Source organism: Hemiscyllium ocellatum, chromosome 31 (genome assembly GCF_020745735.1).
Source record: "Hemiscyllium ocellatum isolate sHemOce1 chromosome 31, sHemOce1.pat.X.cur, whole genome shotgun sequence".
Classification (NCBI taxonomy): Eukaryota; Metazoa; Chordata; class Chondrichthyes; order Orectolobiformes; family Hemiscylliidae; genus Hemiscyllium; species Hemiscyllium ocellatum.
This window is the reverse complement of record NC_083431.1, coordinates 45358363-45502541: the sequence shown is the minus strand read 5'-3', so window position 1 is coordinate 45502541 and position 144179 is coordinate 45358363. Positions and strand designations below refer to the sequence as shown.

At 43.3% G+C, this 144179-nt stretch overlaps 1 protein-coding gene across 1 annotated transcript; it reads right to left on the bottom strand.

Moving 5' to 3' along the window:
- Positions 1-29461: 29461 nt before the first annotated feature.
- On the bottom strand, positions 29462-84946 carry orai2 (ORAI calcium release-activated calcium modulator 2). Its single transcript, XM_060847887.1, has 2 exons — positions 84555-84946; positions 29462-32641 (listed from the first exon to the last, which is right to left on the bottom strand). The coding sequence occupies exons 1-2, from the start codon at positions 84777-84779 to the stop codon at positions 32090-32092; spliced, it is 777 nt and encodes a 258-aa protein (XP_060703870.1). The 5' UTR covers positions 84780-84946; the 3' UTR covers positions 29462-32089.
- Positions 84947-144179: the final 59233 nt, after the last annotated feature.

Here is a 144179-nt window from a genome sequence, read left to right as displayed (position 1 = left end):
ACCTGGCCCTGCTTTTAAAATATTTCAAGATTTTTCATCCTCTGTTTTTTGAAGAAGGGAATTCCAAAGGCACTCAACCCTCAGAAAAAAAAAGGTTCCACATCTCTGTTTTCAAATGGATGACCATTTTTAAACCAAGGCTTAGTTCTAGATTCTCTCAAGTTAGAAAACATTCATTCAGTATTTACCTGGTCAAGTCCTCAAGATCTGTAAACCCTGGAGTCTTGCCACATCCATTCATGAATGATATAATGTGTAAAATTAAAGTGTACGGGATTGGGGATAGTGAGTTGAGTTGGATAGAAATCTGGCTGGCAGACAGGAAGCAAAGTGTAGGAATAAACGAGCCATTTTCTGAGTGGCAGGCAGTTACCAGTGGGGTACTGTAGGGATCTGTACTTGGACAGTCAATTATCTGAACAAGTTGGGCAGGCAGTACTTCATTCAGATAATTGATTATTTGGATAATTGATTTGACCTTAAACAAGGGAAGCCATACTGATCTAACGCTGTGGTCTACTGGAGTGTTTGTTTAAATTTATAATTTTGATGAGTCTGCTATTTAAATAAACTAATCTTTGCATTCTGGAAATTGCAGGTTAAACCCTTACCATCACATGTGATGTTGTGATTAAGCAAGGTGCAGAACAGTTTCTACGATCACAAGAGCGTTTGTCAGTTTCTGCTGAACTCAGTGTCGCAATGGAAAGTCAGGAGCACCACCTTGTGCATGTGTTTACTTTGTCTGCCTCTGTTTTCATGAACGGCCCAGTAAAGTAATGGGAATAAATCACCTACTTTTGCAAAGGCCTGTGTAACTAACCCTTACGTAAAAACAAAAATCCAGTCGTTGTTGCTTGAGTTTCTTTGTTTTTGCCAGCATTTTCACATGTTTTTCAGTACAGGTAATCCGAATACACTTACTTCTTTGATATAACATTTTTATGGGACCTTGAGATCTTGTTCAGACAATCCGAAATTCAGATAATTCATATTTGGATTATCGAGTTTCCTCTGTATATATTAATGATTTACATGAGGGAACTAAATGGGATTTCTCCAATGACACAAAGCTGGGTGGGAGGATGAGCTGTCAGGAGGATGCAGAGATGCTACAGTATGATTTGAACAGGCTGGGTGAATGGGCAAATGCATGGCAGATGAAACATAACGTGGACAAATCTCGGGTTATGCACTTTGGGAACAAAAACAGGAAGGTGGATTGTTATCTGATGGCTATAATTTGAGAGGGGAAAAATGTGCAATGAGACCTGGGAGTCCTTGTGCACCAGTCACTGAAGATAAGGATGCTGAACCCAGCAGTAAAGAAGGCAGATTGTATGTTGGGTCTTCATAGTGAGAGGATTTGAATACAGGAACAGGGATGTGTCACTGCAGTTGTGGGAATGAGGGGGTATTCTCATAGGAATGTATAAAATCCTAACAGAGTAGGTGCAGGAAGTTGTTCCCAAGGGTGGGAAAAGTCTAGGACGAGGGGTCACAGTCTAAACACAAGGGGTAAACTATTTTGGAGTGAGATGAGGAGACATTTCTTCACCCAGAGAGTAGTGAGCCTGTAGAATTCTTTGCCACAGAAAGTGGTTGTATGATAACGAGGAGGAGTTGGGTACAGCACTTGGGGCTAAAGGGATCAGAGGATTGGGCCGGGGGGAGGTAGGGGAGAGAGGTGGGGGTTGTGAGAACAGTTGAATCTTCTGCCATTATCATATTGAACGGGAAAGCTGACTCAAAAGGCTTAATGGCCTATTGCTCAAATTTTCTGTTTCTAAGGTGGACAACTAAGCAGCTCATTGGAGGAGGCAGATTCACAAATAGCCTCATTCTCAATGATGGGGAAGCCCAGCACATCAATGCAAAAGATAATCCAGCTAGAAGTTTGAATGAATGATCTATCTTGGCCTCCGCCAATGGTTCCCAGCATTACAGATGCGTGATATCAAGCAACAGGTTGAGACACTGGATCCTGTAAAGGCTACAAGCCCTGACAATGTTCCAGCAATAAGACGGAAGACTTGTGCTCCAAGACTTGCCATTTCCCTGGCAAAACTGTACTAGCATAGTTACAACACTGGCATCTACCCGATGATGTAGAAAATTGCCCAGGTATGTCCTGTACACGAAAAGCAGGACAAATCCAACCCGGCCAATTACTCCATTGGTCTGCTCTCAATCATCAGTAAAGTGATGGAAGGTGCTACCAGCCTAGATCAGAGCCTAGGTGTCTGAGGGGAGCAGGGCAGCACTACAGTTTTTGCAGTTATTGAAGAGTTCACTTTGATTCCCATATTAATGTTATCCATGAACAATGTTGCAACTCGTATCTGCTCAGTTTTTAAAGAATAATTCTGAGGCTGCTTCATAATTATGCCATATTGAAAAAAACTCCAATTGTTTCTCAGGTCTCCTTTCATTTCTACAGCAACTAGAATTGGGAAACATATGAAATATTTTGATTCGCCTAGTAATTCAAAGTTGCAAAAATTTGTTGCTGTCTCTTCCAGTAGTTGGCTCTCTTACAGCACTAAAATTCCGATACTTTTCAGCTACACCACTCTCGCATTTTACAAGACGAGGTTTATTTAATGGCTGTCACAGACTACATACAAAGGCATTTACAATGGAGGTAGAGGTCACAGTGTGCCAAGTTCAATTGTATTTCTCCAAACCATTAATAATTTTAAAATTAGGGACGCGAGACCACGTATAGCATAAAACAACATCAAAAAGGCAGAAAAAAGTAAATGGAAAAAAATTTCAAAATGTTCCAGTCCAGAGTGATCTGGGTGTCCATGTGTATGAATTGCAGAAAGCCAGTCTGCAGGTACAGTCGGGCAAATGGAATGTCAGCATTTATTGCTAAAGGAATAGGGTATAAAAGTAGGGAGGTTTGTTGCAATTGTACAAGGACATTGATGAGACTGCACAGAACACAGAACAGAAGAGCTCAGTACAGGCCCTTCAGTCCACGATGTTGTGCCGATCCGTTATCCTAATCTTAGATCAACGTCACCTACACACCCCTCAATTTACTGCCATCCATGTGCTTGTCCAGCAGTTGCTTAAATGTCCCAAATGTGTCTGACTCTACCACCACTGCTGGCAGTGCATTCCATGCACCCACCACTCTCTGAGTAATGAACCTACCTCTCATCCCCCTATACCTTTCTCCAATCCCTCGTGATAGCCATTTCTGCTCCGGGGAATAGTCTCCAGCTATTTACTCTATGCCTCTCATTACCTTGTACCCCTCTATCGAGTCACCTCTCTTCCTTCTTCTCTCCAGTGTGAAAAGCCCTAGCTCACTCAACCTCTCTTCATAAGACGAGCCCTCCAATCCAGCAGCATCCTGGTAAATCTCCTCTGCACTCTCTCTAAAGCATCTACATCTTTCCTATAATGAGGTAACCAGAACTGGTCACAACATTCCAGGTGTGGTCTAACCAGGGTTTTATAGAGCTGCAGCAAAACCTCGCAGCTCTTAAACTCAATCCCCCTGTTAATGAAAGCCAAAACACCATACACCTTCTTAACAACCCTATCAACTTGGGTGGCAACTTTGAGGGATCTATGTTCGTGGACCCCAAGATCCTACTGTTTCTCCACATTACCAAGAATCCTGTCTATAACCCTGTATTCAGCATTCAAATTCGACCTTCCAAAATGAATCACTTCGCATTTATCCAGGTTGAACTCCACCTGCCACTTCTCAGCCCAGCTCTGCATCCTGTCAATGTCTTGTTGTAGCCTGCAACAGCCCTCGAGACTATCTACAACATCACCGACCTTTGTGTCATCGGCAAACTTACCAACCTATGTTTCCACTTCTTCATCCAAGTCATTTATAAAAACTGCAAAGAGCAGAGGCCCAAGAACAGATCCCTGTGGGACAACACTGGTCACCAGCCTCCAGGTGGAATGCTTTCTATCCACTAACACTCATTGTCTTTTATCAGCCAGCCAATTCTATATGTAGACAGCCAAATTTCCCTGTATCCCATACCTCCCAATTTTCTGAATAAGCCTACCGTGGGGAACCTTACTAAATGCCTTACTGAAATCCACATACACCACATCCACTGCTCGGCCTTCATCAACTTGTCTCATCACATCCTCAAATAACTCAATAAGGCTTGAGGCATGACCCGCCCCTCATACAGCCATGCTGACTATCTTTAATCAAACTATGTTTTACCAAATAGTCATAAACCCTATCTCTCAGAATCTTTTTCAGTACCTTGCTTACCACAGATGAAAGACTGACTGGTCTGTAATTCCCAGAGATTTCTCTATTCCTTATCTTGAACAGAGGAACAACATTCGTCTTCCTCCAATCATCTGGGACTAGTCCTGTGGAGAATGAGAGTGGAGAGTGCTTCACCGCCAAACCGTTACCACCTGACACCAGGAGGAGGAACACCTCATATTGCGCCTTGGGACCCTGCAACCACACGGGATAAATATGGATTTCAACAGCTTCCTCAGATCCCCTCCTCCCACATTATCCCAGTGCCAAGCCTCCAATTCAGCACTGCCCTCTAGACCCGTCTGTCACTCCGCCCTCTGACCTATCACCCTCTCCCTCAGCTAAATCCACCTATCACTTTCCCAGCTACCTTCCCCACCCTTTCCCGTTTATTTCTCAGCCCTGACCCTCAAGTCCCATTCCTGATGAAGGGCTTATGCCTGAAATGTCAATTCTCCTGCTCCTCGGATGCTGCCTGACCTGTTGTGCCTTTCCAGCACCACACTCTCGACTCTGATCTCCAGCATCTGCAGCCCTCACTTCCTCCTATATCTGATCTGCCCTGGGGATTTATCTATCTTGATGCTTCCCAGAATTTCCAGCACATCCACTTTCTTAATATCAATGTGTTCAAGCCAATTAACTTGGTCCATGGTGCTTTCTATATCAATAAGGCCCCTCTCTCTAGTGAATACTGAAACAAAAAACTCAAACAAAAACATTCAGACTCCAGGCACAAGCTCCCTTCACTATCCCTGATTGGCTCTACCCCCTCTCTGATCACTCTCTTATTCCTCACATAAGTGTCGAACACCTTTGGGTTTTCCCTAATCCTTCCCACCAAGGCATTTTCGTGCCCCCTCCTAGCTCTCCTCAGTCCATTTTTGAGTTCTTTCCTAGCTACCCTGTAATCCTCTAAAGTTGTGCCAGATCCTTGCTTCCTCGATGTTAGGTAAGCTTCCTTCTTCCTCTTGACAAGAAGCTCCTCTTCTCTTGTCATCCAAGGCTCCTTCACCTTACCATTCCTTGCCTGTCTCAGTGGGACAAAATTATTCAATACTCGTAACAAGTGCTCCTTAAACAGCCTCCACATTTCTGTTATGCATTTCCCATGAAACAATTGTTCCCAATTTATACTCCACAGCTCCTATCTAATAGCAGTATAATTTCCCTTCCCCTAGTTAAATACTTTCCCATACTGTCTGTTCCTATCCCTCTCCATGGCTGTGGTAAAGATGAGGCAGTTGTGGTCACTATCACCGAAATGCTGTCCCACCGAGAGATCTGACACCTGGCCTGGCCCGTTGCCTAGCACCAAACCCAATATGGCCTCTCCCCTCATCAGCCTAACTACATATTGACTCAGGAATCCTTCCTGGACACACCTGACAAAATCAGCTCCATCCAGACCATCTGCACTCAGGAGGTTCCAATCAATGTTGGGGAAGTTGAAGTCACCCATAATAACAACTCTGTTACATCTACACATTTCCAAGATGTGCTATCTAATCTGTTCTTCCATCTCTCTGCTGCTCTTGGATGGGGTCTATAGAAACCACCCATAAAGTGGTTGCTCGTTTCCTGCCACCACTTCTACCCATACTGACTCAGTCGACAAACTCTCCTCAACAATCTCCTTTTCTGCAGCTGTAATTTTCTAATTAACAATGCTAATTCCCCTCCCTATTCTTAAGTATATAGCTTTGGCTTCTTTACTTGAAGAAGGATGTAATTGTATTGGTGGCACTTCAAAGAAGGTTCATTAGCGTAATTCCAGAGATGGAAGACTTGTCATATGAGGAGAGATTGAGCTGTTTAGGGCTATACTCGCTAGAGTTTATAAGAATGATAGGAGGTCTAATTGAGGTACATAAGATGCTAAAGGGGATTGACATAGTAGACGTAGATTAGATTAGATTACTTACAGTGTGGAAACAGGCCCTTCGGCCCAACAAGTCCACACCGACCCGCCGAAGCGCAACCCACCCATACCCCTACATTTACCCCTTACCTAACATTACGGGCAATATAGCATGGTCAATTCACCTGACCCGCACATCTTTGGACTGTGGGAGGAAACCGGAGCACCCGGAGGAAACCTACGCAGACACGGGGAGAACATGCAAACTCCACACAGTCTGAGTCGGGAATTGAACCCGGGTCTCAGGCGCTGTGAGACAGCAGTGCTAACCACTGTGCCGCCCACAAGGATGTTTTGTCATTTAGGAAAATTACAACAGGTCATGGTTTGAGGATAAAAGGATAACAGATTTAAAACAGAGTTATGGAGAAATTGTTTCTCTCAGAGGGGGTTGTGAATCTGTGGGATTCATACCCTGGAGTATGATGGTCGTCAGGATGGAATACATTTCAGGATGAGATGGACATATTTCGAATAAGTAATGAGTTAAAGGCTCTGGGGAGTGGTCAAGAAAGTTAAGGACAAGATGAGATCATCCGTGGTCATCTTAAATGGCGGAGCGGTCTTTGAGAGGCTGGATTACCTCCTCCTGCTCCTAGTTCTTATGAAAGGATGAAGGAACTGCAGAACTTTGATGCTAGCACCACCTATGGCCACTAATGAGACTGCAGCTGTGGTTCCCTTCTATCCCACTAAGAGGCGCAAGGTGATCAAATTAAAAGCTGACAGGGCAGGTGAGTGGAACTGAGTTTAATTCTACATTTGCTTTGAAATGATTGATATTTTGAGTGTCTGAAACTTCCCTTGTCCATTCATAAGATCATTAGAGTTTAGAATAGATACAGACGAGTCAAACGTGATAATACTGTAACTGGTGGGGGGTAGATTGCAGAGCTGAAACTGGATCTGTTCGGTCCAGGTGAATTGGAATTGAAGTCTAGGTGAAAGTGAGGACTGCAGATGCTGGAGATTAGAGTCGAAAGGCATAGAGTCATAGAGATGTGCAGCACGGAGACAGACACTTCGGTCCAACTTGTCCATGTTGACCAGATATCCCAATCCAATCTAGTCCCATCTGCCAGCACCCGGCCCATATCCCTCCAAACTCTTCCTATTCATAAACTCATCCAGATGCCTTTTAAATGTTGCAATCGTACTAGCCTCTGCCACTTCCTCAGGCAGCTCATTCCATACACCTTCCACCCTCTGTGTGAAAAGGTTGCCCCTTAGGTCTCTTTATATCTTTCCCCTCTCACCCTAAACCTATGCCCTCTAGTTCTGGACTCCCCCACCCCAGGAAAGAGACTTTGTCTATTTATCTTATCCATGGCCCTCATGATTTTATAAACCTCTATAAGGTCACCCCTCAGCCTCCGACACTCCAGGAAAAACAGCCCCAGCCTATTCAACCTCTCCCGATAGCTCAGATCCTCCAACCCTGGCAGCATCCTTGTAAATCTTTTCTGAACCCTTTCATGTTTCACAGCATCCTTCCGATAGGAAGGAGACCAGAATTGCACGCAATATTCCAACAGTGGCCTAACCAATGTCCTGTACAGCTGCAACATGACCTCCCAACTCCTGTACTCAATACTCTGACCAATAAAGGAAAGCATACCAAACGCCTTCTTCACTATCCTATCTACCTGTGACTCCACTTTCAAGGAGCTATGAACCTGCACTTCAAGGTCTCTTTGTTCAGCAACACTCCCTAGGACCTTACCATTAAGTGTATATGTCCTGCTAAGATTTGCTTTCCCAAAATGTAGCACCTTGCATTTACCTAAATTAAACTCCATCTGCCACTTCTTAATCCATTGGCCCATCTGGTCCAGATCCTGTTGTAATCTGAGGTAACCCTCTTCGCTGTCCATGCCACTTTCAATTTTGGTGTCATCTGCAATCTTACTAACTATACCTCTTATGCTCACATCCAAATCATTTATATAAATGACAAAAAGTAGTGGACCCAGCACCGATTCTTGTGGCACTCCACTGGTCACAGGCCTTGGATGCTGCCTGAACTGCTGTGCTCTTCCAGCACCTCTAATCCAGACTCTGGTTTTCAGCATCTGCAGCCATTGTTTTTACCTGGTCACAGGCCTCCAGTCTGAAAACAACCCTCCACCACCACCCTCAGTCTTCTACCTTTGAGCCAGTTCTGTATCCAAATGGCTAGTTCTCCCTGTATTCCATGAGATCTAACCTTGGTAACCAGTCTCCCATGGGGAACCTTGTTGAATGCCTTACTGAAATCCATATAGATCACATCCACCGCTCTGCCTACATCAATCTTCTTTATTATTTCTTCAAAAAACTCAATCAAGTTTATGAGACATTTTTTCCCACGCACAAAGCCATGTTGACTATCCCTAATCAGTCCTTGCCTTTCCAAATACATGTACATCCTGTCCCTCAGGATTCCCTCCAACGACTTGCCCACCACTGAGGTCAGGCTCACTGGTCTATAGTTCCCTGACTTGTCCTTACCAACCTTCTTAAATAGTGGCACCACGTTAGCCAACCTCCAGTCCTTGGGCACGTCACCTGTGACTATCGGTGATACAAATATCTCAGCAAGGGCCCAGCAATCACTTCCCGAGCTTCTCACAGATCTCTTGGGTACACCTGATCAGGTCCTGGGGATTTATCCACTTTTATGCATTTCTAGACATCTAGGTCTTCCTCCTCTGTAATATGGACATTTTTCAAGATGTCAACCTTTATTTCCCTACATTCTATATTCCATGTCCATTTCCACAGTAAACACTGATGCAAAATACTCATTTAGTACCTCCACCCTCTCCTATGGCTCCACACAAAGGCGGCCTTGCTGATCTTTGTGGCGCCGTATTCTCTTCCTAGTTACCCTTTTGTCCTTAATGTGTTTGTAAAAACTTTTGGATTCTCCTTAACTCAATTTGCCAAAGCTATCTCATGTCCCCTTTTTGTCCCCATGATTTCCTTCTTAAGTATACCCCTACTGCTTTTATAATCTTCTAAGGATTCACTCGATCTATCCTGTCTATACCTGACATATGCTTCCTTCTTTTTTTTAACCAAACCCTCAATTCCCTACACCCACCAGCCTTTCCTTTCACCCTAACAGGAATATACTTTCTCTGAACTCTCGTCATCTCATTTCTGAAGGCTTCCCATTTTCCAGCTGTCCCTTTACCTGTAAATATCTGCCCTCAATCAGCTTTTGAAAGTTTTTGCCTAATACCATCAAAATTAGCCCCTTTCTCCAATTTAGAATTTCACCTTTTAGATCTGGTCTATTCTTTTCCATCACTATTTTGAAACTAATAGAATTATGGTCGCTGGCCCCAAAGTGCTCCCCCACTGACACCTCAGTCACAGAGTGTGGTGCTGGAAAGGCACAGCAGGTCAAGAAGCATCTGAGGAGCAGGAAAATCAATGTTTTGGGCAAAAGCCCTTCATCAGGAATGAGGCTGGGAGCCTCAGGGGTGGTGAGATAAATGGGAGGGGGGTGGGGCTGGGGAGAAGGTAGCTGAGTGTGGAATAGGTAGATGGAGGTGGGGATAAAGGTGGTAGGTCAGAGGGGAGGTTGGAGAGGATAGATGGGAAGGGAGATGGGCCGGTAAGACAGGTCATGAGGATGGTGCTGAGCTGGAAGGTTGGAACTGAGGTAAGGTGGGGGGAGGGGAAATGAGGAAACTGGTGAAATCCACATTGATGCCCAGGGGTTAGAGGGTCCTGGTACGGAAGATGAGGCATTCTTCCTCCAAGCATCGGGTGGTAAGGGAGTGGTGATGGAGGAGGCCCAGGACCTGCATGTCCATGGGGGAGTGGCGGGGCAATTGAAGTGTTCGGCCATGGGGTGGTGGGGTTGGTTGGTGTGGGTGTCCCAGAGATGTTCTCGAAAGCATTCTGCGAGTAAGTGTCCTGTCTCCCCAACGTAGAGGAGACCGCATTGGGAGCAACGGATACAATAAATGACAGTGGAAGTGCAGATGAAACTTTGATGGATGTGGAAATCTCCTTTGGGGCCTTGGATGATGGTGAGGGAGGAGGTGTGGGCACAGGTTTTGCAATTCCTGCGGTGGCAGGGGAAGGTGCCAGGAGGGAAGCCTGGGCTTTTGGGGTTTTGGACCTGACCAGGGAGTCATGGAGGAAACAGTCTTTACAGAAGCTGGATAGGGGTGAGGAGGGAAATATATCACTGGTGGTGGGGTCCATTTGTAGGTAGCAGAGACCACCAAATAGGAAAGGGTAAAGGCACAGATTAGATATTCCTATAAAAAGAACAGTTTCCAAAGCTAGAGCTCCCCAGATGACTCAATTGTGTAGAGATTGAAATACATCAGAAAAACATAGAACAGTACAGCACAATACAGGCCCTTCAGCCCTTGATGTTGTGCCAACCTTTTATCCTACTCTATGATACACAAATCTACATACATTAGACGATTTGCCATGTGCCTATCCAAGAGTCGCTTAAATGTCCCTAATCTATCTGACTTTACTATCACCACTGGCAGATATGACTTCTGCATAGCCATCAGAGATGCCAAGAGGCAGTACTGGACCAAGTTAGAGGCTCAAACCAACCGTACTGACACCTACCACCTGTGGCAAGGCCTACACAACATTACGGCATGAGGCAGTGGTTAGCACTGCTGCCTCACAGCACCAGAGACCCGGGTTCATTTCCCGCCTCAGTCGACTGACTGTGTGGAGTTTGCACATTCTCCCCGTGTCTGTGTGGGTTTCCTCCGGGTGCTCCGATTTCCTCCCACAGTCCAAAAATGGGCAGTTTAGGTGGAATTGCCCATGCTAAATTGCCCGTAGTGTTAGGTGAAGGGGTAAAGGTAGGGGTATGGGTGGGTTGCGCTTCGGTGGATCGGTGTGATCTTGTTGGGCCAAAGGGCCTGTTTCCACACGAAGTAACCTAATCTGTAAGTAATTTAATCTAATCTAAAATGAAGCAGAGCAAGATAGCGGACAAAGACACATTCCTCCTTGTTGCGATCAATGGTTTTTATGATCGGTTTGAGCAGAATGCCAGGGCAACAGTGTCACCTGCCCCGATAGCCCTGGACATACCTGTGCCCACTGTCACTGCTGTAGACTTCAGATCGGTCTTCCTGGGAGTCAATTCAAGGAAAGCGATGGGTCTGGATGGAGTCTCCAGCTGAGTACTGAGACCTTGTGCAGACCAGATGGCAGAGGCATTCACTGACATCTTCAACCTCTCCTTCCTACAAGCTGGGTCCCTACCTGCTTCAAGAAGACCACCGTCATCTCAGAACCAAAGAATGCACACGCAATGTGCCTTAATGACTACCGCCTAGTGGCTCTGACCTCCACAATCATGAAGTGCTTCAGGAAGCTGGTCATGACCCACACCAACTCGAGCCTCCCAGCCTGCCTCGATCCCCTGCAATCTGCCTCCCGACGTAACAGGTCCACAACAGATGCTTAGCATTGCACTTACCCCTGGAACATCTGGACAAGGATACCCACATCAAACTCCTACTCATTGACTACAGGTCCACCTTCAACACCATTATCCCCTCCAGATTGATCTCAAAACTCCAGGTGCAAATGTGTTGCTGGTCAAAGCACAGCAGGTCAGGCAGCATCTCAGGAATAGAGAATTCGACGTTTCGAGCATAAGCCCTTCATCAGGAATAAGAGAGAGAGAGCCAAGCCGGCTGAGATAAAAGGTAGGGAGGAGGGACTAGGGGGAGGGGCGATGGAGGTGGGATAGGTGGAAGGAGGTCAAGGTGAGGGTGATAGGCCGGAGTGGGGTGGGGGCGGAGAGGTCAGGAAGAGGATTGCAGGTTAGGAGGGCGGTGCTGAGTTGAGGGAACCGACTGAGACACGGTGGGGGGAGGGGAAATGAGGAAGCTGGAGAAATCTGAATTCATACCTTGTGGTTGGAGGGTTCCCAGGCGGAAGATGAGGCGCTCCTCCTCCAGCCGTCGTGTAGTTGTGTTCTGCCGGTGGAGGAGTCCAAGGACCTGCATGTCCTCGGTGGAGTGGGAGGGGGAGTTAAAGTGTTGAGCCACGGGGTGATTGGGTTGGTTGGTTCGGGCGGCCCAGAGGTGTTCTCTGAAGCGTTCCGCAAGTAAGCGGCCTGTCTCACCAATATAGAGGAGGCCACATCGGGTGCAGCGGATGCAATAGATGATGTGTGTGGAGGTACAGGTGAACTTGTGGCGGATATGGAAGGATCCCTTGGGGCCTTGGAGGGAAGTGAGTGTGGAGGTGTGGGCGCAAGTTTTACATTTCCTGCGGTTGCAGGGGAAGGTGCCGGGGGTGGAGGTTGGGTTGGTGGGGGGTGTGGATCTGACAAGGGAGTCACGAAGGGAGTGGTCCTTGCGGAACGCTGATAGGGGAGGGGAGGGAAATATATCCTTGGTGGTGGGGTCCGTTTGGAGGTGGCGGAAATGGCGGCGGATAATACGTTGTATGCGCAGGTTGGTGGGGTGGTAGGTGAGAACCAGTGGGGTTCTGTCTTGGTGGCGGTTGGAGGAGCGGGGCTCAAGGGCGGAGGAGCGGGAAGTGGAGGAGATGCGGTGGAGGGCATCGTCGATCACGTCTGGGGGGAATCTGCGGTCCTTGAAGAAGGAGGCCATCTGGGTTGTGCGGTGTTGGAATTGGTCCTCCTGGGAGCAGATGCGGCGGAGACGAAGGAATTGGGAATATGGGATGGCGTTTTTACAGGGGGCAGGGTGGGAGGAGGTGTAGTCCAGGTAGCTGTGGGAGTCAGTCGGTTTATAATAGATGTCTGTGTTGAGTCGGTCGCCCGAGATAGAAATGGAAAGGTCTAGGAAGGGGAGGGAGGAGTCTGAGACAGTCCAGGTGAATTTCAGGTCGGGATGGAAGGTGTTAGTAAAGTTGATGAACTGTTCAACCTCCTCGTGGGAGCACGAGGCAGCGCCGATACAGTCATCGATGTAGCGGAGGAAAAGGTGGGGGGTGGTGCCAGTGTAGTTGCGGAAGATGGACTGTTCCACATATCCTACGAAGAGGCAGGCATAGCTGGGGCCCATGCGGGTGCCCATGGCAACTCCTTTAGTTTGGAGGAAGTGGGAGGATTGAAAAGAGAAGTTATTCAGGGTGAGGACAACTCCCCACCTACGTTCGGGACACCACCCACGCCCTCCACCTCCTCCAGGATTTTCGCTTCCCCGGTCCCCAACGCCTTATTTTCACTATGGACATCCAGTCCCTGTACACCTCCATCCCCCATCACGAAGGACTCAAAGCCCTCCGCTTCTTCCTTTCCCGCCGCACTAACCAGTACCCTTCCACTGACACCCTCCTTCGACTGACTGAACTGGTCCTCACCCTGAATAACTTCTCTTTTCAATCCTCCCACTTCCTCCAAACTAAAGGAGTTGCCATGGGCACCCGCATGGGCCCCAGCTATGCCTGCCTCTTCGTAGGATATGTGGAACAGTCCATCTTCCGCAACTACACTGGCACCACCCCCCACCTTTTCCTCCGCTACATCGATGACTGTATCGGCGCTGCCTCGTGCTCCCACGAGGAGGTTGAACAGTTCATCAACTTTACTAACACCTTCCATCCCGACCTGAAATTCACCTGGACTGTCTCAGACTCCTCCCTCCCCTTCCTAGACCTTTCCATTTCTATCTCGGGCGACCGACTCAACACAGACATCTATTATAAACCGACTGACTCCCACAGCTACCTGGACTACACCTCCTCCCACCCTGCCCCCTGTAAAAACGCCATCCCATATTCCCAATTCCTTCGTCTCCGCCGCATCTGCTCCCAGGAGGACCAATTCCAACACCGCACAACCCAGATGGCCTCCTTCTTCAAGGACCGCAGATTCCCCCCAGACGTGATCGACGATGCCCTCCACCGCATCTCCTCCACTTCCCGCTCCTCCGCCCTTGAGCCCCGCTCCTCCAACCGCCACCAAGACAGAACCCCACTGGTTCTCACCTACCACCCCACCAACCTGCGCATACAACGTATTATCCGCCGCCATTTCCGCCACCTCCAAACGGACCCCACCACCAAGGATATATTTCCCTCCCCTCCCCTATCAGCGTTCCGCAAGGACCACTCCCTTCGTGACTCCCTTGTCAGATCCACACCCCCCACCAACCCAACCTCCACCCCCGGCACCTTCCCCTGCAACCGCAGGAAATGTAAAACTTGCGCCCACACCTCCACACTCACTTCCCTCCAAGGCCCCAAGGGATCCTTCCATATCCGCCACAAGTTCACCTGTACCTCCACACACATCATCTATTGCATCCGCTGCACCTGATGTGGCCTCCTCTATATTGGTGAGACAGGCCGCTTACTTGCGGAACGCTTCAGAGAACACCTCTGGGCCGCCCGAACCAACCAACCCAATCACCCCGTGGCTCAACACTTTAACTCCCCCTCCCACTCCACCGAGGACATGCAGGTCCTTGGACTCCTCCACCGGCAGAACACAACTACACGACGGCTGGAGGAGGAGCGCCTCATCTTCCGCCTGGGAACCCTCCAACCACAAGGTATGAATTCAGATTTCTCCAGCTTCCTCATTTCCCCTCCCCCCACCTTGTCTCAGTCGGTTCCCTCAACTCAGCACCGCCCTCCTAACCTGCAATCCTCTTCCTGACCTCTCCGCCCCCACCCCACTCCGGCCTATCACCCTCACCTTGACCTCCTTCCACCTATCCCACCTCCATCGCCCCTCCCCCTAGTCCCTCCTCCCTACCTTTTATCTCAGCCGGCTTGGCTCTCTCTCTCTTATTCCTGATGAAGGGCTTATGCTCGAAACGTTGAATTCTCTATTCCTGAGATGCTGCCTGACCTGCTGTGCTTTGACCAGCAACACATTTGCAGCTGTGATCTCCAGCATCTGCAGACCTCATTTTTTACTCAAAACTCCAGGACCTGGATCTCAGCTCCACCCTCTGCAACTGGATCCTCAGCTTCCTGACCCATAGACCGTAATCTGTGAAGATAGACAGCAGAATCTCTTCCACAATAAGCCTCAACACTGGAGCCACCCAACGATGTGTTCTCAGCCCTCTACTGTACTCACTGTAGAAACATAACTATATAGCCAAATTTCAAATGAATGCCATCTACAAGTTTGCTGATGACACCACTGTGATAGGATGGATATCAAACATCAATGAAGAGCCAGAGTACACAAAGGAAATAGAGGGCTTGGTGGCTTGGTGCAATGATGACAACCTCTCTCTCAATGTCAGCAAAGTTAAAGAACTGAGCATTGACTTCAGGAAGAAAGGAGAAGGACACATCAACATCAATGGGGCAGAGGTTGAGAGCATCAAGTTCCTAGGAATGACAATAACTGACCTGTCCTAACCTTCCCACGTAGATGTGATAGTCAAGAAGGTACAACAATGCCTCTCTTCCTCAGATGGCTCAGGAAATTCAGCATGTCCATAAGGACCCTCACCAACCTCTACAGATGCACCATTGAAAGTATTCTATCCAAGTGCATAACAGCTTGGTACGGCGACTGCTCTGCCTAGAACCATAAGAAACTACACAAGGTTGTGTGCACAGCCCAGACCATCAGGGACATCAACCTCCCATCCATGGACTCCATTTATACCGATCGTTGCCATGGAAAGGCTGCCAACATCATCAAAGACCCCTCCCACCCTGGTAATGCTTTCCTGCAGCCTCTATCATCAGGCAGAAGGTACACATGCACCAACAGGTTCAAGAATAGCTTCCTCCCTGCCATTATTAGACTGGTGAATGGACACTCTAACTTCAAATAATGTTGATCTTGCTTCCTACACCTCCTGTAACCTGTGTGCCTCACTGTCTAAACACCCTGTGATCCGTATGTCCTTGCTTACTATGATCTGTTAACACTGCTCGCAAAGATTTTCACTGTACTTAGGTAATGTGACTACAATAAATCAAACCAAACATAATAGGAGCCCAAACCCAAAATAGCAGCGGAGTAGGACTCCTCAGCTGAAGCATATTTGCTGTGTTTGTTTCTTTTTCCTCTTTTGCTTTTATTTTCCCTTCTTCCTTCTCTGCAATAACTGGAACGCTCAGCCTCAGCACGGACTCTGACTCTAGGCCTCTGCATGGACCCGGCCTGGCCTCAGCGTGGGCTTCTGTCCTAGAGAAGATTCCAGAGCGGACTCCCAGCCTCAAGGTGGAGACCAATGTAAGACTGTTGTTCTTAATTTTTTATTTTTTCATTTTTCTAATTTACTCCTATGATCTGCAATGTTGGACTTCTTATTTCTTTATTTTTTAAACTTTTTCCCCTAAGAATTTGGACTTATGATTCTGTACTGAGGAACCTTCCTACCTAAAATGGTGCCGTAAGTGGCGACATTTAAACTTTTCACTGTACTCATTTGATTGGATGTGACAAAAAAGGTAATTCTAATTTTATAAACAGATGAATAGTAAATGGGAAAACAAAGCCAGCATGGGACTGATTAGGAAGCTAAAAGGAAATATGTCAGGACATAGCTGTATAAAATATCTGTCTTCACTAATGCAACAGTAAAGGAAGGAGAAAGGGATTGGGTTGCAGTGATGTAATGGGGTATCATTACATAACTGAGCACTGTGGCAGGAAAATCCTCCAGTCCATCTCAGGTTATTCAGGGAAATAATTATGGAATTGAAGAGGCTCTGACCACAATCTACCAGCCGTCCTTAGAAACAGGGATGATGCCGGAGAACTAGAGAATTGCAAATATTACACCCTTGTTCATAGAAGGAGATAAGCCCAGAAACAATAGTCTATTCAGTGATACCGCCACTGCATGGGGAAACATTTTAAAAGATAATGATTGGAATCAAATATAACTGTCATTTGGAAAAATATAACATACTCAATAATACATCCATTTTGGCTGTGAAAGGCAATTTGGTGTTGATTTGATTAAGTACATTGATATCATAAAGCAGTTGACAGGATTAGTGCAGTCGATGTATATTAGAAAGGCACTTGGCTGAGAATCACAAAATAGACTTCAAGCAAAGTTGAAGCCCATGGGATTGAGGTGACGGCAGCAGTATGAAAACATAATCAGGGAGATGGAAAGCAGACATTAGGAAAGCCATTTTTTCAAACTGGAGGGAATAAGATAACAATATTTCCCAGGGATCAGTATTGGAACCACTGCTGCATTTGATATATCATGGATTTATTGAGTATTTAGGACAAAGTCTGTGGATGAGATAAAAAAAAATGTAGTAATGAGCAACGGGAATAATAATAGACTTCCAGGAGGACAGAGGGTGAAATGGCTATATGGGCTCAATTTAATGGTAAGAAATGTGAAATGATGTAATTTAGTGGAAAGAATGAGGAGAGGTAATGTAAACCAAATTATACATTTTTAAAGTGTATTTACATATAGCTTTGAAGATGGTAAGACGAGTTAAGAGGTCTGATTTACAAAACAAAAAGCAAGTGGAATCCTTGGTTTTATAAACGTAAGTACAGCATGGAAATTATACAAATCTTTTATGTATCATCAGTTTTGCCCCAGTTTGTGTATCCAGTTTTGGACACACATTCGTCTCTTGGAGCAACAGTAGTTAGAATTTCACAAACTGGTCCAACAGGGAGCTCAGCTATGTGACGAGGCTTGAAACGCTGGACTTGTTCTACGTAAAAGGAGAAGGTGAGACCTTTGGGAGGGGGTAAGGCTTTGAAAGGGTAAATAAACAAACAACCTTCTTCCAACAACAAAAGGAGACAAATTCAAGGTAACCGGCAAAAGAACTAGAGGAAAGATGAGAACTTTAAGCAAGACGTGATGACCTGGAAAGTACAGCCTGGAAGAGTGGTAGAAATAGATTCATTAACTCTCTGAAAAGGAACTGGGGATAAATCCTAAATTTCAGACCAGGTGCTCAAATGGCACACACCAATCCTCTGCCTAGCCTGTCCTCTGACCTAACCAGACTACCTCAACAAACAATTAACTCCATGCTAATCTGATAGCCCCATGAACCACCTCCCACTATAGCTGGAGTGTGTAGGAGGCAGTGTGTAATGATGTTGCTGCTGGACTAGTAAACCAGAGATCTAAACCCAGGTTTTAATCCCACCATGGCAGATTTTGAATCCATAAAATACAAGAGTAATAGTGACTATGAAATTGTTTTTGATTGTGGAAAATCCCATCTGGTTGATTTATGTCTTCTTGGGAAGGAACTCTGCCACCCTTAACTAGTCTGGCCTGTGTGTGACTCGAGACTCTCAATGACGTAGTTGACTCTTAACTGTCCTCTGAAATCGTCAAGAAGCACAAAGTTGTAACAAAACCACTGAAATGGCTCAAAAATGAATAAAACCGGATTTACCACCCTGGCATTGATCTAGGCACCGGAAACAATAACAACAGTCCTGGCAACCATACAGAATCCTTCTTACTAAGATCTGGTGGCTAGTGTCAAAAGCAGGAGAGCGGTCTCACAGACTAGATAAGCGGCAAACTCTTATAGCCATATTTACCTTACAATGTTCCAGGCACCATCTCACCATTCTTGGTTATTTCCTGTCCTATTGGTGGTGGCATAGTGGTATGTAATTAAGAGGGAGTTTCCTTAGGAGTCCTCATCATAAGGTCTCATTGCATCAGGGACAAGGAAGCCTCCTGCTGATTACCATGTACTGTTCCCCTCCCAACTGGTGGGTCAATGCAGCTCTATATTGCACACCACTTGGAAGGTGACAAGGTCACAGAATAGAATAGAATAAAATAGTACAAAATAGAATAGTACAGAATAGAACTGCCTTTATTGTACTTTGGGTGGAGAACTTCGATGACCATCTGCCGGTGAGGCTCAGCAACATGATTAAGCTAATCAAATCCTAAAGAACAGAACATCTAGGTTACGTTTGTAGCAGGTGGAGAAAGAAGCAACAAAAACATACTTTACCATGGAGGGGGTTTAAAGCAAAGGTGAGAATTTGTAAAAATCAAGGTGTTACTTGACTGGGAGCCAATGTAGGTTGAAAATGTGTTGCTGGAAAAGCACAGCAGGTCAGGCAACATCCAAGGAGCAGGAGAATCGACGTTTCGTGCATGAGCCCTTCTTCAGGCTCATTCCCGAAATGTTGATTCTCCTGCTCCTTGGATGCTGCCTGACCTGCTTCGCTTTTCCAGCAACACATTTTTCAGCTCTGATCTCCAGCATCTGCAGTCCTCACTTTCTCCTCGCCAATGTTAGTTGTTGACTTGGTACAAGTTAAGATACCGGCAGTGTTTTGGATGACTTCAAGAGTAAGGATGTTCAAAGGTGTGAGGCCAACTCAAGTGCATTGAAATAGTTAAGTTCAGAGGCATGACAGAGGGCTTCAGCAGCAGTCAAGAGGAAATAGGGATGAATTATGCTGCTGTTATGGGAGTGGGGCAGGGGAATAGGTGCATTTGTCAGTGGCACAAATGAGAGATGGGAAGTCGAAGTCGGGATCCAATGTGACACCAAGGTTGCACAGACTTGATTTGTCTCAGACCATCACCAGGGAGATACAGACAACATTGACAGTTCAGGAACAGAGCTTGGAGTGGGGATGACTCTGATTTTCTCAGTACTTACCTGGAAGAGATTCTTGCTGTCTTGTCGGATGAGCAGTATGATCACGGTGACAAGGTGAGAGGGCTGGTGGTGAGGCAGAGCTGGTGTTTGGCAGCATACACCTGAAAATTACACACCGATTTACAATGATGTAACTGAGGAGCAGCTAGGATGGATCACTGGGGGTACGAGAGCTAACTGTGCAGGAGCAGGACGAAAACTGCTGCAAATGATACTCTGGCTGCAAAGAAGAGAAGCAGGCGATTGCAGTTCCACCTCGTGGGACAACAATAGAGAGGCTTTGGAGGAGAATGGTGAAGTCAACCATGTCACAGGTGCAGACAGGTTGGTGAGCTAGTGAAGTGGTAGTTTGCTTTTGTTGTGATCACATAGGATGCTATCCGTAACCCTGCTACGAACCGTTTTATACCAGGACAGGGACAGAGAAACCTGATCAGAAAGAGTCAAGTATGACATTCGCTAAGCAGATGGCCTCCAGCTTCTACAATATTGGATTTATAACGAACACCAATCAAAATGAAAGTGTGAAGTTGAACAGGGGGTGGATTCAGCTGTGTTGGCCGAATTCTGCATTTCAGTACAAGGGCCAGGTTCAAACACAGGTCAGTGAAAGTCTTTGCTGCTTGAAGGTCCCAAGGGTAATTCATTAAAATTCAATTAACTTACATTATAATACTTCCTCTAATTTGGCACCGATGCACAGTCTTGTTCAGAGGAGCCACGGAATGGTGAATGGAGATATCAATTGCTGCAACACAAGTACCAATGAAGATGTGATAATGAATTAAACGATGCTTATAGAAGACTGACTGCCTGAGATAGAAGTTTTGAAGTTCCTCAGTAATAACATGCCTCAAACAAACATTAAAATGAAAGAAAGTAACTTACAGTCATACAGCATGGAAATAGATCCTCCGGTCCAACCAGTCCATGCTAACCATAATCCCAAACTAAACCAGTCCTACCTCCCTGCACTTGGCCCATATCCTTCCAAACATTTCTTATTCATGTACTTATCCAAATCAAAAAACAAATTGGATTTAAATCATTGGAATAACAAATAGGATGCTAATAGTATAGACAGGTTACAAATGGGACGAAATGGGAGAGACTATTTAAAATGTTTCACTCTATTAACATCTCTTCTACCCACACCAGGAATCAAGTAGATCAACCTTTTAACAAAGAAAGTAAGAAGGTCAGAAACATACATCAGCACTGGAATTACAAAAATATTGAAAAAGGAAAGATTTTGCAGTTGATCAGGCAGTTTCAAATAATTCCATCGATATGTGGCTACCTCAGAAATGTATGCAATCACACCTAATACCCCAGATATCTCTAATTCCCACAGGTGTTCATTCAATCTCTCCACCCACAAACACTTCCATCTTCTAGACATTTATTCAATCTCCTCCTCCCCACTCTCCCCAACCCATGCCCATCCAATACTGCCTGACCCCAGGTGTTCATCCAATCCCTAGAAAGATACCTCCAACACCCATTCAATCCTATCCTGGCATCCAATTCAAATGGCCCCACTTGCCCCTCATCAGAATCCATTCAATCTGGTTTACCCAATCCTCCATGGCATCACTTCAGTCTGCCCATTCTCCAACCCGGGCATCAACGCAAAGCTTCCTCCACATTGTTTCATACTGTCTGCTCTGCTACTTGGAGCAGGAAGTTCATCACATTCAGTATGACCACCTGAGTGATGTGATTAGTAACAGTCTGCGCATCTTGTCTATTTGAATAGAAGTCTATTTTGGCATGCAAATACTCTTCAGATCTGGCCTGAAACATTATCCATATTTGTCTAATTGCTGAATAGCTCACAGGTTATTTCCATTATTTTGTGCTTCCACATAAAATTTCCATCCAATATTCAGTCTATTCATATATTAGTTCTGGCTTGGTCCAACACACACATTTTTCTTATTCATTAAAATACCAGCAGACCAATTGCTACTACATTACCATACCACTGAGCAGTAACCCTCTGCTGCCAGACTTTAACTAGCTATTGGGAAGAGGATTAATAGAAGGCGAAAAGAATCCACTTGTAGCAAACTAGGCTGCTAGTGTTAATTTAAAGCCGTGACCTTTGCATAGCTTTGAGTTTATTAATAAAAAGAAAAAGCACAGTTTCATTCTTTGACCAAAAAAGGTATTGCTACAACTTACAGAACAAAGCGTTGCCAAAGCATTAAAAAGGACACCAGCAGCCAAAGACAGAGATGATCTCAAACACAGCAAACTTCGTCAAGAACTAGAGAATTAAAACATCAAGAGTAACAAAGCTACATATTAAAAATAGCTTTTAATATGTAGTGAAAACAAATACGATTTTGTTTTATTAAATTTGACCTTTGAGAGCTCAGGTTAGTCCCTGGTTTGGTCATTACTAGACCTAGACCCAAAACCTACACGAATCCTCAGCCGACAGAGGCCAAGGGCCAACCATGTATCATGCCTTTTATAAGTTTTGTTTGTGAATTTGGTGTACAACTCCCACTAATCACGTGAGGCACTACAATGCTGGGGACAGAGGCACTTATCGCTTCAAGTCATGCTATATCTTCTTCAAAAAGACCTGAGAAGATCAGAACACAGTAAGGAGCAAAGCAGAATCCTACAAATGCACCAGTCTGTCACTCCAGCTGACATTTGTAATGAGGGACGTGGGCAAACCCAAAGTCCAGGTAAAGGCTTTGGACCTTCAGAATTTTGATGCAACAAACTAACTTCACAAAGACACTTCAGCAAAAAGACAGCATTTATTCCAACATTCTAAGTCTTGGTTTTGAATGCATTACCATTCTTCAAATTATATTTCTCGCAGACAGGTCTTACTGCCTACCAGTATAAAGAGAGATTATGTTGAAGGTCTTTTCACTTTCTAAAAGCAAGCACTCCCCACATTGTTTATGTATTGTCAGTTTAACAGTTGCATCCTTTTGCTCAGGAAGTAGCTTTCTTTCACAGTGTAATGGAGATCTCTGCCAGGTTGAAAAAACCAAGATTTCACCATCAGGAAATGTTTGGCAAGGTCTCATCATTCTGCGGGAATGTAAACTCGAGCAGTGTCTGGCAAATTCACAACACTAATTCGAATCATCTGTAGAAAGGCAATTAAGGGGGATCCAAGATGGTGGCGACTCAGCAAGTCTAAGTCTATAGTGCTCCTCCCAAGACCTAGGCAAAGTGGGCCACCCTCCTCCACCATACTCACCAAATCAATTAAAAATAGTTTTTACTTAATGTAATTAGTGGTTTAGTACTAAATTTATACAGTTCAGTCTCCTGTAAAAATGACTAGGACGAAAGGAGCCCACAGCTCTCAGCAAGCAGGAGCCCCTCCCCCACCCTCCCCAGCTGCAGCAGAGGCGTCCGCAGCCACCCCGGGGGACTTACCTACGGTGGTGAGCCTCACGGAAATAATCTCCAAACTCAATACGAAGATCCACACTTTTATTGAAGAGTCCCGAAGTTGGTGGAATTCACTCTCGGCCGCACTACAAAAACACGGCTGAGACATCGAGGAAATTGAGCGCCGAGTCAGAGGGATGGAGCTAAAGGCCGCGACCTCCGAAGTGCAGAATTGGCCGTGGATCGGGTCCGGACTCTCGAGCAGCAAGTACAGACCTTCGAGAATCACATTGACGACCTTGAGAATCGAGGTCATTGAAAAAATATTCATTTGCTGGGCTTTCCTGAACAGGAAGAAAGGCCAGCTTACAAGGTTCCTTGAACAGTGACTTCCGCAGTTATTGAATCTGGAGGCTGGATCAGGCCAGGTAAGGGTGGAATGGGCCTACCGGGTCCCCATACGGGGCCCGGCTCAAACCAGCGCCCCGCCCTTTTAAGGATCCAAGATTATGTTATTTCAGGACTTTTCCCCAGCTTTGGTCCGAAAGAGGAAGGCGTTTGACGAAGCAAAGAAGTGTTTAAGGGATTTAAACATTCAATACTCCTTGCGCTACCCAGCTATACTACGCTTTAGCCATGAAGGATCCATGTATAACTTTGGATCACCGGAGAAGGTCAAGGAACTTTTGGACTCTCCTAGACAAATTGAGTTAATTGATATTGTCTTCCCCTACCCCCACCCTGGTTTAACCCCTTTCTTTTCCTTTCATTATCTTACTGGTTAATATTATTTCCAGGGGGTAGGAAGAAGGATTTATTTATTCATCCTTTACTTGGCGATTTCCTTTCTCCCCTTTTTTGCTAATACATATAGGCCGGGGGTCTAGTTAATGCAGATGGGGGGGACGGTGGCTACCTTATCTTATCTATGCCCTTGGGAGCAGGGTTGTTTTCCCCTGTTATTTTGTATTAATATATTTAATTATTATTTGCTGAGACTGTAATTTTATAGTCATATATGGTATTCACATTACCAAATATATCCAGGTGTTGGTGGGTGGGGGAATAGGATACTCACGGTTAGTTCTAGTTCAGTAGTATACTTGAATTTTCTTTGTCCTATCATGGGGTGCCTGGGTCAAGAGTGGGGCACTGGTTGGGACAGGTTAGGATGGGTTTTTTGGAAAGGAAGTGATGCCCCCTGGGAATAAGGGTTAAGATCTCCATTTAAATACGTTTTATATTTTTTTTACTATTTAGAAATAGTTTTTTTTACTATATTTATCTGAAATCAATATAAAGAGCTTTTATTTTTGTGAATTTTATATGCTCTATGCTCGGAATATTTTGGATAAATACGGATTTTGTTGTGATCTGACGTTAACACATTCCGAGCATATATATCACTGCTCAATTTGTATTATCCTTTGGGTTTTTTTTCTCTTGAATAATGTAAGAATTTTAATGATACACTCTGGTTAGTTGTATGTTAGATGAGTAGTTAGTTGAGTCTTGTCTTTTTTTTCTCTTGGTATTTCTGTTTTCTTGTTTGACAGATTTTGGTTATCATTTATTTAAGATTTAACTGTATACCGATGTTTATACTTGGGTCTTTTTTTTAGTTTTCTTTTGTAAACTTGTTAAAACATGTTAAAATTTTCAATAAAAAAGGCAATTAAATTTGGACAGTTGCAATTGGGGAAGAGAGTGGGATAGTGGCATTGTTGCTAGACTACTGATCCAGAGACCTAGGATTTCACTATACCAAATGATTGTATCCACAGCTCAGAAAAGGAATAAACTAGGCAGACCACCTGGCATCAAATGAGGCACTGGACACAATAATGGCAAATAAGCAAGGGGGACTTCAATGTCCATTACCAAACATGAATCGCAGCATCATTATTGATCGAGCTGGTAGAGTCCTGAATGACACAGCCTCAGGTGGTGAAGAAACAGAGGGGAAAAACATACTTGACCTCACCTTCAGCAATCTGCTTGCCACAGATGCTTATTACATTATCAATAGCAGCAATAACCACACACTCCTGACAGACACAAAATCCCACCTTCATACTTAGCACACCCACCATTGTGTAATATGGCACTACCATCAAGCCAACTGTGATAGATTTTAAACAAATCTAGCAATGCACGATTGAGCATTCATGAGGCCCTGTGGGCCATCAATGGATTTGTACTCAAACCATAATTTGAAATCTTATGGCCCAGCATATCCCCGACTGAAGCATTTCTATTAAGCCAGGGAAACTTCCCTTGTTCAATGAAGTGCGTAGTATAGCCTGCTGAGAACACTACAAGGCACATCTAAAAATGAAATGTCAACCTGGTGAAACTACATGGCTACTTACACACCAAACAGCACATAAGCAGTAAGAGAGACCGTTCAGTAATTCCATGATCAACAGCTCAGATCAAAGCTCTGCACCGCTGACGCATCTTACAGTGGAATGATGGACAATGTATTGGAAAAAGAGGCTCTACAAATATCACCACCTCAACAATGGGAGAACCCAGGACAACAGTGCAAAAGGTAAGGGAAAACATTTTGTAATAAGTTTCTGCTGGAAATGCCAAATGGATGATCCATCTCAGCCTCTGCCAGAAATTCCAAGTATCAAAAATTTAATTCACTCTATGTGGTGTAAGAAAAGGCAGAAGGCAATGGGAGTCAACAACATTCCAGCAGCAGTCCTGAAGACTTGTGCTCAGAACTTGCCATGTTCTTAAGTAAGCTGTTCCATTACAGCTACAACACTAGCATCTGCTCAGCAATGTAGGAAATGGCCCAGACATGTACTGAATACAAAAAGCAGGACAAACTGAGCCGCACTCTACTCTCGATCATCAGCAAAGTGATGGAAGATGTCAGCAACTGTGCAACTAAGCTGTCTTGGTGAGCAATGACCAGTTTATTGGCCCACAGCTTGTATTCTGCCAGGACCAATCAACTCCTGATCTCATTACAGTCTCAGTTTAAACATGGACAATAACTGACCTCCAGAGGGGAGGTAAGAATAACTGCCCTTGACATTTAGGCAGCATTGACGGAGTATGATATCAGGGTATGATTGCACTGGAGGGGATACAGAGGAGATTCATCAGGAGGTTGCTTGGATTGGAGCATTCTAGCTATGAAGATAAGCTGGATAGTTTGGGTTTTTTTTAAAAAGCAGAGAAGACTGAAAGGGGACTTGAGGAAGGTGCATATAGATCAAGAGAGTGGACTAGATGGATAGAAAGCAGCTGTTTCATTGAATCATAGCATCCCTACAGTGCCATTTGGCTCGTTGAGTCTCTATTGAATAAGAAACATCCCATCCAGACCCACGCCCCGAGCATAACTCCGTAACCACGCATTAACCATTGCTAATCCACCTAACCTGCACACCTTTGGACTGTGGGCAGAAACCAGAGAACCCAACAGAAACCCATGCAGACATGGGGAGAATGTGCAAACTTCACACAGATAGTTATCCAAGGCTGGAATCAAATCTGGGTCCCTGAAGCATGCCTATAGTTAAAGGGTCAATAATAAGAAGGAATTTGAGGAAAAATGCTTTATTGGAACATAGGAATAGGCCATTCATCCCCTCAAGTCTGCATCAGTGAGATCGTGGCTCATACGTGGCCTAAGTCCATGTTACCTGCCTTTGGACCATATCCCTTAAAGTCTTTGCTTAACAAAAGATTATTTATTTGATTTAAAATTAACAACTGAATTTGTTACTACTTGTGGAAACAGTTCCAAACATCTGCCATCCTTTTTGTGCGCAGAAGCGTTTCCTAGCATCTCTCCTGAACGGTCTGGCCCCCAATTTTTAAGACCATGCCCCCTAGTTCTATAATCCCCAACTAGCTGAAGTAGCTTATCTTTAGCTACACTATCTTTTCCTGTTGATACCTTGAGGATTTGATTCAGATCATCCCTTAACCTCCCAAATTCTAGAGAAGACGGGCCTAATTTTTATAATTCACCTCAGCCTAACCCCTGAAGTCCAGGTACCATTCTTGTAAAACAATGTTGTACTCCAAGACCAATAGAATCATTCCTATGGTGCGGTACCCAGATCTGTTCACAGCACTTCAAGGGAGGTCTAGCCAGGGCTTTGCATAACTGCAACATAACATCTGCATATAAAGTTATAAAGATATAAAGTCCAGCAATCCATTAGCTCTCTTGATTATTTTCTGCACCTGTTTGTGATATTTTAAATATCTATGCACTCCCAAATCTCTCTGAACATCCATTATTTAACTTCATTAAATCTAGATCTATCACTTTTTTGGTCCAAAATGGATAATTTCATACTTGCTTACGTTGAACTGTATCTGGCACAGTTTCACCCATTTACCTTGTCTAGCAGTATGCTATTGTCGACAACGATCTACATCTATCTAAAATGCTGTCTAATTTTCACACAGAGGGTGGTGGGAATCTGGAATGCACCGTCTGGGAGGGCGTTAGAAGCAGGAATCCTCACAACCTGAAACATGTATGTGGATGAGCACTTGAAATGTTATAATACTCAATGCTGTGGGACAAGTGCTGGAAAATGAGATTCAAGTAATTGATTAATACAGACTCAATGGGCCTCTTTTCTACTGTATGACGCTAAGAAATCGTAGCAAAATTGGGCTTAATGGGAAACAAGCAAAACTCCTGTTAACTGCAGTTATATATTGCACAAAGGTTGTGGCTTTTAGAAGATCAATCAGCTGAACTCCAGAACACCTTTGAAGGAGTTTGAGGATAGATACTTGCTATGTAACACCTCTGAAGCAGATAGAATTTGAACACAGGAGACCTAGCTCAGAGGTAGGGACACTACCAATGACCCAATATACTGGTAGAGTGGTACTGTCTTAAGCCCAACCATCTTCAACTGCTTCATCAATGATTTTCTCTCCATCATAAGGTTAGAGTGGAAGTGTTGACTGATGATTGCACAGTCTTCACAATGACTCAGATTCTGAAGCAGTCCACGTCCAAATGCAGCCAGACTGGGACAATATCTTGGCTTGGGCTGACAAGTGGTAAGTAATATTTGCGCTAGAGTTTAGATCAGAGTGGTGCTGGAAAAGCACAGCAGGTCAGGCAGCATGCAGGGAGCAGGAAAATCAATGTTTCAGGCAAAAGCCCTTCATTATGAACAGAAGATGGTGCTGAGCTGAAAGGTTGGAACTGAGGCAAGGTGGGGGGTGGGGGGGGAAGAGAGGAAATGAGGAAACTGGTGAAGTCCACTGTCCTCATGACCTGTCCTACCTGCCAATCTCCCTTCCCACCTACCTGCTCCACCCTCCCCTCTGAACTATCACCTCCATCCCCACCCCCATTCACCTATTGTACTCTTTGCTACCTTCTCCCCAGCCCCACCCACCCCCATTTATTTCTCCACCCTGGAGGCTTCCTGCCTCTATTCCTGATGAAGGGCTTTTGCCCGAAACGCCGATTTTCCTGCTCCTCGGATGCTGCCCGACCTGCTGGGCTTTCCCAGTACCATTCTGATCTAAACTCTGGTTTTCAGCATCTGCAGTCCTCACTTTTGCCTAATATTTGCACCATCCAAATGCTGATCTTTGACAATTTCTAACAAGACAGTATTAGACCCTTGACATTTAATGGCATTACCTATCAACATCCTGGGGGTTACCATTACCAAGGAACCAAACTGGAGTAATCATATAAATACTGCCCATAAAAGCAGTTCAGAAGCTAGGGGTCCTGCAGTGAGTACGCATCTCCAGCCTCCAAACGTCTGTGCACCATCTACATGGAATAAGGTGAAAACGTGATAGAATGCTCCACACCTCCGTGAGGAGGGCAAATGCAACAAAACTCAAACACAGCTTGACACCATCCAAAGCAAAGTCAATGCTGAGTTGTACTTTGTACCGTCTACAAAATGCACTACAGCAATTCACCGAGGCACTTTCTATAATTCCTTTCAAACACACAACCCACAACCATACAAGGATAAGGGCGCAGCAACAAGGGAATATCAGCACCTACAACCACTCCCCATCCTAACTTGGAAACATATCACCATTCCTTTGCTCCTGCTAGTCAAAATTCTGGAAAGCCCTGCCCAACAGCATTGTGAGTATACCTACATCAAATTGACTATGGCAGTTCAAGGAATTCTCAAGGGGTGAGAATGAGGGGTCAAAAAGAAATGCTCGCTCAGCCAGAAAATCCCATGAGCCTCTGAGTACTAAAGAAAAATGTGATGAGGAAAAACCATGGGCTAATTTATTCACAAAATGACGAGTCAGAAATTGAAGTTCTCATGTTTTTGACACTACATAATTTATTTTGCGATACTTTGTCTGAAATGTAACTTTAAATTCTCCAACAGCTACAGGACAAATTGCCAAGGTAGCAAAACAATAATGGTACCACATACAAAGTATGTACAAAGTTTGCTAGCAGAAAATAGTAAATAAAGTACTGTACAAGAGAAAATTTGTTTTAAAAAAGACAAAATCTTTGTTTGTCCAGAATTCAGACAGGATACCAACTGTACCTGTCTTACAAGTTACTGTAACTATAAGCTTTATAATAAAGTACAGGGCACACTTCAGTGCTCTCCAATCCAAGTAACAGAAGTTTTTGACCTCAAAGATTTAAGACAATTAGGTGTTCACATATGAAACATAAAGTTGGCAATACATTGTACACAGAAAGCTTAAGAAATGATTACATGCTGCCTGATCCAAGGAACAGAATACAATAATGCATTAAAAGAAACACAAATAGTTGCATATCAAAGCAGATGAAGTTAAAAGTTTCAGTAAAAAGGCCACAATTGTAGTTAAGCACATAAAAGCTGTACAAGTAAACATCAAAACAGCAAACGTGCAACAATTGGTCTCATTTGATGTGTGCAACAGGGCTGAATTCATAGCCCTCAAAATTTCTATTTTGCAATGTGTACAGTCCAACTGACAGATTTCCATCTCTCCTGAACCCTGACTGAGAAGTATGGATGCTACAGCCAAATTTCCTCCTGGAAATTTGAGATAGAAATTGCTCTTACTAGCCAAATCTCTCCCTTTCAAAAGGGATTATTCATCAGGAATTAAACATTTCAAGACTAAATGCTGGATCAGTTCAAAAAGAACACTTAGCACAAATCAGTGATAGTTTCATTACGGCACAGAAAGGCCATTCAGTCCACGTCAGACTCAACAATAAAATGTCACCAATTTTCATAATCAGCTCATACCCTCTGAAAAAGGCAGCTGATACAGATAGGGTCTGAAATGGGCACATTTTGATTTTTTTTTGTATTCATAATTCAAACTGGCCGCTTTTAAATACTCCAGATTTACTAAAAGCCCATACAAGAAAATATCACCTTTATTCTTGTAACTCATATTTTAAGTGATATCTAATTTTAGATTAGATTAGATTCCCTACAGTGTGGAAACAGGCCCTTTGGCCCAACCAGTCCACACTAACCCTATGAAGAGCAACCCACCCAGACCCATTTCCCTCTGCCTAATGCACCGGGCACTATGGGCAATTTAGCATGGCCAATTCACCTAAGGTGCACATCTTTGAAATGTGGGAGGAAACCGGAGGACCCGGAGGAAACCCACACAGACACAGGAAGAATGTGCAAACTCCATACAGACAGTTGCCCGAAGCTGGGAACCTGAGAGGCAGCAGTGCAAATTTAGCTAATAACTACTGGCACCTCTGATATTAAGACATTTTTTAAAAGACTTCAAATTTTAACTGAATAAAGGGCTAAGCTCTCCAGTGCAGGACAATCCCATGAATACAAATTAAGTAAGCAATGTCCAAATAGCCCACAGCTGGATTTAAATTTACATCAGAAAATATTTCCCCTTTTTTGTCATGAGCAATTGTCCTTTCTGTCAAGGGATATAACAGACAACAGGCCTCCATTTCAATCCACATCAGCGGTGACATTATTTGCTGTGATCAGAACAGTGGACACCCTATGCATCATTATCTGGGGCATCACAGTAGAGGTGATTCATGTCAAGATTTGAATCACTTATTGTTAATAAATAAAATGGAGGCACTATGGCACATCACAATGCAGCATTAGTAAACCTTGCCATGAAATAAGGAGCACAGGCTGGGTCTGCATTCCAGCCAGCTCTTGATACCATTAGCTCAAAGCAGTAATGCTGCAAAGCAGAGATCAAGTAGCAGCCCTATTTCACTATAATTCTCTTCAGACCAGTTGGGAGCAACGTTGGGTATCGTTTACACCTGCAAGAACCCAGAGAAAACAAAAGCTGGTTTTGTTTTCATACTTATAAAAAACACTATTAGCAATTTTGGTGTAGAATAGGGAGGGGAAGAATTTACAGTGATAAGTTTCCATATTCGACAAACAGGCCAAACACTATTCCGTAAGCTCATTTCTGGATCTTCCATTCAGTTTTCCTAGTTATTAAATCCATCACCTAGTCCTTCTGCCAAACTCCTGACCTGCATTCACTTTTGTACTGTTAAAAAACATACAAGCATTCGGGAAAACCTGGCATTGAACAACATTTCTTCATCCATTTCAATCTGGAGTGATAGCTCGGTTTTTACGCCTGTAAGGAATTACACATTAAAAACAAAATCAGCATCCTTTTAGTTCAAATCATACTGCATCAGCAGTTGGTGTAGTATCTGTGTAATCTGAAGCATTTTTGGATAACCTCAGATTTCTAGTTTTACATCTCAATTTGGTAAGTGAGAAAGTTGCATGAGCCTTGGTATATTTTTTCATTAGACAATGCAGCAAGTGCTGTAACCACGAAGATAACTAAAAGCCACAGCTGTAAACCTGGATTCCTGAATAAACACGCGGCCACTTGGCACTTGCAATGAGAGCTTCTGTAGAAGCCCAGATCCCAGGATGGTCGAGGAATTAAATCTTTTATTTTTGTCATTTTCAACTGTTTCAAACCATTTGCAGGACCCGGTCATGACCATCCAGTTGCACTTTCAGTTTATGCAGCTCTTCAATCTCTTGATTGTGGCGCTCTGTTTTATGCCCTACCAGTGAACGGTAAAAGTGTATTGTGAAAATCACAAAAATAAGGCCCACAGGCACCATGATGATAGTGGATGCCAAAGCTGCATTCCACCCAGTGTGTCCATTTCCTGCCTGGACTGGACCAGTTTCCTCATCATTCATCACAGCTTTGTCTACCGGTAGAAACTTGATCCAGCAAAGCAGTACCACCTCCGTGAGAAACAGTAAAATGCCGAGTGCAGTTGAGAAACCCCAAGCTAGCTCGATATAGTAGTGCATGCGCTCATGGGGCGACTCGTTGACAGAATTGAGATTGTGAATGTTGCTGACGGCTTCCACGTTAGGAAGGATGCATGTGCTGATCAGGAGGGCAAAGAGGTGGACAGCAACCAGTACTGTTGTGCAGGCACTGAAAGCAATGAGCAGAAACTTGGGATAGTTGTACTGCATCTCCAGCTGCACTTCAACCATGGCAACCTGCAAAAAAAAACAGAAACCTCATTGAGGATTGTTTGATAGATCCTGGCAATTCCACAGCAATATTAATACAGGTAATTTCACAATGATGAGGTAAAAAACACTCTGGGCAGACTGGGATGTGCAGAAAGAGGTAGCCTCAGAGTTTAAGTATGCTATTTATGTCCTCAATACTGTTACTGCATGCTTCATATGAAGGGCATCAACCAACACAAGTCACCAAGACAAACATAAAAATACACAAATATTTTATCTGGTATAATAATTTTCCACTTCATATCAATGGAAATGCACAACTTTGTATTAAAAAGTGAGGATTTCAAAATGAACCACACAGTAGTAATGAAAAATGAATGAAATTTATTTTGAAAAGGCCAAAACATAACACAATAAGCACAGGCGAACATGCAGAAGTGCAGAATTTTGGACCAACAGGATCATGATGCCCCATAAGATAAACAGGATTCGACATGTGGGATGGTATCCATGTGAATTAACACAGGCTACTGAGGTTGTTTCAGAGTGCTGTTCAACAACCCACAACAGCTCGACAAAAACCTGCAACGACCACAAAGGAAAAGTTGGACATTCCGCGAAACTGTTAGAATGATGGGAGATAGTTCAGATTTGCAGAACCAAATCTGCCAGCCCAGTTATTCTATAAAGATTATCAAGTTACTTCAAACTGCAATATCTCAGCATCATTCTAGTCCTACAGCATTCTATGTGGATAATATTACAGGGTCTGTATTACTTGAGCTCATTGCGTCAGCAAAATTCTGGAGCCAAAAATAAAAGCGCTGAAAAATCAGATTTAATCATCCACATTTTAGTGATATTAAATTGCCTGTCAGAATCCATATGAACAACTGACTGATATCTATTCTTTAAAAGTTCAGAAATCATCCAGAAAATAACAAACATGTAATGGAACCAATCACAATTTGTTATTATGTCAATGAATGAGGTCACCAAAAGGGAAAAGATACAAGAAATCTGTCATTTTTCGAACTGGGACATGGATGTAGGTTCAAGTTCCATAACGCAGAAAGGAATAGAGATGGTGAAGCAAATTTTGACCAGGTGATGAGAGATTCCAACCACCAAATGATTTCAGGTATTTGTTCTCCCCTACGACTCCAGTTTTCACTTCCAGAAACATGAAATGAATTGCCTATTTTTATTCGATATGAGAAACACATTCAGTGCTGTAAAGCTTAAATAGTCAGTAAGTGAAAAGAAAGCTGCCTGGGCCATAATTGAAATAATCCCAATTCAATTTGACTAAAGAATCCCCTCTCAGGTTAGATTTCTCCCCTTGCTACCTGTATAGTTATCGTGATATAACTCCCAATACCAATTCTCCTGATAATTAGTGGAACAGACCACAACTATTAAACAAACAGTCCATCCCTTTTCTACCCCACAAAGTAGCACAACAAGCTAGGTCTGTGTATTGCAGCATCGATAGGATTCTTCTTACAGACAGAAAGAGCAAATGAGCATTAATGGACTGGAGACTGGGAAGTGCTGCACCCCAGAGATCAAGACTAGGCCCATTTTAGTTTACAGCATGAACAGACGCATGCACTCACCCACCATCCACTCCTTCCAATAACACAAAGTGGTAGCAGCAGTGAACATCATCTACAACATGAACACAGCAATTCACCAAGGTTCCTTCAACAGTATATTCAGAACCCACAAACTCTACTGATGACAGAAGAGTAAGGACATTAAGTTCCCATCCAAAACAAACAACATTCTGACTTTGAATTATAATACTATTCCTTCACCGGTCAAAAATCTGGAAATCCCACATCTAACAGCTGTGGGTGTGTATCTACGACATTTGGTGGGCAATTGTTCAAAGCAGCAATCAACTCACCACTACCTTCTCAAGGGCATTGGTAGGTAAGTGAGGCAGTTTGCAAGCAGCAAGGAATACTGAGAAACTTCAAAAGGCTTTGACAAGTTAACACAATAGGTAAAAGGGCAGAAAATTAAGCTGGAAAAGAGAGAGGTAATTCACAATACTGTTTTCAGTTTGAGTGTATATGAATGAACAAACACCTAGGGGATCCAAATACATAATTTCCTGACAATTGAGACAGGTAGATAAAGCAAAATATTTATGAAATACATTGTTTAGGTCATAATTCCACCCACATCCACAATTTGGAACAACCCATGCTAGAACGGGCTTTAAATTAGGAGGGCAAAAAGGGGATGAGATAGTTTTATTTTAAAAAATTAGAGTTAATGAGATCCAAAGGGCTTTTACAAATACGTTAAGGACAAAAGGGTAACAAGGGACAGAATAGGCCCCCTCAAAAATCAGCACTGCAGCCTTTGGATGGAGCCGCAGGAGATGGGGCAGATACTAAACGAACATTTTGCATCAGTGTTTACTGTAGAAAAGGTCATGGAAGATATAGAATGTGGGGAAATATATGGTGACATCTTGAAAAATGCCCATACTATAGAGGAGGAAGTGCTGGATGTCTTGAAAAGCATAAAAATTGATAAATCCCCAGGACCTGATCAGGTGTACCCTAGAACACTGTGGGAAGCTAGGGACGTGATTGTTGCGCCCCTTGCTGCGATATTTGCATCATTGACAGTCACAGGTGAGGTGCCAGAAGACTGGAGGTTGGCTAACCTGATGCCACCGTTTAAAGAAGGTGTTAAGGACAAGCCAAGGAACTATAGACCAGTGAGCCTGATGTTGGTGTTGGGCATGTTGCTGGAGTGAATCCTGAGGGACAGAATTCATGGGTATTTGGAAAGGCAAGAACTGATTAGGGATAGTTAACATGGCTTTGTGCATGGGAAATCATGTCTCACAAACTTGATCGAGTTTTCTAAAGAAGGAACAAAGAGGTTTGATAAGGACAGAGAGGTAGACGTGATCTATATGGACTTCAGTAAGGCATTCAACAAGGTTTCTCATGGGAGACTGGTTAGCAAGGTTAGATCTCATGGAATCCTGGGAGAAATAGCCATTTGGATACACAACTGGCTCAAAGGTAGAAGACAGAGAGTGATGGTGGAGGGTTGCTTTTCAGACTGGAGGCCCTGTGTCCTGTGGTGTGCGAGAAGGATCGGTGCTGGGTCCACTACTTTTCGTCCTTTACATTAATGATTTGGATGTGAACATAAGGAATATAGTTAATAAGTTTGCAGATAACACCAAAATTGGAGGTGTAAGTGGTCAATGAAGAAGATTACCTCAGAGTACAATGGGATCCTTATCAAATGGGCAAATAAGATGAGAAATGGCAGATGGAGTTTTATTCAGATAAATGCGAGGTGCTACATTTTGGAAAAGCAATCTTAGCAGGACTTATACATTTAGTGGTAAGGTCCTAAGGAGTGTTGCTGAACAAAGAGACCTTGGGGTTCAGTTTCATTGCTCCTTGAAAATAATGTCACAGACAGATAGGATAGTGAAGTAGTTGTTTGGTATGGTTTCTTTTATTGGTCAGAACATGGAGTACAGGAATTGGGTGGTTATGTTGCAGCTGTATAAGGTGTTGATTAGGCTACTTTTGAAATAGTGTGTGCAATTCTGGTCTCCTTCCTATTAGAAGGATGCAGAGAAACCTGAAAGGGTTCAGAAAAGATTTACAAGGACGTTGCCAGGGTTGGAGGGTTTGAGCTATAGGGAGAGGCTGTGTGATATCAAAGAGTTAATTTGCTCTGCTGACCTGTAAGACATTGAATGCCCTGGGGGTAGGGTGGTGTGTCTTTGTCTTACCGGTGGAATGTGGGAGGTCTGTATTCACATCCCTTGCCATTCAGGGGTGATTTACATTTTTCATCCCCTATTCAGAAATCAGTAAGAACATTCCAGTTGGAATTTGACTACTCCTCCATAGTTACAAAAAAGCTATTTGCAACAGATTTGACCATTAAGGTTGATTTGCATTACACTGTTTCTGGGGGATGAGGTGATCACTGCTTTGTGTCTTGAGTGGCAGATGACTGTGAGGGAGTGACTGGGGGTTGTCTTGTGGGCATTGCTAACTGTGATGTGGAGATTTTCTATAAAGGAAGGACCGTTTCCTTTGTTCAGAGAGAGCTTTTGCAACAAACCATAGGCCTTGTAAGGGGCGGGGAAAACTGTCTCAGCTCCAGGAAAGTATGCAGAACCTGCTCCTGCTGCAGACGATGGGGGTCGAAGTCACGGAGGACCTCAAGGAGGTGAAGGGCCAGCAAGCCTCGCTCTTTGCCTCGGAGGCCTCCAAGATAATCTTCCAGTCCAAGGTCCGCTCGGTGGAGCGGGACGAAACGTGCTCACGTTTCTTTTTCCAGAAGGTGCACAAAGAGAGCTCTGTGCTCAGCAGCCTGAAGGAAGAAGACGGCTCGATAACGTCATCTCAGGCTGACGTCATGAGAATCAGTAAATCCTTCTATGCCAGTCTGTATGACGCAAAGCCGACCGACAGCACGGCCTCCCAGTTGTTCCTGTCCTCTACCTCGGAGGTCTTAGACGACAGAACATGCGAGAGGCTGGACCAGCCGCTATCTCTGGACGAGCTGACCAAGGCCCTCGAGTCCTTCGAAAAGAATAAAACTCCCGGAAGCGACGGCTTACCGGCTGAGCTCTATTCCGCTTTGTGGGACTTGATTGGCCAGGACCTGCCGGAGGTGTATGTCAGTATGCTTCGGGCACGTACCATGAGTGAATCCATGAGGAAAGGCATCATCACCCTCATCTACAAGCGGAAAGGGGAGAGGGAGGAACTCAAAAATTGGAGACCAATCTCACTGTTGAATGCGGATTACAAAATTCTGTCAAAGGTAATCGCCAACCGTCAGGTCTGCTCTGGGGTCGGTGATTCACCCTGACCAAACCTGTGCTGTGCCGGGCAGGAAGGTTGCTGAGAGTCTCGCACTCCTCAGGGATACGATCGCCTACGTGCAGGACAGAGGGTTGGACGCCTGCCTGATCAGCCTGGACCAGGAGAAAGCCTTTGACAGGATATCACACAGGTATGTGAGAGATGTTCTTTCCAAAATGGGCTTTGGGGAGGGAATCTGCAATTGGATCAGACTGCTCTACACCAACATTGTCAGTGCAGTCTCAATCAATGGGTGGGAATCAGATAGCTTCCCAGTCAGATCTGGAGTCAGGCAGGGCTGCCCTCTCTCTCGTGCCTTGTTTGTGTGCTGCATAGAGCAATTTGCCGAGTCCATCAGGAAGGATGCGAGCCTGAGAGGGGTGACTATTCCTGGCAGTTGGGGCCTTTAGGTTAAGGCCTCCCTGTACATGGACAACGTCACCGTTTTCTGCACGGATCCGCTGTCTGTGCGCAGACTCATGTGCATATGTGACCAGTTCGAACGGGCCTCGGGGGCCAAGGTAAACCGAGGCCATGCTCTTCGGGAACTGGGCCAACTAATCCTCGATACCCTTCACTGTCAGGACCGATCACCTGAAGGTGCTGGGTATTTGGTTCGGGGGGGCTGGGGCGTGCGCCAAGTCTTGGGAGGAGCATTTCAGCAAAGTGAGACAGAAACTGGACAGAAACTACGGTGGCTCTCCATCGCGGGAAAAAACCTGGTCATCAGGCGTGAGGCACTGTCATTGCTATTATACGTGGCACAGGTCTGGCTTATTCCCAGAACCTGTGTCGCTGCAGTCACCCGGACCATCTTCCAGTTTATATGGAGATCAAAGATGGACCGGGTCCGAAGGGACTCACTGTACAAAGATCTGGGCAACGAGGGGAAAAATACACCCAATGCCACCCTCACCCTGATGGCCACCTTTGTGTGTGGCTGCATCAAGCTGTGCGTGGATCCCCGGTACGCAAACACCAAGTGTCACTACGTACTGAGGTTCTACCTGTCCCCGGTGTTGCGAAGGATGGGCCTGGCCTCGCTTCCGCAGAACGCTCCGAGTAGTTGGACCATTCCGTATCACCTGTCCTTCGTGGAGAAGCCTATGAAGAAAAACACCTTTGACCACAAGTCCATGAGGAGGTGGTCAGCGCGTAGTGTCCTTGAGACCCTTCAGGAAAAGGAGAGGGCAGATCCTATCGAGCAGTTCCCTGAGCAGACTGTCAAAGCCATTTGGCAGAATGCCTCATTGCCAGAACTTTCTAACAAGCACCAAGACATGGCTTGGCTGGTGGTGAGAAGGGCTCTGCCTGTGAGATCCTTTATGCATGCCCGGATTCTCAGCCGCACCGCACACTGCCCTCGAAGCGGCTGCGGGGCAGACGAGACTGTCACACACCTCCTTCTGGAATGTGACTATGCAGAGGAAGTCTGGAGAGGAATGCAGTGGTGTTTGTCGAGGTTCGCCCCGAGCAGCGCGTGATGCGGGACTCCGTGCTCTATGGTCTGTTCCCTGGGATGCACACCGAGATGAACATCAACTGCGCCTGGAGGATCATCAACTCAGTGAAGGACGCTCTCTGGGCGGTCCGAAACCTGTTGATCTTCCAGTTGAAAGAGTTGACCCCGACTGAGTGTTGCAGACTGGCACATTCCAAGGTCCAGGACTACATGTTGAGGGACACGCTGAAGCTTGGGGCAGCTGCCACCAAGGCGCGGTGGGGAAAGACCACCGAGTAACATCTGTCTGCCTAAGAAGAACAGGGGGCCCACGTAGTCATTTGGGCTCTGCTGGCACCTCAGCTCAAATCATACCGACCTGTAAATAGGAATGATTACTCTGTTTCGGTATGCAAAGAAATGGAATGTTTACTTATGTACGGCATGTCCAGTTGTATAGATCAAAGTATTTCTGAATAAAGTATATTTTTGAAATTAAAAAAAGTGTGTTGAAAGGTTCCTCCAGAGACCCCTGGACACAACACGCAAACATGGCGAAGAATGTTCAGGGTTTCTCCAAAGCTTGCAATGTACCGTGCTTAATAAAACTTGGTTGTTCACAGAAGTTGGCATGTTGCAGTTGCATCAAGTGCATAAGAATCTCAGGAAAAAAAAACTTAACAGCTGAATAGGCTAGGGTTATTTTCTCTGGAGTGTCGGAGGCTGAGGAGTGATGTTTTAGTGGTTTATAAGGTCACAAGGGGTATGGATAGGATAAATAGAGAAAACCTTTTCCATAGAATAGAGGCATCCAGAACTAGAGGGCATAGGTTTAGGGTGAGAGGGGTAAGATATAAAAGGAACCTAAGGGGCAACTTTTTCATGCAGAGGGTTGTGCATATATGGAATGAACTGCCAGAGGAAGTGGTGGAGGCTGGTACAATTTAACATTTAAAAGGCATCTTGATGGATATATGAATAGGGTTTAGTGCCAATTGCTGGCAAATGGGACTACATTATGTTGGGATAACTTGTTGACATGGATGAATTGGACCGAAGGATCTGTTTCCGTGCTGTACATCTCTTTGGCACTCCAACCAGAACTCTATCAACAAATACATTGACTTGGATCCCATTTACCAACACCTGAGAAAAAGAACAGGAAACAACATCACCAACACAAGGAGACCTAAACACACTAAACATTGAGTCATACCATCAGTGCTTCACCAGAGGGTCACTGATTATTTTACCTAGTATGGTGACAAAACGTCTGAAAACGAACCTTCCAGCGCAGTGAGCAAACTTACATCCAGAATCTCAACTTGAGCTACAAGTCTTCTCAAACTCGCTAATCTCCAAGACTCTATAAGCCAAGGGTGGGAAACAGTTATGCATGAATAACCAAATGAGATACTGGGATTAATTTCACTGGCCAAGAGAAAACCTATGGAGAGATGCAACTGCAGCTTTTGAAATTGTTCAAGGATCTTCATAGAGTGCTTAAAAACAAATTAATTTTTCAGATTGAGCAGCGAATGGCAAGCAATTATCAAATTAAAACTGTAAGGAAGTTAGGATTGTTTTTATGCAGAAGGTTGATGTACAGAATACTTTGTTACAGTGTCATTGGTGTAAACATTTGGACTCTAGTCACAAACATTTAAAGGAGTCGTATTTGGGCAAATTTAATGCCCATCCCCAAAGGTGAGCTTGGAGGTGGAGATGGGAGATCGCACCTCCTTCACACTTTTGCTTTTATACCTTGTTTATGCTTTCTTCGTCTTGCTTTGCTTCACATGCAAGTAAACATAATACAACCTTTGATCTGAATCTTCATGTTAACTCACACAGTGTATGTTCCATGATCAAAACTGACTGGCATTGTGGGCATTCTGAGAATTTACTACATTGAAGATTGATTATCCAACTCATGGTACACTAGCCAGTAATACACAAAAAAGAAACATGTTTAATTCATAGAAGTCTGGGGTGTTTTTACATAACCATTCCAACAAACTATTTTTGGTGATAAACTTGGCTAACAGTTCTGTATTTTAATCAACCCGCTATGCTTTTCCAATACTTCCTATTTGAAATGATATCACTGGTGTCATTGAAAATGAAAGACTGAACAAGGATACTGCGCATAAACCTTTATTGCAAACCTCACACTCATTCATAGTAACCTCACCTCTGGACAAGGAATGTCACATCCTTCTTGGACTACAAGCTCAACTAGGTGGAAACACAATCTGGGCACATACAATTTTTTTAAACGCTTGATGAGTTTGAGATCATTCGAAATTCAAAATGTCAGTATGTAAAATTGTCAAACAATTAACAGGAAACCTGCAGCAGAGATACCATGGAAAAATACAGATTCACATGAAAAGCTGCTGTTTCAAAATGGAATTTGCTGTTGGTGAAACAAATTTGCTTTAAGAACTAAGAAAAAACAGATTAATAATTTTAAAGATCAGTACAATGTTTGATTAAACAGTCATAGTGACATAGCTGCTGGAATAGAGTAATTTTAATTTTTTATCCATTATCCTGAACAGGTTTATAATCTAGTGTAGCCCAGAAGTATTTATTTTTGCCTTTTAAACAAGATATTCACTGTATTCTCAAGCAGATATAAGGCACTATTTCAGGAAAACGGAGGAATTTTTTGGTAGCCAAAATCCATTCCTCAGCCAACAATGCTATAGATTAACTGCTTTTATAAATGAATCTCTCTTTGGGCAAACTGACTGCTATATCATCTACACCAGTGACTACTTTACAACCAGTGAAGTACTTTTGTAAAGTTCTTCAGGGCATCCTGGATCTGTGAAAAATGCTAAACAAACGCAAGCTCTTCCGTTAAATTTTATAAAAGCATCTTTGTCAAGATTCATGTATTTTTGAACAACCAATTGCATTTGCATTGGACTTTTAACATAATAAAAGCACGCCAAGATATTAAAAATAAAAACAAAATCTACGTCAGAACTAAACAGTATCATGAAAAACTTTATTCAAGAGCTAGATCTAAAGTGACTGCTTAAAAGAGTAAAAGAGCAGATTATGAGCAAGGAAATTCCAGAACTTGCATTGCAGCTAAATATCTGATTGCCAATTGTGGATCAATTAATAACTGGGGATGTTCAAGTGGCCAGAATCAGTATAATGGAGAGACTATAAAGATGGAAGCGACTGGAGATTGAGTGTTTGATTGTTCCTGCAAATGTACATATGTCAGTAAATAGAAGGGTGATGGGTAAATGAGACTAGTGGGCAGGAAGTGGGTGGCAGAGTTGCACATGAGCTCAAGTTTAGATAGGGTGGGAGATAGTAGGCAATCCACAACAAAATTAGAATGCAGAATTAACGATTTGTTTAACCCTGTATTTGGAAGACAACTATAAATACCAATTTTACTTTATTCAAATAACCTTTAGTTTTATAATAAGCATTTTTTAAAACCACCATACACCGCACAGTCCCCAAAATGAGGAAACGTTTTACACAATATAGTCAGGACAGAAGCACTGCAAATGGAAATAACCCCCTGATAAACTGTTAAACCACGGATCCTTTTCATATCTGCAATTCAGGAGAAAAATGAACTTTTTTGTCCACAAGGATGTCACCTTATTTTTTTTCAGCATATGTTGAAAATTAACAAATGTTTGTGTCAATTTAATAAAGGAAAGGGCATCTAAGTTGAGAAAAAAAATTCACAGGTAGTGATTATCTGGATTATCTGCTAGCAAAAATGAGCTTTAAAAGCTGGTATCTGGCAAATACAGGAGATGACTTTGTAGCACAGACCTGAGGTTAAGAGAAATGATACAGCGCAGTACAGGCCCTTCGGCCCTCGATGTTGCGCCGATCCAAGCCCACCTAACCTACACTAGCCCACTTTCCTCCATATGCTTATCCAATGCCCGTTTAAATGCCCATAAAGAGGGAGAGTCCACCACTGCTACTGGCAGGGCATTCCATGAACTCACGACTCGCTGAGTAAAGAATCTACCCCTAACATCTGTCCTATACCTACCATCCCTTAATTTAAAGCTATGTCCCCTCGTAATATCTGACTCCATACGTGGAAAAAGGTTCTCATGGTCAACCCTATCTAAACCCCTAATCATCTTGTACACCTCTATCAAGTCACCCTTAAACCTTCTTTTCTCCAATGAAAACAGCCCCAAGTGCCTCAGCCTTTCCTCAATCGATCTTCCTACCATACCAGGCAACATCCTGGTAAACCTCCTCTGCACCCGTCCCAGTGCCTCCACATCCTTCCTATAGTATGGCGACCAAAACTGCACACAATACTCCAGATGCGGCCGCACCAGAGTCTTATACAACTGCAACATGACCTCAGGACTCCGGAACTCAATTCCTCTACCAATTAAAGCCAGTACGCCATATGCCTTCTTCACAGCACTATTTACCTGGGTGGCAACTTTCAGAGATCTGTGTACATGGACACCAAGATCCCTCTGCTCATCCACACTACCAAGTATCCGACCATTAGCCCAGAACTCCATCTTCTTGCTACTCTTACCAAAGTGAATCACTTCACACTTAGCTACATTGAACTCTATTTGCCACCTTTCTGCCCAGTTCTGCAGCTTATCTATCCCGCTGTGACCTGCCACATCCTTCCTCACTGTCAACAATTCCACCGACTTTCGTATCATCCGCAAACTTGCTCACCCAACCTTCTAGCCCCTCCTCCAGGTCATTTATAAAAATGACAAACAGCCATGATCCCAAAACAGATGCTTGCGGAACACCGCTGGTAACTGCACTCCAAGATGAACCTTTACCATCAACTACTACCCTCTGTCTTCTTCCAGCCAGCCAATTCCTAATCCAAACCTCCAAATCCCCCTCAATGCCATACCTCCGTATTTTTTGCAGTAGCCTACCATGGGGAACCTTATCAAACGCCTTACTAAAATCCATATACACCACATCTATCGCTTTACCCTCGTCCACCTCCTTAGTCACCTTCTCAAAGAACTCAATAAAGTTTGTGAGGCACGACCTGCCCTTCACAAAACCATGCTGACTATCCTTGATCACATTATTCCTATTCAGATGTTCATAAATCCTATCCCTTACAATTCTCTCTAAGACTTTGCTCACAACAGAGGTAAGACTCACCGGCCTATAGTTACTAAGGTTATCTCTACTCCCCTTCTTGAACAAGGGAACCACATTTGCTATCCTCCAGTCTTCTGGCACTATTCCTGTAGACAACGAGGACATAAAAATCAAGGCCAATGGCTCTGCAATCTCCTCCCTTGCTTCCCAGAGAATCCTAGGATAAATGCAATCAGGCCCAGGAGACTTATCTACATTCACCCTTTTCAGAATTTCCAACTCCTCTTCCCTACATATCTCAAAGCCATCCATTCTAATTAATTGTGACTCAATATTCACATCGGCAACAATGTCCTGTTCCTGAGTGAATACTGACGAAAAGTATTCATTCAGTGTCTTCCCAATTTCTTCAGCCTCCACACGCAACTTCCCACTACTATCCTTGACGGGACCTATTCCTACCCTAGTCATCCTTTTATTCCTGACATACCTATAGAAAGCCTTTGGGTTTTCCCTAATCCTACCAACCAAGGACTTTTCATGTCCCCTCCTTGCTGCTCTTAGCTCTCTCTTTAGATCCTTCCTGGCTACCTTATAACTCTCAATCGCCCCAATTGAACCTTCACGCTTCATCTTTACATAGGCCGCCCTCTTCCCTTTAACAAGGGATTCCAATTCCTTATTAAACCACGGCTCCCTCACACGACTCTTTCCTCCCTGCCTGACAGGTACATACTTATCAAGGACACTCAGTAGTTGCTCCTTGAACAAGCTCCACATATCGATTGCTCCCTTCCCTTGAAGCCTACTTTTCCAAGCCACGCATCCTAAATCATGCCTCACCGCATCATAATTTCCCTGCCCCCAGCTATAACTCTTGCCCTGTAGTGCACACTTATCCCTCTCCATCACTAGAGTAAAAGTCACCGAATTGTGGTCACTGTCCCCAAAGTGCTCACCTACCTCCAATTCTAACACCTGGCCTGGTTCATTACCCAGAATCAAATCCAGTATGGCCTCACCTCTTGTTGGCCTGTCTACATATTGTGTCAGGAAACCCTCCTGCACACATCGGACAAACACCGACCCATCTAACGTACTCGAGCTATAGCTTTCCCAGTCAATATCTGGAAAGTTAAAGTCCCCCATAACAACCACCCTATTACTTTCACTCTTCTCCTGAATCATCCTCGCAATCCTTTCTTCTACGTCTCTAGGACTATTAGGAGGCCTGTAGAAAACTCCTAACAGGATGACTTCACCTTTCCTATTTCTAAGCTCAGCCCAAACTACCTCAGACGGCGAATCTTCCTCCATCGTCCTTTCCACTGCTGTAATACTATCTTTGACAAGCAATGCCACACCTCCCCCTCTCTTACCCCCACCTCTGACCCTACTAAAACATTTAAACCCTGGAACCTGCAACAACCAATCTTGTCCCTGTTCTACCCATGTCTCCGTAATAGCCACAACATCGAACTCCCAAATACCAACCCATGCTGCAAGTTCACCTACCTTATTTCGTATATTTCTCGCATTGAAGTATACACACTTCAAGCCACCTTCCTGTTTACAGGCACCCTCCTTCAAAGATTGATGCCTGGTTCCTAACCTCCCTACACTCCAGGTCCTGCACCCTAAAACTACAGTCTAGGTTCCCATGCCCCTGCAGAGTTAGTTTAAACACCCCCAAAGAGCACTAGCAAACCTCCCCCCAAGGATACTGGTGCCCCTCAGGTTCAGGTGTAGACCATCCTGTTTATAGAGGTCCCACCTTCCCCAGAAAGAACCCCAGTTATCCAGAAACTGGAATCCCTCCCTCCTGCACCATCCCTGTAGCCACGCATTTAACTGTTCTCTCTCCCTATTCCTCGACTCTCTATCATGTGACACGGGTAACAAACCAGAGACAACAACTCTGTTTGTTCTAACTCTGAGCTTCCAACCTAGCTCCCTGAAAGCCTGCCTAACATCCTCATCCCTCTTCCTACCTATGTCGTTGGTGCCAATGTGGACCATGACTTCGGGCTGCTCCCCCTCCCCCTTAAGGAACCGGAAAATACGATCAGAGATATCACGTACCCTTGCACCTGGGAGGCAACATACCAAACGTGAGTCTCTCTCGCCCCCACAAAACCGCCTATCTGTGTCCCTAACTATCAAGTCTCCTATAACTATTGCTCTGCTCTTCTCCACCCTTCCCTTCTGAGCAACGGGGATAAGCTCCGTGCCAGAGGCCTGAACCCCATTGCTTACCCCTGGTAAGTCGTCCCCCCCATAAGTATCCAAAACGGTACACATGTTCTTGAGGGGAATGGCCGCAGGGGGTCTCTGCACTGGCTGCTTCCTCCCAGTCCCCCTCACTATCACCCATCTGTCTGCAATCTTTGGAGTTACTACTTCCCTAAAGCTCCGATCTATGACCCCCTCTGCCTCCCGAATGATGCTAAGTTCATCCAACTCCAGCTCCAGTTCCAGTTCCCTAACACGGTCTTGGAGGAGCTGGAGATGGGTGCACTTCCTGCAAGTATAATCAGCAGGGACGATCATGGCATCCCTCACCTCAAACATGTTGCAAGAGGAACATTGCACTGCCTTCACTGCCATCCCTCTAAAAGTAACCTTTAAAAAAACTAGGTCTAAACACAAGAATAAGCAAAATGCAGCACTTACCTTCTTACCACAACGGGTCTTATTATTAGGTGAGAGGAGGAGGGCGGGTGGGAGGCTCTACCTCTGTAGTGCCTCAGGTTCCTCTCCTGCGCGCCTTTATAGGAAAACAACTTACCCAGGTAAGCTTGCGCTACACCAGCTTCCGGGTCCGCTCCGTGCTTTTTTTTAAAAAAAAACATACAGTAGAAGTTGGTGAAATTTTGGGCTCACTGCAAATGCAGGGAGAATTAAAAAGATGTGGAATAGCAAAGTTGGAGCTTAAGAAGGGCTGAATGAAGCTCAAAAGGACAAGTAGCATGGTGATGCCAGTCACAATGAGCAGAAAGGTTCCTTTTCATTTAGAGAAATGGCATCAGTCAGTAGGATCCCAGGCCTGCACTCATTTATAAAATGAGTGTAAGTGGATTTTCTCTCTTCCAATCAAAAACTGGGCACTTCAACAGAAAGTATACCAAAAACAAACATGACTAATTATGGGTAATTAACCTTTTCAATGAAAGAAGTGAAATTTTCTTTAGTTACAGCTAAAACTAAAAATGGGGCAAACAATACATCAGGCATCACCTGCGGGAGAAAAAGAGGGATAACTTATCAGGTACGTGCTTCAAATTTCAGGTTTCCAATTCCTGCTTTCATTTTCAGTATCTTCAAAATTTTGCATTTTGCTGGTTTGCAGATGCAGCAGATAATTAAGGTGGCAAATGGAATACTGTCATTTATCACTAGAGGGTTGGAGTTTAAAAATAAGGAGGCTATGCTGCAGCTGTCTAGGGTGCCGGTGAAGCCATACCTGGAGTACTGTGTACAATCATGGTCTCCTTACTTGAAAAAGGATGTACTGGTACTGGAGGGGGTGCAGAGGAGGTTCACTAAGTTGATTCCAGAGTTCAGAAGGTGGGCTTATTAGGAGAGATTGAATAGAATGGGACTACACACATTGGAATTTAGAAGAATGAGTTTTGGTTGTGGGTGGGGGGGTTTGTCATAAAACCATATAAAATTATGACAGGAGCAGATAAGGTAGAAGCAGGGAGGCTGTTTCCACTGGCAGGTGAAACTGGAACTAGGGGACATAGCCTCAAAATATGGGGAAGCACATTTAGGACTGACTTGAGAAGGAACTTCTTCACCAAAAGGGCTGTGAATCTGTGGATCCCCGCCCTCTGAAGCAGTTGAGGCTACCTCGTTGAATATTTTTAAGGCAAAAATAGATAGATTTTTGAACAGTAAAGGAATTAAGGGTTATGGCGAATGGGCAGGTAAGTGGAACTGAATCCATGAAAAGCTCAGTCATGATCTTATTGAATGGCCAAGCAGGCTTGATGGGCCAGACGGCCTAATCCTGTTCCTATTCCTTACATCCTTGTTCCATTACACCCAACCAGTACAGGGTAAAGAAAGCATTACGGTTAAGTAGTAAATTTGTTAGAAGTCTGACAGCAAGATCCTTCCACTTCTTCCTGTAAATTTTTCTGTGATGGAATGCTTTATTACCTATAAATACAAGATATTGTTATATACAGCAAACCAGTGACAGACTGCCTTGTACGCAGCCATACAGATTCATGGAGATGATAATGCCCCATTCCATGCTCAATAAAGTCCTCACCCAGAGCAATATTTAATGCACATTTCCCTTGCCTGTGGAATTATCTCAAGGAATCAGTACTTAGTGGTCTATTTCTTGACAGGAGTTTGATACAGTTAAGACTTCACCAGAAACATTTAATGTGTGGCCTGCCCAGTGCTACCACAACACGATTTCTTTAAGTATTTGTGTTTGTCAGGAAGCACTATCGTTAATTGTCTCTAGCTGCACCATAATCAGAAAATCAGACAGCACAGAAGAACAGTTGATACATCACATCCGTGCCAGGTCTTTAGAACAGCTAAATAATTAACTCCAAGCGGCCTGCTTTTCCTGGTAACATTTAGATCCCAATCTCTATTGGAAATAATTATAATATCTGATATCATCACCCTCCAAGGCATTGCATTCTAGATCATAACCGCTGCATAAGTTTTTTTTCCACATGTCCCATATGGATCTTTTGCTATTAAAGCAAGCATTATCTATAACAGAAACTGAAAATGTTAGAAAAATTCAGCAAGTTTGACAGCACTGAGGCAAATATGGCATATCTTCACAACCGAAAGGGTTTGGAAAATGGTGGTTTTTATGCTGTTGACAGAAGGGGAAGAGAAGCAAGTGGACCAGATTGCAAATAAAACAGATTGCAAAAGGCAAAAGATATGTTAGCAGTAAGGATCGATGAGGATGTAAAATAGATGTTAATGATAGGTGTGAAAAGGAGCAAAACCAAAACAACACTGTTAAATTCCATATTGAGTCCTACAGTCCTGAAGGCTGTAAAGTGCCCAAGTGGAAAATGAGGTTTGTTTCTCCAGCTTGTACTGAGCTTTGCTGGAATAATGCAGCAGGCCTAACATAGAACAGTGCCGCATAGGAACATGCTCTTCAACCCACCAGGCCTGTGCCAACCAAGATGCTATTCTAACCTAATCCCACCTGCCTGAATATGGTCCATCACCCTCTACTCTCTGTTCATGTGTCTGTCTAAATGCCTCTTAAACATTGTCATCAAATCTGCTTCCACACTGAGATGTTAGCATAGGAGCAAGATGGTCTGTTGAAATGTAAAGCAACTATAAGGTTAAGGTCATTCTATTAGACAGAAAAGAGATGTTCTGCAAACAGGTCACTCAATTTACTTTTGGTCTTGCCAAAGCAAAGGAGACTGCATTGCAAGCAGCAAACACAATAGATGAGATTGATAAGAGTATAAATAAATTGCTGTTTTATGTGGAATGTGTGGTTGGGGCCTTGGACAAAGATGGGGAAAGTGTAAGTGTTACACCTTCTGCAATCACACTGAGAGGAAAGGGTCTAAAGAAGTATTAGCGCTGATAGAGGAGTAAACAGGGTATGCTGGAATGAATAGTCTCAGTGGAATGTAGAGGAAGATGAAGAAAGTAGAGGTGGTTGTATCTTGCTGGAGGTGGCAGAAATGTTAGAGCATGATTCTTTGCTTGTGGAGGCTTGTATGTATGAAATGAGGACAAGGGGAATCCTATCTCTGTTCTATGAGAGAGTAAGGGGTGAAGGCAGAAGTGTAGGAAATGAGAGATGGGGAAAAACATTGTCAAGTGAGGAAAGACGGGGGCAGAGGCAGTGAAAGGTAGTATCATTGAATCAGATGTGACAGTTATTGGGAAGATGGAATGGAATCCCTAGAGAAAACAGGGGATGAGGAGGTGTAGTCAAAGTAACTGTGAAAGTCAGTAGATCTGTAGTGGACACCAGCGAGCTGCTTATCCTCATAAAATGAAAACAGGAAGTCAGGAAAGGGTGAAGCCAAAAGCTGGACCTGTGAAGATGAGGAGGATGGGAACTAGAAGCAAAAAGTGATTAATTTTTCCAATCCAAATGACAGCAGAAAGTAGTAGCACCGGAGAGGGTGTTGTGTTTTGTGTGCTCACTGAACATGGGGCGATAAAGAGTCAAAGTAGAAAAAATAAGTGCAGTGGAGAAGTAACAAGCTGAAATGATGGGTAGTCTAGGGTAGCCATCTGTGAATTTTGTGAAGAATGTAGAAGCAAGATGCGCAGGGTTGGGCGACAGTAAGATGGCAAACTGTGGAGAGGATATCTCGAGAGACGATCCTGGAAATAACAGCTTGATGTCCAATAGTGATGTTTTGGTCTGGGAGAAATAGGAGGAAATATCTGAAATTGAGGATTAGCCTCTGCAAGGCAGATGCTGCGACGCCAAACAACAGAACCACCATTACCTGCAGTTTTGATAAAGTCAGGGTGAGACCTAAGAGAATGCAGTACAGAATGTTCAGAGGGAGACAGGTTAGAGTGTGTGAGAAAGAAATCAAGGTTGCTAATCAACAGAAGCAAACCAAAAGCTTGTAATTACCCCTTTCACTTAAACTGCATTTGTTTTTTTCAAAACTTATTTTGAACTAAATGAAGAAAGAATGTATCCAAGGTAAGGGGAAGCAGTGACTTAGTTGTAAATGATAATGTCATATATAACAGTAATGTCACTAGTCACCCAGAATCCCAGACTAACATTCATACAGTTGGAAGATGGCAAAATATGATTTTAATAGAAATCTGAGATTTAAAATGTCTATTAGCGGCCATGTAACCACTGAATTATCACAAATATGCATCTGGCTGGCTCACTAATGTCCTTTAGGGAGGGAAATCCACTATTCTAACCTGGTTAGATCCACACATGACTTCAGATACATAGCATTGTGGTTAATCCTCAAACGTCCTCTAAATTGGCCTAGCAAGCCATTCAGTTCACGGGCAATAAATGTTGAATCAACAAGTGACACTCACATTCTATTAATGATTTAAAGAAAATACAAACATGTAAACTTCTCGAAGAGTCACCTGAATCAAATAGGAAACCTTCACTTCAGTGGTCATTATCGTTCATTCTATCAAGAGCTGATACCAAAAGATTTCCTTTGACAATTGTAAGCCATTTCGGCTTGCTAAATCCAAGATAATTAGTAGAATACAGACCAGATATTACATTCACAAAGCAACCCAAATAGTGCCTGTTATTATGTGTAAGATATCCTCTATGTTCTGATTGCAGTTAATGGCACAAGCCATCTCAAATAGCAATTAGAGGGGATTATATAGGAGTCAAGAGTGTGTAATGCTGCAAATTATATAGGAGTCAATCTAAGCATCATCTTGTAATTGACCACTGGGATTTTATCAGACTGTAGCTTGCTGATACACACAACAAAAACAATAATTACAAGCACAAATGTTGCTCCCTTGAGTGCAAGAACTGGACTGGCCTTAAAGCTCTTTTCATGTCTTTAACTAGAGATAATTATGAGAGATAAACTGTGCGGAAGAGTACTAAGCAATTACAATTTATACTTGCGAAATATTTATGATGCAACAAACATCCAAGATGTTTTACATGAAATTAGTGGACATAAGCAGTTAGTGAAGAGTGACTCGTGTGGTTGAAGAGGTTGTTTTAAACCACAGAAGGAGCAACAGAGGATATGCAAGATTTTTGGTAAATAATGAAGTTGAGATGAAGTGAAGCCACTGTGGGATTTAAAACTGACAGCCATGTTTGAAACAGATGCTGGGGAGCCAACTGTCAACTCAGTTAAGTGGAAGATCAACAGAGTAACATGCTGAGTAGTTGGAGCTTATTTGGAGGGTTGAGTGTTTTTCCAAGCCACATGATGCCCAAATTGAGAATTAAAATTGGATGCCACCTACAGCCATATTGAAGATGAGCTATAGGGCATTCATAATCTGTAATAGAACAATGCCACCAAATGGAATGAAAATGGGAAGAAAATGGAGTGGTGGTGTCAGTTCCATAATCCTGTTGTACTCTAAGAAGAATAGTGTACTGTAATTATTTTCATGTAGATTACTGTTTGCCTTTGATCAGAATGGTCTTAAGTTCTAAGTTAGGCATGAACTAATGGCAATTAGGAAATATGAATTGCTGACGTATAGCACTACAACAAAATCTATCCCTTCTTAAATTTCTACTTTACAAATAGACAAAACATGAATGTTTAGCCTGGAAACAAAAACAAAAAAAACTCTGGGTAACACAGTTCCATAGCACTATCCTGTGGACCAGACTTCGACGATTTGCTTTCTTTCTCTTCCTTTCTGTTCCTTTTTAGTTTTTTGCTGTTGAGACAAGGTTGTTTGCACATAATTGGTTTGAATTCATCCTTTCACAGACTTTGAAGAGATTTTTTTTCTCCTTCAGCAGGAGCTTTGCCAAGAAAGGAGCGTTGAAAGCTAGCTACTACTGAAGATTTTCTAATATCACCACACAGGAGAGACAGACAGTGAGAAACTTATTGATGCTTTTCTCTTTGAGGGTATGCAGTTCTCTGCTGCAATACCCACACCAAGCAATGGTCATCTGATCAGGAGCCAATCAGACATGCAGTTTTTCCCTTTATTCAACCATTAGCTTTGTAGGGTCTGATTCTGCTCCCACTGTTCCAGAAAAAAATGCTACTTTGTACACAACTCTCAATGTGCTCCAGCAACCATGAGTTTTAAAACTGCAGCCATATCTTTGCACAATCTTCCCTTTTTAATCTACAGTCCCAAAATAAAGGAAATAAAACAATGTGGTATAACTGCAACAGAATTTTGCGTGGGTTGGAAGGAAAGTACAGAAATGCACAAGATGGGCAAACAAACCCTTGGGGTGATGAAACTTTGATTTGTTTCTTTAATTATTGCAAGAAAGTGTGGGTGGAGATGTGGGACATAAGGGGCAATATTCCAGAATTGAATGGAAGAAATCATGCCAACAGACTGGAAATGGACAAAAGACAAAGTTCAAACTTCAACATGGCCGAGTATGGCACGTAAGGCTAAACTCAGTATTAAAAAGGATGCCACACGCAGCCCATAATAAGCTTGATGCAGTAACTGGAAAGTCAGTCAGCTTCAAATGGATAAGAGATGCAATCTTCGTTATGTCTTCTCCCCGATGTAATACTTCACTGCTATTAATGAAGTTGACTAATGAAGGTGAGACATTTCTAAGCTAACGTAGATTTCCTTGTGATGCCCAATTTTAAATAAAGAATAATACAGTGGAGCACAAAGGAAAAAAACTGTGGAGACCGAGCTCACTACTCAAATCCAGGTCCTCAAGAGCTTTGGTACTTCTTGATGAGTTTGGTAATCCATATTACCATGTGGAAAGTATAAGAAAAGGATCAAAATCTGTACTTCGCATTCCTAGAATTATTTGCACAAAGAGGCTATGATCACATTTCTGAGTCCTCTGTAATATGACCATCTACTAATGTCACCTTACAAGAATAAAGGCTATCCTTTCCAAAACAGTCTTTTTTCTGTTCAACCAAATTGCAAATCCAGCAAGCAGAAGGATGTTCAACTCAAACCTCCTGTAGGATATTTGACTTTATCTCACTATTATTGTACGAATCAATGTGCAGGTCATACTATCGGAAGGATGCGACATTACTAGAGAGGGTGGAGTGGATATTCACTAGGAGGTTGTGTAGCTCGGGTATTTCAGCTTTAAAGGGAGACTACATAGGCCTGTGCGGTTTTTCTTAGAGCAGAGAAAGCTGCGGGAGCACTTGATTGAGGGCCACAAAATTATGTGGGGAACAGATATAGGGCTGATAGGAAGAAGCTAATCCACTTAGCAGAGAGATCAATTAGCAGATTGAGGGTAAAGGGAAAGAGGTTCAGAGGGGATTTAAGAAAAAGTGATTTTACTCAGAAGATGGTGGGCATTTGGAACTCTACTTAAAAGGATGGAGCAGGCAGGAACCATCACAAGACAAATAACCATGCAACTGACATGCAAAAGCACATAAATGATAGGCAAAGGGCTGGGAAATTAGATGCCTGCTGAACAGCGTGAATGCAGTGAGTTTAAGGGCCTCTTTCCATGCTGTAGTATTCTGACTCTCTAGCATTCAACAGAGAAGCACACCATTTGGCCCAACCAGCGCAGAATGGCATGTGTGCTCCACTCAGTTCTCTAGTCATCCTTTGACATCTAAATCTTTCATGACCCTCTAATGTCTTCTCCCTCGTGCTTATGCAGCTTCCCTTTAAATTAATCTCTTTAACTCACCACAATTATTGTAGGAGCAAATTTCACATATTTACCATTCACTTGGTTGAGTTTCTTCAAAATTGTCTATTTTATTTCTTGGTGATTATCTTTTATTGATGAGATCCAGTCTTGCTCAGCCCTACACATGGAATTATCAAAACATTTCGTACTTTTGTAAATCACTAAGTCATCCTCAGCTTACTATTTTCAAGGCAAGAGAGACCCAAGCCATATCCTCCATTTCCAATAGGTGAAATCTTGCATCTTCCTGAAGGGTTTGGAGGCATATGGGTGAAATGCTGGCAAATGGGACTAGATCACATTGGGATGTCTGGTCAGCAAGGACAAGTGAGGTCTGCAGATGCTGGAGATCAGCGCTGAAAATGTGTTGCTGGTTAAAGCACAGCAGGTCAGGCAGCATCCAAGGAACAGGAAATTTGACGTTTCGGGCCAGAGCCCTTCATCAGGAATGAGGAGAGTGTGCCAGGCAGGCTAAGATAAAAGGTAGGGAGGAGGGACTTGGGGGAGGGGCGCTGGAGATGTGATAGGTGGAAGGAGGTCAAGGTGAGGGTGATAGGCCGGAGTGGGGTGGGGGGGCGGAGAGGTCAGGAAGAAGATTGCAGATTGGGAGGGCGGTGCTGAGTTGAGGGAACCGACTGAGACAAGGTGGGGGGAGGGGAAATGAGGAAACTGGAGAAATCTGAGTTCATTCCTTGTGGTTGGAGGGTTCCCAGGCGGAAGATGAGGCGCTCTTCCTCCAACCGTCGTGTTGTTATGTTCTGCCGATGGAGGAGTCCAAGGACCTGCATGTCCTCGATGGAGTGGGAGGGAGTGTTAAAGTGTTGAGCCACGGGGTGGTTGGGTTGGTTGGTCCGGGCGTCCCAGAGGTATTCCCTGAAGCGTTCCGCAAGTAGGCGGCCCGTCTCCCCAATATAGAGGAGGCCACATCGGGTGCAGCGGATGCAATAGATGATGTGTGTGGAGGTGCAGGTGAATTTGTGGCGGATATGGAAGGATCCCTTGGGGCCTTGGAGAGAAGTAAGGGAGGAGGTGTGGGCGCAAGTTTTACATTTCCTGTGGTTGCAGGGGAAGATGTCGGGAGTGGAGGTTGGGTTGGTGGGGGGTGTGGATCTGACGAGGGAGTCACGAAGGGAGTGGTTTTTGCGGAACGCTGATAGGGGAGGGGAGGGAAATATATCCCTGGTGGTGGGGTCCGTTTGGAGGTGGCGGAAATGACGGCGGATGATACGCTGTATACGGAGGTTGGTGGGGTGGTAGGTGAGAACCAGTGGGGTTCTGTCTTGGTGGCGGTTGGAGGAGCGGGGCTCAAGGGCGGAGGAGCGGGAAGTGGAGGAGATGTGGTGGAGGGCATAGGACTGCACAAAACACTACATAGGACAAACAGGAAGACAGCTAACGATCCGCATCCATGAACACTAACTCGCCACGAAACGACACGACCAGCTATCCTTAGTAGCCACACACGCAGATGACAAGCAACATGAATTCGACTGGGACAACACTACTATTATAGGGCAAGCCAAACAGAGAACAGCCAGGGAATTCCTAGAGGCATGGCACTCATCCACAGATTCTATCAATAAACACACCGATCTGGACCCAACATATCGACCACTGCAGCGGACAGCTGGAACTGACAACTGGAAGCAGCAGAGACAAGCCACTATAAATGCCGGAGGAAAGATCACAGAAGTGCTTCACAGGAGGCTCCCAAGCACTGAGGATGTCACCTAGAAATAGGACGAAACGTTTGCAACACAAACTTCTAGCTCGGCGAACAGAACCACAACAATGAGCACCCGAGCTACAAATCTTCTCCCAAACTTTGGACATGATAGGATCTTTTACAAAAACAGGAATAGGAGGCTTAGTTATCTCCACCGTGTCTCATGGCTAGTTAAATTGAGGTCCCACCTGCCTATTCTAGTGGATGTAAAAAGGAGGTAAACAGAAGAGGTTACTTGATATTCTGGCCCACATTTGGAACTGGAGTGGACATCACTTGGCGGGTTGTGAGGTAATGTTCATCTGAATTGAACTTATTGGCGATAGTAGCGTTTTTATAGTCCATCCGTAATTGCCTTCGAGATGGTGGTAGTGAGTTGCCATTAAAGGCTGCCAGGAAAATGTTTGGGTTATGCCTGCACCAGAGACACTACACGCGTAGTGTCTCCCACCCACCATCCTTCTCTAACCAAAAAAAACATTCTGTGGTGTGTTGGTAAGGTAAGGTTTTGCTATTTTTTTCTGTCCTGTGTAATTGATTAAGGATTTACTTTTTTAATGTATATATTTATTGGTTATCTGAAAAAGATCATAGCAGAATCTCAACTATTCCTCATAGGACACACTTCATCCTAACAATCAGTCTTGTGAAACTTCTATGAACTGTTTTCATTGTAAATAAAACCCTCATTGTGTGCAGAGACCAAAACGGCACAAAGTACAGCAGGTACTAGTCCTTTTCTGATCATTTGCTATAACTCCATGGTAACCTTTAGTGATTCATGTACAAGAACAGCCGGATCCCTCTGACTCACAAGCAAGATTGTTGCCAACTGAGTCACAGCTGACAGTTACACTTCATGATTACTGCAATATACTAATGCCTGTTCAAAAGCTTCTCAATTTTGTTCCTTTAACTGCCTAATTGCCTTGAGATTGCTGAGGGAGCCTGATGAACGATTGGCACATAACAAAGGCCACTTATCGAATTATCAAAGGGTGGCAGGGGCTAACAGAACCATAAAGCACACACATCACCTTTGATGTGAATGAGAAAATTAGAAAAAGGAATATTCAAACTTTACTGTATCTGTTCACACTATTCTACTGGAGGGGAAGAATGAAGTTAATGCGATCTGTAAGCATTACAGGGGGTTTGTACAATTAGAATGACAGCTGTAACTGGTACAGCGGAAGAAAAGGCTGGCACTTCAGATCCAACACACTCAGAACTAAGACTATGCTGATTTCAGATATTTCAAGATTTTAGTTTGGGCGACTTAGACTGTGAATAGTGATGTGATTGTGTTATAGTTAGTCACTGACACAAATGCATATACATCTGCAGATTTGTTTAAACAATAGAACACAGATTCACTACACAAAACAAAGATATGAGACAGTTGGAAAAATCTTAATACAAACAGCAAAACAAGGTTTTAATTTGTTTCTCAATACTATCCTTTAACAAATATTTAATTCCACAGAAATTTCACTCATATCATAACTCTAGGTGTTTTGGTTAATGAATTCCTCCCAGTTTCTTTTCCTTGGACCTTGGAGATAATCTTACCATTCCCTTCAGAGATCAGTGACATGAACCTTTCACAATTCTTGATAGCCTAAACTTTTCCAGTTCTAATAACGTTAACTTTACTCAACTTATATTGACACATGGAAGATCATAATAATAATGAGTTTTTGGACACCTTGATTTTCAGGTAGGCTTTTTTTAAAATCCCTAGGATGTGGGCATCAAGGGCTAGACCAGCATTTATTACCTATCCCCAGTTTTCAGCAGCAGAGGGAGACACAACAGCGAGGACCAGGGGGCTGCCAGGAAAATGTTTGGGTTATGCCTGCACCAGAGACACTACACGCGTAGCGTCTCCCACCCACCATCCTTCTCTAACCAAAAAAAACATTCTGTGGTGTGTTGGTAAGGTAAGGTTTTGCTATTTTTTTCTGTCCTGTGTAATTGATTAAGGATTTACTTTTTTAATGTATATATTTATTGGTTATCTGAAAAAGATCATAGCAGAGAAGTGTTAGGAAGCATTTAACTCAAGTTTATATAAAGTAATAAGTACTAACTAAGCAGAGATAGTTGGGCAGGTGATGCACTGTAGCTGTATGATGTGGGAGCTGGCTGACCCCATTGAGAACAGCAGTGACCACATCTGTAGCAAGTGTTGGTTGCTGGAGCTCCAGCTCAGAGTTGATGATCTGGAATCTGAGCTTCAAACACTGCGGCATATCCGGGAGAGGGATATCCTGGACGCTTTGTTTCAGGGGGCAGTCACGCCTGGTAGATTAAGTAATTAAAATTCAATCAGTGATGAGAGACAACAGGGTGTGACTGCAAGTGAGGGAGGTAGGGGGATCCTGAGTTCAGGAATGGAGGAGCCTCAGCTTTTGGCCCTATCCAACTGATACAAGATACTAGCTCCTTGTATGGATGAGGAACAGGGCTGTGGGAAGGATGAGTCAGCCCACAACAGCACCATGGTGCAGAAGGCCATTTAAGAGGGGGCAGCAAAAAGACAATTGGCAGTTATAGGGATTCTATAATTAGGGGGACAGAGTATCCTTTGCAAGCCGAATCAGAAGTTCTGCATGGTGTGTTGCTTGCCCCCTGCCAGGGTGCAGGAACATCTCTGACCAGCTTGAAAGGATATTGGAGCGGGAGGGGGAAGATCCAGTTGTTGTGGCCCATGTTGGGACGAACAACATAGGCAAGGCTAGGATAGAGGCCCTGTTTGGGGATTACAGGAACAAAATTAAGGAACAGATCCTCGAGGGTCATAACCTCCAGATTACTTGCTTGAGCCACATGCAAATTGGCTTAGAGATAAAAAAAAATTAGGGAAGTAAACACATGGCTAAGGGAGTGGCGTGGGAAAGAGGGGTTCCATTTCATGGGCATTGGCATCAGTTTTGGAACTGGAGGGATCTGTACCGATGGGATGGTCTCCAAGTGAACCGATCTGGAACTAGGGTTCTAGTGAAAAGGATAAATAGGGTGATCGCTAGGACTTTAAACTAGTGAGTCGGGGTGGAGGGTGAGAAGGGAGAGGGAAAATGAGAGGAAGTATGGAGGTAAATAAAAAGGTAAGCAGCAGGTTAGCAATGTGTGCAGGAGGGTTTAAGTTCACGGCAGACTATGTAAGAAGCAAAAAGGAAGGATAATTCAGGAGGTACTATTGGAGATGTCAGAAATGAGGGTAAAAAAGGCACTTTAGCTGAACGCTCGTAGCATTCGTAACAAGGTTGATGTGTTAATGTCACAAATCATCGTGAATGAATATGATTTGGTAGCCATTACGGAGACATTGTTACAAGGGAGTTAAACATCCAAGGGTACCAGACTATTCAAAAGTACAGATAGGAAGGGCGGTGGTGTCGCTCAGATATTCAAGGTTCAACATCAGGGCGGCACTGAGAGGTGATATAGGTTCTACGGAGAATGAGGATGAATCCATTTGGGTGAAAATTAGAAATTCTAAGAGGAAAATGTCACTGATAGGCACTGTCCAGAGGCCACTAAATAATAACATCACATTGGGATAGTCAATAAACAAATAAATAACTAATGCCTGTAAAAATGGTACAGCAATTATCATGAAGGATTTTAATCTACATGTAGATTGGTCAAACCAGCTCAGTCATAGTAGCTTTCTAGAACAGTATATAATGGAACCGATGAGGAAGCAAGCTATTCTGGATCTGGTCTGGTGTAATGAGACAGGAATAATTAATGATGTTATAATTAGGGATCCTCTTGGAAGGACTGATCACAGTACGGTTGAATTTAGAATACAGGTGGCGAGTGTGAAGATAAAATCCAAATTCAGGGTCCTGAGCTTGAACGAGGAGGACTTGGCAAAAGTAGACCGGAAACAAAGATTTTATGGTGGTACAGTTGACGAGCAGTAGAGGACTTCCAAAGCAATTTTTCAAAAAGCTCAGCAAAAGTATATTTCAGTGAAAAGAAAGGACTGTAAGAAAAGGGGTATGCTGCCTAGGGTGCGTAAGGAATAAAGTCACAAAAACAGCTGTAAAGAAAAGAAAGATAAAAACGTGAAAAAAGACTAGCACAGAATATAAAGACAGATAGCAAAAGTTTCTACAAATATATAAAATGAAAAAGAGTGGTTAAAGTAAATGATGCCCTTTACAGAATGAGTAGGGAAATTTAGCTAAAGGATATGATGAAATGGCTGAGGTTTTGAACAGGTATTTTGAAGAGGTTTGTTGTAAACCTGGGACCAAGGTGTCTGCGCCATGGAAAGCAGAACAAACTGCTTGGAGTGTTTTTTTTAAGGCGACAGAAGAAGCATCAGTGGGTGGAGTTAGGGCCACACAAACTCAGGGTTTTAGATTTTGTTTTCAGTTGCTGAATTCAGGGTTTCTTGGAGTTGAAGCTGTGAGATACAGCTCGTTCTTTACTGTTACGTTCAGTCTGTCGATGTTCCTTCTCCTGGACTGTAGGAGACAGGAAGTGAGCGAGATCTGTTCTACCAAACTTTGGAACAGTTCATGAGTTTTAGTTAAATGACATAACAAATGGACATGAAGCCTTGAGTTGAACTGTCCAAAATCTTAGTCATGAACAAATAATTGGAGTCCATATGTGATTAATTGCATTTCTGATTGGCACATAATATCTAAACAACTGACCGAGTCATTGGACATGTGAATTACGAGTACAGGTCGTTTTGTTATAATGCGTGTTTTGTCAATGTGAATTCACTGTAATGTGATCGATGAATTGGAGATGTGGTTTCTAAAGCACAAACTTTAAAAATGTGCACTGGCTGTAATGAAATTACAGCACCAACACTTTAAACACTGTTTCTAAAGCGCAATATTTCTATAGCATGGGATTGCATAAGAATGCAAACGTTGCATTATAGAAGAACTGACTGTACTGAGATTACAAAATGTTTGTGCACTTCAACCATTTTTGTCTGTTTATTAGTAATAGTCAAATGAAAAGCTGTATTCAAGCACCTGTTGATCATTACAAGTGCTTCACTTTTGGCTCCCGGAAGCTTGTTAAGAAAACACACATAAAATAAATTTGTTGTTATTGTGTGGCCATATGGTATTTTCTATTAACGTGTGCAACAAACAACTTCACCACAGCCACACCTTTGACTGGTCAGTACTCTTTATTGGGCATCACAAGGTTAAGGAACAATCCGGTTTGGCAGGTATACTGAGAAATTTCAGAAGTACGCCTTAATTTAAATTTTAATTAAATTTGGATGCAGCAAAATAAATGCACTCTAAACAATAAATTATTGATAAGATTCATACTTTGACTTGACCAGAGTGCTATTTTACCAATTGAAAAATATAGATAAAACAAACTGTAAATATCTCTCTATGTTTTGGAGTTATGTTTCCTGTTTATTCAGTTTAAGTAACATATGTTTGCTTCATACTGCAAATCTTTGCCACACTTAAAGCCTGGAAATGTCTCTTGGGCCTCAAACTAATACATTACAAATTAGCAAGCAAGACTTGAATACATTTCTATGAATACATTGAATATATTGATGGATGCTCCTGAAGTTTGAATTTGGGACTCACCCATGAGGCAAGAGGCAAAATAAGTTAAGACAAGGAAAGCATAAAAAGAAACTAAGTTAAATACCAAGTCTAACTACTTGGCTGAATTATTTAAAGTCACCTTCTGGTGCTAGCTGATCTTGGTATCCGAATTTGGAATTTATCCACTAGTCAGGCAGCAGCACGGGGTAAAAAAAAATTCTAATTCTGTAGACACATGATGGACTGGGTTCTCTGAATCAAACAGTCTGGGCATACAGACTGCATGTGGCCCTGCAGGGCGTAACGTGGAGTATCTTTTTGAGTGAGAGAGGTGCTGAATAGAAAGAAAGACTTGCATTTATAATAGCACTTCTCACAATCACAAGTTGTCCCAAAGTGTTTTACAGCTCATAAACTACATTTGAAGAATAATCAGTGCATATGGCAAAAATCACTTAATCGGTAATGTAGTATTTGCTTTTATGTTTTTATTTTCTGTTTCACAAGATATGGGTATTACTGGTTGGCTCTACACTTCATGCTCCTCAGCTGATTGTGAGGTACTATCTTGAATTTACCATTTGTTTTAGTTTTGTATCTTTAAAAACTATGGACTGCAAGGAACAATATTTTCTTTGTCTAAACAAAAATAGGGTATGTACCAACGTGGCTACATGATTTCAAAGCAAGGAATTTGAAACTTAAGACGAACTCTGTGTTTGAGAGTTTGAGTTCCTGCAGTTTGTGGAGTAACAGGAGCCCAGGAGGTGTCTACATTTGAAGCTAATTGGTTCTAAGCGAGCTGAGCAGGTTGGAACCAAGTTACAGAGATACAGAGAGAAATGAAGACACAAGTATGTGCTGTCGTTCATCTCAGCAGAAGCTGCCTGTTTGTTCTCTGTAGTTAAACGCCTCAGCTTGAAGAAAATCAGTTTTGTTTCTTGAGTAGTTGCTGTGTGCTCTGATTTTTGAACTGATAAATTAAAGAACTTTTCCAGGTGAATCAATTACTCATGTCTTACAAACCAGTGGAAGCTTCCAGAGAAAGACATCTGAACACCAAGAGTCAAAGAAAGGTCATCTCAATATTAGAACTAGGAAGCAAAGACCACTGACTTTCCAGCTTTTTGGCTAGGCAAAAGTGAGGACTGCAGATGCTGGAAATCAAGAGTCTAGATTGGAGTGGTGCTGGAAAAGCACAGCTGGTCAGGCAGCTTCCAAGGAACAGGAAAATCGATGTTTCGGGCAAAAGCACTTCATCAGGAATGAAGGCAGGGAGCCTCCAGGGTGGAGACATAAATGGGAGGTGGGTGGGACTGCGGAGAAGGTAGCAAAGAGTACAATAGGTGGATGGGGATGGTGATGAAGGTGATAGGTCAAAGAGGAGGGTGGGAGGAGGTAGCAAACAGTACAATGGGTGGATGGGGTGGGGATGAAGGTAATAGGTCAGAGAGGAGGGTGGAGCAGATAGGCAGGAAGGAAGATTGGCAGGTAGGACAGGTCATGAGGATGGTGCTGAGCTGGAAGGGTGAAACTGGGGTAAGGTGGGGGGAGGGGAAATGAGGAAACTGGTGAAGTCCACATTGATGCCCTGGGGTTTAAGTGTTCTGAGGTGGAAGATGAGGCGTTCTTCCAACAGGCGTCGGGTGGTGAGGGAGCGGCGGTAGAGACGGCCCAGGACCTGCATGAGCTTGGCAGAGTGGAAGGGGGAGGTGAAATGTTGGGTCACAGGGTGGTGGGGTTGATTGGTGTTGGAGATGTTCTCTAAAGCGTTCTGCGAGCTTTTCTACCACCAATAATCTATCTTCCTTATTTCTTTGTGTGTATATATAAAAAAGGGGGAATTTAAAGGGGATTAGAGTTTTAGTTAGTAGTGTTATATGCCAATATAATGGCTTAATTGTAGTTATACCTCAACTGCACAAATAAATAACAATTTTTGTTGAGTACAGAAATCTGTTCCATGCTTTTGATCACTTTGGTCTGAAAGTTAGGTGGTGGTGTATGGTTTGGAGGGGAAGTTGCAAGTGGTGATGCTCTCCCATTTATGCGGCTCTTGACCTTCTAGGTGTCCAAGGCCACAGGTTTGGAACATGCTATTGAAGCAGTCTGTGAGTTACTTACATTGATTGAGGGCAAGTTTTGGTTCTTTAAAAACTGCACCCAGTGTGTCAGTGTCAAAGATTGTGGTGTTAAAAAAGCACAGCTGGTCAGGCAGCATCCGAGGAGCAGGAGAGTTAACGTTGCGAGCATAAGCTCTGTATCAGGAACGTAATGAAAAGCTTATGCTCAAAACGTCGACTCTCCTGGTCCTCGGATGCTGCCTGACTGGCTGTGCTTTTCCAGCATCACATGCTTTGACTCTGATCTCCAGCATCTGCAGCCCTCACTTTCTCCCTGCACCCAGTACGTGTGTCAACACTTCCAGAAGACAAATGGTAAAGCTGTGTAGGTCATTTCAGGTACAAGTGAGGTCAGGTTGCAAGGTATAAATGTACAGAGTGAGAAGGAACCTTGGATTTCACTGATGGGTAGGTAAAAATGAAAAATTAAGACTAACACTGGTATAATTCTAACAGTTTAATATTCCCATCATAAAACTTGTAGCACAAACATATCTTCTCTCTTTCAAAGAGTGGCTGGCCTGTGAATTTTCACATTATGTTTGAAGTAAGGTATTTTTGTTAGGGCAATTAAAAAGTTCATCATTAAAAAAAAAATCAGTGATATGGGGCCGTTTTTTCAGGGCAGTTGGTGGTGGCCAACTTGGTCTATTCCTTGGTTTAGTAGACTCGAGTATTTGGCTAGCATGGAAGGTCGTTGAAGTGAGCCATATAAATGGGTTTCAGTGGCAATTTGATGTTAAAAAGGGATTGAGGATATGACAAGTAAATAATTTATAGAATCATCAAAAGGGGCATTACTGTACATAACATAAAGTGTTTTGATCCTGAAAACAGTCTGATACCCTTACAAATTAAAGCTGTTTAGAAAAATCTAAAGTGCATTAGAACTCACAGTAGCTCTTTGGATTCACGTATAGGAAGACAGGCAGCAAAAGGAAATGTTCTATTCTGTGTGACATTGCACAAAGCACAAAAAGGGTAATAGAGGTGATGAAGCAAATCAGATGGAAGTGATTAAGCAACATAAAATTTGCATTCTTAAAAAACACTGTCGGTTGTAGGAGGAAGAGCTGAGAGAGAAACATGGTGCTACACTTTTGAGAGTCTAGAAATGAACTTGGAGTGGGGAAATTTTAATTTCAACACAAAGAGGATGGCTGCAGAGAGTAAAAACTATGTTCAATGGAGTGAGATTTTCCTGCATGATGCAAAATGGATTTATATACCGAGACAAATTTGAATTCCTGTTGCCCGCACTGCTACTTGTGGTAACTTTTTTTTGAAAATATGAATTATCCAATAAATAAGTTTAAATATCACAGAAGTGGGAAATTAAAGCCAAAAAGTTGCAATAGACAACTTGAATTGGTTTTGTTAAGAGGAGATTGCAATTAGAGATATATTGTACTAGACTAATACTTATGCTGCTAATATAAATTGACTGATTTACTGTTGTGACGCACCTACTGTGAAAACTGTTGTTTTGCTTGCTATACAGGCATTTGTGCTTCACACAAAGTGCACCAGGATAGCAGGGCAGAGTGCAGAATACTGAGTTACATTAACTGCAAGAAATTATTTATAAAGTGAACACTAGTTTTTAAGCAGTGGAGTCCTACTTCACAGTGCCTGGAATGCCTGCAAGCATTTTGTGTTGCTGATGAATCAAGCAACCAGTTGTGACAAAAAGATTTTATTAAAGTGAAAGGAAATCTGCTTCTATCATGAAAAGCATCACATCCTCAAAATTGCCGTGCACTCAGCAGAAACACTTAAAGTTGTGTATCTCAAAAACATACGTTATGAAATGCCTTCAGCATGTTCCACAAACTGACAATCACATACCTAAAGGTAAATTCCACAATCTACTATGTTTTTACTGAAACATCTGAATCTCTTCACAATCAATAAATCACTTCAAGATCCAGTGACTCTTGGCAAATGTAACAGGTATCTTGTGCACACACATCCTGGAAACAGCTGCTTTTGACAATGAGTTGAGGAAGGAATCACAGCCAAAATGTTCATTAAAGCCAGAACATCCCTCTGACCCCACAGAGCAGCTCGGCAGGGTCAGAGTGCAATGTCATTTTGAGAATAACCGCCCCATCGCAAAGCTTCCAAGCTCTCAGTCACCCAACCCTGCACATCCCATCTCTACTTCCTTCCCAAAATCTACAATCATTACTCCCTGAGCAGACCCACTGTTTCTGCCTGCTTCTGCCCCAAGGAACTTATTTCTTCTTACCTCTGACTTGATGTACATCTGCAATTCTTCTGATACTTTACATCAGTTTCAGAATTTCCAGTTCACAGGCATCAGCTGCCGGCTTTTCACCATGGGCATGCAATCTCTTTACATGACTATCCTCATCAGGATGGTCTCAGGGCTTTTGTGCTTCTTCCTGGAAATTAGGCCTGAACAGTCCCCATCCTCCACCACCATCCTCCTCCACCTGGGTTAGTCCACCCACACTTTGAATGTCTCCTTTAACGCCTCTCACTTTCTTCAGTGAAAAGGTAGTGCTATGGGTATCCACATGGGCCTCAGCTGGACCTGTCTCCTTGTGGATTACATGGAACATTCCTTGTTCCAATCTTACTCTAGTCCATCCCTGGAATTTCTCTCCGGTACACCGATGACATAATTGGTACAGCTTCCCCCATCAGTTGGAACTGGAAAAATTTATTAATTTTGCTTTCTACTTCTACCCTGTTCTCAACTTCACCTGGTCCATCCCTGACTCCTCCATTCCTCGACATCTCTGTATCTACTTCTGGAGATGGCCACTCCGGTTTCCTCCCACAATCCAAAAATGTGCAGGTTAGGTGAATTGGCCATGCTAAATTGCCCATAGTGTTAGGTGAAAGGGTAAATGTAGGGGAATGGGTCTGGGTGAGTGCGCTTCGGCAGGTCGGTGTGGACTTGTTGGGCCGAAGGGCCTCTTTCCACACTGTAAGTAATCTAATCTAATCTAATCGAAAAACCACTTCAAACTCACCGATGCTCAATACATTCCCCCCTCCTCTCCACCTTCCTGTAAGGACTCTAATCCATTCTCCCACTTACTCTTTCTCCATCAGATCTGTTTTGATGATGTCACCTTCCACAGAGGGGCATTAGAAATGCCCACTTTTTTCCTCAACTGAGGATTCCGCGCCACCATAGAATTCCCAGCCCTGAGCCATGTCCATCTGTCCTCACATCTTCTCTTCCCTACCACAGCACTATAAGGGACCATTGGTCCCCACTCACCATCTATAGTCCTTATATCCAAAGGATCATTAGCTTTCATTTTTGACACTTCCAGCAGGATGACACCACCAGACACATATACCCTTTCCATTCAGTTAGCATTTCAAAGGGGCCATTCCCTCTGAGACTGTTCCTTCAAGAATACTCTTGGTCTACTCCTCCTCTACTCACAACAGCACCTTCCAATGCTGTAGGTGTTGTAATACTTGCCCATTTACCTCCTCCCTCACTATCCAAGGTTCCAGACACAGCTCCCTGATGAAGCAATTTGCCTGCACTTCATTCAATCTAGACTACAGTTTTCACTGCTCAGAATGTGTCTCCTCTACAATGGGGAGACAAAATGCAGACTAGGTGATCGCTATGTCTGTAAAAATGACCCCAAGTTTTTAGTCACCTACCACTTCAACACACCAGTGTACTCCCTGGCCAACATTTGTCTTGGGCTTGCTGCAGTGCTCCAGTGAGGCACAGTGCAAGCTGGAAAAAACAGCACCGCACCTTCTGCTTGGTGACCCTTACACTCAAAGACTCAGTATCAAGTTCAATAATCCTGGAGTCTAAACACCTCCTTCCTTTTCCTATGCCAACACCTCAGGTCCCATCATAATGTTGGTTTCAGCAAAGTTAACCCATTTTTATCTACCTCCTTATCCATATTATCAGCTTTCCTCCTTCCCCGGCCTACTATCAACCATACCCCCCAACTCTCTCTCTTTCTCTCTCTAGGCTCAGTGTCCACCTATTTGCTCATTCCTTTGCCTGCCCCCACCCCACCCGCCATCAACCTGCTGTCATCATCAAAAATTCCTCATCAGCAGTTTTTCCAGCAATTTCTGTTTTGATTCAAATTTAAACATCCTCAGTTCTTTGTTTTATATTGGATCAGGAAGGTTTGGATACTAAATATTTTCATTTCTGCAAACAGCAATTTTTTAAAAAAAGTAAGCTTAGGTCGAGAACGTTTTCCATCCCAACACACTCACAGTTTATGGACTATTGCTCCAACTTCCCTGTAAAGAAGTCCATAAAAGATGAATGAAATCCTATATAAAGCAGAGATGAATAAACAAAAACAATATTGAGCAAGATGAGTTCTGACAGAAAAAGGACAAATGGGAACAAATTCCAAAATACACGTTGAAGTTATGAAATGGATTATGGCATTATTAAGAATAGAAAGAAGACAATCTTTTTTTAACATACCACTCAACTAAAGTAACTGGGTTTTCATGACAGAGTCTCTGAGATAAAGAATCTACCTAATACCTCTGTTGCCTATATTAGTTAATAATTAAGATCTTACCTATGTGATGTCTACTAGCCCACTATAATACAAGGGAAATAGCAATGGCACCGCCTAAGTAGGTAATGAGTTTTAACTTACAAAGTGGCTTTGGCCAACATTGTGCAAAATTTTATTTTAGAAATAGATAATAATGGCAAAGCAAATATACCTCCTAGCTGCCCTCAATGCATTAAAAGTGATTTATACAGTGCAAGATTATGTCATGTGGAGGTCTGGTTATCCTGAAGGATACCAGTAAACTAGGTAGGTTTTCACTGCAATCTAGCATTTTCTCAGACTACAAATTACTAATTGAACACCTGCACAGTTTTCTACTGGTGGGATTTGAACTTCACCCAGTCTAGACTGCAAATGCAATCCCCTAAACAAAAATGATCTTGGAATGTAATACTGTTGTCATGTTACAGCTCAAATACTGGACTAACAATGCAGGATTTTACAGAAATGTTTTTCATGGAAATTTGCCATCCTTACTGGCCTGGCCTATAGGAGATGCCCATCCTACAGCATTATGGTTGAATTATAACTGCCCTCTGAAATGGCCACTCAGATGTAAACAAGATGAGGTCTTACCACCATCTTCCCAAAGGCAACTGTGAATAAAAAATAATTGCTGTGTAGCGCCACTTACATTCTCAGGACATTCCAAAGTGCTTTAAAGCCACTAGGTTATATTTGATATACAACCATTTAGCTGCCAGAGAAATGAAAAAATCAACTTGTATACAAAAGGTCTACAAAATAAAAATAAAACAAATTACAGGTTACTCTGTCAATAGTGGTATAGAAACTTAGAAATTAGGAACAGGAGAGGGACACTTGTTCCTCTGAACCTGCTCCACCACTTAATCTGATCATGGCTAATCATCCAACTCAGTACTCTGCTCCCAATTTCTATCCATATCCTTTGATCCCTTTAGCCATAAGAACTATATCTAACTCCTTCTCAAAAACAGAGAGTTTTGGGCACAACCACTTTCTGTAATATCCACAAGTGAATAAATTTCTCTTCATTTGTCCTTAATGGCCTTTCCCATATCCTTGGAGTGTGGCATCCTAGTTTTGGACTCCCCACTCACAGGGAATATTCTTCCCTGTAATCAGTCTGATCCCTCCTTCCTCAGATAAGCCGACCAAAACTGCACACCAGAGTGATCTCACCATGATCCCATACAACTGCTACAAGACATCCCGACTCCTGCACTTGAATCCTCTCACTTTTATGAAGGCCAATATACTGTCTTCATTCTTCACCACCTGGTGTGCCTGCGTGTTTACTTTCAGTGACTGGTGTACAAGGAGAACCAGGTCTCATTGCACCTCCCCCTTTCCCTATCAATTCACATTCAGAGAAATGTGTTAGGATACAGAATTAACTTTACTTCTTTGAACGCAATAGAAGACTGGACGATATAGGAGCAGAATTATTCATTCATGTCTGCTCTACCATTCGATCAAGGTTGATATATGTTTCTCAACCCCATTTTCCTGTTTTCTCCCCATAACCTTTACGCTATGGGCTTACATTGTGCTAATGAGACCACACCTGGAGTACTGTGTTTGACTCTGGTTACTAGGCATAAGGAATAATATAATGCCTTGGACAGATTGCTGTTTGCATCTGCCAGACTGACACCTGAAATCCAAACGTGAAGTTATCAGGAGAACTTACTCAAACGCAACATTGCTTCCTTGGAATTTAGAAGAATAATGCATGATATGGTCCGACAGTAAGGGGAATTTTTTGTGTGAATAGACAGAACTATTTCGGTTGGCTATGGAAAGCAAAGAGATGATGGGACAGCCAGGTTTAGACACTTCAGCCAGCTATTTCAGGTGAGAGGTTGTTAAAAGCAACAGAAGGTTAGAACTCTTGACCACTAACAGCAATTGATGTCAGATCAATTCAAAATTCATAGAATCCTTACAGTGTGGAAGCAGGTCATTCAGCCCGAGTCCAAACCAAACTTTTGAAATATATTCCATTCAGACACATCCGCCTCCTTATCCCTGTAATTAGCATTTTCCATGGCTAATCCACCTAGCCTGCACATCCCTGGACACTATGGGCAATTTAGCGTGGACAATCCAACTAACCTGCAATTCTTTGGACTGTGGGAAGAAACTGGACATTTGGATAAAACCCAAACATGAGAAAGAGTTCTAAACTTCTGTTGTTTTTAACAACCTCTCATCTGAAATAACTGGCTGAACTGTCTAAATCTGGCTGTCCCATCATCTCTTTGCTTTCCATAGCAGGTAGGGAAAGAGTTAAGTTCTGTGTTTTGTGAAACAAGAGGTTCAGCTGAGCATGCCTCAGATCAGATAAGAACTTACAGTTAACAATGGGGTGCTGGAGGCAAGAGTAATGGGTTAACAAGGTGGAAAAGCATTCATTATGTATAACCATTTAACAATATTGTAAACATTCAGTAGGTAAGGGCAGTTTAACAAGTTGAAAAGTATTCATTACATGAAGCCAGTTAAGTTTAAGAACATTCATTGTTTAACAGCAGATGGCTTAATCTTTGCTATTGACACTTGCTGGTTGTAACGGTCACCCAATCAATACTGTACGTTGCCCTTACTGGATGCTGTAAAATGATGATATAATTCATTAAGAAACTGCTATTCCAGAGAAGACCGAGAATTCATGTCTCTGTGCACATGGGCGATCATTCTCTCTCCCTCGGGGGCCTGGAATAAAGGTGAAGGAAGTAAAACTATACAGTGTCTCTGAACGTTTTGCTTTGACTGAGGGGAGAAATGGAAGGACATGCAGACACGGGGAGGATGTGCCAACTCCACACAGACTACCGCCAGATGGTTGAATCGATTTTGGATCCCTGGGATTGAGAGACACAAATGCCATTTGCATTTATGACTGTCAGACTGTTGGCAAAAAGTGTGGCTAAATAATATGTGGCAATCGCAGATATCTTTCAAACTTATCTGAGACGGTCTTGGCAATTTATTTTAACATTTCACCTGAAAGACAACGACTCTAACAGTACCGAACTCCACACTGTGAATTGTCATCTGAAATTGTAGAGCTGATTTTGGAATCATAATTTTTAAACTTAGACTAATATTCTTCTAGCTATGGACAACAATGGCTTCAGGTGAACTAAAGTATATTAGTGAAATTTTTTATATGATTAGCTGAATAAATTACCCCCTTCGGTAGAGAGATAGGAGAGTCATGTGGCCTGCAACAATATGTAAACTCAGAACATGAGCACTTTATTAATGTGGCAAAGTTCCACACAGATTTCAAAGTTAGGGTTAAGACAGTTATATCATCCATATGACAAATTTCAATGGAACGAAGAGTGAGGACATCCAATTTCAATTCCTAAACTGCTTCGTTATAGGAATAAATTGAGAAATGGAACCAAATTGAACAGCTCATTTAAAAAGCTGGCATAGGTTTAATGGATTTGATAATCTCTTTCTGTGCTGTAATATCATATGATTCTACATGGCAATGTAAGTTCTTATTAAAAACCTGATCAATGTGCAACCATGATAAATCAACTTATCATGACAGACCAGTTCACAAATTGTACTAAAACATCCCATAGCATTTTCAGTTTTTCAAATTCCATTTGTTTTAAACGTCGGCACAAGTTGGTTTTTACTGCTGCTAAAGGAAAGACACTCAGAAAATCCAAATTTCCAACCCCCAACTCCCCGAGCAGAATGTTACTCCTAGGTTGCCAGATCACCCCACACATGGGTCATAAATCATATCACAGATTATATCCTCTATGCATTCCACAGAAAGAGCTATTAATCCAAGGCATCTGTAAAACTCTATGCAGCCAGACACTGAATTACAAACAAATTAATGAAAGGCACTCTTGAATAAACAAACACTTACGCAATGAAGTATTAAAATGAAGGACCAGAACATAGATTTACAAGCTACAGCTCAGCTACAGTGCCGAAATTGTTGGCAAGGACAAGATCTCAAAATATCATTGTATATCTCCAAAGCTATATTTGAATTTGATTCTGAACTCTGCATCCAAGTAACAATAACTTGCATTGAAGTAAAGCTGAAATAACTCCAAATCATTACAATCCACATGACTTATTGTTCAATCTCCACCAAAAACATTCCCTTTGATGCTTAGACTAGATGAATGCCTTCCTGAAGTTTCTTATTTCAGTAACTGTGTCACCATTTCACAGTTTACACAACCTTATCCCACTGCTGTTTACAACCACCCTTTTTCTTCATCTTCAGTTCTCTAAAATATCTAGCTTTTCATCTGAGTTTGAAGATTGCAGAAAAATCACAATGAAATGCCTCCTGGCAAATCAATGTAGCAACTCTGCAGTGTGGGCGAAGTGCAGACAGAAAATTGATTACCAACACAATCATTTTCCCTCAACGGAGATTTGCTGGTGGATTTGTTCTCAGACGTTTTGTCACCATGCTCTGTAACATCATCAGTGAGTTTCCAGTGAAGCATTGGTGCTCTGTCCCACTTGCTATTTATCTGTCTCGGTTTGCTGTGGTAGGTTATATCATTTCTGGTTCTGTTTCTGAGAGGTTGGTAAATGCGGTCCAAATCTATATGTTGGTTAATGTAGTTCAGGTTTGAATGCCAGGCCTCTAGGAATTCCCACGTGAGTTTGTTTATCCTGTCCAAGGATGGATGTATTGTCCCAATCGAATTGGAGTCCCTCTTCATCTGTATGTATGGATGCCAGTGATAGTTGGTCATGTCTTTTGGGGGCTAGTTGGTGCTCATGTATCCTGGTGGCTAGCTTCCTGCCCATTTGTCCAATGTAATGTTTGTTGCAGTCCTTGCAGGGTATTTCATATATGATGTTTGTTCTGCTAGTTGTGGGTATAGGGCCCTTTAAATTCATCAGGAGGTGTTTCAATGTGGTGGTAGGTTTGTGAGTTACCGTGATGCTTCAGGGCTGGAGTAGTCTGGCCATCATCTGAGATGTCTTTGATGTATGGTACGGTGGCTAGAGTCACTGGGCATGTTGCATCTTCCTGTTTAGACCTGTTATGCAGGAATCGGCGGACTGTGCTTATCAAACACCTGACAGCACCAACTCCATCAGCAAGGACAGGATCGTCAAACTAGTAGACCTGTGCCTCACAACCCACTTTACCTTCAACGACAACATTTACAAACAAATCACCAATATCAGTGCTGGCATTTTCCAATAGGTTTTTCAGTTTGTGTTGCAGTCCCTTTGCTACCCTGTATGCCAGTGTGTCGGGCTGACCTTTATCATCATGAAATACAACAAATTAGAGGAAACCCACAAATACATAAATAGCATCGTTACCGGAATAAAATTCACCGAAGAGGAAGAGAATAACTGACTCCCCTTCGTAGAACGAAGAGCTAATGGAGAGCTGCAGACCAATGTTTACAGGAAAGCCACACACATTGGCCAGATGCTCAACTACAGGAGCAACTATCCCAACACCCACAAACAGAGCTGCATCAGGACATTATTTAAATGATCCACAACACACTGCAGCACCAAGGAACTACAAGCAGCCAAGGAAAAACATCTACACAATGTATTCAGGAACAGCGGGTACCCAATAAGTGCAGTCTGCTGTTTCCTGCACAACAGATCTAAACAGGAAAACACAACATGCCAGAGATTCTAGCCACCGTACCATACATTAAAGACATCTCAGAGATGACGACCAGACTACTCCGACCCCTAGGCACCTGGTGGCCCACAAACCTACCACCCATACCCACAGCTAGCAGAACAAACGTCATATACAAAATACCCTGCAAGGACTGCAACAAACATTATATTGGACAGATGAGCAGGAAGGTAGTCACCAGGATACATGAGCATCAACTAGCCATCAAAAGACATGACCAACTATCACTAGTATCCATACACACAGATGAAGAGGGACACCAGTTCGACTGGGCCAATACATCCATCCTGGGACAGGCTAAACAAAGACATATGTAGGAATTCCTAGAGGCCTGGCATTCAAACTGGAATTCCATTCACAAACATATAGATTTGGACCCCATTTACCAAACTCTCAAGAAACGTAACTAGAAATTCTACAATAAATATCTGCAAATTCAATTATAAATTTAGATCAGTAGGACTCAAAGAAAGTAAGAAAACATCTTGGACCAGATCAGGTCTTTATCCAAGGAGACTAAGATCCTCACTAAGTGTTGAACTCAGCAGCAATAGTTAAGTACATCACAAAGAGATGGTCAGCCCAGTCAGCTGTTTGCCCCTTTGACACTGCACTATATAAATTATACCCACAACAGATCTCAACTATTGTCATATAAAAAACTAGAAACACCATAGCAGAATAGTACAAGGAAAATATTTAAAAGAAGAAGTAGCCAAATAGACTAAAAAAGATTCAAAATCAACCCCAGGATTCTGGAGAAGTCACCACTGAACTAACAAACTATTTGGAAAAACAAATAAGCTGGCCGAAATTCTAAAGAATGAGAATATGCAGGAACTCCAGCTGGTGTGAAGATGCAAAGTTCATCTGTCATTCTTGTCTTAAAGGGGTGTTTGGGTTTCTTTTAGCATCTCAAAGTTCTATCCACAAACTAAACGTCACTTTCAGAATATAAATGTGACTATTACTTTGGCTTTGTGGCAGCTTTCACTGTTTTATTTATAAGCATATTTGACTGTTACTGGCGTTCTTTGTTTAGATTCCCTACAGTGTGGAAACAGGCCCTTCGGCCCTACCAGTCCACACCAACCCTCTGAAGAGTAACCCACCCAGACCTATCTCCCTCTAACTAATGCACCTAACACTATGGGCAATTTAGCACGGCCAATTCACCTAACCTGCACATTTTTGGACTGTGGGAGGAAACCAGAGCACCCGGAGAAAACCCATGCAGGCACACGGAGAATGTGCAAACTCCACACAGACAGGTGCCCGAGGTGGGAATTGAACCCAGGTCTCTGGCACTGTGAGGCAGCAATGCTAACCACTGTACCACCATGCCGCCCACATGTGTGCGACAATCCGTAAGTCTGTGCAGTGTGGTGGGGTCACCTTTAGTTTCACATAAACCCAAGGTCCCTGTTGAGGCCATCTTCATGGGTTCCAAACTTGGCTATCAGCCAAGCAGAAGCTGATAGCCAAGTTCTCTCTCGTGCACACACACACACTCTCAACTCTCACCCTCTCAAAAGCTTATACTCCATGACAAACACACACACACACACACACACACACACACACACACACAAAACCTCTTATCAAGCATGCACACATGCAAACAAACTCCTGCACAGGAACACATGTATGCACACACACATTTAAGTTTATAGGATGAATTTGCATTTGCAGAATTATATTTACAGATGCATTCTATTTTTGCTCAAAAAGTACACAAACTGTAGGCAGTCAATCCATGAAATATTTTATAATTTTCTGTTTTGAAGACAGAATCAGTCTTATTCAAGATTGGGATACAATCCAGGCAGTTGGTGCACCTGAACAGGGAACTGGGGTTAGTGGTGTGTGGAGATGTCTTCATCCTGAGGATAGGGACTCACCTTTTTTTCTAACTCATGTAAGTGCTATACTAGAATTGACATATTTTTTGCCCCATAGCCTTTTTAAATTGGTACTGCCCTGCAGAATTGGGAACATAACCATTTCTAGTCACGTGGCATTGTACATGGAGATTAAGGCCGGTGATGATGAGACAGGCTCGCGGCACTGGTGCTTTCCTCCTGAAGGATAGCAAGTTTAATGAGTATTTTTTGCGGGAGTTAAAAATTTTTTGGGGCATTAATTCAGGTACAGCCAGTAATCTGTCAGTGGTCTGGTAGACTGCCAAGGCTTATGCAAGGGGTTTGATTATTTCTTACTCGGTGACTCGGAAGAGGTAGAAGGGAGAGCAGCAGCTTATGCTCGAGGTTTGGCTGAAGGCAGCTGAGACAGCATACTTTGACAGATCGTTTATAACTAAGTTGCAGCGGATTACAGGCCTCAGGGCTGCACTGAATGCTGCATTAACCCAGACAGCAAAGAGGGAGATTTCCTTTGCGAAACAGAGGTTATTTGAGTTTGGTGATAAATTGGGTAGGAATTTGGCATACTTGGCCTGAAAGAAGAATGTCCCCGAATCGATCACATCCATTAGAGTGTGTTTTGGTACTACCACCTGCAATCCCAAAAAGATTAAAGCAACTTTCAGGAAGTCCTACTCTGGGTTGTGCCGGTCAGACGGCTATGAGGACAGATTGGCGAAGGTGGAGTCCTTTTTTAAGACCTTGGATCTCCCAGGTGTAACATCAGACAGGTGCCTCTTTCGAATGCCCCTCTGACAATCCAAGAGATACAGGATGCAGTGAGGCAGCTCCAGAGTGGTAAAGCACTTGGCCCAGACGGATTTTGGAGTGAGTTTTATAAGGAGTTTAAAGACATGCTGGCCGGGCCAAAGATAGATATGTACAACTATTCGTACGGTCAGGACTGCCTCACACCCTCTCTGACAGAAACAAACACTTCTCTTATTCTCAAGAGAGGGAAATCCTCAGAGGATTGTACTTCGTATAGGCCTATAGCGTTATTAAAAGTGGACTTTAAAAGTTTGTCGAAAATGCTGGCATTGAGGCTGGAGAAGGCTTGCCTTTCATCGTAAGGGAGGACCAGACAGGTTTTGTTAGGGGTCACAGGTCCTCTAATAATGTTAGATGAGTGCTAAATATGGTTCAGGTATGCCAACAAGGGTGGATTCTGGGGATGGTAGTCTCCCTGGATGCAGAGAAAGCCTTTGAACAGGTGGAGTGGGCGTACCTCTTTTATGTCCTGGAACAGTTTGGTCTTGGAGGGGTCTTTGCCAGGTGGGTGGCAGTGTTATATAGTGACTCTAAAGCAATGGTTCTCATTAATGTTATAAGGTCTGACAATTTTAGTATTGGCAGAGGCAGCCGATAAGGGTGCCCCCTTTCCCTGTTGCTATTTACATTGGTGATTGAGCCAGTGGCAGAGGCCGATTGGAAGGACCCCAATATAATTGCCCCGGAGGTAGGCTCAGGAAGGCATAAGATCGTCCTTTACGCAGCTGATGTTCTCCTCCTTCTAACTAACCCAATGATATCTGTGCCCCATTTAATACAAGTGATTAATTTATTTGGCTCTTTCTTGGAGTATAAAATCAATTTTATGAAAGCGGAGACCATGCCTATCGGGGGCCTTATTACAGTACCTGATCTTGGGGGTGGAACACACTTTCCTTTCAGATGGATACAGGGAGGTTTCTTGTATGTAGGCATTTTATCACCCTGCCTTCGATCAATTATATAAAGCTAACTTTGTGCAGTTGCTAGAGAAGATAAGACAGGACCTTCACTGCTGGGAGGATCTTCCAATATCCTGGGTGGGTAGAACAGCTCTGCTTAAAATGAATGTACTTCCTCATTTATTATATCCCATGCGAATGCTCCCTTTGATGCTGCCCAGACAAGCACTATGAAGGCTTAACAGTTGACTTGGCTCTTTTATCTGCCGTCACTGGCAGCCTCTTATTAAGCTTGTCGAATTGCAGCTTCCACAGGGGATGAGGTAAAGGAAGGGTGTATTTTCAGACTTTAAGGAATACCAGCTAGGTTCCCTACTATCCTATGTAGCTGACTGGGCCTGCCAGGACCCGCATTTGGCTGGACACTGAGGCCTCCCAGGCAAACTGTCCCCTCATTAATCTGTTGTTCATGAACAAGATGAGGACTGTTATGGACCATTGCAGAAATCCAATTGACCTGAACACAGTTAAAGCATGGAGAATGATGTGACAAAGTGAGGGCAATTTACAAAAAACTTCTCCTTTTACTCCATATTAGGAATGGTAGAACTCCGGCCAGGATTGATGGATTCCGGCTTTAGGCTCTGAGAGTCCAGAGGAGTTTCCTGTTTGGGAGATTTATTTGATGGGGAGGTCATGATACCTTTCGAGCAGCTGAGCCAGAAATATGAACTATCTAGGAAGGGCCTCTTTTGTTATTTCCAGATTAGGGACTTTATACAGAAAAAGACTACATTAGTGGTTAGTCCCTAGAAGTTGGACATGGAGAGGAGAGTACTTCGGTCCACCAGCACTCTCTCGGTCAGCACCCTCTATCATTTAGAAGAGGTAGTGTGTCAAAGGATATCGAGCAGCTGTGTGGAATCTGGGCTCAGGAATTAGTTGGGGGAGATCTCACCAGAGGAGGAGGAGGATATTTGAGAGAACGTAAGGAAGAATGTGATTGGCAACAGGACGTAGGCTATGCAACTGAAGGCACACCACAGGACGTATTTGGCACCGGAACGGCTTGCGAAATTTAAGAAAGGGGTGTACCCAATGTGCCCGAAATGTAAAATAGATGTCAGTATTCTTGCTCATTGCACAAGCTTCATACGTATTGAAGCGCTATAGCAAGTGTTTTGGAAGAGGTCTTGAGAACTGAGGTCAAGGTAGATCTGGTATCCCTTCTCTTGGGTTCGCCAAATCTCCCCTCTTTGGACGTGCATGGGAAAAACATGTTCAGTAGTCTTTCATTTTGTGAGGAAGAACATCTTGATGAGCTGTGTGTCAGAGAATCCCCCGGGACTCTTGGGATGGCATAGGTTAGTTATGCTCCTGGACTTCCTTACATGTATGGTTGACCAGAAAACAGAACTTTTTTCGGATGTAGCAGCCCTCTTTGAACCAAATAAACGCAGACCTATCAGCTATATTGGTCAGGACGTTTGTGTAGTGGTGGGGGCTGTGTCTGGCAGGCTGGGGGCCCATGGGAAGAAGAATTCTGAGCAAATATAGGTATGCCTCTTGATGTTCCTGGTGAAGGGGAACTTTAATGGGATTGTGCTGAGTGTTGTAATTTAATTTATTTAATTTGCCTTGGTTCAACTCAATTTAGTTTAGTTTCTTTTCAATAGATAACTAAATCAAAAAGAATTGTCATCTGTGCAGAGTTTTTTTCCACCTAAATTGTTTGTGGAGTAGAGTAGCAGTTTGTTTACTGTTATTGTTGTTATATTGCAAGATTGTTATATTAGTTCGTAGTGATTTTAATATTTTCATAAAAACTTCAAAATCATCTTCTCAATAAAAATATTCGTTAAAAAACTGGGATACAGACAGACTCTAACTTCATACCTTTAATGTATTGTCTGAGATGTCACTTATTTTAAAATAAAACCTTAAGCTATCTCGAGAATGTGACTTAAAAGAAGTTCTGGGATTTACATATTAATGAACTGAAACCTGCAACCCATTCAAAAAGATGAAAGCAATCTAGGTTTGTTCAATATATCATTTCAGTTGCATGACACTGTAATCTTTTGCTATAAATTCTGTGCCTTATGATCCTGAAGGAATACCGCTCCATAAGCTAGAGCTTCCAAATAAACCTGTTTGGACTATCACCTGGTATTGTGTGATTTTTTCTTTACCCACTCCAGTGCAACACCGGCTCCTCCACATCATAAATTAATGTGGACAATCTGGTTGGCATGGACAAGTTGGACCAAAGAGGGTATTTCATGCTGTACAACTCTATGACTTCAGGTACCAAACAAGGTAGCCTGATGATCATAAAAATGGTCAGTCACCACAATGTTTCACTGACTTGAAGCTGACCAATCACTACTCAAGTAACAGGGGCTTTGTATAAGCCAACTTCAGTAAGGTGTTTGACAAGGTTCCCCATGGGAGACTGATTAGCAAAGTTAGATCTCATGGAATACAGGGAGAACTAGCCATTTGGATACAGAACTGGCTCAAAGGTAGAAGACAGAGGGTGGTCGTGGAGGGTTGTTTTTCAGACTGGAGGCCTGTGACTAGTGGAGTGCCACAAGGATCGGTGCTGGACCCTCTACTTTTTATCACTTACACAAATGATTTGGATGCGAGCGTAAGAGGTACAGTTAGTAAGTTTGAAGGGGACACCGAAATTGGAGGTGTAGTGGACAGTGAAGAGGGTTACCTCAGATTACAACAGGATCTGGACCAGGTGGGCCAATGGGCTGAAAAGTGGCAGATGGAGTTTAATTCAGATAACTGTGAGGTGCTGCATTTTGGGAAAGCAAATCTTAGCAGGACTTATACACTAAATGGTAAGGTCCTAAGGAGTGTTGCTGAACAAAGAGACCTTGAAGTACAGGTTCAAAGCTCCTTGAAAGTGGAGTCATGGGTAGATAGGATAGTGAAAACGGTGTTTGATATGCTTCCCTTTATTGGTCAGATATTGAGTATAGGAGTTGGGAGGTCATGCTGCGACTGTACAGGACATTGGTCAGGCCACTGTTGGAATACTGCATGCAATTCTGGTCTCCTTCCTATCGGAAAGATGTTGTGAAAATCGAAAGGGTTCAGAAAAGATTTACAAGGATGTAGCTCAGATCCTCCAACCCTGGCAACAAGGAGAGGCTGAACAGGCTGGGGCTGTTTTCCCTGGAGCGTCAGAGGCTAAGGGGTGACCTTCTAGAGGTTTACAAATTATGAGGGGCATGGATACGATAAATAGACAAAGTCTGTTCCCTGGGATCGGGAGTCCAGAACTAGAGAGCATAGGTTTAGGGTGAGAGAGGAAAGATATAAAACAGACCTAAGGGGCAACTTTTTCACGCAGAGGGTGATACATGTATGGAATGAGCTGCCAGAGGATGTGGTGGAGGCTAGTACAATTGCAACATTTAAGAGGCATTTGGATGGGTATACGAATAGGAAGGGTTTGGAGGGATATGGGCCAGGTGCTGGCAGGTGGGACTAGATTGGTTTGGGATATCTGGTCAGCATGGACGGGTTGGACTGAAGGGTCTGTTTCCATGCTGTACATCTCTATGACTCTAAAATAACACTGCAAAGATTGGAACTCATGTATTCACCGAAAGAGGTTGATGCTACTCTTATACGGATTGTGACTAATTTAATTATATAACAACAATGATGTGATAGTACCATACGATCCTGAGACAGCCATTCTCAAGCAACCTCAATACAGAGGCAAGCCTTTAGGAACTGTCTAGTTTTTTAAAACTAGGTCTGCTGGCAGCCTAACCCTGCTGCTGGGAATACCTGCACCAGACCCACACTGTGGAAATGACAATATTAAAACACTTTATGATGTACAGAGAAAATCACTCATTTCCTGGCACTGAAACAGTGCAAATCATTAGGTGACCAAATACAGGCAAAATGTGAAGGCAGAAATCAATGGAAGCACAGAGCAGATCAAGTAGTATTGTGGAAAATAGTAGACATGGTTAACACTGGATAGAAGATCATCAGCCTGGAATGTTAACCTTATCTTCCTTGCTCTAAAGCTGGTGCCTGACTTGCTGAGCATTTCTGGTGTTGATTCAGTTTCAGATTTCCAACAACCAGCAATTTTTTACATATCATTTGAATCCTGGAGAAATTCAAATTCAATTACAGTCTATTGTTTATGCAAATTTATGTCAATGATCAGGTATTTGAAATTTTCAGTAAAAAATTCCTATTTTGCTTTCTTAGCTGCGTTGTTAAATTCAAAACGCTGAATAATTCAAAAGCAAAAAACAAACATAACATGTAACCTTTAAATAGATTTTTAATTTGCTAGCTGGGAAGTTGCACCTGTAGAGGAGATAGTAATATTGATAACAGATTAAGCAACGTCACACAGAGCTCTGGTAAATCTTAGAGTTACATAACTGGCAGAAGAAGGAAAGACGGAAAGAAAAGGTCAGCAGCAAACCAATAAGCCCAGAAGATATCTAACTTCCAGCCATAACACTACGGTGGACAATGGGATAGCTGCTGATCTCTGGAGCTGCCAGCTGATCTGTGAAAGTCCCCATGGAGCCACAGTTCTGCAGGAGGCACTGCCAAAACTGCCGACAGGACGAGAAAGGCTATACAGACTCGGACATAAATCAGATGGAGTCAAAAGAAGGGGGCTAACATCTTCACAAGGGGTATCCCAATGGACAAAGCTCATCCTCCGCCAAAGATCAGCATCCACTTACCATCTGTATAATGGCAATAGGAGGGAGGGTTATTGGCCAGTCATCTGACCCGAAACACACAATATCCAGTCCAAGGAAACAAACTTCTCCATAAATTATACACATGATGTAAGGAGCCGGTGCTGGACTGGGGTGGACAAAGTTAAAAATCACACAACACCAGAGTTATGGTCCAACAGGTTTATTTGGAAGCACTAGCTTTCAGAGTACTGCTCCTTCATCAGGTGGTTGTGAAACAAGATCATAAGACAAAATTTATAGCAAAAGATTACAGTGGCATGCAAATTACACGATCATTTGCTAAAACTGTGTCATATGGTTCTGCTTCACAACTACCTGATGAAGGAGCAGTGCTCCAAAAGCTAGTGCTTCCAAATAAATCTGTTGGACTATGACCTGGTGTTGTGTGATTTTATACATCTCACAATGATCTCACCAGTTGATCACATTACTGACATTTGTAGCATAACAATGAAGATTTCTGCAAGTGCCCTTTGAAAACTCGGGCTGAGAGGTTACACAACTGTCCAAGTGTAGTAATTTAAAATGCTGAATTAATAAGGCATTGGCTAAAATGTATGCCTTCAGCATGGTATCTTTAATCAAACTCATCAACAGCATTCATCACAAACTGGCATGCTGACCCGCCACACCACCAACTCACCAAATCACAAATAGGCAGAGATGAATTATTCAACAACCACATTCCAACCTCTCAGGAGATTACCATCAGAAAATCAGTTTTTTAAAAAATTAACAATTTTTTTTATATATGCCGAAGCGCAAAGTGAAATAACGACTACCGGAGCATTTAATGCAAGCAATCTAATGTGGGACATCAAATAATCATGGCCGACAAGCTATTGCTAAAACTAGAGTCAAAATTAGAGTGTGCTGGAAAAGCATAGCAGGTCAGGCAGCATTCAAGGAGCAGGAAAATTTCAAGCAAAAGCCCTTCATCATGAATGATTCTAATCTTAAGTCTGATCTCCAGCATCTGTAGTACCCACTTCCACCTATTGCTAAAACTATATGGCCACATATTTCCTCCTACCTATGCAATCCTGTCAGCCATTCAAGTCTGCATAATACAGCATGGATGGTCATACAAAGGAACAACTATATGTCAAACATCTATCCATCTGCAAAATGTAGCCAGACATCACCAACCCTGTTCTCTCCATCCCCCCTATAAGAAGGTGACTACACATCTCTCTCTCTCCAACCCCCAAAGTACGGCCAGATATCTTACCCCTGGGCCCCCAAAACAAAAACTCTTGGCCAGACATCTGTCTTTCTTCCCTACACCCACCACCTCCTCACCCAAACCGTGCTGGGACCAACATCCCCATGTCCCCCCAAACCGTGCTGGGACCATCATTCCCATGTCCACCTAAACCGTGCCACGACCATCATCCCCATGTTCACCCAAACCGTGCCACGACCATCATCCCCCATGTCCACCCAAACCGTGCCACGACCATCATCCCCCATGTCCACCCAAACCGTGCCACGACCATCATCCCCATGTCCACCCACCAACCCCCCCCAACATCTCTTCCCCCCTGAGCCCCGGCTGTAGTGATGGGGTAAAGTGTTGAGTGAAGCTGAGCTCAGGTTGTATCACACACACTAATGGGTGATAATTTACTGGCGGCTTTTGTTTCTAACGAGGCGGATGGAGATCGTGGGGGTGGGAGTGGGTCTGGGGGTGGGGTGTGGTGGGGTCTGGATCTGGGTCTGGGGGTGGGGGTGGAGGTGGGGTCTGGATCTGGGGTTGGGGGTGAGGTCTGGGTCTGGGGTGGGTCTGAGGTCTGGGTCTGGGGGTGGGGTCTGGGGATCAGGTCTGGGTCTGGGGGTGGGGTCTGGATGTGGGTCTGGGGTTGGGGGTGAGGTCTGGGGTTGGGGGTGGGGTCTGGTTCTGGGGGTGGGGTCTGGGGATGGGATCTGGATCTGGGTCTGGGGTTGGGGGTGAGGGTGGGGTTGGGAGTGAGGGTGGGGATGGGGGTGGGGGTGGGGATGGGGATGGGGGTGAGGTCTGGGCATGGGGATGGGGATAGGGGTGGGGGATGGGGATAGGGGTGGGGGTGGGGGATGGGGATAGGGGTGGGGGTGGGGTCTGGGGGTGGGTGTGATGACCCTAGGCCGCCCCCTCCCATCCCCATCCCCCTCCCCCGGGGGCACTCACCATGGCGAACCCCGACAGGAGAGCCGACGTGCGGCTCGATGCTTTGAGCTTGGCCCGGCTGAGGTAGAGCTTCCTCCAGGAGAGAGCCTGCACCGAGTGGTGGTTCGAGGAGACCAGCTCCAGGTAACTGCGCCTCACCCAGTCCCGGTAATCGGCCGCCCCGGCCTCTGGCTCTGAGCACGGAGGGGCAGGGGAACCAGCCGGCGCTGACCGCTCCGAGCTCATGGCTCCACCGGCTGGAGCCTGCGAGACCAACCGCCACCCGCGAGACCCAGGGCTGATCAGCGATGGGAAAAGGCGCGCTCCCGACCGCCTGGGGCTCTGGCGCCGACGCCGACGCGCGCTCCTGCACCCTCCCACCGGGCGGCTTGCATCGCGCGCTCCCGAACTGCACGGTCCCACAGCCAGGGGGCGAGCGCAACCCCATCCCCGGCGCCACTGCGCATGCTCGTGGGGACCTGGTTGGAGTAGATCCTGGCATTAAAACTCATCAGTTGGTCAGTATTGGACTATGGTGGTAAAAACAATGGCTGCAGATACTGGAAACCAGATTCTGGATCAGTGGTGCTGGAAGAGCACAGCAGTTCACTTTGGATGCTGCCTGAACTGCTGTGCTCTTCCAGCACCACTGATCCAGTATTGGACTATGTATAGATCAATGATCAGTATTAGAGTCATAGAGATGTACAGCACGGAAACAGACCCTTCGGTCCCACTTATCCATGCCGACCGGGTATCCCAACCCAGTCTACTCCCATTTGCCAGTATTTGGCACATATCCCTCCAAACCCTTCCTATTTATGTACTCAACCAGATGCCTTTTAAGAGTTGCATTTGTACTAGCCTCCACCACTTCCTCTGGCAGCTCATTCCATACATGTACCACCTTCTGCATGAAAAAGTTGCCCCTTAGGTCCTTTTTATATCTTTCCCCTCTTACCCTAAACCTATGCCTTCTAGTTCTAGACCCCTCCACCCCAGGGAAAAGACTTTGTCTATTTATCCTATCCATGCCCCTCATGATTGTATAAACATCTATGTCACCCCTCCTCCTTCGATACACCAGGGAAAACAACCCCAGCCTATTTAGCCTCTCTCCCTATAAGCTCAAATCCTCCAACTCTGGCATTCTTGTAAATCTGTTCTGAACCATTTCAAGTTTCACAACATCCTTCCAATAAGAAGGAGACCAGAAGTGCATGCAATATTCCAAAAGTGGCCTAACCAACATCCTATACAGCTACAACATGACCTCACAACTCCTATACTCGATGCTCTGACCAATAAAGGAAAGCATACCAAATGCCTTCCTCACTACCCTATCTACCTGCGACTCTACTTTCAAGGAGTTATGAACCTGCACTCCAAGGTCTCTTTGTTCAGCAACACTCCCTAGGACCTTACCATTAAGTGTATAAGTCCTGCTAAGATTTGCTTTCCCAAAATGCAGCATCTCACATTTATTTAAATTAAACTCCATCTGCCACTCTTCAGCCCATTGGCCCATTTGATCAAGATTCCAGGATCAATGATCAGTATTAGATATATATTTAGGATCAATGGTCAGTATTGGACTATATATAGGATCAATGGTCAGTATTAGACTATATATAGGATCAGTGGTCAGTATTGGACTATATATAGGATCAATGATCAGTATTGGACTATATATAGGATCATTGATCAGTATTAAACTATAAATATGATCAGTGGTAGTATTGGATATGTACATAAATCAATGGTCTGTATTGGACTATATACAGAGGAACCTCGATTATCCAGCATTCGATTATCCAAATATCAGATTATCTAGCACAATTGCAAGGTCTCGATGCTTGGCTCAGCTATGTTATCCAGCATTTGATTATTCGGAATTCGATTAACTGAACAAAATACTCCCTGCCCATGTCCTTTGGATAATCGAGGTTCCTCTGTATAGGATCAATGGTCAGTATTGAACTACATATAGGATCAATAATCAGTCTTGGATATATACAGAAATCAATGGTCAGTATTGGACTTGAAATAAGATAAATGAGCATAGGGGGGGCGATGGCCTAGTGGTATTATCATTCAGTTATTAATCCAGAAACCCAGAATAATATTCTGGGGACCTGAGTTCGAATGGTGGAATTTGAATTCACTAAAAACCATTGTCAATTGTCAGAAAAACCCATCTGTTTCATTAATGTCCTTTAGGGAAGGAAATCCGCCATCCTTACCTGGTCTGGCCTACATGTGACTCCAGAGCAATGTGGTTGACTCTTAACTGCCCTCTGACATGGCTTTCAACCCACTCAGTTGTATCAATAGCTAGAAAGTCATAACAAAGAAGTTATACTGGATGGACCACCTGGCATCGACCTTAGAACCGGAAAAGACAACAGCAAAAATGAAAACAGCCCTGTCAACCATGCAAAGCCCTCCTTACTAACATTCAGGGGCTCGTGCTGAAATTAGGATACCCAGTTTGGGTTTTGCCAGGATCACACAGCTCCTGATCTCATAATAGCCTTGGTTCAAGCATGAAAATGTGTTGCTGGAAAAGCGCAGCAGGTCAGGCAGCATCCAAGGAGCAGGAGAATCGAAGTTTTGGACATGAGCCCTTCTTCAAGCATGGTCAAAACAGCTGAATTCCAGAGGTGAAGTGAGAGTGACAGTCCTCAACATAAAGGCCACATTTGACTGAGTATGGCATCAAGGAGCCCTGGCAAAACAGGATCAATGGGTATCAGGGGGCAAACACTCCATTGGTGACAGTCATACCTGGCACAAAGGAAGATGTTTGTGGTTGTGGAGGGTCAGTCATCTCAGCTCCAGGACACGTCTGCGGAAGTCCCTCAGGGTAGTACCCTGGACCTAACCATTTTCAGCTGCTTCATCAATGACCTTCCCTCTCATAAGGTCAGAAGTGGGGATGTTTGCTGATGATTGCACAGTGTTCAGCACCATTTGCGACCCCTCAGATACTGAAGCAGTCAGTGCTCAAATGCAATAAGATCTGGACAATATCCAGGCTTGGGCCGACAAGTGGCAAGTAACATTTGCGCCACACAAATGCCAGACAATGACTCTCACCAACAAGAGACACTGTAACCACTGCCCCTTGACATTCAACGGTATTACCATCACCGAAGCCCCCACTATCAACATCCTTGGGATTACCATTGACCAGAAACACAACTGCACTCACCACATAAACACAATGGCTACAAGAGCAGGTCAGAGACTAGGGATACTGCAGCGAGTAACTCACCTCCTGACACCTCAAAGTCAATTCACCATCTGCAAGGCACAAGTCAGGAGTGTGACGGAATACTTCCTACTTGCCTAGATGGGTTCAGCTCCAACAACACTCAAGAAGCTTGACACCATCCAGGACAAAACAACCTGCTTGATTGGCACCACATTACAGACATCCACTCTCTCCACCACCAGTGCTCAGTAGCAGCAGTGTGTACTATCTACAAGATGCACTGCAAAAATTCACCAGAGATCCTTAGACAGCACCTTCCAAACCCACGACCACTTACACAAGGGCAGCAGGTACTTGGGAACACCACTATTTGCATGTTCCCCCCAAGCCACTCGCCACCCTGACTTGGAAATATACTATCACTCCTTCACGGTGGTTGGGTCAAAATCCTGGAATTCCCTCCCTACTGGCAGTGTGGGTCAACCCACAGCAAGTGGACTGCAGCAATACAAGAAGGCAGCTCACCCCCACCTTCTCAAGGGCAAATAGGGATGGGCTATCAATGCTGGCCAACCAGCAACACCGAAGTCCCACAAATGAATAAAAAAAAACAGTATTGGCTATATACAGAAATCAATGGTCAGTATTGGATATACAGACATGGATATATATAGGATCAATGATCAATATTGGACTATATACACAAATCAATGGTCTGTATTGGATACGTAGAGATAAAACTGAAGTGTTATATCTGAATGCATGCAGTATAAGGAATAAGGAAAATGAGCTTGTGGCGCAGTTCAAAATTGGCAGGTATGATGTGGCAGGCATCATGGATACGTGGCTGCAAGGGATCAGGAATGAGAGCAAGGATGTATATCCTGTCAAAAGGATAAGAGAAAGTGAGGACTGCAGATGCTGGAGATCAGAGTCAAAAAGTGTGGCACTGGAAAAGCATAGCTGGTTCATCAGGAAGATGAAGAGCTGATGTTTGAAATGTCAACTGTCCTGCTGCTCGAAGCCTGACCGGCTGTGCTTTTCCAGCACCACACTTTTTGACTATCAAAAAGATAGGCAGGTGGGCAGAGGGGGTGGGGTTCCCTTATTAGTAAGAAATGAAATTAAATCCATAGTAAGAAACAAAGTAGGGTCAGATGATGTAGAATCTGTGTGAGTAGAATTGAGGAACTACAAAGGTTAAAAAAACATAGTTGGAGTTATGAGCTGAAAATGTGTTGCTGGTTAAAGCACAGCAGGTTAGGCAGCATCCAAGGAACAGGAAATTCGACGTTTTGGGCCAGAGCCCTTCATCAGGAAGTCCAGGCCACCGAACAGTAGTCAGCAGCAACTTTTGGTGGAGCCCACTAAGGAACAGGCAATACTGGATTTAGTGTTGTGCAATGAGGCAGACTTAATGAGGGAGCTTAAGGTAGAGGAATCCTTAGGAGACAATGATCACAATGTGATTGAATTTACTCTGCAATTTGAGAGGGAGAAGATAGAATCAGGGGTAATGTTATTACAGCTGAATAAAGGCAACTACAGAGGCATGAGGGAGGAGCTGGGCAGAATTGACTGGGAAAGGAGCCTAGCAGGAAAGACAATGGAACAGCAATGGAAGGAGTTTCTGGGAATATTTCAGGACATATAGCAGAGATTCATCCTGAGGAAAAAGAAGCATGGTACAGGGAGGATGAGGCAGCTACTCCTGACGAGGGAAGTCAGGGATAGCATAAAAGCAACAGAGAAAGCATATAATGTGGTGAAGGGCAGTGGGAAACCAGATGATTGGAAAGCTTACAAAGACCAACAGAGGGCAACAAAAAAAAGAGGGAGAAGATTAAGTATGGGGATAAGATAGCCAGGAATATTTCAGAAGACTGTAAAGAGTTTGTTTAGACATATAAAAGGCAAAAGTGGATGTTGAGCCGTAAGAGAATGACACTAGAGAGGTAGCAGTGGGGAACAAAGAAGTGGCTGAGGAACTGAATAATTACTTCATGGTGGAAGACACCAGTAATATTCCAAAAATTCAAGAGAGTGAGGGGGCAGGGATGAGTATGGTAGCCATTACCAAGGCGAAGGTACTCGAAAACCTGAATGACCTGAAGGTGGATAAATCAGCTGGACCAGATGGACTACACTCCAGAGTTCTAAGGGAGATAGCTAAAGAGATAGTGGGAGCGTTAGTGGTGACCTTTCAGGAATTACTAGAATCATGAAGGGTCCCAGAGGGCTGAAAATTCGCTAACATGACACCCTACTGTGACTATATACACAATTTGGGAGAAGATTTGTAGCTTGGGTGCTCGTTGTTGTGGTTCTGTTCGCCGAGCTGGGAATTTGTGTTGCAGACGTTTCATCTCCTGTCTCGGTGACATCCTCAGTGCTTGAGAGCCTCCTGTGAAGCGCTTCTGTGGTGTTTCCTCTGGCATTTGTAGTGATTTGTACCTGCCGCTTCCGGTTGTCAGTTCCAGCTGTCCGCTGCAGTGGCCGGTATATTGGGTCCAGGTCGATGTGCTTATTGATTGAATCTATGGATGAGTGCCCATGCCTCTAGGAATTCCCTGGCTGTTCTCTGTTTGGCTTGTCCTATAATAGTAGTGTTGTCCCAGTTGAACTCATGTTGCTTGTCATCTAAGTGTGTGGCTACTAAGAATAGCTGGTCGTGTCGTTTTGTGGCTAGTTGGTGTTCATGGATGTGGATCGTTCGCTGCCTTCCTGTTTGTCCTATGTAGTGTTTTGTGCAGTTCTCGCATGGGATGTTGTGCACTACATTGGTTTTGCTCATGCTGGGTATTGGGTCCTTTGTCCTGGTGAGTTGTTGTCTGAGAGTGGCTGTTGGTTTGTGTGCTGTCATGAGTTCTAGTGGTCGCAGTAGTCTGGCTGTCAGTTCAGAAATGTTTTTGATGTATGGTAGTGTGGCTAGTCCTTTGGGTTGTGGCATGTCCTCATTCCGTTGTCTTTTCCTTAGGCATCTGTTGATGAAATTGCGCGGGTATCTGTTTTTGGCAAATACATTGTATAGGAGTTCTTCTTCCCCTTTTTTTGCAGTTCTGGTGTGCTGCAGTGTGTTGTGGCCCTTTTGAACAGTATCTTGATGCAACTTCTTTTGTGTGTGTTGGGGTGGTTGCTTTTGTAGTTTAGGACTTGGTCTGTGTGTGTGGCTTTCCTGTATACCTTTGTGGTGAATTCTCCGTTTGGTGTTCTCTGTACCATCACGTATAGGAATGGGAGCTGGTTGTCCTTTTCTTCCTCTCTAGTGAATTGGATTCCTGTGAGTGTGGCGTTGATGATCTGGTGTGTGTTCTCTATTTTACAAAGGTATCATCTACATATCTGACCCAGAGTTTGGGTTGAATTTGCGGTAAGACCATTTGTTCTAACCTTTGCATTACTGCTTCTGCTATGAGTCCAGAGATGGGTGAGCCCATGGGTGTGCCGTTGATTTGTTCATATATTTGGTTGTTGAATGTGAAGTGTGTTGTGAGGCACAGGTCCAGTAATTTGAGTATGCCGTCTTTGTTGATAGGTTCCCCGTCTTGTTGTCTGTTCTGTATGTCCAGCAGGTTGGCTATTGTTTCTCTGGCTAGGGTTTTGTCGATAGAGGTGAACAGTGCCGTTATATCAAATGAGACCATAGTTTCTTCCTCGTCTATGTGTATATTTCTGATGATGTCCAAGAATTCCTGTGTTGACTGTATAGAGTGTCTGGATCCACTGATCAGGTGTTTCAGTTTCTGCTGTAATTCTTTAGCCAGTTTGTCTGTTAGCGTCCCTCGTAGTGATACTATGGGCCTGAGTGGGATGTCTGGTTTGTGCACTTTAGGTAGTCCATAGAATCTGGGGGTGTTGTTGCTTTCAGGTTTCATTCTCTGTAGGTCAGACCTAGTTATCTGTCCATTTTTTTGTAGGATCCTCAGAGTGTTGTTTATCCTATTGGTGAGCTGTGGGGTGGGGTCAAACTCCCTCTTTTGGTCAGTGTTGGTATCTGCAAGTAGTTGTTGTGCTTTTTGAATGTACTCTGCTTTGTCCAGGATGACCGTCATTCTACCTTTGTCTGCTGGTAGTATGATTATGTTCTTATCGTTTCTTAGTGCTTTTAATGCTTTCCTCTCCTTGACACAACAAACAGTGAGACAAAGTATCGTACCCCTGATAACAAGGAAAAGACAAACACATAACCTCAACACCAAGGAGAGGTATGGTTTGAGAACTTATCAGCAATGATTGAATGGCGGAGCAGACTCAATGGGCTGAATGGCCTAATTTCTGCTCCTCTGTCTGATGGTCTTATGGTCTTATATCAACGGTCATTATCGGATATGTACAGAAATCAATGTTCAGTATTGGATATATATAAGTATCAGTGGTCAGTACTTTTGGAAAACTGCATACAATTCTGGTTGTCCTTCTATATGAAAGGTGTTGTTAAACCTGAGAGGGTGCAGAAAAAAATTACATGGATTTTGCCAGAGTTGGAGAATTTGAACTACTGGGAAAGGCTGAATAGGCTGGGACTATTTTCCCTGGAGCATCAGAAACTAAGCGGTGACCTCATGGAAGTTTATAAAGTCACGAGGGGCCTCAATATGGTGAATAGCCAGATCTTTTTCTTAGGGTAGGGGAGTCCAAAACTAGAGGGCACAGGTTTAAGGTGAAAGGAGAAAGATTTACAAGGGACATAAGGGGCAACTTTTTCACAGAGAGGGTGATGCACATATAGAACTAGCTGCCAGAGGAAGTGGTGGAGGCTGGTACAATTACAACATTTAAAAGGCATCTGGATGGTATATGAATAGCAAGGTTTTAGAGAGATAGGGACTAAATGCTGGCAAATAGGACTAGGTCAGATTGGGATGTCTGGATGGCACAGATGAGTTGGACCAAGGGGTCTGTTTCCACAATGTAAGACTTGATTACTGCAGTGGATAATTTTAGGTTTCATTGGTCAGTATTTGATCCCGTATGTATTCATTATCGGTATTGGACAATATACAGAAATTAATGTTTACTATTGGATATCTGTGGTTGGTATTGGACCATATACAGATATCAGTTGTCAGTTTTGGACCATATATAGATATCAGTTGTCAGTATTTGATATATAGGTATCAATGATCAGTCCTGGATCATGTACAGATATCAGTGGTCAGTACTGGACCAAATACACGAGTTGATGGTCAGTACTGAGCCATTTTCACATATCAATAGTCAGTACTGGACGATATACAGAGATCAGTGGTCACTACTGGACCATATATTAGACCATGGTGAGTGGATAGGTGGAAACAGAGCCCAGAGAGTGAGAGATATGGAAGGGGTATGTAAATAAGGAGATTATGGATAGCAGGCCAGGGCAGAAAAAGTGATGAGGCAGTAGGCCTGTGCCAGATATGTTGGTGTGGGAACATAGCGGTGTGTTGAAGTGGCAAACAACTTTTTGCAGACGGAATGTAGGTGTTCTGCAAAGTGGTAGAAGAGACTACATTGTGGGCAGTGAACAGAGAAGACTAGATCAAATGAAGTAGTGGTAAATCACTATTTTAACTGGAACCTGGAGCCTTGGATAATGAGGAGGTAGATGGTAAATGAGCAGGTATTACACCTTCTGTGAATGCGTGGGAAGGTGCCCTGAGAGTGGTGAGGAGAACTTGGGAATGGAGGGGAGAATGCAGCGTTGGTATAAACATGGATTAAAAAGCTATACTTCAGAGGTGAGGTGAGAGTGAATGCCCTTGACATCCAGGCTGCATTTGACTGAGAGTGGCATCAAGGAATCCTAGGAAATCTTAAGTCCACATATCAGCATAAGTAAAGAAGTTGTAGTTGCTGAATGCCAATCATCTCAGAATGTGTGAATTCCTTGTGGTGGTGTCCTGGGCCCCAACAGCTTCAATCTGACCTTCCCTCCATTGTGAGGTCTGAAGTGGGGATATTCACTGATAACTGCACAATATTCAGTTCTATTCACAAGTCATTATTAGATTAGATTACTTACAGTGTGGAAACAGGCCCTTCGGCCCAACAAGTCCACACCGACCTTCCGAAGAGCAACCCATCCAAACCCATTCCCCTACACCTAACACTACAGGCAATTTTGCATGGCCAATTCACCTAACCTGCACATTTTTGGACTGTGGGAGGAAACCGGACCACCCAGAGGAAACCCACGTAAATACTGGGAGAATGTGCAAACTCCACACAGACAGCTGCCCAAGGGAGGAATTGAACCCGGGTCTCTGGTGGTGTGAGGCAGCAGTGCTAACCACTGTGCTACCGTGCACTCTATGTCAACATGCAGCAAGATTCATACTTGGGCTGGTAGATGAAAGTGCCAAACAATGACCTTCTTGCTTTGACATCAATAGCATTACGTGTCCATAAATTCAGGGAGGTTATAAATGCTGGCTGAACCATGAAAGTCCACATCACCGTGAACAAAGTAAAGACTGTTGCCAGGAATTGGGACTGAACAGGTGGCTAAGGAATGGAGCTTGTTGCAGGGATCAAAAACAACGCTGAAAGAAAAAAACTCAACTTCTTTGGTCTTCCTTTGTAATTTTAATTTCTGAGTTCTGATCGCAATCTTTTTGGTCTCATTGAATGCCTCTGTCTAGATCAGTATTGAGCAAAGTGTGCTTTGTGTGAACTTGCATCTGCCAAGCTGATCAAACCTTTCTGTTTGATCTGTCTTAATATGTCTTCTTTCAGTTCTATGTCAATTTCTTTTCCCCCATTGCTCACTGTGGAATGTATTTGACTATGCTAGAGGCACTATGAATGCAAGTTATTGTTGTTAAATTCTTTTCATTCTTTTTAATGTCTGACACATTTCTGCTCAAATCTACAGGAATATCAAAACCACGGCAAACATAAATAAGACCAAGTGCACTTGTAAAGAACATTCAGGAAAGAACAAGCAGACTGGAAGAGACAAATTACTTTCCTTGTATGTTGGTAATATCAGAAAGGTTAAAGGAAGTTAAAAATCACACAATACCAGGTTATATGCCAACAGGTTTATTTGGAAACACTAACTATCGGAGTGGCTATAGGAGTGCTGCTCCTTCATCATCAGGTGGTTATGGAGTATAAGATCGTAAGACACAGAGTTTATAGCAAACGTTTACAGTGTGATGCAACTGAAATTATACATTGAAAAAGACCTGGATCGCTTGTTAAGTCTCTCATTTTTTGAATGACTATATTGGTTTCAGTTCTTTCATATGTAAATCCCAGAACTTTTTTTTTGAAAGTTACATTCTCAAGTGAACTTTAACAATACGTGCCATGTTGTCTCAGATAATGCATTGAAGGTGTGAGCTGCCCTGTGTGAGGCTGACTGTGCCCCAATGTTCAGACTCATTCTGTTTCTAAAAAAGGGACTTACAGAATCTTACATGGATTCATACAGATTTTGAGCAAAATAAAATATAATTCTGCAAGTACAAATTCACCCCGTATGTGTGCGAGTGTGTGTGAGACAGAAAATGAGAGCGAGAGAGTAGTGCATTGGGGTCACCTGTAGTGTGACATGAACCCAAGGATTGCTTGAAAGGTGGGAAATTAAATCAGGCTGAATGCATATCCTGAACAGATGAAAAACCAACATGAGACATAACAAAAGAGGACAAATACTGAATAAAAACAAGAAAGGGAAATGGAAATGAAAACATTTATTTTTTATGAGGGAACTTTAACCAACTACATACAAAGTGGAAGTACCCAACGAGCTCAGAATTAATTTGTGTAATATTTGAGTACTTCGTGATCCAATACCTAACAAAATCAAAGCGCACATGTTGAGTTACAGTAAGTGTAAGCATCTAGAGGAAATAGATAACATGACATACTTGTGAGATACCAAGCAAGCTTAATATGAGTGAGAATGCATAAATATTGAAGAGCAACACAAAGTTTGTTTTTAGGGCTCACTTCGAATGTAGAAGTAGTTGAAGCAAACGGATTTTTTGTAGGAAGTGGGATTAGTCTAGCACAAGAAGAACAAATGGAACATATGAAGCTGAAAACCATAATGCAGAACTCGATTCTGAGCAGATGGTCCAGGAGCTCGGAAATGGTGGCATTTGGAATTGCGAAAGATAGAAAAGGATTCTCATGTTGGAATAATCAATTTTGACATGGATTAGATTTCATTTCCAATGCAACTCAGCAAATACGATACATATTTTTGCAAGGTTTGTGAAGGTTTGTAGCTCAGGTTGAGGTTTAGAGTGTAGGTTTGTTCGCTGAGCTGTAGGTTTGATATCCAGACGTTTCATTACCTGGCTAGGTACCATCATCAGTGGCGACTTCAAGTGAAGCGAAGCTGTTGTCTCCTGCTTTCTATTTATATCTTTCTCCTGGATGGGGTTCCTGGGGTTTGTGGTGATGTCATTTCCTGTTCGTTTTCTGAGGGGTTGAAAGATGGTATCTAGATCTATGTGTTTGTTTATGGCGCTGTGGTCGGAGTGCCAGGCCTCTAGGAATTCTCTGGCATGTCTTTGCTTAGCCTGTCCCAGGATAGATGTGTTGTCCCAGTAGAATTGGTGGTTTTTTTCATCCGTGGGAGAGAGGGTCATGTCTTTTTGTATCCTGGTGGCTAACTTTCTTCCTGTTTGTCCTACATAGTGTTTGTGGCAGTCCTTGCATGAAATTTTATAGATGACGTTGGTTTTGTCCATGGGTTGTACTGAGTCTTTTTTTTTAAACCACTTGTCTGTTTAAAGGACTAACACTAAGATGGAATTCAGAGAAGACAAGTTTTGGAAACAGATGGGAATGTAGTAACCTTGACTCAGGATTTTCAAAGGCTGCCTCAGTTACAATGACACCTCACTTGAAACAAACTCCTGGGTGCAGTACAGAGCGAGAGCAAGGAGAATCTATCCAGGAGCTGGGGATAGGAGGCAGCTGATGAAGTCAACAGAGATCATGCCTGAAGTGGTTTAATAACTTAACCAGAACAAGAAAGGTAAGTTACAAATTCACCCGTGCACTGCAGTTCACAAGCTGTCCCCTCCCAAATATTGACTTTGTACTCCATCGCATCAATCCTCACAAAATTAAGGGTTCAGGGTATAATTCTCTGAAGGTGGCCCAAGAGTATAATTCCTTGACGATAGCCGGGCAAGTTGAAACAGTCTTTAAGAAGGTTTATAATATAAAAGCAAAGAAGTGATGCCGCACCTGTACAAATCACATTTGGAGTATTGTGTTCAGGATCTGGGCATCTTATTTAAGGAAAGACATTAAAGCCCTGGAGAGAGTGCAAAGGAAATTTACTAGAATGATGCCAGGACTGAGGGATGTTAGATCCAAGGAAAGATTAGAGAGATTGGGCTTATTCTCTTTGGAGCAGAGAAGACTAAAAAGTGATTTTATTGGGGTTCAAAATTATGAACAATTTTGACAGGGTAAAGAAGGATATTCTGTTTCCATTAGTTCTGGTGTCATAAACTAGGGGTTACAATTTAAAGATAGACAGCAAGAGAACTAGGAGTGAGAAGAGGAGAAATTTTTCCACTCAGAGAGTTGTTAGGGTTTGGAATGGCCAGGAGAGTGCTGGGAGTAGATTCCATAGAAGGTTTCAAAAGAGAAATAGATGTATGAAAATAATGTATTTAGAAGGTTACAGCGATCGGGCTGGAAAGTGGGACAAGCTGGGAACTGGTACAGATATGATTGGCCAAATGGCTTCCTTTTGTATTGGAAAAATCTATGATTCAAATTTAAAAAGCAGGCATTCTTGACTGTGAATGCATCTCTTCACCTTTTCATCTATCATAGAGTCATAGAGATGTACAGCACAGAAACAGACTCTTAAGTCCAATTCATCTTACATCTCTTTTAAGACTGTTTTCACCAATGAGTGAAATTCTGTTAAACAGTGGCATGGCTACATTTTCACCGTTAACTTATTTCCAACTCCTCTCAACCTTCAGGACATTCAAGACGAGAATTGAAATTAAGGATGCATATCTATCGCATACACCAATGCAATTAACGGCACTACTGTGTTTTTATCTGCAGACATCACGGTACAACATGCGCAGGAAGTGATGGCAGTGGCAGCTGTGAAGGGTGACAGCTATGCTGGAGGATAGAGCCCTCTGCAAACTCAACAAGAGCAGACCAAGACCATTCAGCCCATCATGCTTGTTGCACCATTAAGTGATAATCCTCAACTTCAGTTTCCTGCCTTGATTCACCCACTGGTCTTAACCACAGCCCTCTGCGGTAAAGAATTCCAGTGATTCACTATCCCCTGACAGAAGACCTTCTTCCTCATCTTTGTCTTAATTCCTTAGTCTGGGAATTATACCTTCTAGTCTCTCCCACAAAAAGAAATAACCTTTCAGCATCTAACTTGTCAACCCCCCCCTATGAAATTGATACATTTCTGCAAGGTCACTTCTCATCCTAAACTCCAATAAGTGCAAGTCCAAAGTCTGCAGATTTGGAAACAATTAGAGATTTATACTGAGGACTGGGGCCCATTCTCATCATTGGGGCACCCCATTAGTTACAGGGTTCATGTGTTACATGTGTCTAACGTCCTTACCTTTGAACCAGGAGACCTGGGTTCAAGTCCGACCTGCTCCAGAGCAGTGTAATAACATCTCTGAACAGGTTCATAAAGGGGGACAAAAAATCCCCCAGTCACAGCTTGACAACATGAGACTGTTCCATTTATTCCTAATGTCTATTTTCTGTCTGTTAGCCAATCATTAATACATGTCAATATATCTGCTTCTAATCTCATGTGCTATAATATTTCTAATGAGCCTGTGGGGGACTTTATCAAAAGCCTTCTGAAAATCTATGTATGCTGTGTCCATCAGCTCTCCTTTATCAATTCCATTAGTTACATCAAAAAACTCCAACAGATTCATGAAAAATGATTTCAAATTTGCATATCGAGCTGACTGTTCCCAACCAGATTATTATCATCCAAACACCTACTGAGCCCATCTTTCATAATAGATTTTGCATTTTCTCTACTACAGGTCTGCAGTTCCCTGTTTTCTGTCTTGCCCTTTTCTGAAATATTAGGGTGATATTTTCTACCTTCTAATCCACAATAATCATTCTAATCCAGATGATTCATTACCTGGCTAGGTAACATCATCAGTGGCGACCTCCAAGTGAAGCGAAGCTGGTGTCTCCTGCTTTCTATTTATATCTTTCTCCTGGATGGGCTTCCTGGGGTTTGTGGTGATGTCATTTCCTGTTCGTTTTCTGAGGGGTTGATAGATGGCATCTAGATCTATGTGCTTGTTTATGGTGTTGTGGTTGGAGTGTTAGACCCGACCCTACAATTAGGAAACAAAATTACACATCTCCTAAGAAAATTACACGATTCCGGACAATTAAACAAGATGGAATTCCGAAAATGAAATCCGACAGGACCAACACCCCACGATTCTACGGACTATCAAAAATCCATAAACCAGGGCCCCCCCCTCCTTCAGACCTATAGTCTCACTACCCGGAACACCAACTTACAGGCTGGCCAAAGAACTACACGCGAGACTGAAGTACCTAGTAGAAGAGTCACAGCACTCCATCCACTCCACCCAGGAATTCCTAAAAATCATCAAAAACACCAAAATAGAGGAAGACGAAGCAATGATCTCATTCGATGTAACAGCACTGTTCACCTCCATCAACATCGACCTAGCAAAGGAAACACTCGCCACACTTTTAGAACAAACCGTCACACACACCCCAACCACCATCAATCACATTACCAACAAAAACATCATGAAGCTAGTGGACCTGTGCCTCACCACCCACTTCACTTTCAACAACATAATCTACAAACAAATCAGCAGCACACCCATGGGATCTCAGCTATCAGGATTCATAGCAGAAGCAGTAATGCAAAGACTAGAACAAACAGCCCTACCAACCATCAAACCAAAACTCTGGGTTTGCTACGTAGGTGACACCTTTGCCATCACAAAACGAAACAAGATAGAAGAGACATTTAACATCATCAACAACACCCTCACAGGCATAAAGTTCACCAAGGAGGAAGAGACTGACAACAAACTCGCATTTCTGGACGTCATAGTAGAAAGAAAGGACAGGGAAGAACTACAAACCTGTGTATACAGAATACCGACAAACACTGACCAAATACTCAATTACACCAGCAACCATCCCAACACACACAAATGAAGCTGTATCAGAACACTATTCCAACGAGCCACTGCAGCACTGACGAACTCCGAAAAACAGAGGACAACCACCTATACGACGTATTCAAGAAGAACGGATACTCACAAAACACAGTGCACAGATTCCTCAAGAACAAGCCACGACAAGCAAACACATCCCGAAACCCTAACCACCTTACCATATATCAAAGAAGTTTCAGAAATGACAGCCAGACTGCTGAGACCCCTCGGAATCCTAGTAGCACACAAACCCACCAACACTCTCAAACAAAAACTAACAAACTTAAAAGACCCAGTAACCCATGGACAAAACCAACGTCATCTATAAAATTCCATGCAAGGACTGCCACAAACACTACATAGGACAAACAGGAAGAAAGTTAGCCACCAAGATACACGAACACCAGCTAGCCACAAAAAAAAACAACCCCCTCTCCCTCATAGCCCTACACACGGATGAAAAAAAAACCATTTCGACTGGGACAACGCATCTATCCTGGGACAGGCTAAGCAAAGACATGCCAGAGAATTCCTAGAGGCCTGGCACTCCAACCACAATGCCATAAACAAGCACATAGATCTAGATACCATCTATCAACCCCTCAGGAAATGAACAGGAAATGACATCACCACAAACCCCAGGAACCCCATCCAGGAGAAAGATATAAATAGAAAGCAGGAGACAACAACTTCACTTCACTTGGAGGTCGCCACTGATGATGTTACCTAGCCAGGTAACGAAACGTCTGGATATCAAACCTACAGCTCAGCGAGCAAACCTACACCCTAAACCTCAACCTGAGCTACAAACCTTCACAAACCTTGCAATCATTCCAATAGTTGTAGAATGTTTGAAGGTAATCACTAATGGATCAACCACCTCCTTTATGAAATTTTTGCTCCGTTAATTAATCCATTACAATTTTTTTATGGTTAGTACAATTATTAATTTCTGTCAACTCCTCATTATTCCTAGCCACATAGATCTCTAGTTCAGGGAGATTTCTTGAATCTTCTTCAGTGAAAAGTGTATGAATTAATTATTTAGCTTCTCTGTAATTTATTTCCCATTATAAATTCTTCTGATCCCAAAATAGACCCACATTTGGTTTAGCCAAGCATTTCCTTCTTATGGATGTAAGTTTGCTCGCTGAGCTGGAAGGTTTGTTTTCAGACATTTCGTCAACATACTAGGTAACATCATGATGATGATGTTACCTAATATGGTGACATAATGTCTGAAAATGAACCTTCCAGCTCAGCAAGCAAACCTACATCTAGAACCTCAACCTGAGCTACAAGTCTTCTCAAAACTCGCCATTTCCTTCTTATGTATCTAAGGAAGTGTTTGGTTAGCAATCCTTTCTGGACTTAAGTTTTCTGTTTTACAGATGTTTTCTAACTACATTATAAAAGTGGACTGTGATAATTCATGACATTTTCTTATAAACTCTTCACGAACATAAGTATTTTTGTTCTTTAGCCTTTTTTTAAAATATCCTCTCTGAGGAGATTGTTGACTGGGTGTGTGCATGTCTATATGAATGTATGTCCAGATTATAGATTAGATTACTTACTTACAGTGTGGAACCAGGCCCTTCAGCCCAACAAGTCCACACCGACCCACCGAAGAGCAACCCACCCAGACCCATTCCCCTACATTTACCCCTTCACCTAACACTACGGGCAATTTAGCATGGCCAATTCACCTAACCTGGACATTTTTGGATTGTGGGAGGAAACCGGAGCACCCGGAGGAAACCCACGCAGACACGGGGAGAATGTGCAAACTCCACACAGAGAGTTGCCTGAAGTGGGAATTGAACCCGGGTCTCTGGCGCTGTGAGGCAGCAGTGCTAACCACTGTGCCGCCCACTTTTTTAAAATGTAAAGGCAGCCCAGTTTAGATGTTAACCAGTGTTTGGCATTTCTTGTAAGAATAAGCTTTGTCTTCTTGTAAACAGGGAGAAAGTGAAGACTGGAGATCAGAGTCAAAACAATGTGGTGCTGGAAAACTACAACCAGTCGGGCAGCATCCAAGGAGCGGGAGAGTTGGCATTTTAAACATAAGCTCTTCATCAGGAACTCTTCATCTTCATTCCTGATGAAGGGCTGAGACTCGAAACAGATTATTTTGAGTTCAATTCTTTTAGTCAGGATAATAGCAGAAAAAGGAATCAATCAGCTATTTTACTAATTGAATCAGTACATTTACAGTAATGGGGTGACTGTTGGAGTAGTTGGACTTTATTAACAATGCACTCCTCTCATCACAGCTATAACAAAGCCTTGCTGCAACTTGTTCCACTCAGGCCAGTGGTGGGACTTCCCCTGGGATGAAGGACCCTGGGATGGAGGTACTCCCCACAACAACGCAGCACTGAACAATCCAGAATCAAGGATGAGTCAGAAGATTCTGGGTTTCAAATTGATGCTAGGACCACATTGTTTAGACTGACACTTCAGTGCAGTGCTGAAAGGGTGCGACATTAATTATCAGAAGTGCCTTCTTTTGGTTGAGACTTGTAGCATCTATCAGTACATGATGATCTGAAAGATCTTGTAGCACTTTTTCTGTGCCTCTGTGGTGACCTGAACAACATTTATCCCTCAACCAACAGATTATCTGTTGAATATTTCAGAGAGTTGTGTGGGATTTTGAATGCAGTAATTGTCTATTCAGCAGCAGCAATTGCAGTTGGAAAGTAATTTATTTGTTGCAAATAAATTTGGGGTGTGAAAGGTGCTATCTAAATGTAAGGTTTTGTTTTCAATGCAGCTGGGCCAGACCAACAGCCATGAAAACACAGGGAGTAGGAGCAGCCTGTTCCACTGTTCAAAGAGATTTGGCTGATCTGATTGTTGCCTTAACTCCACTTCCCTGTGCGTCTACACCATGATTTGGAGATGCCGGTGTTGGACTGGGGTGTACAAAGTTAAAAATCACACAACACCAGGTTATTAAACCTGTTGGTCTACACCAGGTAAGCTTTGCCACGCTTATCAGTCAAGAATCAAGATCGACTTCATATACGTGACAAAGGGTGGATTCAACACAGTAAACCTGACTTGGCATTTGTATTTGTCTTAAATGAGACAGTCATTCCCAAGCATGATATTTAAGAGTTAGCTTCATTGAACTTCTAAGTCTTGCTGAAACCTCTAGTGAGTACATGAGCATTTGAACTATCACAGTGGTTTCACTCGCTGGTCTGTTGTGTTTTTACAGTTCAAACCCGCCTGGTAGATAAGGTTTCTGAGAATTTTTACACCATGTTAGTATTACTGCTTTGGACTTAGTGTTGTATCATACCACTTCACTTGCTCCAACACCTCACATAGTTTTGCAACAGCTGCCCTGAAAGCTGATCACACTTTCAATGTGCAATGCAAATATTTTGCTTCAGTCTTTGAATCTGCCGCAAAGAATAGTTATCATGTTGATAATATTTTGAAAGAACAATGCACAGAAACATTACCTTAACTTAGTGCCTTGCAGATTTTTAAATGTAAAGAGTTATTGAGACTTCCTGTCTCCTGCTTTACACTCTATGCCTAGAAGCACAAAGATTTAGTAATGTTAGGATTTCCTCCTCCTCCCACTCAAGTTTTGCATCTCCTTTCATACTGTGAGCTACAATGTGTCTGAGTAAGACAAACATTGTTTATATTTTTCTCAAAGGAGCTTGATGTGACAAATTTTTTTATCCCCTCATCCTCTTGTTCTACGGGCTGCATTTGTATTAAAAGGTTTAGCTTCGTTGTGCTGCATAGCTGATGCCAAATGTTTAAAGAGAGAGAAGCAATGATTGGAATACCTCCTGAGCTACTCATTTTTTCATTGAGCAGGTTTGTCCTCACTGTTGCCGTGGCAATGCAGTGTCAACAGCATCTGAGGACATCAGTGCACTTATTGAATACTATTTGGCATTCTTTTAAATCCATGCGGCCTGGAGGAGAAAGCACATTTGAAAGATTTACACTCATAATGGGCCAGACTGGCATCAAATGCAGGAGGAAGTAAGAAGAGATGCCTGAAAACAGACTGGGTACATGAAAGCATCATTCTGTCTCCCTGCAGGTAAGAACCAGGTCATCAGGCATGAGGTCGTCTCAATGCATGTGACGCAGATCTGGCCCATTGCTATACATAGCAATCACCCTTGCTGCTTTCCACCACATCTGGTGGTTGAAAATGGACAGTGTCCAAGCACAGGTAATGTATTAACCTCAACATACCCAGCATTACCTTCATCCTGATAGCCACTTTTGCGTGCATTGCATCAAATTGTACATAAATCCACAGTACACAAGCATCCAATTGACACCACATGCAGATTTCACTTGTCCCCAGGATGGTTCTGGCCACCACTTACAAGTTTCTCTCCAAGCCACTCACCATCTTGACTTGGAAATATATCACCATGCCTTCATTGCCATTGGGTTAAAATCCTGGAATTCCCTCCCTAAGGGCATTGTGGGTGAACCCACAGCACATGGACTGCAGCGGTTCAAAAAGGCAGCTCACCACCACCTTCTCAAGGGCAACTAGGGATGGACAATAAATGCTGGCCAGATGGTGATGCCCATATCCCACAAGTGAATAAAAGCAATATTGCCATGGAGTGCTGTGCTACGTCACCTTTCCCATGTAGGTGAAATTTATACAGGAAAATAACTTTGACCATAAGTCCCTGAGGCAGTGGTCAACATGTAACATCCCAGAGACACTGTGGCCATAGGAGAGGGTGGATCCTCTCAGATGGTACCCTAAGCACTTTCACTGCCTCATTGCCAGAACTTACGGACTAGTACCAAGATGTCATTTAAAACAAAGCTAAGAACAGCAGATACTGGAGATCTGCAAAAAAAGCAGAAATTATTGGAGAAACTCAACAGGATTGGTGACATCTGTGGAGAGAAAGCAGAATTAACATTTGATGAAACTCAAACTGAGCAGCTCTGTGGCAAAACACCAGGTGTTCTGGGGAATCAGAGTCAGGGTTCAATGACAGAGGGGCAAAAGTGGGCACTGCAGATGCTGGAAACCAGAGTTTAGATTAGAGTGGTGCTGGAAAAGCACAGCAGGTCAGGCAGCATCCGAGGAGCAGGAAAATCGACGTTTTGGGCAAAAGCCCTTTATCAATGACAGAGTTTATTGCACAAGGGAATACCGGAGCTCCAGGGAGAGAAAGACACCAACAGCACAGTGGTCAGCTGCGAGTCTTCTCCCAACTCCGAGCACGTGTCAAGATACTTTTATACATCTTGTGATACAATATGTCAGTGATGAGATTATTGTCTTTGTAACACGGTTTGTTTATGGCAATCGTTGCAAAATTGTTGGTAGTTTCGATACAGTCTTTGTCAGTTCCAGCACAGGCCTTTGTTAATATCCGCGTGGTCATTGTTAGTTTCAGTGTAGACCTTATCAGTTTCAATGTCTGCACGGAAATCCATTGCTGTAGTAATGGGCGCTAATTGCTCTTCCTGAGAAGGACGATTACTGCAGCCCTGTCTATTAGCACTTTGTATTGAGTCTGTATCAAGCTGTTAGCATTTCTATAAGAGGTGTTGCTGGACGCAGACACTTCGGTGGGCAGTGTTTGTTACTCATGTGTATTCTCACCCCCACCCGCATGAAACTAATCAACTGGGTTGTGAGTGCATTGTGGTGGCATTCTGGTGGGCCCAGGCAATGTCTGTATCTGCTTTGCTGTTTCTCTCCATATTGTGAGCCAGTGGCCATCTTGTGTGTCAAATTGGCCAACTGATGGCCCAGCAGCCATCTTGTGTGTCCACGTGCCTAGTATCACCCTGCCCCATGCCATCTCCCTCTTCACCAGGCAAAACATCAACTGCACTTGAGGGACCAACAACTTGGTGAAACCAAGTGCTTCTTTGTCTGCCTGAAACCTACGTTTTTGCCAGTCCAAAGAATTGACCTCTACCGACTGTTGCAGACTGACACATCCCAAGGCCCACAACTGTGTACTGAGGGGAACATTAAAGCTTGGAGCAGCCATCATAAAGACAATATAGGGAAAACTCACTGTCCAAGGCTTTTCAACCATAATGCGCTGAGAGCTGAAAGCTGGAGACTCTCTTGAGCTGAAAACCTAACAAGGAATGTACATTATGAATATCAAGAATATTGAAATTGTATTGAGGCATGTTGGTGTAGAACATGGTACTGGGAGAAAGGTTTCTTTCTTTTGCCTTTTCTGTAATTTTCAGTTTGAAATGTTTTCTCCCCCGTGTCATACGCCTGACATGAAATGAATATTGTAAATATTATAACTATGCCAATTCTAATGAGACACCTCAGAGTGGAACTTGCTGTCGGGAGACATGTTGAATTTTGGAGCACCTTCTGTAATTTTCATGTTGAAATGGTTTGCAATGTATTTTTACAAATTTTATGAATGAGGTATATGTTTGGGGAACTGAAAATAATGGCGTCAGTATTCCCAAAAAATAGAGGAATTTTCAGCTCACTCTGTAAAGGATGTTGGACAAGGAGCCTGACAATTTAACAACAATTGGGAAAGTCATGTGGGTGGAGAGTGTAGTTGGATGTCATCTGTGTAACGTAGAAACCGATCATTTTGAATGATACTACTGAAGGATGATGAAAAATAGTTTGGTGCCAAAGATAAGGATGTACATGTATTTGGAAAGACAAGGACTGATTCAGGATAGTCAACATGGCTTTGTGCATGGGAAATCATGTCTCACAAACTTGATTGAGTTTTTGAAGAAGTAACAAAGAGGATTGATGAGGGCAGAGCAGTAGATGTGATCTATTTGGACTTCGGTAAGGCGTTCGACATGGGAGACTGATTAGCAAGGTTAGATCTCATGGAATACAGGGAGAACTAGCTATTTGGATACAGAACTGGCTCAAAGGTAGAAGACAGAGGGTGGTGGTGGTGGGTTGTTTTTTAGACTGGAGGCCTGTGACCAGTGGAGTGCCACAAGGATCGGTGCTGGGTCCTCTATTTTTTATAATTTATATAAATGATTTGGATGCAAGCATAAGGGGTACAGTTAGTAAGTTTGCAGATGACACCAAATTTGGAGGTGTAGTAGACAGCGAAGAGGGTTATCTCAGATTACAACAGGATCTGGACCAGATGGGCCAATGGGTTGAGAAGTGGCAGATAGAGTTTAATTCAGATAAATGCGAGGTGCTGCATTTTGGGAAAGCAAATCTTAGCAGGACTTATACACTTAATGGTAAGGTCCTAGGGAGTGTTGCTGAACAAAGAGACCTTGGAGCGCAGGTTCATAGCTCCTTGAAAGTGGAGTCGCAGGTAGATAGGATAGTGAAGAAGGCATTTGGTATGCTTTCCTTTATTGGTCAGAGTATTGAGTACAGGAGTTGGGAGGTCATGTTGCGGCTGTACAGGACATTAGTTAGGCCACTGTTGGAATATTGCATGCAATTCTGGTCTCCTTCCTATCGGAAAGATGTTGTGAAACTTAAAAGGGTTCAGAAAAGATTTACAAGCATGTTGCCAGGGTTGGAGGATATGAGCTATAGGGAGAAGCTGAACAGGCTGGGGCTGTTTACCCTGGAACGTCGGAGACTGAGGGGTGACTTTATAGAGGTTTACAAAATTATGAGGGGCATGGATAGGGTAAATAGGCAAAGTCTTTTCCCTGGGGTTGGGGAGTCCAGAACTAGAGGGCATAGGTTTAGGGTGTGAGGAGAAAGATATAAAAGAGACCTAAGGGGCAACGTTTTCACGCAGAGGGTGGTATATGTATGGAATGAGCTGCCAGAGGAAGTGGTGGAGGCTGGTACAATTGCAACATTTAAAAGGCATTTGAATGGGTATATGAACAGGAAGGGTTTGAGGGATATGGGCCAGGTGCTGGCAGGTGGGACTAGATTGGGTTGGGATATCTGGTCGGCATGGACGGGTTGGATTGAAGGGTCTGTTTCCATGCTGTACCTCTCTATGACTCTATGGCTCTATAAATATAGTAGTGTCAATGGTTCAGGTGGCAGGGCAGATCACCAAAGGTAGTAGTGCAGAAATGGAAAGGTGGGCTTGTGAAGCTGTGATTTTGGCTACAATTAGATGGATGGGAATGAACCAGGTTAGTGAAGTCCTACCTATTTAGACAATAGTAGAGAAAGACGTTGGATGAGGAAACGTGGGAAACCATGTCAAAGGCTGTGGAAAGGTCAAGAAAGGTGAGAAGCTACAGATTGATATTCACATAGTCACATTGTACATCATTTTTGACAAGTTCAGAAAATGATTGGATGGATTCAACATCGGGCTTTGGGAAAATGTAAGGACGGATTGTGAGATAACAATATGTTTAAGCACTGAAGAACGAAAAGGCAATATGGATTTGGAGCAGTAGTTTGCAAGGATGAAGGGATTGAAAGAGGTTTGTTTTTGTGTGGGTTCGGTGGTGATCCTGACAGTAAACCTGAAGGCAAGTGGGATAGTACCTGAGGAAAAAAGATCAATAATAACACACCAGGTGACACAGTGGAGTGCCACGTACTGTAGAGTTGGAGGATCAGGAAATAAATCTCACAGCAATGATGGAGAAGGTCAGTGAATTGTGGGTTAGAGTAGTTGGGTGGGAACCTGAGAAGAATTTGGACGCATGGGGCTCGAGAAGAGAGGGATACAGCAGGGGAAAGTGAATAAAGAGCTTCAATCTTAGTGACCCAAAGAATTTCATAGGCCTCTTGCACTTGCTGTCAGCCGTGAGTGGAGGAAGCAAAGGTTTTTAAGAGGTGGATTAGCAGTAGGAAAAAAAGCCTGGGGTTATCATTGCATTTTCAGAATGATACTGGAATAGTGAGAACTTTCGACAAGTAAAAACATAACCTAACCATGCTTTATGTGATCCAGCTAAAAGTTCTCGTGAATGGCCAAACCAGTTTTCCACTCAAACGCTGGCTGATACACGATAGTATGTTTCAGGGCGGCTTCGAGATCAAGGGAGAGGGTGCACAGTTTTCAGATGTGGCATTGGACGTTCAGAAGGAGGGCTGTTCTGTACAGAGGGCTGTCCAGAGGGGAAAGGTGTCCACCTCATTTTCTTGCCCCATCTCTCCTGCAGCACCTACTACCCCTGACCTGATTGTCACCTTCCCCTTTCTCCTAAACTGTAGGGCATGAGTATGGGGGATGCTCAAAGCCAAACACTCCTTTTCGCATGCAATGGAACAAAGAACTGTGCTAGAGATCTGAAACAAAAAGAAAGCAAATTGCTGATGACACTCAGCAGCCCTGGCAGCATCTGTAGGCAGAAAACAGAGTTAATGTTTTGAGTACAGTTACCTTTCTTCAACTAATGCAAAGTCATCAGACTCAAAACATCAACTCTCTTTTTCATACAAGGCATTCAATAAGGTACAGTAGCACAGAACCCTCAGAGGAATCCCTCAGTGTATTTTCAGAATAGACATGACAGCGTCAGTGAATATTTGACAAACTTATAGGAGAAACCATAGAAATAATATGCCAACCCAAAGGTGTCCTTTCTAATCCCATCTTTCTGCACACACCCATAGTCCTTCATCTTACAGCACTTAAGGTGCAGATCCAGTTGCTTTTTGAAAGGGTTTAGGCTCTCTGCCTCCACTAGGAGAAAGTGAGGACTGCAGATGCTGGAGATCACAGTCGAGAGTGTGGTGCTGGAAAAACACACCAAGTCAGGCAGCATCTGAGGAGCAGGAGAATTGACGTTTTGGGTATAAGCCCTTCATCAGGAATCCCGATGAAAGGCTTATGCCCACTGCCTGACCTGCTGCGCTTTTCCAGCACCACACTTTCGACTGTGATCTCCAGCCCCAACTCAAGCAGTGAATTCCACATGCCCACCACCCTCTGTTTTCCTCACATCCCCTCTAATCGTTCTGCCATTTAGCTTGAATCTATGGCCCTAGTGTTTGAATTGTCTGCTCAGGGAAACCTCTATCTCTACCCTCTCACAGTTTTGTATACCTTAACCATCTTGCCCCTTAGCCTTCTCTGTTCCAAGGCATCAACCCCAATCTCCAATCTGTCCTCAGAGCAGCAATCCTTCTCTGCACTCTCTCCAGAGCAATAACGTCCTTCCTGTAATGCGGTGACTGGAAGAGCACACAATACTCCAGGTGTGGCCTCACCAGTGCCTTATCCAGTTTCATCATTATATCCCTACTCCGGTATTCTATACTTCTGCCAATGAAGGAGAGCATTCTACTTGTCCTCTTTACAACCTTGTAGTGGATCCAAGAAATTCTTTAATGCAGTGGACTGGCAAGACTGGTTCATGAAGTATATTCTCGGGTTATAGGGAAAAGGTAGGAAAGTGACGTTGTGGATTATTGATTGGCAGGGCAGACTCAGTGGGCTGAATGGCCTACACCTCCCCCTGTGATTAATGGCCTTATGGTGGTTCTGATCTCTTCTGTTAAGATGGTCATTGCCTGGCACTTGTGTGACATTCATGAACTTGCCACTTATTGGCACAAGACTGAATATTGGCCCTGCCTTGCTGCATACGGACACAAACTGTTTCAGTACCTAAGAAATCACAAATGGTGTTGAACATAATGCAATCATCATTGAACATCCTCACTTCTGACCTTATGATGGAAGGAAGGTTGGTGATGAAGTAGCTGAAGATAGTTGGGCTCAGGAGACGACCCTGAGGAACTCCTGCTGAGATGTCCTGGAGCTGAGATGACTGACCTCCAACAACGATAATCATCTTCCTGTGTGCCAGGTATGACTCCAACCAATGGAGAGTTTCTCCCCTTTACCCATTCTATGACCTCAGCAGCTGTTCAGCACCAGCACAAGCATTAAAAGTAGACACCAGAATCAACACTCAAAGGGGTTAAAAAGATACTTCAGTGTGATTTTGTGTAAAGGAAAACCCTGCTGTGAAGTGACCCCAGAGCAGTAGCAGAAGCAACAAAAGCCATGAAGGAACAGCACTGATTTGTTAATTGTAGTTCTGTCAGCTGCATAATAACTCAAGAGCCAGAACCACCCATGATCTAATTACTGCTGCATACTTCTCTCTATTAAATCAAAGCAGTCAACTCCACTCACATGAACGGCTGGTGGTTAACATTGCTGCCAAATGATTGAGTGTGTATCTTTAAAAAAGACTAACAGGGCATGATCGATTGTAAAACACATTAGACCCAATGGTGGAGATAGATGCTGCTTATAAGATGAATCTGGAGCCGATCTTTAATATGACACCATGTACATTGGCTTTGCATGCAGAAGCAGTGTGGGGAATGGAATATAGATTTGCAATTCCCAACCATTTGCTGCATGAAGGAATATTTGGCAGCGACAAGAAGTCATGCACCCATTGTGCATTTCTCAAGGGGGTTCCTGAGAAACTTGTGTTTCTTTTCTGTTGGTGTTGTTTTTTATTCATTTACATGATAAGGGCACTCCTAATTTATTGCCCATCCCTAATTATCCAGAGTGCAGTTAAGAGCCAGCCATTGCTATGTATCTGAAGTCACATGTGGGTTTCCTTCCATGACAGTTTCCTTCCGCAAAGGGACATTTGTGAACTAGGTTTTTGGATGGGTTAGTGAATGGGTTTTTCCTCAATAATGGACTCTTAATTCCAAAATTTTATTGAGTTCAAATTCCAACATCTGCTGCGGCAGAATTCAAACGAGAGTGCCCAGAACATGACCTGAGACTCTGGATTAAGCGTCTAGCGATAAGATTCTTGGGCTATCACCTCCCCTATAACTGGTGGGTGTAGATGCACCAAATACCCTTATAACTTGGCACAAAATGATACTAAACTGGGGACATTATTTCAAGGGAACTTTCACAGGAAGGCTGAGGAATGCAATAGACAGGTAAGCGAATGTTCTCTGATGGTAGTGTTAAAGCAAATTCCTTGCACCTGACCCCTGTTATACCTGCCTGGAATAAAGTCCAAGAGCCCATCCTGATGAAGGGCTCATGCCCGAAACATCGATTCTCCTGCCCCTGGGATGTTGCCTGACTGCCTGTGCTTTTACAGCACCACACTCTTCGACTCTGATCTCTAGCATCTGCAGTCCTCATTTTCTCCTGCCTGATACAAAGTCGAATTTTGACCCTGGGTAAGTGTAAAATAACTAGCATCAATGCAGCTGTCCTTCGTGACCTCTCCCCCTCAGTTTCTCTTTCACTGAAACCACAAGCACACACAGTCCAAATGACCCAGAATAGACACATCTTCCTGCCCCTGGTGGATTTCTCCTTATAACTGTATTAAAATAGACCCTGAAACAACCAGCATGCAATGACTTCAAAGATCTAAGCCAGCCTTTAAATGCTCATGAAGTGGGTCATTTTCCAAACTTTATGATTACTATGTGTTTCAAGCATATAATCTAATGTTTTGTAATGTCAAGCACATGCCTGATATAGAAGCCTAACTTATTGTTTATGTGCATCGTATTCAATGAGATAGGATATGATGCACATGGATAAGATTCCTAGAGAAGGATTTATTTTGGTTACAAGGCCATTTATTATTGAGAAACCAATCTGGTGAAGTGGCCAAGGAGCAAAAGTAGGCCATTCTGCCCATTAAGACTGCTGTGCTACTCAGATCATGGCTGATCTGGAAATTCTTAACTCGACTTTTCAGCCTTTCTCTACAATCCTTGATTCCCTTATTGATTAAAAAGCTATCTTTCTCAGCCATGTGGTAACATCGCGTCACTGGACTGGTCACCCAGAGTTCCAGGCTAATGTTCTCTGTGCATGAGTTCAAATCCTACCATGGCAGATAATGAAATTCGAATTGAATAAAATATGGACTTAAGCACTAGTTAACTAGTGTCTGTGAAACCACTGTGGTAAAACCTGTCTGATTAATGGAAATCTGTTATCCTTATCTGGCCTATATGTGACTCCAGACCCACCGAAATGTGTTTGACTCTTAGCTGCTCTTTGAATTGACCAAATAATTCAGTTCTAGGAAAAATAGGGATGGTAAATAAATGCTGGCCTAGCCAATGACACTCATATCCCATGAATGACTAATTAAAAACTGTAAATCTTTCACTTCTATTAGAACAATGTTGTTTCGCAAATCATGCCCTGCAATGCATTTCACCAGCTCCCTCTATTGAAGCTTAAAGCAATACAACATTTACAAAGAATGGGTAAGCCTTTATTGTATATAAAAATGAGGACTCCAGATGCTGGAAACCCGAGTCTGGATTAGAGTGGTGCTGGAAAAGCACAGCAGGTCAGGCAGCATCCGAGTAGCAGGAAAATCAATGTTTCGGGCAAAAGCCCTTTCGTGTATATATATTATATACCGTGTATGTATTATATATGTAGATGTGCAAAATTCTTATATTAAAACCTGGTGTTCTTTTATAATTTTCTATAGATGAGTTTCTTCCATTTCCTTCACTCACTCTCCTCCTCACCATCTCTGAGAACATGACAATGGGTTGTACTTTATTCCCTATTTGCCAGGCCAGGGAGCCACATTCTTATTACACCTAATTATCGGTTGAGCACATTGTCACTTAATCCCCAACCCCTGAACATCCTAATATGTAAAAAAATTGTGATCCATTTGGTTCTGGTGCAGCTGAGGAAATTGCTACTTCTTGAGGGCCTGGCCAAGACTAAATTGGGGGAAGGGCTGAAACAGTGAGAGTGAGTTCAGGTCTGTCTTAACATTTATTTCGCAGTCAACATGCTGTGAGTGAGATTCCCTGATTATGTATCTCCTGTGGTGGAAGTTCCAAAGTCCCCAAACCAGTGTCTACCTTTCCCACAACTGAATCTTGCTAATCTAACCCATCAGTGCTTTGTAACATCTCTGAACCAAAGTCGCAAATGACCAATACCTTACTGTTGCTTGGATAAATTATCCATTATCATCCTCCCCAAACTGTCTGCAGCCTGTAACACTGTGGGCTGTGCATTGTCTGTCTCCTCTCCATTGTCCAGCTGAATGGCACTGCCCCCATGTGGCTCCATTCTCTCTATCTGGTTGCAGTCAAAGGATCGCTGACAGTGACGTCTTTACCTAATCTCGCACTGTCACCTCTAGAGTTCACCAAAAACCTATACATAGCCTTCTCCTATTTCTCATGGATATGCTACCCTGTAACATAGAAGAACATGGTTCTGAAAGGGTTAAAAATCATGTTACGTTGGCTTCGTACATTCAATTGATGTCACACCATCTGTGGGTGGAATTCTACTTGAGCTTTTGGAAGGATCAGTTGTATCTGTAGCAGCTCCCTAAGGTCCTAGTAATTTTACCTGACCAAATGTAGTTGTACTTACTGCTATCATGAAATAAACCTTCTTGTTATCTAAAACACAGCCTCTTCTATGTTTCCTCTAACAATGATCAACAGGTAAACCCAAGACAAAGCAAAGGCAAAGGACTGACAACAAACTAGGGGATGAGATACATTCTTCTTTAAATTTTGCATCACATGTAATAGGGTAGTTAAGGAGGCATTTAGCACGCTTGCCCTACATTGCTCAGACCTTTGAGTATTGGAGTTGAATGTTATGTTGAGATTGTATGTTGGTGAGGGTCTCTTAGTCATAGAGTCATAGAGATGTACAGCATGGAAACAGACCCTTCAGTCCAACCTGTACATGGCGACCAGATATCCCAACCCAATCTAGTCCCACCTGCCAGCACCCGGCCCATATTCCTCCAAACCCTTCCCATTCATATAACCCATCCAAATGCCTCTTAAATGTTGCAATTGTACCAGCCTCCACCACATCCTCTGGCAGCTCATTCCATACAAGTATCACCCTCTGCATGAAAAAATTGCCTCTTAGGTCTCTTTTATATCTTTCCCCTCTCACCCTAAACCTATGCCCTCTAGTTCTGGACTCCCTGAACCCAGGGAAAAGACTTTGTCTATTTATCTTATCCATGCTCCTCATAATTTTGTAAACCTCTATAAGGTCACCCCTCAGCCTCTGCGCTCCAGGGAAAACAGCCCCAGCCTGTACAGCCTCTCCCTGTAGCTCAAATCCTCCAACTCTGGCAACATCCTTGTATATCTTTTCTGAACCCTTTCAAATTTCACAACATCTTTCCAAAAGGAAGGAGACCAGAATTGCATGCAATATTCCAACAGTGGCCTAACCAATGTCATGTATAGCCGCAACATGACCTCCCAACTCCTGTATTGAATATTCTGACCAATAAAGGAAAGCATACCAAACGCTTTCTTCACTATCCTACCTACCTGCGACTCCACTTTCAAGGATTTATGAACCTGCACTCCAAGGTCTCTTTGTTCAGCAACACTCCCTAGGACCTTACCATTAAGTATATAAGTCCTGCTAAGATTTGCTTTCCCAAAATGCAGCACCTCACATTTATCTGAATTAAACTCCATCTGCCACTTCTCAGCCCATTGGCCCATCTGGTCCAGATCTTGTTGTAATCTGAGGTAACCCTCTTCGCTGTCCACTACACCTCCAATTTTGGTGTCATCTGCAAACTTATTAACTGCACCTCTTATGCTCGCATCCAAATCATTTATGTAAATGACAAAAAGTAGAGGGCCCAGAACCGATCCTTGTGGCACTCCACTGGTCACAGGCCTCCAGTCTGCAAAACAACCTTCCACCGCCACCCCCTTGTCTTCTACCTTTGAGCCAATTCTGTATCCAAATGGCTAGTTCTTCCTGTATTCCATGAGATCTAACCTTGCTAACCAGTCTCCCATGGGGAACCTTGTCGAACGCCTTACTGAAGTCCATGTAGATCACATCTACCGCTGTGCCCTCATCAATCTTCCTTGTTACTTCTTAAAAAAACTCAATCAAGTTTGTGAGACATGATTTCCCACGCACACAGCCATGTTGACTATTCCCGAATCAGTCCTTGCCTTTCTAAATACATGTACATCCTGTCTCTCAGGATTCCCTCCAACAACTTGCCCACCATCGAGGTCAGGCTCCCAGATCCATAGTTCCCTGGCTTGTCCTTACTGCCCTTCTTAAACAGTGGCACCACATTTGACAACCTCCAGTCTTCCGGCATCTCACCTGTGACTATCGATGATACAAATATCTCAGCAAGAGGCCCAGCAATCACTTCTTTAGCTTCCCACAGAGTTCTCGGGTACACCTGATCAGGACCTGAGGATTTATCCACGTTTATGCGTTTCAAGACATCCAGCACTTCCTCCTCTGTAATCTGGACATTTTGCAAGATGTCACCATCTATTTCCTTGCAGTCTATATCTTCCATATCCTTTTCCACAGTAAATACTGATGCAAAATATTCATTTAGTATCTCCCCCATTTTCTGTAGCTCCACACAAAGGCTGCCTTGCTGATGTTGAGGGCCCTATTCTCTCCCTAGTTACCCTTTTGTCCTTAATATATTTGTAAAAACCCTTTGGTTTCTCCTTAATTCTATTTGCCAAAACTATCTCATGTCCCTGTTTTGCCCTCTTGATTTCCCTCTTAAGTATACTCCTACTTCCTTTATACTCTTCTCTGGATTCACTCGATCGATCCTGTCTGTACCTGAAATGTGCTTCCTTCTTTTTCTTAACCAAATCCTCAATTTCTTTAGTCATCCAGCATTCCCTATACCTACCAGCCTTCCCTTTCACCCTGACAGGAATATACTTTCTGTGAATTCTGAAGGCTTCCCATTTTCCAGACGTCCCTTTACCTGCGAACATCTGCCTCCAATCAGCTTTCGAAAGTTCTTGCCTAATACCGTCAAAATTGGCCTTTCTCCAATTTACAACTTCAACTTTTAGATCTGGTCTATCCTTTACCATCACTATTTTAAAACGAATAGAATTATGGTCACTGGCCCCAAAGTGCTCCCCCACTGACACCTCAGTCACCTGGCCTGCCTTATTTCCCAAGAGTAGGTCAAGTTTTGCACCTTCTTTAGTAGGTACGTCCACATACTGAATCAGAAAATTGTCTTGTACACAATTAAGAAATTCCTCTCCATCTAAACCTTTAACCAATCAATGTTTGGAAAGTTAAAATCCCCTACCATAACTACCCTATTATTCCACTCTTCTGGAGTACTGTGTCCAGTTTTGATTGCTCTTTTATAGGAAGGATATTATTAAGCTGGAAAGAGTTCAGAAGAAATTTACCAGGATATTGCCAGAAATGGTTTGAGTTATAAAGAAAGGCTGGACAGGCTGGATCTTTTTTCACTGGGGCACAGGAGGTTGAGGGGTGACCTTATGGGGATTTATAAAATCAGGAGAGGTATAGATAAGGTGAATGGCAGGTGTCTTTACCCTAGGGTGGGGGACTTCAAGATTCGAGGGCATATTTTTAAGGTGAGTGGAGAACTGGGGTTCATGTGTGGAATGAACTTCCAGAGGAAGTGGTGGATGCAAAGTACAGTTACAATGTTTAAAGTCATTTAAGTAAATACATGAATAACAAATACTTGGAGGGATATGGGCCAAGCACAGTGTAGGTGGGGCTAATTTACTTTGGGATTAGGGTCAGCATGGTCTGGTTGGACTAAAGGGTTTGTTTCCATGCTATAATAGAAACTCAGCAGGTCTGGCAGTATCTGTGGAGAGAGAAACAGAGTTAAGGTTTCGAGTCTTGGTGTGACTTTTCTTCAGAACTCAGGAGATTGGTAGCAGTGAACTACCTCAAACAATTCTTACCTGGTACCACATACTGTTAGCTGTGGTAAATGCCTTAAAGTAGCAAGAATGCTAATCTGGGAAAGTACCAAACTCCATGGCGATATCATCCAAAAAACTCATTAAGTTGCACATGCTGAACGTACCCACCTCCATATCACTCTGCATCTGGGAGGCTGCGGTAGTACAAAAAGACCACTCACTGCCGACCTCTCAAGAACAATAATGGCTGAACAACAGATGTGGCTCTCTGTACAATTGGAACAACGCATAAAAGAACAAATAAAAATAACTGAAGGGCCTTTTCACATCTGCGCACCCACCTGCAGCACAGTTGCTTGCTCAAAGACCCATCTGGTCATGACGTGGTTTTTCATTCATTGAGTTCCTTGGTTGGGTGTCACCACCCAAGTTTCAGGGGAAGTATTTAATTCTTGAGACCTCTTTTAAAACCTGTGTGCAACTCCCACAACGTCAAAGAGTTTGCCTGCAGGGAAAAAAAGTTCTTCCTGGGAATTTGTGTAAATCTTTTCTTGTGGTTTCACACCAGCTGCACATTAATGTAAAGGGAGCCCTTGTGCTCTACAAATAGTTCTGCTGGATCAGTGGGCCTGCTGGGAGGGGGAGTTGGTGTGTTGATTCATGGTGCCCAGTTGTTGTGGGAAGCCAGCCAGAAATGCAAACTGATACAGTGTTTTATCTTCCTGGTGCCAACAGTGGGAATGTTAACAAAAGTGATCCATTACTTCCTGTCGTTGGACAACTTGACAGAATGATAAGAAGACTCAGGAAGTCAGGTTACTGATTGTTTATTTCATGTTTATAAAGGTAGAGCCAGTCTTAGCACCATGAAGTGCAAAACTCACTCTGGAGTGTTGCCAACACTTCCAGGCTTTACACACATTATTGCAGCATACATAAGCACTCTTCCCAAAGATTATCTAGATTTGTTGTGGTCCGGATTTCTTGCTGATAGTCCACCTCCTGTATTCTAGCCTTTCTTTGCACATTGGCAGTTTGATTGCTTTTAATAACATCAATTACCTTAAGCTAAATAACAACTGGAAGAACGGAAGAGGCTGTAAATCAAAAACAAAAACAGAAATTGCTGGAAAAAACTTGGCAGGTCTGGTAACATCTGTGGAGAGGAATCTGAGTTAACGTTTCAGGTTGAGTGACCCTTCTTCAGAACTCTCACTGATTTCTCTCCACAGATTTTGTCAGACCTACAGTTCCTGTTTTTGAACCACTCACTCTCAATATACCTTTGATTCTTCCCAACTTCTGACTATTATCTGTGAAGAAAAACACTGAATACCTTTTAACATTTCCTTATTCCCCATTATAATTGCTCCTGCCTCAGCCCCTAAGAGACCCAAATTTATTCTTATTGATCAAACATTATTCCATCCTGTTGCGGGGGAAATCTGAATATTTGCTATCTGTAAGTAAACGCCTGTTTTCTGATAGGCATTGTTAAAATACTCTACATTTAAACATAGTATTTTTGTGTAATGAGTATTGTATAGTATTATAATTCTGATGGGGTGGATGTGATAGCTAGTTCAATAAAATCAACTCATCAACCCTTGCTCTCAAGGATTCTTCATACAATTAATGCTGCAATGAATTTTTAAAAATTGCTGCATTAACATGCTAACACACTTTTAGAAGAATTGGAGGGTGAGTTCTTATGTAAACATATAAAATCCTGATGGGACCAGACAGGCTCGATACAGGAATGATGTTGGGCAACTAGGAATCACAGTCTAAAAATAAGGGGTAAGCCATTCAATACTGAGACGATGAATAATTTCTTCACTTAGAGTTGTGAACCTGTGGAATTCTCTCCCACAGGTAGCTGTTGGGGCCAGTTCATTAGATAGATTCAAGAGGGAGCAGGTCGTGGCCCTTGCAGCTAAAGGGATCAAAGGATATGTAGAGAAAGCGGGAGTGGGATCCTGAAATTGCACAATCAGCCAAGATCATATTCCATAGAGTCCAGAAACAGGCCACTCAGCCCAACAAGTCAACACTGACCCTCCAAAGAACATCCCATCCAGAGTCACTTCCCCCTACCCTATAACCCTGCATTTCCTACACATGGATAATTTAGCAAGGCCAATCCATCTAACCTGTACATCTTTGGACTGTGGGAGGAAACCAGAACGTCCGAGGAAACCCACGCAGGCTTGGGGAGAACGTGCAAACTCCACGCAGACAGTCGCACGAGGCTGGACTCGAACCCAAGTCCCTGGCGCTGTGAGGCAGTAGTGCTAACCACTATGCCATCCCCTACTTAATGGTGGTGCAACCCTGGAATGGCCAGATGGTCTACTCCTGCACCTGTTTTCTATGTTTCTAACACGATTTTATGTGAACAATCTTCAACAGTTGACCAAACGTATGTGGCCCTTCAATCCATTGATCCTCTAGAGTGGCCCAAAAGGGGCAGAATGGCCTCTTCCAATTTCTAATATTGTGATGCCATAGGTAATTCATGTATGACAGATAACATTAGCCCTGTATCACCTAATGCCCTCAGCACAGGATTTGCTGCCCCAAACCACCTATGTCACTCTGCCCCTATTCATTCCAGCAGTTAGAAATGGCTCAGCGTTGGTACAACCTGCATGGAGTTTCTTTTTTATCTCTAAAGCAGTGCGGGGAAGTCACTGGTATCTGCCCCTGTCACTTTATTATAATGATGACAACTGTATGGTAGACATAACAGGAGCATATTTATATCAGGGTAATGTCAAGCAAAACCTTGACACCGTGGTATTAGAAACGCCACTGAACAGGAACAGGATAACAGAAAATAGATTAAGATTGAATCTGGTCATGAGTACTTTCAGAACTGACAGAAGTGGTCAATCTATTTTGGAGTGCAATGGCCTGTATACATTCAGTACTAACAGGAAATATTTAGTGAACCGGAAATTCTAATTGAAGGCAGACAAGTGGCCCAATTAGAATCTAATCCTGACTCCAATGTGATATAAAATTAGATGGGTTGTTGAAGAGGCTTATGAACTGATCACAACTCAATTAATATCTCCCACCAGACATATGTGTATATACACACACACACACACACAGGCACACACACGTTCATATAGAGCTATTGTCTTACGTGAGTCCATTAAAACATTATTTCAGAGGGAAAATAACAGAGTTTCAATAGTGTCTGCAATCTTCACTCTGAAGTGTATATATAGATAGGAGCAGTTTCCAGGACCATCTGTTTTTAGCCATTTGGCCATTGCTTCCTGTCTGTTACTGTAAAAATTCTCAGCTATTAATGAAAATTGAATTTCCTATCCTTGGTTCTTTGATCAGACATAGCCCTTTGACCTCTAGGATTCAGGGAATTGAACTCTGTGCTAACATTTGTGATTTGCCATTTCAGAGAGAAAGTGAGGATGCAGATGCTGAAAAGTCAGAGTTGAAAAGTGTGGTGCTGGGAAAAGCACAGCATTGGAGAAGCAGGTGAGTCAACATTTCGGGCATTAGCCCTTCATCAGGAATGTGGAGGGGGAAGGGGCGAGAGATAAATAGAGGGATGGGGGTGGGTCTAGGGGAAAGGTAGGTGGGGTGGTAATAGATAGATGCGGGTAAAAGGTGGTTGTGATAGGTCGGTGGGGAGAGTGAAGTGGATAGGAGGAAAGGAAAATGGAAAGGTAGGACAGGTCGGGAGGGTGGTGCTGAGTTGGATGGTTGGATTTGGGATGAGGTGGGGAGAGAGGAGATTGTGAAACTGGTGAGGTCAGTGTTGATGCTATGTGGATGAAGGGTCCCCAGGCAGAAGATGAGGCATTCTTCCACCAGTCAGCGAGTTGTTTTGATTTGGCAGTGGAGGAGGCAGAGGATTTGCATGTCCTTGGAAGAGTGGAAGGGTGAGTTGAAATAGTCAGCCATAGGGTGGTGGGGCTGTTGGTGTGTGTGTGTATATCCCAGAGATGTTCCCTGAACCGCTCCATAAGTTGGCGTCCTATTTCCCCAATGTAGAGGAGACCACATCGAGAACAATGGATGCAGTAAATGAGGTGGGTGGATGTGATAGAAAATTAGATTACTTACAGTGTGGAAACAGGCCCTTCGGCCCAACAAGTCCACACCGACCCTCCGAAGCGCAACCCACCCATACACCTACATTTACCACTTACCTAACATTATGGGCAATTTAGCTTGGCCAATTCACCTGACCCACACATCTTTGGACTGTGGAAGGAAACCGGAGCACCCGGAGGAAACCCACGCAGACACGGGGAGAACATGCAAACTCCACACAGTCAGTCACCTGAGTCGGGAATTGAACCCGGGTCTCAGGCGCTGTGAGGCAGCAGTGCTAACCACTGTGCCACCGTGCCGCCCACAAAATCTCTGCTGGATTTGAAATACTCCTTCAGGGCCTTGGATGGAGATGAGGGGGGAGGTGTGTGTGCATATTTTACACTTTTTGTGGTAGTAAGGATGTTGCTGGTATGGAGGGTGGGTTAGTGGGGGATATGGGCCTAACGAGGGAGTTGCAGAGGGAATGGTCTCTGTGGAATGCAGATAGGGTCAGGGAGAGAACTATATCTCTGGTGGTGGTGTCTGACTGTAGGTGGTGGAAATGGCGAAGGATAATGGCTGTTTTTGGAGATTGATGGCATGGACTGTGAGGACCGGGGTGGGTTATATCCTTGAAGCAGTTGGAGATTGAAGCAGTTGGAGAGGGGGTGTTGGGGTTTGAGGGTGGAGGGTTAGGAAGTGGAGGAGATGCGATTGAGGGCATTGTTGATCTCGTGGGAGGGGAAATTGCAGTGCTTGAAATATGAAGCCATCTGGGATGTCCTGGAGTGGAACTGCTCCTCCTGGGAGCAGATATGGCGGTGGCGGAGGATTTGGGAGTAAGGGATCATGTTTTTACAGGAGGGGGAGTGGGAGGAGGTAGAGTCCGAGTAGCTATGGGAGTCGATGGATTTGAAATAGATGTCCGTGTTGAGATGGTTGCCAGAGACGGAGATGCCTAGGAAGTGGAAGGAGGTGTCAGAGATCTTCCATGTGAACTTGAGGTCAGGGAGGAAGGTGTTGATGAAGTTGATGAACTGTTTACCTTCCTTGTGGGAGCATGAATTGGTGCCGATACAGTCATCACTGTAGTGGAGGAAAAGGTGGGGGTTGGTAGCTACGGAAGAGGGTCTGTTCTACGTATCCTACAAAGACACAGGCCCAGGACTACCCCTCCTGTTTGTTGGAAATGCTGTAGAACTTGACTTTCAGTTTTGACCATTTGTAGCTGAGTGATGGCAACAAGAAGGCCCAACTACAATTCTTAGTCTGGTTCAAGTTAGTTCAGTTTGTGTAGTGCTCGAGAGCTGCTTTTGGGTAGTAAGTTCTCCTAGGTTCCCACTCCCGGACATTGGCCCATGCTCTGACTGGCATTGGATGGAATCAGTGAAGCAAGGAGTTAGTCTTTTACAGAGGAGGGAAGAAAAAGTAGATCAAATGAAAATGCTTTCGTGACTTGAAGGCATCAGTGTTTTGGATCATTTGTTGTCTGCACTGTTAACTCTGCTGGACATTATCAGAGGCGCAGTGCTTTAATCTCTGGGTGGCATGATTAATTTCAATTAGACACCTTAACTACATACTGTGGATATGTGAAACATGCTAAATATCTTATTGTTGCTGACAGCAACCTTGCACATTTAAAGCAGCAGGCTGGAAGGGACCTAAACCATAAACTGATGACAAGGCATACCCAAAGATGTCTCCAGTTTGTGTTAGAAAGAGCGTCATTAATCGTCTTTCCTTGACTGGATCTAAGGGCCTATTTGCTTTACAATGGTCAATGATCTACCACGAATGAATCTTAACGAGAAGAGGCTCCAATCTGAACAAGATACAATTTATGAAATGATAGCAATTAGATATAAGTTGCATTCATTCTTTAGACATTGTTGGTCAGTCTAAGAGAAGACTGTGCATTCCATGGCATCCCAAAATTCTCTACCTTACCTGTAGGACGTCATCAGATTCGATGGAGCTCAATGCAGTCTCCAAAATTACCCTTTTCAGGTACATTTCCTTGCATAACACCATCAACAGTGCGATGCAGTACTGAAGGAGTGCTACACTGTTAAAGATGCCACCTTTTCAATGTGGCATTAAACCGATACTGGGTCTTCTGCCTTAGGAGGATGTAAAAGATCCTACAGCATGACTTTGAACAAGAGCAGGAGCATTCACCTTTGTAAGCTGGATAGATTCATCCTTCAAGTAACATCACATGAAACAAAAATCTTCATTCATTCATTCATGGGATGAGGGCATCGCTGGCTCAGGCAACATTTATTGTCTGACCCTAATTGCCCAGAGGGCAGTTAAAAGTCAACTTGTTGGATCATTCTGTGTTGCTGCTTGTAGCTATCCCTGGCAGGAAATGTGCTAACTTGTATATCATATTCATCTGCTTTACATCATTCTCACACACCCACTATAGGTTCTCTGTACCACTGATGAATCTATGATCCAACTCTGCCTGGGTCAACCCCACTTTCTTCCGTCGATCACTTGCCCTCCAGAAGAGATCTCCAAAGCTTTTCAGCCCGGATCAAGTGACCAAAATACCTGACTGTTATTTTCTGGATGTTACTCTTTGATTTGCTCCGTCGAATCTGTTGATGGCTTACTGGTTTGGCTGAGGCTAAGATGGGAATGGACTGCAGTCTGGTATCTACAGTCTCCTCATAGTCTGAGCAATATTGTCTGAATGTGACGATCTGCTCCTTCAACGAGGTTAGGTTATCCTTGTTCTTTTCTCAGAGGGGTCATAAACGCATAGATTCTGATATTATCTACTTGAAGAAGCTTTTACGTTTTAAAAACTACACTTGTACAATGAAAGGGGAGTGGCCAGTTCTCCCAGCTCAGCTTTTCATTGGTTGGTCTGTTTTGGTTTTAGCAGCCTGGCTGTTCAGGAGCTGCTGGGAAACCCAAAGAAACAGCTAAACTGGAAGGAGGTTCCATGTTAAATCTCTATGCCTTCTCTCTCTCCTGTAAGAACCTGCGTCTGATTTTACCTTTTGCACAAGGGGGTGTTTATGGGGACTGTTGCAAGCGTTTGGAATAGCCTTATTAATTGCAATAGTCGGTTAGGTTTTTGGATAAGTCATGTTATTCTAAATTCAGTTTTCGTTTGCTTGTGTATAAATAATCTCTGTTTTGTTTAAAACTGAGTGGTTTGACCAGCTGCATCACTCCTGGAATATCCACTTTACACCTGCTTAAAACTAGAAAAGTTAGGGTCTGGGCTACCTTCTTGAAATGTTTTGAGGAGGGTCTGGCCTTGTCCATAACAGATTGGGGGCTCTTTGCAGGATTTGTTCTTTAATTCCAAATTGGGATTAGGGTTGTTGGACTCAAAGGCAGTGAGTGGTAGGTGTTAGTGTCTTTTGTTCTGAGTGTTGAATTCAATTGGTTTAAAAGTGCTTGGTGTAGTAATGGCTCTTTCAGTCACTTAGAGTTTTCTGGGGGTGGAGGAAGAAGTTACATTGGGAGCTTTCCAAAAGGTGAACAAGGAAAAGCTGAGGAATTGGCAGTCAAGCTGGAGTTGGAGCTGCCTCCTTCCGTGGGGATAGGAGAGATCTTTACAGCAATAGCTCAGCCTTTAAATTTGCTGGAAATGCAATCAGAATCTTTGGAGTCAATGAAGGCAAGCATGCAGGTACAGCAGACAGTGAAGAAAGCTAATAGCATGCTGGCCTTCATAACAAGGGGAATTGAGTAGAGAAGCAAAGAGATCCTTCTGCAGCTGTACTGGACCCTGATGAGACTGCACCTGGAGTATTGTGTGCAGTTTTGGTCTCCAAATTTGAGGAAAGACATTCTGGCTAATGAGGGAGTGCAGCATAGGTTCACGAGGTCAATTCCTGGAATGGCGGGACTATTTTACGCTGATAGATTAAAGAAACTAGGCTTGTATACACTTGAGTTTAGACGGCTGAGAGGGGATCTGATTGAGATGTATAAGATTATCAAAGGATTGGACACTCTGGAAGCAGGAAGCATGTTTCCGTTGATTGGTGAGTCCCGAACCAGAGGACACAGCTTAAAAATAAGGGGTAGGCCACTTAGAACAGAGCTGAGGAGAAACTTCTTCACCCAGAGAGTGGTGGGTGTATGGAATGCTCTGTCCCAGAAGGCTGTGGACGCCAAGTCTTTGGATACTTTCAAGAAAGAGTTGGATAGAGCTCTCAAGGATAGTGGAATCAATGGTTATGGGGTTAAGGCAGGAACAGGATACTGATTGAGGATGGTCAGCCATGATCATAATGAATGGTGGTGCAGGCTCGAAGGGCAGAATGGCCTACTCCTGCATCTACTGTCTATTGTCCATTGAGATGGCTAAAATTGAATTGAAAATGAAGCAGCTTGAATAAGAGGCAACAGAAAGGGAAAGGGAAAAGAAATTAAGCTATTTGAATTATGATTAAAAACAGAGGAAAGAGGAAAAGAATGAATTGCTTTAGCAGAACAAAAAGAAAAAGAGAGAAGAGAGAAAAAAGGAGAGAGAGGAAAAGAAGCAAGAGAGGGAATTTTAACTTTAGAAATTGGTACTTAGACAGGAAAGGCAGTATCCCAGGAGCAGGGGAATCGATGTTTCAGGGCTTCCTGAAGAAGGGCTTATGCCCGAAACGTCGATTCTCCTGCTCCTTGGATGCTGCCTGACCTGCTGCGCTTTTCCAGCAACACATTTTTCAGCTCTGATCTCCAGCATCTGCAGTCCTCACTTTCTCCCACTTAGACAGGAAAGTCAGCTTCAAAGGATGGAGGTGAAGGCTGAAGGTAAGTTGAGTGAGGGAGAGAGTGAGGGTGAGCAAACCCATGGCGGCCAAAGGCCAGATGAGAAGCTGTTTAAATATATTCAAGCATTGATGAAGAAAAGGATGTGGAAATGTTTTTCATCTCATTTGAGAAGGTGGCTAAACAAATGCAGTGGCCAGTGACCATGTGGGTTTTGTTGATCCAAACAAAACTTGCAGGTAGAACAAGTGAGGGATTTGCATCACAATCAGAGGAGGTATCTGGGGTATATGAGGAGATGAAGGAAGTCTTAAATCATCTCAAGTGCATATGAGCTTGTACCAGAAGCCTACAAACAGCATTTCAGGAATTGACCAGGAATAACATTGGTCAAACCTACGTTGAGTTTGAAAGGATCAAACAAAGTAATTTTGATAGGTAGATAAGGGCATTAAAACCTATGACGCTCTGAGAGAGATGATTATTTTGAAAGAGTTCAAAAATTCACTTCCTGAGGTGGTGAGAACTCATGTGGAAAAGCAGAGAGTCAAATCAGCAAGGTTAGCAACTGATGGTTATGAGGTGATCCATAAATCAAACTTTGGCTTCCGACATCAATTTCAGTCCATGAGGGGTAGAAATTGGGGAAAAGAGAAATCTTCACATGGAAGGGAAAAGGTAGATCTCAATGAAGATAATAAGGATAACTTACCACAGGGTAAAAAGGAAACCCTCGAAGGGAAAAGAGGAGTTAAAAAGCTCTGGCATTCTCACTGTAATAAAGTAGGCCACGTGAAATCACAGTATTGGTGAGTTAGGAAAAGCGCTGGGAAGATAGATGTAGGAAAACAGGATAAGCTGGTGAATTTTGTTGGAGTGGTAAAGGAAAGCAGAGTGGAGGCTAGAAAGCTGTACCAGAATGTACAACCTGGTCGGAGGTTGGTTAAGGAGGAAGTAGCTGAAAATGTGTTGCTGGAAAAGCACAGCAGGTCAGGCAGCATCCAAGGAGCAGGAGAATCGATGTTTCGGGCATGAGCCCTTCTTCCGAAACGTCGATTCTCCTGCTGCTTGGATGCTGCCTGACCTGCTGCGCTTTTCCAGCAAACCATTTTCAGCTCTGATCTCCAGCATCTGCAGTCCTCACTTTCTCCTAGGGAGGAAGTACCAGGTCTTCTTAAACCATGTATTCTGTGAAGGTAAAGATTACTCACGTAGGCAAGGAACAGCAGGTAGAGAGGTTACAATATTAAGAGGTACAGGATCCTCTCAATCTCTGATGTTGAAAGATGAGGAGATATGTACCTTTGAAGGATTGGTGCTGGAAAAAGTGCTAGTAACAGGAGTTCATAGTGAGACAAGAAGTGCTCAGCTATGTAAAGTGAGGTTAGAGTGTCCAGTGAGGAGTGGAGAAGTCATAGTAGGAATACTGGAAAAGCTCTCAATTCCAGGAATACAATTTGGTCTTTGTGAATAATAGAGTTGGTTCACAGGTAGGAGTGCTGCCTACTATGGTTGCAAAGCCAGTGGAAACTGAGGTATTACAGGACGTACATCCTGGGAATTTTCCTGACTGTGTGGTAACAAGATCGCACAGTCACCAGTTGAAACAGGAGAGATCAAAGAATATGGATAATGTTGAATTGGAATTAGCAGAGATCCTGTTTGTCACAAAACAGGAGCAAAGGCTGGCAAAGTAGAAACCTTTAGTTCGGCAAAATTAACTGAGTTATAGCAAAAAGATGAACATTTAAAGTGATTGTATCGAAAGGCATACATAGAGGAAGAATCCAAACATATCCCTGAATGTTACTATCTTAAAAATGAGGAAATGGAGACCATCATATATTCAGGCAGATGAGAACTGGGCAAAAGTTCATCAAATTGTATTGCCAGGGGGCTATAGAAAGAAGGAGTTGTGGGAAGTGCATGAACTACCAGTAGGGGGCCATTTAGGAGCAAGAAAAACTCTTGCTAAAATACAAAAACTTTTTTATTGGCCTGGACTGCACAAGGATGTAGTTGAATTTTGCCAAACATGTCACACACATGAAGTAATTGGAAAACTATGGGCTGTAATAAAACCTGCACCTTTCATACCCATTCCTGCATTTGAGGAACCTTTTACAAGAGTCTTAATTGATTGTGTAAGACCCCTGCTTGAAACAAAAAGTGGGAATCAGTATTTGTTAACAATAATGGATGTGCCCACTAGATTTCCAGAGGCCAGTCCATTACCCAAAATCACCACTAAAAGGATTGCAGCGGAGTTACTCAAATTTTTCACTAGATATGGATTACCCACAGAGATACAATCAGATCAAAAGTCAAACTTAATGTCAAAGTTATTCAAGGAAGTTATGGACAGTTTAGGAATAAAACAATTCAAATCTACTGCATACCATCCAGAATCACAGGGAGCACTAGGAAGGTGGCATCAGATATTAAAGACCAAGTTGAGGGCTTATGGTCAGGACGATCCAGATGATTGGGATAAGGGAATTCCGTTTGTACTTTTTGTGATCAGAGATGCACCAAATGAATCAACCAAATTCAATCCATTGGAATTAGCTTTTGGGCATAAAGTATGGGGGCCACTAAAATTGGTTGAGGAGAAATTGGTAAGTCATAATTCAGAGACCACATATTTGGACTATGTGTCAAATTTTGGGGATCGGTTAAATACTGTTGGCTGGACAACATTTAAAAGTATCACAGCATACAATGAAACATGAAGCAGGCAAGAAATCTAAAACTCACAATTTTGCTATCAGAAATAAGGTTCTTTCCAGTGAGAGGTGAGCATTTAAATGCAAGGTTTAATGGTCCTTATCAAGGCAAAAAGAGGTTGAGTGAGGTGAACTATTTGATAAGGACTTCAGACAGAAATAAATCTCACAGAGTGTGTCACGTTAATCTGCTCAAAAGGTATTTTGACAGGGAAGGAAAGCCAAAGGAGACTATGTTATTGGTTACAGCACGGATGGAAGGATCAAGTTCAGAGGATTCTGAATTGGGCATTCCTCAAATTAAATTGGACAATGAAGAAGTTGTCAAAAATTAGAATAAATTATTGAGTTATCTTCCAGATGAAAATCAAAATGACCTGAAAGAGTTATTGCTATCACATGGAGAGACATCTGGAAATAAGCTGGGAAGTACTAACCTAATTATGCATGATATAGATATAGGAAATGCTGTTCCAATTAAGCAACATCCTTATAGGCATAACCCTCTAAAATTGGCACAAGTTCAAAAGGAGATTGAACACATGCTCCAAGACAACATAGTCAAAGTGAGTTACAGTGAGTGGAGCTTGCCCTTAGTAATGGTGCCAAACCCAGATGGTATGTGTGGACTATTGCAAAGTCAATGCAGTTATAAAGCCTGATGCATATCCAATTCCATGTTTGAAAAACTGTTCTGAAAAGGTGGGACAAGCAACTTATATTTCTAAATTGGACTTGCTCAGAGGATACTGGCAGGTACCTTTGTCTGAAAGAGTGAAATCAATTTTGGATTTCGTAACACCCGAATGGATTGTATCAGTTTAAAGTCGTGTCATTTGGAATGAAAAATGTGCCAAGCACACTTCAAACACTAACCAATAAGATCATTTTTGTGTCATTGTGTCATTTCTATAGATGACCTGGTGATTTTTAGTCACACATGGAAGGAACATTTGCAACATTTATCAGACTTGTTCGATCGATTTCGGAAGGCAGGCTTGGTGGTAAACCTGGCTAAAAGTGAATTTGCCAGAGCCCAAGACATGTTCCTGGGCCATGGTATTGGACATGGACAAATGGCCCCACAGAATACAAAAACAAAGGTAATTGAGAAGTTTCCCATACTATTGACAAAAGGAGCAGTACTACAATTCCTGGGAATGAATGGGGTATTGTCAGAAATTTATACCAAATTTTGGCAGTGTGGCTGCTCTACTCACTGAATTGCTAAAGAAAGATAAAAGGTTTCAGTGGACGGCTGACTGTCAGAAGGCATTTGACGGTCTGAAATCTGTGTTAACCATTGCCCTGGTCATTCAAGGTGGCTATTGATGTGAGTGATATGAATGTCAGTGCTGTGCTCTTACAGGAACACGACGAGACAATAGAAAGACCTATCAGGTATTTCTCCAGGAAGCTGAACATTCATCAGTAGAAATATTCAACAGTTGAGAAGGAGACTTTGAGCTTGGTGTTGGCGTTACAACATTTCAACATTTATGTTACCAGTAATGTGTCTGAGACAATCATTTACACTGATTATAACCCATTGACTTTTGTGGAGAAATTTAAGGACAAAACTTCCAGATTGTTTAGATGGAGCTTGTTGTTCCAGCCATTCAATGTGACAATTGTGCATGTGGCAGGATGAGAAAACGTGGTTGCTGATGCATTGTCGAGACTTGGATAAGGAACGGAGGCAATCAGTGGCAGGAGTAAACAGACTGAAACCATAAGACCATAAGACATAGGAGTGGAAGTAAGGCCATTCGGCCCATCAAATCCACTCCGCCATTCAATCATGACTGATGGGCATTTCAACTCCACTTACCAGCGTTCTCCCCATAGCCCTTAATTCCTCGAGACAACAAGAATCTATCAATCTCTGCCTTGAAGACATTTAGCATCCCGGCGTCCGCTGAACTCTGTGGCAATGAATTCCACAGGCCCACCACTCTCTGGCTGAAGAAATGTCTCCGCATTTCTGTTCTGAATTGACCCCCTCTAATTCTAAGGCTGTGTCCACGGGTCCTAGACTCCTCGCCTAATGGAAACAATTTCCTAGCGTCCACCCTTTCCAAGTCATGTATTATCTTGTATGTCTTTATTCTACTAACAAAATGTGGTGGTACATGATTTGGAGGTGCTGGTGTTGGACTGGGGTGTACAAAGTTAAAAATCACACAACACCTGGTTATAGTCCAACAGGTGTGCTTCCAATTAAACCTGTTGGACTATAACCTGGTGTTGTGTGATTTTTAATATAGTAGTTCATGTTTGCATGTTTATTGTCAATGTAATATATATACGTGTTGTTGTGCACTAACAGTGTAAAGTTAGGGGGTTTTGAAATGAAGCCATCTTTGAATATTGATGGTTTTTTTTTAAGGGGCAAGGTGTTCCATTAACAGGGTTAAGTTGTCCTTAGATTTTTTTTCAGAGGGGTCGTAAATACACAGATTCTGATATGTGTGGGTTTATCTACTTGGAGAAGCTTTTAAGTTTTACAAAATACACTTGTACAATAAAAGAGGAGTGGCCAGTTCTCCCAGCTCAGCAATTCTCTGGTTTGGTTTTAGCAGCCTGCCCGTTCAGGAGCTGTTGGCGAACCCAAAGAAACAGCTACACTGGAAGGAGGTTCTATGTTAAATCTCTCTGCCCTCTCTCTCTCCTGTAAGAACCTGTATCTGATTTTACCTTTTGGGGTATGTATGGGGATTGTTGCAGGTGTTTGGAACAACATTATTAATTACGATAGTCGGTTGGGTTTTCGGATAAGTTATGTTATTCTAAATTCAGTTTTCTTTTGTTTGTGTATAAATAATCTCTGTTTTGTTTAAAACTGAGTGGTTGGACCAGCTACATCAGTCCTGGATTATTCACTTTACACCTGCTTAAAACTAGAAAACTTAGAATCTGGGCTATCTTCTTGAAATGTTTTGAGGAGCGTGGTCTATTACACTAAGTACGAATGCAACTTGTACCTAATGGCTGTCGTTCCATAAACTGGACCTTTTTCAAGTAAGAGCCTCTTCTTGTTAATACTCATTTATGGTTGATCCTTGACCATTGTAAACTAAACAGGCCCTTAGACCCAGTCAAGGAAACAGGCTTGGTGGCAGCCTCATCTACCCACAAATAACACAAATGGGAGATATCTTTGGATGTGCCTTATCATCAGTTCATGGTTTAGGTTCCCTTCCAGTCTGCTGCTATAAATTCACAAGATTGCTGCCAGCAACAATGAGATATTTCGAACGTTTCATTACACGGTTGCTATTTTGGGGAGCTTGCTTTGTACCCAACAAAGGCCTCTCCTCCCACATGACGGGGGTGATTACAAAATGTGGAATTGCCCGCCAAATGTTTTAGGACATGCTGAATATGTGCGAGATGCTAGTCAAATGCAAGTCTTCATTCTCCTTCCTTTTGTAAACGGAAAACATCCAAGTTTTGACGACGCGGCTGGAGGTGAGAAGGATGAATTTTGCGCCACAAACTGCATCCTGGCAGACAGAACCCTGTGCTAAGAGAAGGAAACAATCCGGGTATTCACTGTGGGTAACTGGGGCAGAAAATAGCACTGGAAATTGCAGTCAATGGCCAGAGCCAGAATATCTCGAGGATGCTGTCTTGGTTCAACAAATCGTATAAGATTTTAATTACCTAGATATTAAGTGAGAACAGCTTAGTACATTGTCTATTACACTTTTATGTGGCTGATTCATAACAGTTTTTCCATTACTCAGATAATCATCTTTAGCAGGAGATCTGGTGAGTCTGTGTGCAGTAATGATAGCAGTTTTATTCATTTTATGTATTGATTTATGTGGGAGCAGTAAACAGTTGTTTTTAAAAGAATAAATCATATAGTTGTTAATGAAGAGGTAAGGGAAACTTTCTTAGTCTGAGATCCTTCCATCTGTGAGAGATGATGGAAATGTAGCCTTGGATCTTTCGTCAGGTTGGAGAGGGTGAGCTGTGGCACTCCTTCAGAGGCTGAACAGATTGACTCTGGAAGGACAAGGGCTGCAACAAGTGCCACACGTGAGGATATCTCTTGCTGAGGATCACTGCTGACACCTTGTTTGCAAGGCTGGCATCTGCTTTGGATCTGCTGGCATCCTCGACCAGATGCACTGCAGCAACTTACCGAAATTCCTTCAACAGCACCTTCCAAACTGTGGCCTTTATCATCTAGAGGGACAAGGACAGCAGTTACATGCAAACACCACCATGTAGGTTCTCCTCACAGTCACAGCCACTCACCATCCTGACTTGGAAATATATCACTTGCTGGGTCGAAATCCTGGAATTCCGAAATAATAGCATTGAGAGTTACCTCAGCATCTAGAAGTCAGCTCATCAAGGGTAGTAAATGTTGGCCCAGCCAGTGATACCCCCTCATCATGTGACCGAATGAGAGACAAAAAAATTTGCAATGGTTGGGGAATTGCTGCCCACAGTTGGTATTGTCCACTTGTATCATTGTCAGCTGGCAAGATGGATGTTGAAGCCTTTACTGTCTCTGACAGCCTCCTTGAATCAGAGTTTTGGGCACCCTGCTTGCAGCTACCTCACCATAAAGCATAGCTTTGGTGACGTAGCTATCTTAAGTCCTGTCAAAACCAGTGAAACTACCTTTTCTTGATTAACACTAGCGTACATGGCATGTTTGACTCAGAACAGACTGCTTCATGAGTATTATGTACAGTTCTGGTCGCCGCATTATAGGAAGGATATGGAAGCATATGGAAGCTGAGGAGATTTGCCTGGTACGGAGGGACGGTCTTATGAGGAAAGGCTGAGGGACCTGAGGCTTGTTTTCATCAGAGAGAAGAAGATTAAAAGTGACTTAATAGAGGCATACAAGATGATCAGAGGATTAGATAGAGTAGACAGTGAGAGCCTTTTTTCTCAGATGGTGATGGCTAGCACAAGGGGACATAGCTTTAAAATGTGGGTGGTAGATAGATAGACAGATGTCAGAGGAAGATTCTTTACTCAGAGAGTAGTAAGGGCATGGAATGCCCTGCCTGCAACAGTAGTGGACTCGCCAACATTAAGGGCATTTAAATGGTCATTGGATAAATATATGGATGATAATGGAATAGCATAGGTTGGATGGGCTTTAGATTGGATTCACAGGTCAGCACAACATCATGGGCCAAAGGGCCTGCGCTGTGCTGTAATATTCTGTTTTATGTTCTATGACTTTGTCTTTTGTTGTGACACCAAGGACACGTTGTAGACACCAGAACTAGACGTTGTTGAGGTTAGTTTGCTTGGTAAATGTACGCTGTCTAGGCTTTGTTACCACCTAGTGACGTGCTGACAATAAAGGTCTTATTGATAAGCACCTTGGTCAAATGGGTCAATTTCTTGTTTTTCCATTTTATTAATTGCTGCTAGGTGCTGAGCTCTAGTCAAGGGAACATTATTTCAAGCCTTAAAGTTTCAAGGCAGAAGAACTCTACACTTGAGATGACTGGAAGTTCCAGGATGCCAGTGTGCTTTCTGGGTCACTTTTTTGGAGCTCCTGAACGTGCGAAGCTAATTTATTTGTGCCCTGCAGTCATCTGGAAATGGAATGAAATACAATAATTGAAGTTAAATCATTAAGGAATGGCTGATGGATTTTGAGTTCAAAGCTAGATGGTTGAACAGAGAATTGCAAGGGAGGGGAGACAGAAATGAATCCTTGTCCTGATAATAGTCTAATAACATTTCAAATTGTAAGTGAATTTCTCGTCTTCCGCATACATTCTTTCATCCATGTTGTGCAAAAGCATTTTCAAATTAGCATGTCACTTTATTAGTGATAATATTAGTTCCGCCAGGCACATCCATTGCATTGCTGTTTTGACTGTCCCTTTCTCCCCAGCACATTGTCAGACTGAAACATTGTCCATCTGATAAGCATATCGAGTCATCGTTTTCACTTCCGGGCCTCTTATCGTGAGAATTATTTATAGTTCCTCAGTGAGCAGCAAATCACTCGACTCAGATGGCAGGACTTTCCTTTTGAAAGAGAGAAACCAGGGAGAGGATTGAACTGAGAAATAATATGAACTACAGTCACTTTTCAAAATAAACAAGGAAGCGAGGGGTCGAAAGGAGGATTCTAACTTTATTAAAGAGAATAGAAGGAAGTTGTCTGCAAGTAAGAAACATCTCTCTTCAGCCTATTACAATTAAAGTGGCTTGTCACATTCAGGAAATACATTCAGTAAATGAAATTCAATATGCTTTTGGCAAATGGAATTAATGGGAAGTAAAACGTGTCACTATGTTGCCATTGCCATAATTATAGTCAAGGATAGGATGAGGAAAATGGTCTATTTTAATCTTGCATATGGTTCACACTCTGTAAATCTCCCATGTAAACAATTTCAATAGGGATTCTAATGTTAAACTGTCACTTACCTGGAATGGTTCCCTGTTATGCCACTGGAGGGTGTGCCAACCGGATGTCGGATGTTAACAAGATCCCTCGCTTGTAAGAATTCCTGTGGAATCTCCCGATGACTGTGGCAACACTCAAGAGATCTGCTGCTGCTGCTCAGTATGCCTGATTCAGGAAGACATCCTCTGAAGACAAAATGGTGATATTAAACCCTCAGAGTATGAGACCTCTGTTAGACCACAGTTCAGGTATTGTGTGCGGTTGTAGTCACCATTATTATAAAAAGAATATAGAGGTACAGGCAGGGAAAACTTATAAGGGTTAGATCACTTATCAGGATAGCTTGAGAATGCTGGGTCAGGACATTTGGCAGAATGCCTTAGCGCCAGAACTTTCCAACAAGTACTGGCTGGTGGTGAGGAGTGCACTACCTGTCAATGTTTTATGCACATCCAGACTCTCTCCACTCCACACACTGCCCTCAAAGTGGCTGTGTGGGAGAAGAGACCGATACACCTCTCCTGGAATGTGCCTTAGTAAAGCAGGCCTGGAGAGAGAGAGAGAGAGAGAGAGCGATGCAGTGGTTTTTGATGAGGTTTGTCCCGAGCAGCTCCGTGGCACAGCACTGTGCGCTCTGCAGACTGTTCCCCAGGAAGCACACTGAGAGGAATGTTGACTCTGCCTGGAGGATCATCAACTTGGGGAAAGACGCTGTTTGGTCTTCTCAAAACCTATTGGTCTTCCAGAGCAAGGAGCTGACCCTTAACCAAGTTTTGCAGATTGGCACATTCCAAGGTCCAGTGCTATTAGCCGAGGGACACACTAGATTGTGGAGCAGCCTCTGCCAAGGTGCAATGAGGAAAGGTCACCATCTAAGGTTTTTCTTCTATAATACAGTTAAAAATCACACAACACCAAATAAACCTGTTGGACTATAACCTGGTATTGTGTGATTTTTAACTTTGTCCACCCCAGTCCAACACCGGTACCTCCTCATCCTGGCTTCCATAATGTAAAAAGGTCTGTTTACACATAAGACCCCTTGTAGTTTGTATTCGAATGTAAATAGTAATGTTTATGTTCCAATTTTGCATTTAGAGCAAGGCACCTGACAGCGTATGACTCAAATGAAAAAGTGATATTTTTATTGTATTTTCTGTAACTGTTTTGAAATGTATTCGTAGATATTTATAAATAAGGTAAATCTTTTCTAATAAAAGAAGAACAGGCTGTGATTGCTGGAAACATGTTGATCTTCAAGTGGATGGAATTGTTCTTGACTGACTGTGGCATATTGGCATGTGTTGAGGGCTGTACTAAAGCTTGGGGCAGCCAGTACAGAGACTCCATGAAGGAAAGGTCATGGTACACCAAGGAGCAGGGAACAGAAATACTCCTCATACTATGCACCAGTAAGTGTATCAGAAATGTATTGAGGCACCTCAGAGCGGAACACATTGTATAGAAGACTTCACAGTGATTGCACTTTCAGTAATTTGTATTTTGAAATGCTTCGCCCTCAGGCTGCATATCTGTTATGGAATGCATTTGCTAAATACAAAGACTGTTACAGTTGGACCATGCTGAATTTATTTGCAATTTCTACAATATCCAAATTGAAATATTTGCACTGAAATAAAAACATTTACATTGGTCTTTGTTTACAAATTTAAGTATGTTTGTGGGAAAAGAAAGAATCAGCAGGGTTTCTTTCCTCACTGAGGGGTGACCTCATAGACATCTTTAAAACTATGAAAAAGAGGATATGGAGAGAAATGAGCTGGTAGACTCGTTTGCTGAGCCAATATGTTTTTCTGCAGATGTTTCGTCACCTCGCTAGGTGATATCATCAGTACGCCTGGTGAAGTGTTAGTCTAAAGCGCCTGGTATTTATGTATCTCTGTTTTCTGGTACTTCCAGTTCTGTATCTGAGTGGTTTGTATAGTGTCCAGTTCAATATGTTTACTACCAAAAAACACCAGACGGGACAAACCACCAACACTTCACCAGGCACACTGACGGTGTCACCTTGCGAGGTGACAAAACATCTGTAGAAAAACATATCGGCTCGGCGAACGAATCTATGACCTCATCCACAATCCGAGCTACAAATCATTTCATAGGGAGAAATTGCTACTTCTGAGGATGTGCGTAAGATCTAGATAAGATAGTCACTAAGAAATCAGATAGGCAATTCAGAAGGACCTGCTTTCTCAGAGAGTGGTGGAAATGTGGACCTTGCTTCTAAATGGAATGGTTGAACACAGGGGCAACTGGACCAGCAATGAAAGGAATAGGGGAGGAATTAAAGTGAGATCTGGGACCTGCAGTGGGATCATGAGCTGAAATCTTGGGGTCATGAGCTCTGAGGTAGCACTAGCTGCCATTGGAGCCCTGACTGAGTTAGAACAGTGCTCTTCTCTCTCAGTCCTCCCTAAAATCCTGTTCTCGCAGTCCTCCCCAAGAGATGTGACAGTTTGTCTCATGGTGGGAAAAGGTTTTGGGAAGCATTGCAATCGAGGAGAAGTTTGAATGGAGCATCAACACCAATATAAACTTGTTGGGCTAAATGACCTGTTGTTTTACCCTGTGCAAAGTAACCCTATAGAAGGTAAAATCAATTTTTAAATAATGTGTCCTCTTCCCTTGGGCTCTGGTTGTCTTTGGCTACTGGCTGCACTTCTCTCCTGATCTTTGCTTCCAACCCCACTCCATTACACTCCCATTATATTTCACTGACAGCCACACTCTCCTTCCACTTTGATTCTAATGTTTAAAAAAGAAGCATGCCTTTTACATCTCCAGTTTGGTACTACTATCAGTCTCGTTGTCCCCTACTTTTCCAGCGTTCCAAAGGAATGTTGCCTGTGTTGAACTCCATCTTCCACAGTGTTGCCCTCTCACTAAAACCTCAAAGTCCCTTCACACCATCCTGCTGTCATCTGCACAGCTCACAGAACTGCCTAATCTATTCAAGGCTGTGAGTTCTTCCCAGTCTCCCATGGCCAACCTTTTGGCCTTTCTGAGTCAACCTGCCAAATTGAGTTATGCCAAAATGTGGGAAGCGTTGTTGCTGTCAGTTCACATGCAATCAAATTTGGGTTGCAAAATGGACTTGGCAGCAGATGTCCATCCCGTGATGGCAGCCTGAAAGCAAGGCCAAATAAGAGGAGGAGAGTGCAACCAACTGCAATACTTATTATCATCACCATTGCCCTATCGCCAGTACACGTCAGAGGTTCTTATAAACCAATGCAATTTAATTAGCTGAAGTTTAAAATTTTTATTCCCCCATGGTCCTACTCCTTCCTATCTCTGTAAACTCCTTCATCACCACAGGCCTCTTACTGCCCCTCTGATTCTGGCCTCCTTTGAATCTCCCCTCCTTTCCTTTTGCTCGCTGTACCTTCTGGTCTGGAATTGCTTCCCTAACTCTCCCTGCCTCTCCATTTCACTCTCCTTTATGGCAGACTTTCAAAGCTATCTCTCGTCACACCTCACCAGGTGAGCACACTGGAAATGAAATCCCACTATTCGCACAGTTATCAAAAAGGATAAAGCTCTTTAAACAATATGCAAAATTCCCAATTTACCATTCTTTTAGATCCAGGATGACAGCGCAGACCAGGCTTCGGTGCTAAAGCAGAGTTACTATTTGTTAGTAAATAGATTCTAGCTATGGGTAAACATGGATGAACTGTCAACTGTAACACTACTAGTTAAAACTCTAATCCCTTATAAGCTACCCAGTACACATGTACAAATACACACATGCAGGCATGCAACAAAATACATGGGTGTTATAGACAGAGGGTAAAACTGGGAAAACAATTTAGTGGCTTCTGTTCACAAGATTTGCTAAGATAGTGCATATGATGATCAAAATGTTGATTCTCAGTCTTCCTTCTCAAGATGCTTTCACTGGTTTGCAGGAGGCCCAAGGTGGTTGGTTTACACTTGGGAAAAGTCACACTCTGACATATTGATTAAAAGTCACAACTTACACCAACTGGTTTTCTTCAGGTTTAAAGTAGCTTTTACAGTGGAAAACAAAGAGACCTCCTTAGCCAGTGGAGATCTAATGTCTTTTCCTGATCTTGTTAATAGCCCCAAGCTGTTTGCTACCTGAGAACCAACCACAGAGTTGTTGGCAGGCAGAAGGCCTTCATCACTGATAACTGATGACTCGCCCACAGATCAAACCACTATTTGTTGTCAAGAAGCTCCATCTGTACAATCTTTGGCTCCACCTTCCCCTACTACTGCTTGAACCAGCAGCTGTGTGAACAGTGCTTACAACGAGTGCTGGTTCCTTGTTTTAAATCATCTGGAGTTCAATTCTTCTAACACTGCAACCATGGAGGGCAGCTCCTCACTGACAATGCTAGACCTGGTGCAAGGCTGTGATTTAAAAATGACGCTGACATCAGGAATCTCAGGAGACAGCACTGATGAACAGAAAATAGTGCAGCGCTGTAGAGAGTTTGGTGTGTAACTATTGAGGTGAGCTTTGGAAAGAAAGTCTCCATGAAACTTCCCAAAATTGACACTTAGCTGATTTATGGTAAGTTCTGCCTGACATTTTGTTGCCAATAAATAGAGCGAATATTGTCTTAGGAGATGTATACACACTTACTGCAGCCTTGTTCCCTATTCTTTTGTTTCTGTGGTTTAGTTTAAGGTGTAACCCTGTCACATATCCTGTATCTCTATCATGCTTCACAATCTCTTCTTGCTTCCTTGTATCGTGTCTCCATGCATAATTAGTCGTTACATCAGCACACATCCTACCTACTTGATGAGGAGATATGGTCTGTGCATTATGGGCCACATGGTGATTAGCATTGCTGCCTTCACAGTGTCAGGGATCCAGGCTCAGTTCCAGCTTGGGATGACCGATTGGAGTTTGCATGCTCTCCCCATATTTGTGTTGGTGTCCTTCGGGTGTTCTGGTTTCCTCCCACTGTCCAAAGATGTGCAGGCTAGGTGGATTGGCCATGCTAAATTGACCGTAGTGAACAGTGATGTGCAGGCTAGGTGGCTAGAAAGATATTAAAAGCACCTAACAGGTAACTTTTTTGCATAGAGGGTGTTGCGTGTATGGAATGAGCTGCCAGAGGACATGGTGGAGGCTGGTACAACCTCAACATTTAAAAGGCATCTGGGAGTACATGAATAGGAAGGGTTTAGAGGGATATGGGCCAAGTGCTGGCAAACGGGACTAGGTTAGTTTAGGATTTCTGGTTGGCATAGCCGAGATTGACCAAAGAGTCTGTTTTCATGCTGTTCAACTCTATGACTCTATTAATTTATGTCTGTCTTAAGAACATAAGTATGAGGTACAGGGGTAGGCCATTCAGCCCATTGAGCCCACTCCACCATTTAATACTAGCATGGCTGATCTCATTTCGACTTTGACTCCACTTTCCCGCCTGCCCTCTGTAACGCTTCAACCCACTATTCACCTGATGAAGGAGCGGCACTCCGAAAGCTTGTAATTTAAAATAAACCTGTTGCACTATAACTTGGTGTCATGTGACTTTGGACTTTGTCCACCTCAGTCCAATACATCCTTCAATTTACTCAGAGTCCCAGCATCTAACACATCCTGGGAGAGGGAATTCCACAGATTCACGATCTATTGACAGAAGTACTTTCTCCTCATTTCTATTTTAAATCTGCCACTGCTTAGCCTAAAACTATGACCTCTTGTTCTAGTTTGCTGCACACAAGGAGACAAATCTATTTTATCAATCTCCTTTAGCATCTTTTACATCAATTAGATCTCTTCTCATTCTTCAAAACTCCAGAGAATATAGGCCTAAACTGCTCAATCTCTCGTCATAAGACAAGCCTCTCATCCCTGGAGTCAATCTGGTGAACTTCCTCTGAACTGAATCCAATGTAGTCACATCCCTCCTCAGGTAAGGGGACCGAAACTGTATGTAATACTCCAGGTGCAGTCTCACTAATGCCTTGTACAGTTGTAGTAACTCTTCCCTACTTTTATACTCTATTCCTTTAGCAAGAAATACTAAAAGTCCATTTGCCTTCACTATTACACAAGAAATCTCCCAGCAATATTAGAGATCCATTGAGCTACTGAGAATAAGGAGCTGGAATAAATTAGCATTCATAGAAAATAATACTGGAGAAAACAATGGAACTGAAAGTGAACAAATCAACAGGAGCAGATGATCTACATCCCAGAGTGTTGTTACAGGTAGCTATAGGGAAAGAGGATACATTGTTAATCATTTTTCAAAGTTCTACAGATTCAAGAATGATGCCTTCAAATTGGAAAGTTGAAGATGCAATTTAAGACAGGAAGGATGGAGAAAATTGGAAATTACAGATCCGTTAGTCTAAAACCAGTAGTTTGGAAATATAGGAATGCATTATAAAGCATAGGGACTATAAGAGACCAATAATCTAAGTGGCAAAGTCCGCATGGATTTATGAAAGGAAAATCATGTTTGACAAATTAGTTCGTTTTTTTGAGAATGCTATTAGCGTAGATCAATGGGAAATATATTTGGATGTTCAGGAGGCTTTAGATAAGTTCCCTACAAGCGGTTAATAAAGAAAATGAGAAAATGTGGGATGGGGTAATCCAGAGGAACCTCGGTTATCCAAATGAGATGGGTGGACACTATTTTGTTCGGATAACTGATTATTCAGTTAATTGATTCAATGCCTTTCCTCTGGGACTTGGAGTTTCCGGAAGTTTCCTTTTACCTTGCCTTGCTCCCTTTCTCTGTCTCAGGGTTTGTTTCTGAGCAGATACACACTTGTGTGTAAGGGATCTGCAACGTTGCTGAAGCACCCCCCCCCCCCCCCCCCCCCCCCCCAATACCCACCCCCTCGCCAGTCAGTTCGATGGGATTGACAGAGCGAGTACTTGCTCAGTCCGCCCTCAATTCAGGAGACTAGGCAGCAGCACACTGCACGCAAGCCCCCGTCCCCTGTCCAACCACCCCCAACTCTGCCTCCTTCACCTGACCCCCCAAACTACGTCCAACCGTCCCCCCAACCCAGTCCAACAGCACCACCCAGTTCGCCCCCACCCACCCACCCCAAACTCTCCAACCCCACCCCTGTCCGAACCCCCAAACCTGTCCAACCCTGCCCCTGTCTGCTCCTGCTCCCACCCCCACCCCCACCCACATTCCCCCCCCCCCAGCACCCATCCGTCCCCAAGCACCCCCAGACTGACTGGGGGGGTGAGTCTCCAAATAGCGCACACGCACGCACACACATACACACACAAACTTTTTACTGCATGTTGTTGACAGGTTCCACCTTTGCCCTGTACAGGACAATGTTGGAGAGATTACCTGGAGAGGGGGGGGGGGGTTCAGTGGACGCGACTGTGTAGAGCGCCAGAGAGAGAGAGAGAGAGAAAACGGGTGGTCAGTCATTTAGTGACAGTGCCTGGACTCCCATCAATATCTAGGACTGTTCTCAGCAGCATTTCAGTAAGCCGAGTTAGTTTTTAATCATTGCAAATAAAAGGCACGATCAGTGTTGGAAACACCTCTTTGATGTAACATTTCTATCGGGACCTTGAGATCTCCTTTGGATAATCCGAAATTTGGATAATTGATATTCGGATAATCGAGGTTCCTGTGTACTGGGATGGGGTGATGAGTCACTGGCATGGAACTGGCAGTTGGTTAACAGATAGCAAACAGAGAAGAGGAATAAATGGGTCATTTTCAGGTTATGACTGGTGATGGCCCCAGATGTTCACAATCTACATCGATGATGTGTATGTGTAGGCCAAAAGTGATATCTCCAAGCTTGTGGATAAAACTAAATTAGGTAGGATTGTGAGTTAGAAAGATGATGCAAAGTGAAATAACTGGACAGAGCTGGTATCCCGTCACCATGTCAGTGTCTAAGGCTATGGCTAGCCAGCTCGGAGTTAGCCCCCTGAACTGAGGAGAAGCTAAAACACTGGAAGACCATGTTCGGGTCCTTCAGGATCAAGTCAATGACGTGGAAAACAAAAACAAAAGGAAAAACTTACGAATCGTGGGTCTCCCAAAAAGCGAGGAAGGTGAGGACCTCGTCGACTTTCTGCAGGGGTGGCTCCCAAAGTTCCTGGGGTTAGAGTTGGAGTCGGGCCTGGTAAGCCTGGAGCAACATGCAGGTCCAGGTTGGATCAGTGCCCCCCGAGGTCCTAGTGCAGCTCCTGTATTATAGAAAAAAACCGTTAATAGTTGAAACAGCAAGAAGACTGAGAAGGAATTCACAAGCTTTAATTAGATTACTTACAGTGTGGAAACAGGCCCTTCGGCCCAACAAGTCCACACCGACCCGCCGAAGCGCAACCCACCCATACCCCTACATATACCCCTTACCTAACACTACGGGCAACTTAGCATGGCCAATTCACCTGACCCGCACATCTTTGGACTGTGGGAGGAAACCGGAGCACCCGGAGGAAACCCACGTAGACACGAGGAGAACGTGCGAACTCCACACAGTCAGTTGCCTGAGGCGGGAATTGAACCCAGGTCCCTGGCGCTGTGAGGCAGCAGTGCTAACCACTGTGCCACCGTGCCGCCCCTAATGTTCTTTCAGGACTTTTCAGGAGTCCTAATTAAGAAGAGAGGGACATTTGATGATGTCAAGAAAGAATGAAGGGACCTGAACATTCA

Coding starts and splice junctions, on each gene's coding strand:
- orai2 (XM_060847887.1), bottom strand. CDS start 84,779: ATGAGCTCGGAGCGGTCAGCGCCGGCTGGTTCCCCTGCCCCTCCGTGC. Junction 32,642..84,554: donor TCCTGTCGGGGTTCGCCATG/GTGAGTGCCCCC, acceptor TTTTTTTTGCAG/GTTGCCATGGTTGAAGTGCA.